We start from the raw sequence: 144,179 nt of genomic DNA on the forward strand, positions 1-144,179 counted from the left end.
TTCCTGAACTAAGACACTTCCTATATACTATTACAAAAACTATCTACACATAATAGTGGCTTGGGGCATTGCCCTTGAATTGTTTTCCTTCCAAAGTCCTTATAAAGAAAGCTGACCATATCATTATATTTTTAGAAAGAAAGCAACCATATAAGCAAAAGCTCACAGCTCATTTGGAAAGCTTATAGAAAACTTTGATAAGATGAAAATTAAAGAGAGTCGTTAACATCATCAGACATCTCTCTCAAAGATTAAAGGTGTGCTGGTATGGAACAAGGTAAAATCTTAATAAGCCACAACCTGAAATTATGATTAACCATAATTCTAATGGAGCCCATTTTTCCTTTCTATACCTAAACTATATTGAATTCAGAGTATAAAATGAGAACACCATAAAGTATAGAATTATAAGAAAAATATATTTCCCCTAGCAAGGGAAAATATTAATTCATTCTCTACATCTGTGGGTGGGTGTGCTGCTTTCAATGGTTTCTGCTCTCTGTTCTTATCAATACAAGTTCTCTATCACATATTTCAAATAACTTGAAGTAATGAATTATTTTATATGATTTAAAATTTGTATTAGAATATATGTCAGAAGGTTCTGTTTTTTTGTTTTCAAGCAACCAAAACATCCTTTAAATAGTTTCTAGAGGAAATGAATGTATCAATTGCTATTATGGAGCCCACAGAATCTTATGAAATGCCTGAGTATCAGGCTGTAATGACTCATAGTCAGGAGCATCAAGAAAATGAAACTACAAGACTCTTCCAGTGGAAATGTACTGGCCCCAGCCAGTTCCAAACACAGACCCTGCAGCTTGCTGTGCACATGCTCCCACCAGGCACAACAGCTAGAATTACTTCCAAGCTGACCCTGAAAGAGGAACATTGTTGCAGCCACCCATAACATAACAAATTCTATGTGTTGCTTGCTTCTCCACACGACCAGTTTCTAGATTAAAGCTTCATATATTGATTTTGATTTGTGGAGCCTAGGGCAAATCTATGCACTCTGGCAGGAAAGGCAAATTTCTGTATTTTCCTTTGGGAGAATTTTCAAATATACTAAAAGTATTCAGTCATTACATATGGCTTAAAAGAATGACAAATGTCTGCTATACAAAGACAATGCAGTTTGTATATTTAATTACTCCATTCAAGCTGAGATTTAATGTGAAACAGGAGAGCAAAGTAGAATAATCAATCATTCTCATGTAGCTTAAAGAGAAAAGAGAAAGAGGAGTTGCAATTAGAGTTCGCCACAGGTGCAGCAGGTTGGAAGCATATTCTTGGAAAGGAAAGGAAAGGAAAGGAAAGGAGATAGATATATCAGTATCTAAATAGATATAGATGTCTATTTATATAAAAATAGATAGACATCCCTATATATCTATAGGGATGTATATATATAGATATATACTTTTTTTCTAAGTAACATAGTAATTCATTAATATTCAGCTATCTCACTTGCCTTAATTCCTAGAGTATAAATATTTTAATTAAGTATGGAAAAGGTATATAAAAATGTTATTCTTTCTAAAGATTCCTCTAAGAGTGTAGTTATAAAAGTAGGAGTAATTAATTGCCCCAACTCACAGAACTCTATTATATATGTCATTGTTAAATGTATGTCAGGTTTTGTATTTTTATTCATTTGGATTCGAAGTTGTACTGAACTGTACTGTCAAGGAAGGGGAGGCAGGCAAAGGGACAGAGTGGGTAAATCAGATAAAGTATGCTAAGTACAAAAGGCACACAAAGCTTCATCCTCTTCTATCTCTGTTACTCTGTGAGACATCACCCAGCATCTGACTGAGGTAAGCTTGATTTATAAGAATGGGTATGGATACGTTTCTATTTCTTTTCAAGAGTGATTTTGCTAGTTTGAACAAGACCTCAGATAAGATTTCAGTTGCATTTTTTTTCTGTGACACTTGCTCTTCCTACTTTCTTTGCATGCATTAAAGTGTGTGTTTAATATGTACTATAATGAATTCACCTGCCTAAGTTTTATTTCAAGGCTTATTTTAATTTTTTTAATAAATTCGTTTTTCACCAAAAGGGTTATGGTTACATCATTGGTAAAGTAGTTAGGAAAGCATATTCCAATCAAAGTAAAAAAAGATACAATTCAAGGAGTCAAGGAGTCCACTAAAATGTCAATATGACATGTTACATGTTAAAAAAACATGTAAAAAAAATCCCAAGAGAACAGTTTTTGCAAGTTATCTATTTATGTTTAATTTTTGTTCTTCAAGACAATGTTATTACCATGAAGATATTTTCTCTTTAGTAATCTAAATCAAATTATCATATTCCCTATGCTAAGGGTTAGCTCATACTACCTCCTTGCATCCCTTCCAACACAAAAGTATGTGCCAGTGACTGCATGCATATGTACATTTAACCATGGTTTTTGGAAAATTATTTTCCTTAATCATATGATGCAGTGCTACATAAAATACATGCATAATGGCCTGTTTAAGCTTAGTATGATTTCAACACGACTTTGTATTTCATTATAGGTGTTCTAGATGTATGCTTCTAAAAAGGCTTTTCCGTTACGATGTACTTGATGAATGATATTTACCTGAGTGGCAGATCCACACAGGCTTATTCTAGATGTTGTGGAAGTTATACTTCTTTACTTGCCATAGTTCTTTACTGCTGTCTTATTTGGAATTTAAAACCATCTTGGGAATTTTGTTGTGATCATTTGTTTTGGTTTTTTTGACTCTCCAAGACAAAAGAAACAAAATATCTTGAAGCTTTGCTCATGCAATAAATTTTCCATGATTTGTTCTTCCTTCTCTCTTCTTTTCTAGGTAATATAAGCTTTGATGATCATCTACTTTCTCTAATTCCACCACATAATTTATCTGTCCACTTCTAGTGCTTTGTCCATAGGCCAGTTTTGTAGTATACCATTTCATTCACATTACTTCTTTATTTGTCTATCTCCCTTTGGTATTTTCATCTCCCAGAGAGGCATGTACAATAATTCATCTTTATTCTTCTTGTTATAATATCAATATGTAATTAATAGAAAGCATTCAGTAATTGTTAGCTGAATTGAAATAAAATACAAAAGTGAAAACTATTATATTAACTATTTTAATAATATGTAAACAAACTTAAGGGGAAGAAAATGTTATAATGGTTAATTTTGGCTCAGTCTTTTAGAAAGTATGTATGTATGTATGTATCCATATGTACATGAATGTATATACCTTCTAATTTATAAAACCAATGGCAGAGATAATTCAGAACCAGAAAAATTCAAATAAAATATCTAAACCCAGGTACTGGTTTTAAAAAACAACTTACAGTACAGTAAGAAGCTCTTCCTTGTTCCTTTATAATATTCTTTATAAACATATAGTTTATATTTTGACTCTGAACATAATTACCTATAGGAAAAACAGAATATTGCCTAAGATTGGATGTAGAACCCTCTTTCTCATTAGTATTGCGGCAAGTCTTTAATAGTGGTTGAATGTAAAAAGGAAAAAAAATCGGAAATATCAGTAAAACTTTATATCTTTTACTTAATCTTATGGAAAGGAAGTAAAAAGGATTAAACAGGAAACATTTCTACAAAATTTTAATTAATATTTTCAGATAATGAGAGGTTATTGTATCTACACAGAAGAAATAGAAGGCTATGAAATAAATAGCATACATATTTCTGGTAGTGGTATTCCTTTCTCTAATTTTAAAGTTTTCCTGATTACAGTACCACAATTAATAGCATTATATCTATGAATTCAGTCTACACTGGAAGTGTAGAATGTCATAATTAAACTAACTCAGGCAGATCTGACATTGACTTCTTTGCTTTTAATTTTAAAAAAATTAAAAGGAAATCAGTTTGCAAATAAAAAAGATAGGTTTAAACTACTTAAGTTCTATGAAATAAAAATGTCACATAAATCTTGTTTTCTACATGAAACATCCAATTTAGATGTTTTTAAAAACTGAAATTTCAAATTCAGCATGGCCTCCATTGTGACTGTCTGAAATGTCATTGCAGTCTAATAACTAATACAATTTTGTCCTTAATTTATTCACAGTTATGGGGTTTTAGTTTGGTGCAAATGTAGACACTGAAATATAGCCCTCACTGTCACCCCTGGACCTTTTTCTCACAAGCTTTTCTTTTCTTTACTTGTCTATAGATGTTTTGTGTATTTATCCCTTCACTTATTTTACCAGGGTCAGGAGGACATTCATTCTGTGTTTCATAGGCTTATGGTGCTGGGTATAAAATAGAGTGAATTTCATTTCTAAACATGGAGTTGGGGAAAATGTAAAGATGGAGAACACTTAAATATTAATACATATTGTCTTCTCAAGTTTAATGCTGAGAAAGTAGTGGTTACGTGTAAGGGAAAGAGAGGAGGTTACAAATGGAGTGAGCTTTGAGAGATGACAAGATGGGATAGGAGTCAGGAATGTGATGAGGAGGAATGGATTAGAAAGAAATAAGGTGTAGAAAGAACACCCCTTCTATGCTTTAGTAAGAAAGCAAAAAAGTAAGGGTACATTCACCTGTATATCTGTAGGTGGAAGTTGTTTAAATTCTCATCTCATTGCTTACCTCTTTCTATGAACGTTATGCAAAAACATCTGCTGAAACTTAAATCTGATGGATAGTATGTGAAAAATGTTTTTGTAAGAATGGAAACATTTGAAATATCTACTGTGTAAGTGGGGAAAAATAAACATAATAGGATTGCCAGGATCCAATTTATGTTGAAGACCATGGCTGTGTTGAAGCACCAATCTGTGAGTGTTGGTAGATTTCTCTCTGGATAGTGTTTACGTTCAGAGAAGATAAAAAGATTTATCTGGGGTTGGAATTTTCCCTGGTCGTGCTGAAAAGACAATCAATATAATCAATAAGAAAACTGATACAGAAAAGCCTAACATGGAAGGATGGAAATGGTTTAGGATTAACGACAAAAGAGTAACTAATACTTTGAATAGCTTTATGATGTCAAAAAGCAATGGTGTTGTGAGTAACTATATGAGGAAGCTAGAGACAGAAACTTGTCATGGGGTTGGGCTACCTGAATGTATCATTTCAAAGGTAGGTTGTTTCAGATGATTTAAAAATGCCCAGGTATGTCCTCAGCAATGATTGGTTGAAGTTGTTTTGAGAGTCTTAGCCACAAGCCCCAGATTACATTTTGTACACCTATCACTCATCTAGTCAATGCTTCTAATCCAGTTTGCCTAAATATCTTCTTTCCTTCTAATAAAACTAGATGTTCAGCATTAGAACCAGCACCAACTGTTAAGAAATTTTAGAGACATTAGTCCTGTGTGACTTATCAGTCAACTATTGTTTACTATCACTACATTTCCTACAAAGAAACACATTTCCAGATTCAGATATCACAAGCCTCAGTATCTAAATGAACACAAACAGATGGTTACACACCAAGCATGACTAACCAGTTTAGATGTAAGAGTTATGTGCCACATAAAGAACCATGCTTCCTTTACACTGAAGATCTTCTGACTTGTGTGTGTTAACAAAACAGACAAGCACTCACTAGTAGCACATGAGTCAGGGTAAATCACTGATTAAATAGTGAGTATCTCTTCTGTGATAAACTTTTCCGTTAACCCTTAAAAAAAGAAAGATGTATAAGATCTATGGTAAAGAGGAGAAAAGGCATTCTATATAAGGAAAACAGCCTCTATCCTACTGTCCAATTCCACAAATCTTTAACTTTATATGCAGATTTATGCTCACAGCAAATCCTCTAGGCTTCTGTGTCCCTGATATGGTGACAAAGACATATGTCCTCTAACGTCTGCTGTGCTCTTTCCCTTCTGTACTTACCACTGCTGTCTTTTTGCCTTGCATTGTATTCTAAGATTTTAAACTCTTAGCCTTCATCTATAGAAAAAAAAAAGAGCTACTGTTCCACTAATTTCTGTTTATCATTCTTTGAGGATGACTTAATTTCCTTGTTTCCACTGTAATAACTCAAGTCAGGGTATCAGTTCATCATCAACAATGTCTATATTTTGTTGAAATCTGTCTAAAAGCTACTGTAATATAAACTGTGTACTATTCTCACAAGGTGGAAACAAAGTGTTCCCTTAAACAAATGCTGACTTATTGCTTATGGGCCAAAGAGAAATCTTTTTCTCTAAGGACATAGGGTGGTCAAATATGACTAGTGTAGGAGAAATCCCTGAGACTAGAAGTTCTGAAAAATTGTACAGTGTTTCAAAGTCCATCTGGGTGTGGAAAGAGAAACTGAACTGTATATTTAAATATATTTTCTTTTTTTTTTTTTTTTCTTTTTGCGGTATGCGGGCCTCTCACTGTTGCGGCCTCTCCCGTTGCGGAGCACAGGCTCCGGACGCGCAGGCCCAGCGGCCATGGCTCACGGGCCCAGCCGCTCCGCGGCACATGGGATCCTCCCAGACCGGGGCACGAACCCGCATCCCCTGCATCGGCAGGCGGACTCTCAACCACTGCGCCACCAGGGAGGCCCCTAAATATATTTTCATTTAAGACTTACTGTATTTTAAATGAAAGCATTATCATGTTTGGAGAGGGGTCGTAGTTATGAATTGGGATCCTGTTTGTGGTAGGACAAACTTCAACTCCTTGCTGCAGAGTTGAGTGAAAAAGAAACCTTTTTTTCCCCCCTATTTCTGAGCTAACTTAGGCAGTTGCAATGTTGTTTTCATGTATCTTCAGCTTCAGTTGAACTGGAAGAAATCCTAAACATGGAATTCACTTTGCAGACTTCCTTGGTTCAAGGAAGAGAAATTCCTTTCGGAATATTTGAAGGCATACATGCCTTAATTCTACAGTGCAAATACACACCAAGTAGCTTTAGATGTGTGCAGCCTCAGGAGACCACCCGTCACTCTTGTCCTCTCACATTTCTCAGGAACTGAACTCCTAATCCTCCTAAAACAGGAAAATGATCACACTGGAAGGCACAATACATTGCAGATTGGCTGTAGGCTGTGATGTAAGTATGAACAATATTACCCAAATTTTACAGATGAGGAAACTCAACTCAGAGAGTATGTTTCAGTAACTAATATAGTAGAATTGTGGTAAAATTCAGACATCCATCTTTCTTGAAACTGTAGTTTTTATGATTTCCTTTACATCATTGGTTTTCAATTGGGGCCTTTTTTGCCCCCAGAGGACAGTGTCTGGAGACATTCTTTGTCACAACTGGAAATGCTTCTGGCATCTAATGAGTAGATGCTAGAAATGCTGCTAAAAATCCTGAAGTGAACAGGATAGCACACTGCCCCCCAACCAAACGAATAACTGTCTCATCCTAAAAGTCCATAATGCCAAGTTGAAAAACCGTGCCTTAAATATTGTTGATATATTTTGGCATACGGAAAGAACCTATACTTACTGGGGCACTATAGGAAAAGAATGTCTTTCATCCTGGCATTTACACATAAGCTTTGCTAAAAAAGCAAACCTACTGGTTGAGTTTCCTAGAGCAAATAAGCTGTCTTCATAGTGCATCCCAGAATATGTAGCCATATCTCGAGGACACCAATGTTACCCTTAACAGGTCACTAATCAAGTGGGAGAAACCAAAACTATAGGTTGTAGCTAGGTTATTTTTTCCAACAAACTAATTAAGTTTTATGCATTGTATTCACATTCTATGAGAAAAAAAAAGTTATTTATTGGAGCATAGGCCTTTTCTGGTGTCTGCAGTATTAAATGGTCCTCAGTAGAGACCTGTATAAGCAAAGAAAGGAATACAAGTGTAAACAAGTACAAATGAAAAGTAGATTGCACATTTGGACAACACTGCTCTTGTAGAGCTGTAAATCAATATGCCCAAATAGAGGAAACTGAAAATTCTGAGCTATATTTGTTGCTCACCAATCAAATGGTCTCAAACACAGAACTGTTGTTCTAGACAAAATCAGTCATCTCTTAGTGGTTGCTGAAATAAAGTCTTCATAATCAAGAACTTTCTTTCTTCTTTAACACACCCCATGACTGACATATATAGTGTTATTTTATGAAGGTACTCTCTGTGGTGCATTACATAAAGAAAAAAAAAATCAATGTATCTATCACCAGTGTGTTTAAGTAGCATAAAATGACTATAGCTCACCTTTTCTTCTGACACTACACTTTTGTTGTTTAAAAAGAAAATTTGCCAGTCTCTTGGGTAAGGGTTAATAGCTAACATTTTTATTAACACTTTCTTTATTTCTAATTATGTGAAGCATCTTTCTTATGTGTATTGTCAGTTGATATGTTTCCTCCATGAATTGTCTATTTACATTTTTTCCAATTTGCTACTTTTTTTCTTTTTTTTCATTATTAAGAAATTTGAATACTGTTTTCTTAATGATACACATTGGGAATGTGTAATTTCTCATAATACCATGGGCTGGCACGATGAGAGCTACAGAGCTCTTTATACTCCTGAAGGGTACGAATATTTTGAAAAACAATTTCTCAATGTTTTGTGAAGTTGATGATGTGTATATAATACTATCCAGCAACTTCACTTGTATGTGTCTCTCTACTGTTACCACTATACTTATACAAGTAATCATATTGTAGAAAGATGTTCAAAGTAGCATTTTTTAAGGTAAACTATGTATTGATAATTTTCTATATTCCAAACACTTAGATGGCTCTATATTCTACCCTTTAATCTTACAGAATCTACTGAGAGGTAGACTATTTTTAAAGACATTTTTTAAGAGTCGTATTAGGTTAACAACAAAATTATGTGGAAAATATAGAGATTTCTCTCATCCCCCATCCCCAAACACGCAGAGTCTGCTCCACTATTGATAACCCCCAACAGAGTGGTATATTTGTTATAATCTATGCACTTACATGGACACATTATCACCCAGAGGGTCATAGTTCACATTAGGGTTCAATCTTGCTGTTGTTTGTTCTATTCATTTTGACAAATGTATAATGCATTTATCATCCATTATAATATAACAGATAATAGTTTTCCTGTGCTGAAAATCCTCTGTGCTCTACCAGTTCAACCCTCCTCCCACCAACCCCTGACAATCACTGATCATTTTACTGTCTCCATAGTTTCACTTTTTCCAAAACGTCATCATAGAGTTGGAATAGTACAGTATGTAATCTCTTCAGTTTGGTTTCTTTTATTTGTAATATGCATTTAAGGTGTCTTCATGTCTTTTTTATGGCTTGATAACTCATTTTTTAGAGCTGAATAATATTCTGTTGTCTGGATGTACCACAGATTATTTATCCATTCATGTACTAAAGGACACCTTGGTTGCTCCCAAGTTTTAATGATTATGAATAAAGCTGTAATAAATATCCTGTGCAGGTATTTGTGTGTACAAAAGTTTTTGCCTCATTTGGTTAAATAACAGTGCATTTGCTGGATCATCTGATAAGAGCATGTTTAGTTTTGTAGGAAACTGCCAAACTATCTTCCATGGTGACTGTACTACTTTGCATTCCCACTACCAATGAATGAGAGATCCTGTTACTGTACATCCCCACAAGCAGTTGGTGGTATCACTGTTCCAGATTATGGCTATTCTAATAGGTGTTAGTGATATCTCATTGGTGTTTTACCTTCAATTCCTTAATGACATACGATGTTGAGCATCTTTTCCTATGTTTATTTGCTATCTTTATTTCCTCTTTGGTGCTGTGTCTGTTCAGGTAGTATGCCCACTTTTTAATTGTTTTTTTTTTAATTGTTGAGTTTTAAGAATACTTTGTATATTATGGATAACAATCATTTATCAGATATATCTTTTGCAAATGTTTTATCCCAGTCTGTGACTTGTCTTCTAATTCTCTTGTTGTTTTTCACAGAAGTTTTTAATTTTAATGAAGTTCAACTTATCAATTATTTCTTTCATGGATCATGCCTTTAACATATCTAAAATTTCATCACCATACCTAAGGTCATCTAGATTTTTTTTTTTTTCGGTATGCGGGCCTCTTACTGTTGTGGCCTCTCCCATTGCAGAGCGCAGGCTCAGCAGCTATGGCTCATGGGCCCAGCTGCTCCGCGGCATGTGGAATCTTCCCGGACCGGGGCACGAACCTGTGTCCCCTGCATCAGCAGGCGGACTCTCAACCACTGTGCCACCAGGGAAGGCCTAGATTTTCTTGTAAGTTAACATCCAGGAGATTTATAATTTTGCTTTCTACCTTTAGGTCTGTAATCCATATTGAGTTAATTTTTGTGATGGCTGTACAGTCTTCATCTAGATTCATTTTCTTACATGTAAATGTCCAGGTGGTGTGACAACATTTATTGAAAAGACTTTTCTTTGCTCCATTGTATTGCCTTTGCTCCTCTGTCAAAGATTAGTTGCTTATATTTATGTGAGTCTATTTAACCTTTCTATTCTGTTTTATTGATCTATTTGTCTGTTCTTTCACCAATACCAAACTGTATTGATTACTGTAGCCTTATAGTAAGTTTTAAAATTAGGTAGTGTCGGGTCTCCAATTTGTTCTTCTTCAATATTAAGTTTGCTCTTCTAGGTATTTTGCTTCACCAACTTTAAAATCATTTTGTCAATATCCACAAAACCTGCTGGGATTTTGATTGGAATTGCATTGAATCTATAGATAAATTTGGGAAGAACTGACATCCTGATAATATTGAGTTTTTCTATACTCATGAACATGGAATATTTCTTCATTTGTTTGGTTCTTCTTTAATTTTTTGTAAGAGTTTTCCTCATGTAGATCTTGTATATATTTTTTATACTTACACTTAAGTATTTAATTTTTTGGATGCTAATATAAATGCTTTTGCACTTTTAATTTCAAATTCCACTCATTCATTGCTTGTATATAGGAAAGCAATTAACTTTTGTATATTAACATTGTATCCTGAAAACTTTCTATAATCATTTAATAATTTCAGGAGTTTTTTGGTTGATTTTTTTCATATATTCTACATAGATAATCATGTAAAATGCAAACAAATACAGTTTTGTTTTTTTCCTTCCCAACCTGGTATACTTTTCATTTCTTTTTCTTGTCTTACTGCATTACCTAGGACTTCCAGTATGGTTTTGAAATGCAGTGATGAGAGAGGACAACCTTGCCTTTTTCCTGATATTTCTGGGAAAGTTTCTAGTTCCCCCTTAAGTATCATGTTAGTTGTGGGGTTTTTTGTAGATGTTCTTTATCAAGTAATGAAGTTTTCCTCTAGTCTTAGTATTCTGAGAGGTTTTCTTTTTTTAGTCATGAATAAATGTTGGATATTTTTCAAATGCCTTTTCTGCACTATTGATATGATCAGGTTTTAACCTGTTGATGAGATACATACATTAATTGGTTTTTGAATATTGAACCAGCATTGCAAACCTAAGATACATCCTGCTTGGTCATGGTGTTAATTTTTTTAAACATTGTTAGATTCAATTTGCTAGTATTTTGTGGAAAGGAAGCAAAGCAATCCATTGAGTAGGAGACATGTAGAAAACGAGAACTGGTGTAAAGCTTGAAATTGTTGGAAATTGGCATAAATATTTAAGGTTGCACATTGATATGTTCAACTTTATACTGATTTCTCATCTTTTCCGTTCATTTCACATATTGAACAGTACAGATAGAGCACTCACAATTGCTGACACTAAGGTCAAAATTATGAATATATTGTAAAATTGTTCCGTTTAGAGGATGAAGTATTAACAATATGGACATTGGGCTTCACTGATGTTCTGCACTAGTTATGGAATAAAATGAGGGAATTTTTATGATAGGACAGTGTGGGAAAATAAACAAGATTAGAAGTCCAGAAAATTTGCCATGGAAACTGTCAAACATTGAATTATTCTCCTACAATTATGTCCCTGCAAGACATGTGGACCATTAGACATTCTGTGATAGAAAAGACAATGAAGGTCAGCTTCTCCTTGTATTTTATAGAACAGATAGTTACACCATTATGAATTAAGATGAAAGATTACAGTCATAACTAAGTTACAAACTCATAACCATCACAGTCCTGATCAGAATGATGATGATCATGATGATGATTAATATAAGATTATTAATCTTATAGCTATCTCTGGGCCTGTGCTAAGCATTGTGTCTAGCAATTTATTATAGTTGGTTATACCATAATACTAATGGAGCTACATTTGTGGTTATGTTAGCTCTTTAAAGCATACATTTCTTGGTTTTAGAGTCAGGGACTGAAATCTTCACCTGTCAGCTTTCTTGCTGTTGAACACAAGGTGCGTCTACATAAAATGTGTGCATGATTCAGTACAGTCAGCCAGCACTACAATAAAGTACAGGAAAATAGATAATTTTTTTGTCAAAAAGTTTAATGAAATTATGTCTAGGAAATGACAGCTCAGTATTTTTAGGATTCTCATAGTCTTATGACTACATTTGGCACATTCAAATTTTTAATAATGAAATTCTGTGCATTAATAGAATACTTAAACATTATCAGAATAAATTTCAAGTATGAGGTTCCTTGATCCTATACTTAAGCTCAAAATTTCTGTCAATGATATGAATAAAATAATAAAATTCATATTCATAATATATATGGATAAATCTTGCAGGGCAAATCATGTGTTCCATTACAAACATAATGTTAACAAATTTTTCATTGGTCTGAAAATCAGGTAAAATAAACTAGAGCAATTTGTATGAAATCCAAGGTAAACAATTCCATTTCATCTAAAACTTCTACATAATTATGAATAGAAGCTACCCATAATACAGAAAAAGATGAAATTAAAAAAACCTGCATACATGGATAGTAAGAAATGCTCAATCTTAGCGCAAGCCCCTAAAAAATTAGGATGTCTGCAGAGAATTGTATCTTGAAACTAAGCCATACAATGAAGAAAAATTGTGACTATATAGATCAGGAGAAGACCTTGATAAGTAGTGACAGATGTTTGTATGGCTCTCATTTGGGAAAGATATTTTGTAAATTCTAAAACAAGTGAGTGGGAATTATAAAGAAATTATTTTACTTCAGCATAAGAACTTACTATGCATAAAAGTATGTAAACTTTTGTTTATTCCAGATATTCTGGGGTTCCCTCTGATGTGATCTTCCCATCCCTGAATGAACATATATCCATTTTGCAAGTACTGGTTGCTATGCACTATGTTGTCTCTGAATAATTTATCAGTGGACATGAAACTTACATGTTAGTGGGACAGCTACTCATGGATAGTTGCAGTGGAGAGTCCTCTGCAGTGGGTAGGGAGAATTCTATGATTGACAATGAAAGCTTATGGAATGTTTCTCTGTTTTTCTGGGGTTTTCTTGTTTTCTTTGTTTTTGTTTTTTTTGTTTTTGCTTTGTTTTCCTTCTGAAGTTATAAAGGAAAAGAAATGCTCTGAACATAGTGGATGAAAGTAGAATGACAGCTCAAATAGCACCATGATTTTTGATGCTTTGCTTTGTGTATCTGTTTGTACTGCTTTTTCAGAGAAGAAAGGTGAATGAGAAGATTCAACTCCTCAGGCTACATCTAACTCCAAGTTTCTAGGAGTCAGATTATACAAACACCACAGGAAATAATATTTTTAAAAAATAACATTTTGAACCAAATATTATTAAAACTTCCTTCCTGGATGAGGCACGTTATACTTTTGTTTGCTACATGGAATGGAATTGTGTCTATTCACGTACAAAGTAATTAAACATAATTGAATTTATATGCTAGGAAATATGTTTTATTGTTCTATATAGAATGATTTTTGTCTGTGGTGAAACAGTTGACAGCTCCCAGATAGAGCTATGGTTTTCCTGATAAAATGTTTTTGTAAAAAATGTGTTTTGAAAAGCTAAAATGCATTCTAAAACATTTTCTTTAAGTAAGCCAGACTTTGTCACTTGGGGTGGTTTTTATTTCTTTATTTTGGCATGTCTACACAACATGGAAGGAAAAGTAGTGAAAATCTTTGCCAAATGACACACTGCCATCCATCCATAGGGAGCAGCTCTTGGATTATCATCCCCACAGCAATCCTAAAACAAGTCATTTGGAATGGAGGAGAGCACAAGTGAGACTTTTGCTTTCTATAACTCTTTGTACCTCCCGTAATCTCTAAGCATCCTTCAAGGGGATGATTTTGGAGGAGATGGAGATATTTGCCTGTGATCTGTGGGGCTTCCTGTGATTACTGCACTTTTTAAAACAGGGAAAGCTTGAATGCTTTGCTCTTTAATGTGTGGTCCCAGGACCAAAAGCATCAGCATTACCAAGAATCTTGTTAGAAATGAAGAAACTAAGACCCACACCAGTCAAAATGGATTAAAAGCTGCATTTTTTTCTGCATTGTAACAAATTTAATCAGTTATACATATACATATGTTCCCATATCTCCTCTCTTTTGCGTCTCCCTCCCAGCCTCCCTATCCCACCCCTCCAGGCGGTCACAAAGCACCGAGCTGATCTCCCTGTGCTATGCGGCTGCTTCCCACTAGCTATCTATTTTACGTTTGGTAGTGTATATATGTCCATGCCGCTCTTTCGCTTTGTCACAGCTTACCCTTCCCCCTCCCCATATCCTCAAGTCCATTCTCTAGTAGGTCTGTGTCTTTATTCCTGTCTTACCCCTATGTTCTTCATGACATTTTTTCTCTTAAATTCCATATATATGTGTCAGCATACAGTATTTGTCTTTCTCTTTCTGACTCACTTCACTCTGTATGACAGAATCTAGGTCCATCCACCTCATTAAAAATAGCTCAATTTCGTTTCTTTTTATGGCTGAGTAATATTCCATTGTATATATGTGCCACATCTTCTTTATCCATTCATCCGATGATGGACACTTAGGTTGTTTCCATCTCCGGGCTATTGTAAATAGGGCTGCTATGAACATTTTGGTACATGTCTCTTTTTGAATTATGGTTTTCTCAGGGTATATGCCCAGTAGTGGGATTGCTGGGTCATATGGTAGTTCTATTTGTAGTTTTTTAAGGAACCTCCATACCGTTCTCCATAGTGGCTGTACCAGTTAACATTCCCACCAGCAGTGCAAGAGTGTTCCCTTTTTTCCACACCCTCTCCAGGATTTATTGTTTCTAGATTTTTTGATGATGGCCATTCTGACTGGTGTGAGATGATATCTCATTGTAGTTTTGATTTGCATTTCTCTAATGAATAAAGATGTTGAGCATCCTTTCATGTGTTTGTTGGCAGTCTGTATATCTTCTGTGGAGAAATGTCTATTTAACTCGTCTGCCCATTTTTGGATTGGGTTGTTTGTTTTTTTGTTATGGAGCTGCATGAGCTGCTTATAAATTTTGGAGATTAATCCTTTGTCAGTTGCTTCATTTACAAATATTTTCTCCCATTCTGAGGGTTGTCTTTTGGTCTTGTTTATGGTTTCCTTTGCTGTGCAAAAGCTTTTAAGTTTCATTAGGTCCCATGTCTTTATTTTTGTCTTTATTTCCATTTCTCTAGGAGGTGAGTCAAAAAGGATCTTGCTGTGATTTATGTCATAGAGTGTTCTGCCTATGTTTTCCTCTAGGAGTTTGATAGTGTCTGGCCTTACATTTAGGTCTTTACTCCATTTTGAGCTTATTTTTGTGTATGGTGTTAGGGAGTGATCTAATCTCATACTTTTGCATGTCCCTGTCCAGTTTTCCCAGACCACTTATTGAAGAGACTGTCCTTTCTCCACTGTATATTCCTGCCTCCTTTATCAAAGATAAGGTGACCATATGTGCGTGGGTTTATCTCTGGGCTTTCTATCCTGTTCCATTGATCTATCTTTCTGTTTTTGTGCCAGTACCACACTGTCTTGATTACTGTAGCTTTGTAGTATAGTCTGAAGTCAGGGAGCCTGATTCCTCCAGCTCCATTTTTCCTTGTCAAGATGGCTTTGGCTATTCGGGGTCTTTTGTGTTTCCATACAAATTGTGAAAATTTTTGTTCTAGTTCTGTGAAAAATGCCAGTGGTAGTTTGATAGGGATTGCATTGAATCTGTAGATTGCTTTGGGTAGTAGAGTCGTTTTCACAATGTTGATACTTCCTATGCAAGAACATGGTTCATCTCTCCATCTATTTGTAACATCTTTAATTTCTTTCTTTCTTTATTTATTTTTGGCTGTGTTGGGTCTTCATTTCTGTGCGAGGGCTTTCTCTAGTTGTGGCAAGCGGGGGCCACTCTTCATCGCGGTGCCCGGGCCTCTCACTATCGCGGCCTCTCTTGTTGCGGAGCACAGGCTCCAGACGTGCAGGCTCAGTAATTTTGGCTCATGGGCCCAGTTGCTCCGCGGCATGTGGGATCTTCCCAGACTGGGGCACAAACCCGTGTCCCCTGCATCGGCAGGCAGACTCTCAACCACTGCGCCACCAGGGAAGACCCAACATCTTTAATTTCTTTCATCAGTGTCTTATACTTTTCTGCATACAGGTCTTTTGTCTCCTTAGGTAGGTTTATTCCTAGATATTTTATTCTTTTGGTTGCAATGGTAAATGGGAGTGTTTCCTTGATTTTACTTTCAGATTTTTCATCATTATAGGAATGTATATAGGAATATAGTATATAGTATATAGGAATGCCAGAGATTTCTGTGCATTAATTTTGTATCCTGCTACTTTACCGAATTCATTGATTAGCTCTAGTAGTTTTCTGGTAGCATCTTTAGGATTCTCTATGTATAGTATCATGTCATCTGCAAACAGTGACAGCTTTACTTCTTCTTTTCCAATTTGGATTCCTTTTATTTCCTTTTCTTCTCTGATTGCTGTGGCTAAAACTTCCAAAACTATGTTGAATTTCAAGAGTGGTGAGAGTGGGCAGCCTTGTCTTGTTCCTGATCTTACTGGAAATGGTTTCAGTTTTTCACCATTGAGGACGATGTTTGCTGTGGGTTTGTCATATATGGCCTTTATTATGTTGAGGAAAGTTCCCTCTATGCCTACTTTCTGCAGGGTTTTTATCATAAATGGGTGTTGAATTTTGTCGAAAGCTTTCTCTGTATCTATTGAGATGATCATATGGTTTTTCTCCTTCAATTTGTTAATATGGTGTATCACGTTGATTGATTTGCATATATTGAAGAATCCGTGCATTTCTGGGATAAAACCCACTTGATCATGATGTATGCTCTTTTAATGTGCTGTAGGATTCTGTTTGCTAGTATTTTGTTGAGGATTTTTGCATCTATGTTCATCAGTGATATTGGCCTGTAGTTTTCTTTCTTTGTGACATCCTTGTCTGGTTTTGGTATCAAGGTGATGGTGGCCTTGTAGAATGAGTTTGGGAGTGCACCTCCCTCTGCTATATTTTGGAAGAGTTTGAGAAGGATAGGTGTTAGCTCTTCTCTAAATGCTTGACAGAATTCGCCTGTGAAGCCATCTGGTCCTGGGCTTTTGTTTGTTGGAAGGTATTTAATCACAGTTTCAATTTCAGTGCTTGTGATTGGTCTATTCATATTTTCTATTTCTTCCTGATTCAGTCTTGGCAGGTTGTGCATTTCTAAGAATTTGTCCATTTCTTCCAGGTTGTCCATTTTATTGGCATAGAGTTGCTTGTAGTAATCTCTCATGATCTTTTGTATTTCTGCAGTGTCAGTTGTTACTTCTCCTTTTTCGTTTCTAATTCTATTGATTTGAGTCTTCTCCCTTTTTTTCTTGATGCGTCTGGCTAATGGTTTATCAATTTTGTTTATCTTCTCAAAGAACCAGCTTTTAGTTTTATTGATCTTTGCTATCGTTTCCTTCATTTCTTTTTCATTTATTTCTGATATGATCTTTATGATTTCATTACTTCTGCTCACTTTGGGATGTTTTTGTTCTTCTTTCTTTAATTGCTTTAGGTGCAAGGTTAGGATGTTTATTCGAGATGTTTCCTGTTTCTTAAGGTAGGATTTTATTGCTACAAACTTCCCTATTAGAACTGCTTTTGCTGCATCCCATAGGTTTTGCGTCGTCGTGTCTCCATTGTCATTTGTTTCTAGGTATTTTTTAATTTCCTTTTTGATTTCTTCAGTGATCACTTCGTTATTAAGTATTATATTGTTTAGCCTCCATGTGTTTGTATTTTTTACAGATCTTTTCCTGTAATTGATGTCTAGTCTCATAGCATTGTGGTCGGAAAAGATACTTGATACAATTTCAATTTTCTTAAATTTACCAAGGCTTGATTTGTGACCCAAGATATGATCTATCCTGGAGAATGTTCCATGAGCATTTTAGAAAAATGTGTATTCTGTTGTTTTTGGATGGAATGTCCTATAAATATCAATTAAGTCCATCTTGTTTAATGTATCAATTAAAGCTTGTGTTTCCTTATTTATTTTAATTTTGGATGATCTGTCCATTGGTGAAAGTGGGGTATTAAAGTCCCCTACTATGATTGTGTTACTGTCGATTTCTCCTTTTATGGCTGTTAGTATTTGCCTTATGTATTGAGGTGCTCCTATGTTATGTTGGGTGCATAAATATTTACAATTGTTATATCTTCTTCTTGGATCGATCCCTTGATCATTATGTAGTGTCCTTCTTTGTCTCTTCTAGTAGTCTTTATTTTAAAGTCTATTTTGTCTGATATGAGAATTGCTACTCCAGCTTTCTTTTGGTTTCCATTTGCATGGAATATCTTTTTCCATCCCCTTACTTTCAGTCTGTATGTGTCTCTAGGTCTGAAGTGGGTCTCTTGTAGACAGCATATATATGGGTCTTGTTTTTGTATCCATTCAGCCAATCTGTGTCTTTTGGTGGGAGCATTTAGTCCATTTACATTTAAGGTAATTATCGATATGTATGTTCCTATTCCCATTTTCTTAGTTGTTTTGGGTTCGTTATTGTAGGTCTTTTCCTTCTGTTGTGTTTCTTGCCTAGAGAAGTTCCTTTAGCATTTGCTGTAAAGCTGGTTTGGTGGTGCTGAACTCTCTCAGCTTTTGCTTGTCTGTAAAGGTTTTAATTTCTCCATCAAGTCTGAATGAGATCCTTGCTGGGTAGAGTAATCTTGGTGGCAGGTTTTTCTCCTTCATCACTTTAATTATGTCCTGACACTCCCTCTGGCTTGTAGAGTTTCTGCTGAGAGATTAGCTGTTATCCTGATGGGGATTTTCTTGTGTGTTATTAGATGTTATTCCCTTGCTGCTTTTAATATGATTTCTTTGTGTTTAATTTTTGACAGCTTGATTAATATGTGTCTTGGTATATTTCTCCTTGGATTGATTCTGTATAGGACTCTCTGGGCCTCCTGGACTTGATTAATTATTTCCTTTCCCATATTAGGGAAGTTTTCAACTATAATCTCTTCAAATATTTTCTCAGTCCCTTTCTTTTTCTCTTCTTCTTCTGGAACCCCTATAATTCGAATGTTGCTGTGTTTAATGTTGTCCCAGAGGTCTCTGAGACTGTCCTCTGTTCTTTTCGTTCTTTTTTCTTTATTTTGCTCTGCAGCAGTTATTTCCACTATTTTATCTTTCAGGTCACTTATCCGTTCTTCTGCCTCAGTTATTCTGCTATTGATCCCATCTAGAGTATTTTTCATTTCATTTATTGTGTTTTTAATTGATGCTTGATTCATCTTTAGTTCTTGTAGGTCCTTGTTAACTGTTTCTTGCATTTTGTCTCTTCTATTTCCAAGATTTTGGATCTTGGAAATAGAATCTTGGATCATCTTTACTATCATTATTCTGAATTCTTTTTCAGGTAGACTGCCTATTACCTCTTCATTTGTTAGGTCTGGTAGGTTTTTATCTTGCTCCTTCTCCTGCTGTGTGTTTTTCTGTCTTCTCATTTTGCTTATGTTACTGTGTTTGGGGTCTCCTTTTTGCAGGCTCCAGGTTCGTAGTTCCCGTTGTTTTTGGTGTCTGTCCCCAGTGGCTAAGGTTGGTTTAGTGGGTTCTGTAGGCTTCCTGGTGGGGTGGACTAGTGCCTGTGTTCTGGTGGATGAGGCTGGATCTTGTCTTTCTGGTGGGCAGGTCCACGTCTGGTGGTGTGTTTTGGGGTGTCTGCGGACTTTTTATGATTTTAGGCAGTGCCTCTGCTAATGGGTGGCATTGTGTTCCTGTCTTGCTAGTTGTTTGGCATAGTGTGTCCAGCACTGTAGCTTGCTGGTCGTTGAATGATGCTGGGTGTTGGTGTTGAGATGGAAATCTCTAGAAGATTTTCGCTGTTTGATATTATGTGGAGGTGGGAGGTCTCTTGTGGATCAGTGTCCTGAAGTTGGCTCTCCCACCTCAGAGGCACAGCACTGACTCCTGGCTCCTCAATTTGGGTTGATTTGTTGTCTATTCATGTATTCCACAGATGCAGGGTACATCAAGTTGATTGTGGAGCTTTAATCTGCTGCTTCTGAGGCTGCTGGGAGAGATTTCACTTTCTCTTCTTTGTTCTCACTGCTCCTGGATCTCAGCTTTGGATTTGGCCCCGCCTCTGCGTGTAGGTCACTGGAGGGCATCTGTTCTTCGCTCAGACAGGATAGGGTTAAAGGAGCAGCCGCTTCGGCGACTCTGGCTCACTCAGGCCATGGGGGAGGGAGCGGCACGGTGTGTGGGGTGAGCCTGCAGCAGCAGAGGCCGGTGTGACATTGCACCAGCCCGAGGCACGCCATGCCTTCTCCCAGGGAAGCCATCCCTGGATCCTGGGACCCTGGCAGTGACGGGCTGTACAGGCTCTCGGAAGGGCAGCGTGGACAGTGACCTGCGCTTGCACACAGGCCTCTTGGCGGCGGCGGCAGCAGCCCCAGCATCCCACGCCTGTCTCTGTGGTCCACGCTTTCAGCTGGGGCTCACGCCTATCTCTGGAGCTCCTTTAAGCAGTGTTCTTAATCCCCTCTCCTTGCACACCAGGAAACCAAGAGGGAAGAAAAAGTCTCTTGCCTCTTTGGCAGCTCCAGAATTTTCCCGGACTCCCTCCCGGCTAGCTGTGGTGCATTAGCCCCCTTCAGGCTGAGTTCTCCCCTCCACCCCCAGTCCTCTCCCTGCACTCTGACCGAAGCCCGAGCCTCAGCTTCCAGCACCGCCTGCCCCAGCGGGCGAGCAGACAAGCCTCTCGGGCTGGTGAGTGCCGGTCGTCACTGATCCTCTGTGAGGGAATCTCTCTGCTTTGCCCTACACAGGTACGTGGGGAATTTCTTTCCTTTTGGGACGTCTGAGGTCTTCTGCCAGCGTTCAGTACATGTTCTGTAGGAGTTGTTCCACGTGTAGCTGTATTTCTGGTGTATCTGTGGGGAGGAAGGTGATCTCCGCGTCTTACTCTTCCGCCATCTTCCCCGCTACTCTGAAGCTGCATTTTTAATGAGATCCCACATTATAGTTTTAAAAGTAGTGTTCTAATCTGTGCCTTTTGTTAAGGGAAAATGAGGATCATATAATTTAAAGGAAAGTCTGAGAAACTTGTGTGTGTATGTGAATTTTGTTAACTTGCATTTATTAAGTGTTCAATGGCTAGGTAATGTTCTAAATGCATTACAAACATGATCTTCTTTAATCCTCCCAATAGGCTTTGGGTTGAAAACTATTATGTTCATTTCACCGATGAAGTAACTAACACTTAAAAAGATCAGGTATATTGCCCAAGACCACTGAGCTAATGAGAATCAGAATCTGTCCTCAAACTTCCTTGCTAGTTCCAATTCTCAAAATATAGAGTCTTGGGCTTCCCTGGTGGTTCATTGGTTGAGGGTCTGCCTGCCGATGCAGGGGACACGGGTTCGTGCCCCGGTCTGGGAAGATCCCACATGCTGTGGAGTGGCTGGGCCCTTGAGCCATGGCCGCTGAGCCTGCGTGTCCGGAGCCTCCAGAACGGGAGAGGCCACAACAGTGAGAGGCCCGCTTACCGCAAAAAAAATAAAAAATAAAAAATAAATAAATAAATAAATAAATATATATATATATATATATATATATATATAGAGAGAGAGAGAGAGAGAGAGAGAGAGAGAGACATGGAGAGAGCGGGGGTCTTAAACTGATAATTTGCCTCTTTGTTCCTCACTTTCCTATATGCCTTTCGATGTAGAACCTATACAGTCAGGGGAAAACAGGGTCATATTAGAATGTAGCAGATTGGTAAATACTGTTTATCTCAGTAGGTTAATCTTCACACTAGTAGAATATTGATATGAATTAAATTCTGATAAAAGTAAATTATTGGAAATATTACCAATGATGTCAAGCCCTAGTTAGTGTTAATATTTATGATGACACTCTAAAAAATTACGTTATTAAATTTTTTGTGTCTGAATTTTTTTCACACAATAAATACTAGCTACAATTCAACACAGACATTTTGTAGGCAATTAATTAAACTATTATATAGTTAATGAACTTTGAATGACATATCATTAAGAGTTGAACAGGGGCTATTTGGAAAATAACTTTCCCCCTTTCTAAAAATTTAAACTCTTGCTAAATGTGCTAAATATGAGTAAATAATGCTTAATTATAACAAAATATAGGATCATGGATTTCTGTTGTTTGCTCTCCCTGAGTTTTTCCTTTTTGGTGAGCATAGTGTATGTTTTACTATTAAGGTTCATCACACAAAAAATAAAATAGAAAAAAATATATTTGTCTTCCAAATGAAATGTAAAGAGGCCATGTGATTCAAACACAAACATATTAAACAACCAAATCCATTTACCAAATTTGCAAAATTCTATATTCTTGCTGACCTTAGTGTAGTGCTTGCCTCATATACTAAGAATTTAGGGCAATGACACTACTAAATGCTTCATAGCAAACACCCCAATATATTATTTATACATGTTGATTTTTCCCCTCAGTAGTATTTCTCTAGGTAAATAAAAAGATGAAAGGGTAGCAAATCTAATCAATTAGGTATAGAATTCAAAACCAGTATCTCTTGTGCCTTCAGTGCATTCAAGCATGTTATTTGTTTTCAATATTGAAACTAAAATGTGCAGAATATGCTCTAATTAAAGGCTCCTGAAGACAAGGTCCCTTAGTCATTGTACAGACTTTGTTTCCTAATTTGATTGCTCTTAAGCTTTCCTTCAAAATGTTTCATTCCTCTCAGGATTATACATGCACACACATGCACACACACACACACACAATTGTGATCTCATCCTTCCTCATCTTAATTTTTCTCAGTTATTTGCAGGTCTTGAAATGTAAAAAAGAAACATGATATTATCCATTAGTTACTGAGCATCTACATTTTTACAGACACTGTATGAGTGGTTTTACTATGCATACGTTCTATTGAATATGTGAAACAAATGCATAATTCTATTTCTATTACTCCCTTTTATCAAACTCAAAAATTGAGACCCAAAGAGGTTTTAAATAACTAACTCAAAGTCACACAGCTAAAAAAATCAGAGCACATTGGTATTTCAACATTTTCCTTTTAAAAATGTTTCAATGTCTATATTAAAATTTCTACAATGAGTTTAACAAGAATTTCAAGTCTTCTGCTACTTTTAGAATGATTTTAGTATGAATATGATGCAGTGAGCATCATAAAATTTGTCATAAAGCACTATAATGGGAATCTAATCCATTTCTTAAATGCACTAGGTATCTCTGGATGCTTAAGGAGATCAGTAAACTGCACAGTGTTTTCTGAAGAGGGAATATGTACATAAACAAGTGGAATTGACATAATAGAAAATAAGAAAAATGGTAACATTTTTGGTATTTTTATAATTAAATTATTGCAGAATTGTTCATGAAATTAACTTTTATATAATTTGATCTTTAAACAAAACCTACTAAGATAAGTTGATAAATTGGAGAAAAAATAAAAATGAGTCACAAAATAGTATAATTTAATCTAAAAAACTTGTGCTGACATTTATTGCCCTACATCTCAGGAAATATTCAGTCTTTCAGAGGCACCATCATATAATCCTGGAATGCTTTACTTGCATAGACTTAGGTTTAATTTCCATAATTTTATAGCCATGGTAATTAAGAGATAGAGAAGTAAATTATTTCCCAATAAAATTAAGCTAATTAGAGTTATGTCTTTACAAAAACCTAACCCCACTCTGTCTGCAACATTCTTCTATTCTTGTTTGGTGGGAAATGATTTTTATTGGTTTTATAATTTGGTAATGATTTGTGTGGCAGTTTGACTCATGCAGGATTCCTCACAGCCACAGATTATAGGCAACACCATGAACTCTAAAGATATATTAAAGCCTTACTGAATAAGCAGTTATTTTACTGTCTTCTTTATGATTAATAGAATGAATTTGGAAAAACCCAAATTCAGTGTTGGCGGTGCAGTATGTGACCACTGAATAGAATTAACCTCACAGCATGCAAACAAATTCAATCCATACACTGCACTTTGAAAAAAGTCCTCTAGATTGTAGTACTATAAAGATTTAAAACAAAATTAAAATTGTAATTTGATAGTTTTTATTAAATATTAATAAGTACGTAAAAAATAAAATTTCTAGGGCTTGTCAGGGAAAAATATTTCTCAGTGGCCAGCTTAACTTTAGAATATTACTAGTCCTGTATAGGACTTTTGTAAATTATTTCCTGACTCTATACTTCTCCCTCCTCCTCAGCAAGTACATATACTTTGAAATTTTGGTCTATTATTTATTTGTTGTTTTTTATTATTTTATCTCACATACTTTTACTTCAATCGTTTGTTGTTTATTTTATGACCTGTTGAATTTTAGCCAAGTGGAATTAACCAATGTATATTCCTGTGTAAAATAGTTTAACTCAACCCTTAAGTGATAAGAGATACATACATCAAAACATACATAAAAATACATACCTATATACATCAAAAGGGCAAGTTATGTTAGGTGAAAAAGAAGGCCTTACTGGGAAAAATAGCATGCATATTATTGGGAGAGAATTCTTCATGTGTGTCTTAGGTTTTTGCATGTCTTGTGAAGAGAGAACTGACTGCCCTTTCTTTTGGAATATAATTTCAAAGACGTTTGTTTAGTGTACAATCTTAGAAGACAGAGATAGAATCTCTCTGGAGCAAAGGGAAGGTTTGGAAGATAGAGATGGTGTCACTTTCCAAAGAAAAGTGCAGCCCTGTTTACCGTTCAATTTAATCAAGGTAATATTTACATCTGGTAAAAAGTGTAGGGCTTCCCTGGTGGCGCAGTGGTTAGGAGTCCGCCTGCTGATGCAGGGGACGAGGGTTCGTGCCCCGGTCCGGGAGAATCCCACATGCCGTGGAGTGGCTGGGCCCGTGAGCCATGGCCGCTGGGCCTGCGCGTCCAGAGCCTGTGCTCCAGGGTGGGAGAGTCCACAGCAGTGAGAGGCCTGCGTACCACAAAGAAAAAAAAAAAAAGTGTAGGTACATTTGCTGCCCACTGTAGAACATTCAGGTTTTGTAAGCTCAGGGTTTCTCTTCATAACACAATTACTATGCGTAATGTGTCATCTGGATCTATTTGCATTCCTCTATGAGAATCGTGGTTTATAAATTGGTTAAAATGCCATTACTCTGGTTCCTATTACTGTTTTGAGTAATAAATTTGTTTGTGTCTGCTCCAAGGACACATATCTTCTACCAACTTTCATGCAATCTAAGGAAATTTTATTTAAGAAAAAAATTACTTAAGCTCAAAGGACAGTGAGACTTAACAAAAGTTAACTTGGTCTACCTCATTCCTCTCCCCTGCTCTGTGGTGGTCTTAAAAAACATCAGACTTACAATTTATGGGAATGATGAAGACCAGCAATCTTGCAGGTATTGGAAGAGATAGGTCAAATTTGGAGCACGTTATAAATCCCTGCTCCCAGGCATTGTTACCATTTGTTCTATCTATGGCCCTATAGGAAAGCGCTATTCTAATGGTATTGTCAATTTCTGACTCGACTTGGAACACCCTTCATAGAAAAGCCCCTTTTCCCAGGGTATTTTTCAAAAAGAATCAGCTACAACTGATTAACACCAAAGCTGCCAAAGACTGTGATACTAGTTGAAGCAAACAAAAGCCTAGACAAAGTTTAAAAGTAAGGTTTGGGAACTAGATGTCCATAGGGTACTTTGAAACGTTCTGACATATTCCTGGGGATTTAGAATGATGTGTGCATATGCAGCACTGTGTTCATGCCCAGGCAAGATATGAGACATCTCCAGTTACTTACCTCTGGCTGACTTCAGGCCCTATGCAACCAAGAAGCAATGGTTAATGCAGACTTGTAAACTGCCTGAGCATTGAAAGTATATCCCAACACACACACACACACACATGGCCACTTGGCTAAGGTAGAAGATAAATATTTGCTAACCTATAAACTAATCAAGCAGGTGCTTCAGTGGCTGCATGTGACAAGGAACACAAATTTTACAGAGTCCAGGGAAGTCACTCAACAAACAAACAGCAATAAAAACAACAACAAAGATCAAAAACAAACTCTGGAGACAGGAGAAGAATCTCATTTCCATAGTTTCCACATGACATTTTTATATTGTTCAGTTTCAAACAAAAATGTTAAGACATACAAAGGAATAGGAAAATATGGCTTATAAATTAGAAAAGAAAAATCGGTCAATAGAAATTGTCCTGGAGGGCACCCAGAAGTTGGAAAATTATATGTTGAGTACTTTAGATTCAAAAAACTAAATAATTTGAAAGTAAAATGATGAAATATATGCAAATATAACCTAGAGGGAGAGTGTCTATGCTAACCTCAAAAAAAGAATAGTCATTAAGATAATAATTACTACTAGAGACAATGAGGGACAGTGCATAATGATAAAAAATTAGACATAACAATTATAAGTATATATGCACCTAACAAGAGAACATCAAATTATGTGAAACTAAAGCTGATAATAGTAAACAGAAATAATTTAACAATAAGTTCATGATTTCAATATTTTATTCTCAATAATTGATAGAACTAGAATTAGTTACTAAAAATTAGAAATTAACAGTAATTTTTTATTAGAAAATAACAATATTTAGAAAACTTGTGTAGAGCAATCAACCAACTTGATCTAAGAGACATCTACAGAACACTAAAAGCCAAAACAGCAGAGTATACATTCTTTTGAAGTGCTCATGGAACATTCTCCAAGATAGTCCGTATGGTATGCCATAGACCAGTTTTAACAAATTTAAAAGAATAAAAGTCAAACAAAATATGAATTTTGTACAAAATAATGCTAAAATATAAATTAAAAATTGAAAGGAATTTGGTAAATCAACATATATTAAAGTTGACATAAAATCTTAGATAAATATATTATTTTCTTTTTGTCCTTCGGTCCCTACTAATCATTACAAAAGATGTATATGTATCCATATTTAAAAAGTGTTTTTGGTAACTGGTCTGTTAAATCTTATGTGTTTATATTAAAACTATCAACAATGAGGACTAAATAAAAGAAACTACAAAGAAGTTGTAGTACAAAGGTGCTAAAATTGGGGGCAAAACAAATAAAATTCAGTTTTTATTTTTGTTTTTTGTTTTCCAGTTGAAATCAAGGTGAAAACTCTATGCCATTTTGTTAGCTTCATGTTCTGGCTATAATTTGGGCAACAGAGATACATGAGACTTGCCTAGTGAAGAGCTGGCAGTCCATTAGTAAATCCTTCAGGGAATCTTAAAACCAGGGAGAGAGATCCTTACAAATTAACAATGAAATGAGATAAGAACCATTCCTATTGGAAGAAAATACTTTGAGAAGTGCACCACAAATACAAGATATGTTAACCTTGGACTCAAGTTTAAGTGGCTTGATACAAATTAGTTCAGTCTTTTTTTCTGGGTCTCACTGCAGATTTAACCTGGTGAGTTGATACAATGCAATTACTTAAAACATCGTTATTCTAAGTTCTGTGTGAAGTCATGCTATTCTGTCCCTATTTAAGAAAGATAATATATATATCATAATATGGTATTCCATAGAAACAATGAAATAAAAAGGAGGATATCTTTTCCAATAAAGTGGCATTGCTTGGCTGAATATGAAAATTGCCTCTTCTCAGAATATCTGTGTAATTTAATCACTCATTTGGCAAATACAACAACTTTTTATAAAGCACTGTATTTAAAAACACACATGAGAGTAAATCCCTTATAAGAGATACACACATTGGTTTAACTTCATACATAAGACATGAGGAAATTCTGAATAAGTAAACGCTCTCAGAGGTGCAATATTCATGACGTAAGGCAATGAAACAAATGGGAATGACTGTTTATTAGTTTCTGAAAATCTTCGCACATGTATAAGACTCTGTTTCTCTGTCTTGACTCATTTTTATTTCTTCATTGTTATGTTTTTAACCTTTTTAAAAAAATGTTTTTCCTCTCTGTCCTTACTCATAAACACACGGGTGTACACACACACACACCCCAATACTCACATACAAGGATTCCATTAATTTTTAATACAGAAAAGAAAAATCCAACCAACCTATGTCTTAAGTAAATTTCAACTTATTTTCTCACTTAACAGGAAAAACAGATATAATCATTTTAGGACTGAACTAATTTCTTCATAATGACATCAATGATTCAGTTGCCTTATAAATTTCTTCTCTGTCATTTTTAGTTTATGGGCTTCACCCTCATATTTTATCACCTCGAAGTCCCAAGAAATCTTTTTCACTTCCATTATATATCTGTATTTCCAGCAGGGAAAAAGAATAGGAAGATGGATAAAATAATATTAATCACCCAAATTTGTTCTTTTTCAAGGATATTTACTGGGAGCCTTATCCAATATCTACTAACATCTCTTTGGTCAGAATTATTGTGTCAGATACTTATTTTTAGTTATGAATAATGATGAGAAATGTAGTTAGTTTAAAGCTGAGCACATTGCCCCCAAACTAAATGTAAGTTCTGTTAGTTAGCAAGAAAAGGAGAGTGAATATTGAATTGGAATTTGTCAGTGTGTGTGTGCACATGCACACAGGTTTGAGTGGAATATACTCTATTAAACTCTTCCTGTTTTGTTTTTTCCTTCTTGCTCTCTGCCACTTATATAGTATAAGTAACAATTTTTAATACTCTCTATTCTTCACTGTGTATCCCTTTACCTAATACATTGCCTAGGAAATGGGGACACTTAAGAAATATATGTTAATGTGTGCTTATATATCTGTGTGTGTATGTGTATATACATGAATAAACACAGCAGATTAGGTTTGAAACTGGTAAGCATATGATGCCAGCAGCCTGGTGACCTCCAGAATTCATTGATGGTGACTGCCAACTAGAAACTGTTAAATAAGACTGCAGAAGTTCTATTGAGAACACAGAAGGAAAAAAGGAAAATCCTTGTATTTTATTTAGCAAATCTATATAACCTTATTTTGTACTCCTTATCAGAAAAGCAATATATGTGAAAGATGATTCTCACTGTCTGACTTTTTTTTGTTGTTGTTAAATTCAGTAAAAAAAAAAAAAAAGAATGTTAAGAATGAGCCATCTCATATGAAACCCATATTAAGAGGTAGCAGCTTCCCAGGATAATGAATGTAGTGCATCAGAGTACAAGAAAAATGAGTATAAATGAAGAATTCATTTCAGGGAATTAGATGTTGATATATGTTTTGTGCCTTATGGGCTTGTTTCACTGAATGAATTTGACAAATAAACTTTCTTATAAGCTGATTGGAAAAAATTGAGAAAGCTTTTAAAAAATCTGTTTATAAGTAATTCACATGATTATAAAGGCAAAGAGAAATAATAACTATGAAGTTTGTGTGTGTATCTTTGTGTGTGTGTGTGTATATGTGGTAACTCTGATAATAGAAGCAATTTATTTAATTCAACAAACCAATAAGCAGCTATTAGTATCTTGATTTTATAGATAAAAAAACCTGATGGGCTTCCCTGGTAGTGCAGTGGTTGAGAGTCCGCCTGCCAATGCAGGGGACACAGGTTCGTGCCCCAGTCTGGGAAGATCCCACATGCCATGGAGCGGCTGGGCCCGTGAGCCATTGCCGCTGAGCCTGCACGTCTGGAGCCTGTGCTCCGTGACAGGAGAGGCCACAACGGTGAGAGGCCCGCATACCGCAAAAAAAAAAAAAACAAAAAAACAAACAAAAAAAACCTGATGATCAGAGTTTAGTAATGTCCTCAAGTATAAGAGCTGGTTAATGGAACGTCTAGGATGTCCCTCTCTTCAGAGTCCTTTTGTGATATATGGCCCATTCAACCCACAATTTTCTTAAAAATAGATGTTCTGAGGAATTTGTTGTAGAATATAATTGCTTTTATATAATTCCCTGATTTGGCTACCCATTGGGCAGGCATATTCTTTAATAAGATTGTCTACTCATTAAAATGTGACTTTTAAAAAGTTTTCCAAATTACTCACATACAAGTTTTATCTTAGAATTTTAAGATTTGTTGTTTATCTGTATATCTCTATTTAACTCAGCCATGACCTCAGTGATTTAACAGCCTTCTTCTTTTGTGCTGTCACTTGGTCTTAGACCCTTCGTACTGAAGAGTCATATTATTTTCTGTCTCTTCTTATACAGCAGCTCTTTTCATCCTATCTATCTATCTATAATCTATCTATCTATATCTATATCATCTATATCTATATCTATGTAGGTTTACGTGTGTATGTGTGTTTCTCATTGATCTTTCCCTGCATATTATTTTATTTTAACTATCTGAAGGTGCACATTTAGAGTTACATGCAGCATGTCATAATTTTAATATTATTTTATTTAAGAAAATTGAGCACTCGATTTTAATAAGGTACTATACCAGACCTCTTAATATTTTCTCTTTTGTTTCTGTTTGACTCCATCATGCCAATATATTCTTTTAAGCTATAGCAGCATATTAGGAACAAATTATTGGCTCATTTATGTGGTCATATGTTTGGGCAAGACACTTTTTCATTAAAAAGTTATTTTGGGAGGGACAATGTCCTTGGCATTGTGAATTCTATGTATCAAATATTTTAATAAAAATGCCTTCCATGTAAAGAAAAACTCATATTTTCCAATTAACTTTTAGATATGAAATTGAATAAAACAAATATCTACTTAAAGTAATTTATTAATTTTATATGTGTAAATACATGTCATCTTTATAAAATGTATTAATTCTTATATATTGTTTACATATATGATAAAATTAAATTTTACATCTACTTTAAGTATCTTTTTATCTGCAATAAATATAAAAAATATGTTCAGATGCTGTGCTAGCATCTTTGATAACAATTTTTGATTTATTAACACACTATTCCAGAGGATATCGTTTTTACTTCAAGTCATTTAATATGGATTATTTTTCCTTGTGTGAATTTCATTTTTAGTTCATGTAGTACGATACCTGAAGAATCCATTCACACATCATTGGACTGCTGTTTTTATGTTTGTATTTTGTCTTTTTATGATTACCATATTTTAGTTACTTCTAGTGACTTCAAATGTTTATTTGCAATTACATCAAATGATTGCAATTGTGAAGTTGCATCTTTGAAATTAAATGGCACATCTGTGTTGTTTGTTTGTTTATCCCCATGATTTTATTTAACAATTTTTAAAACAAATTTCTTTAAGTATGCAAATTGATATTGATCGAAAATTTTTCTGGTTATTCTATATTCCCTGAACCATATTTAGGGCTCAAAATACAGCATTATATTTTATCCATTTTAAGACGTTTATTTTCATGTTTTAACAACTTTGAAATCAGGATGTCTCTTATAGTTAGTGATATATCATAGTTTAATTGCAATCATTTTTTCCCTTTTTAGTAATATATAAAATAATGTGCCTCTTCCAATGAATAGCATTTTAAATTTGATGAACTAGAGCAACTGAGTACTTTGTACCAACCGATATATTTAATGAATCCCTCTTTTCTGGGGAATAATTATGTACATCCAAGTTTGTACATTTGGGAACAGATGGAACATGGTTTCTAACCTTAAAGCTCTCATGGAGGAGGATAATTACACTGCAGTTAGTAATGTCTATAATAGAAGTATAAAGAAAGCTCTGCTGGAGTCCATGAAGGGCTGAACAGAGTGTCTCACTGTAGAGAGTCAGAAAAGGCTTTAAAGAGTAGATTACTTTGAGGTGAAATTTGTAAAATTAGACTTTTATTAGGTGGAAAATATGAAGAGGAAAATTTGAACAGAGGAGGAAACCTGTGAATAAATATGAAGACCAATGAAAGAATGACATGATCTAGATGCCCAATTATTCTGACTGGATTATAGGGTGTGGGACAAAATTGTGAAAATAATCTGAAAAATTATACAGGAGCACTTAAATAAAATTCTGTGACCTTAATAAAGAAAATGGACTTTTTCTTATAGGTAAAAGAGCACCATGGAATGGCTATTATTATCCACTATATGATTTAGAATGATCAGTATGAGGGCAATGTGCAGATCAAGACAAAAATACTGGAAGTAGGAAGATATAACAGGTTAATGAAGAGAGGACCTTAAAAGAGAAACAGGGGCTTCCCTGGTGGTGCAGTGGTTGGGAGTCCGCCTACTGATGCAGGGGACACGGGTTCGTGCCCCGGTCCGGGAAGATCCCACATGCCGCGGAGCGGCTAGGCCCGTGGGCCATGGCCGCTGAGCCTGCGCGTCCGGAGCCTGTGCTCCACAATGGGAGAGGCCACACAGTGAGAGGCCCGTGTACCGCAAAAAAAAAAAAAAAAAAAGAGAGAGAGAGAAACAGTATAGCACAAGATGAGTGATTGTATCTAGAGATTATCTAGAAGAAATTATCTGGCATATATAATAATGTTACTGAACCAAACGTGGATCCGTTGTTCTGTGGGCAGTAAAGCCAATGTACTGACACCAGGTGGTGATGAAGGAAAGTACAGCATTTATTGCAGGGCACCAAGCAAGAAGAAACAGGCAACTCATGCTCAAAAGACCTGAACTCCAAGTTTCAAGGAAGGGGTTTTAAAGGGAGTGTGAGGGAGGGGGCTGCAGGGTACTTGATCACCTAGTGCACAAATGTCGGATTGGTTGGCATGAGGTGAAGTTTCAAGCATCATTAACCTTCTGGTTTCAACCAGTCTAGGGTCTATGTTCTTGCAGTCCATAGTTTTCATCTGGTGGAGGTCTGCTTCCTGTAAAAACAACTTAGGAGTGTGTGTCAGGCCTTTATCTATATCTTTCAAGGAACTGTGTGTTTGGTGATTCTGCTATGTGACAGATTTATGGTCTAAATTTTACCAGTTTCCCAGCCCAACAGCTAATCTTTGTTTCTACACCTTTACATTTCCTAATCATTAACTCTTGAGTCGGCCTTTAGAGACTCAAGGGAGGCCTGGGAGACTAAAGCAAAAGCCTGTTACTTCAAAGGACAGGGACACAAGGGCTTGTATATAGTTTCAATAGTAGACTACATGAAAAAAGAAAACTTGACCCTGAGCATTTAGGATTTGGGGAACATTAGCTGAGATAATATGTAAAGGAGTAGCTTTAGTGAGCATGTATGTGTTGGCCTAGGTATGGAGATGTCCAGTAGATAGAAATAGTATAAAGTCAGATATCTTAACTTCTAGTAGGCCTCAGAAAAGTAATCATTATAACTATGGAGGATTGTATGTCATAAATAATACCACACAGCCCTTACTTAAAGCTTAAATGTTGCTTAAGTTAATTGTTCCTGGACTGTTTGGGGGAAGCACTAGATAGCACAGGGTTATTTTAAGAGTTTCTTGGATGGTGATGGTTGTAGGATTTGATAAAAGTAAGTAAAATTTTAGTTTCTTCATCACACTTCACCAAGAGGAGCTCTGCTGATATTAAATTTATTTGTCTATGTTCCTTGGTATGATTTCATTGGAAGAGAGACAGAGACAGACAGACAGACAAACAGGACAGAGATTTCCCATGTACCCACTGCCCTCACTACACATGCATAGCCTTTCTTATTACCAGTATCCTCCACCAGAGTTGTACATTTGTTACAATTGGTAACTAACAGATTAACCTCAATTTACACATTATTATCACCCAAAGTCCATAGTTTACATTGGGGTTGACTCTTGGTATTACAGATTATATGGATTTGGACTAATATATAATTACATGTATTCACCAAGTAATTATAGTATCATACATAGTGTTGCTACTGGTCTAAAAACCTTCTGTTCTTTGCCTTTTCATCCCATTCTCCCTTTCCCCCATCCCTTGGGAACTGCTGATCTTTTTACTGTCTACATAGTTTTGCCTTTTCCAGAATGTCATGTAGTTAGAAACATATATCATGTAGATATTTCAGAATGCCTTATTTCATTCTCCATGTCTTTTCATGGCTAGATAGCTCATTTCTTTTGAGCACAATATTATTCCATTGTCTGGGTATAATTCAATGTATTTATCCATTCATCTACTAAAGGACATCTTGACTGCTTCCAAGTTTTGGTGATTATGAATAAAGCTGCTACAAATATCCCTGTGCACGTTTATATGTGGATATAAGTTTTCACTTCATTTGGGTAAATATCAACGAGCACAATTTCTGGATCGTATGATAAGAGTATGTTTAGTTTTACAAGAAACTGCCAAACTGTCCTCCAAAGTAACTGTACCATTTCACATTCCCACCAGAAATAATGAGAGTTTTGGTTATTCCATACTCCCTACAGTATTTGGTGTTGTCAGTATTCTGAATTTTGCCAAAGGTGTGTAGTGTTAATAGGTGTGTAATGGTATCTCATTGTTTTAATTTACATTTCCATGATGACAAATAATATGAAGTACATTTTTCTAAGTTTATTTGCCATTTGTATAACTTTATTTTGAAGTGTCTGTTAAGGTCATTGGCCCACTTTTTAATTGCTTTTTTATTGTTGAGTTTTAAGAGTTATTTTTATATTTTGGATAACAGTAGTTTATCAGATACATCTTTTGAAAATATTTTCTCCCAGTTTGTGGTTTATCTTTCATTCTATGGTCCTTCACAGAGAAGAAAATTTAATTTTAATAAAGTCCAATTTAATTATTTCTTCCACTGATTGTGTGTTTGGTGTTGTATCTCAAAAATCATCATCAAACCCAAGGTCACCTACACTTTCTCTTATGTTATCCTCTCGGAGTTTTATAGTTTAACGTTTTACATTCATGTTTGTAATCCATTCTTAGTTGATTTTTGTGAAGGGTGTAAGGTCTTTGTCTAGGTTCAATTCTTTTTGCACGTTGACGTCCAGTTGAAAAGACTATCTTTGCTCCATTGTATTGCTTTTGCTCCATTGTCAAAGATAAGTTGACTATATTTATATGTTCTATTTCTGCTCTCTCTATTATGTTACATTGATCTAGCCATCTATGATTTTGTAAATACTAAGCTGCCTTGATTATTGTAGCTTTATAATAAGTCAATATCTGGAAGTATCAGTCCTCCAACTTTGTTTTTCCCCATCCATTTTCTATTCTGGGTCTTTTAGCTGTGCATATAAATTTTAGAATAAAATTGTCAATATTCACAAAGTAACTTGCTGGAGTTTTGATTGGGATTGCAATGAATCTATACATCAAGCTAGGAAGAACTGCCATCTTGACAATATTGAGACTTCTTATTCACAAGCATTAAAGATCTCTCCATTTGCTTAGTTCTTTGATTTCTTTCATCAGAGTTCTGTAGTTTTTCTCATATAGTTCTTAAACATATTTTGTTAGATTTATATTGCTAATGTAAATGGTATTGTGTTTTAAATTTTAAATTACACTTGTTTATTGCTGATATATAGGAAAGTGATTGACTTTTATATATTAATGTTGTATCCTATAACTGTCCTATAATTGCTCATTAGTTCCTGAGGTTTATTTTTTCTGTTCTTCAGATTTTCAACTTTTCAATCATGTCATCTGGAAACAAAAACAGTTTTATTTCTTCCTTCTCAGTACCATTTATTTTATTTTCTTGTCTTACTGCATTACCTAGGACTTCCAGTACAGGGTTGAAAAGCAGTGGTGAGAGTGGACATTCTTGTCTTGTTTTTAATCTCTATGAGAAAGCTTCAAGTTTCTCATCATTAGTATGCTATTAGCCGAACGTTTCTTTAATAGATATTCTTTTTTTTAATGATATATTTTATTTAACCCAATATATCCAAAATATCATTTCAACATGTAAGCAATATTAAAAGTTGACAGTGTGATATTTCACATGTTTTTTTTTTCATACAAAATCTTCAAAGTCTGGTGTGTATTTTGCAGTAAGAGCTCATCCCAAATAGGACCAAGTGCTCAATAGTCACATGTCTCAAGTGGCTACCTCACAGATCTAGAGTGTGTAGAGAGCATAGAACTGAGTTGGTAGAAGACTGAAACCAAGGGAGGGTCTACACTGCAAACAATAGGCTACAGTCCAAGATAGAAGTCTTCTTGGCATGCACTTCTCGGTGCTTTCGGGATTCATGCTGCTGTAACACCCAGTAACTAAACTTGCTATTTCAGGGCACTCTTCCTTACCTCCCTCAGGAGTGTCTGCGGAAGCCCAGCGAGTGCTGCTCCAAGCTCCTCTTCCAGCATGGAAGGCAGCACCTGGCCCAACATGGTGGACAGCTCCTGTTTCAGTACCGTGGGCACTCTCAGCCCACCAGAGATTCTATTTCTAGGAAGGCAGAGGCCAGGAAGTCCATGAGCCTCCTTCACTCATGTCTCTTTTCTTTTCATTTGTTTCAGTTCTGGGGATCATTCGTCTCTGATTGGCTGATTTGCTGTCCTTAAAGCCAAGGTAGAGTTCCTCAACTGTAAAATTGATTATTAGCTTCTCCAATGTTGTTACTCTCAGGTTCTTCACCTCCTGAAATCCTATGCATTCTTTTTTTTTTTAGGCCCGCCCAATATTATTGTCTTTTATTTATTATTATTATTATTATTATTTTTACACCTTTATTGGAGTATAATTGCTTTACAATGATGTGTTAGTTTCTGCTTTATAACAAAGTGAATCACTTATACATATACATATGTTCCCATATCTCTTCCCTCTTGCGTCTCCCTCCCTCCCACCCTCCCTATCCCACCCCTCTAGGTGGTATATTCTTTATGAAATTGAGGAAGTTCCCTTCTACTCCTAGTTTACTTAGAGCTTTTATCATATATTAGTGTTGGAAATTTGTCAAATATTGAATACTTTTTCTGCATCTCTTGATATAATCATGCAAGGTTTTTTTTTTTTTTTGCCTTTTGATGTGATGGATTATATTAACTGCCTTTTGGAATGTGAACTAACTTTGCATACCTGGAATAAATCCCACTTGGTCATGGTGTATAATTCATTTTATACATTGTTGGATTCAATTTGAGAACATTTTGTTGACAATTTTTGCACCTATGTTCCTGAGAGGTATTAGTTTGTAGCTTTCTTTACTTGTAATATCTTTGTCTCATCTTGGTATTAAGGTAGTGCTGGCCTTCAGCTTCTGTCTTTTGAAAGAGATTATAGAGAAGTGGTGTAATTTATTTCTTTAATAATTGGTGGAATTCACTTTTTATCTGAGCCTAGTGCTTTCTGTTTTGGAAGGTTATTAATTATTGATTCATTTTTATATTTGATAAAGTCTTATTCAGATTGTTTATTTCTTCTTGTATAAGTTTTGGCAGGTGTGTCTTTCAAGAAATTGTTTAATTTCATCTATATTATCAAATTTTAGGGCATAGAGTTTTTTATAGTATTCCTTAATTATCCTTTTTCTGCCCTTGGGATCTGTTGTGATGTCCCCTATTTCATTTTTGATATCAGTAATACATGCCCTCTCATTTGTCTTACTTATTCTGGTTAGAAGCTTATTGATTTTATTGTTTAGAACAATTTTAAATAGAATGGTAAAGAAAATCTCACCAGGAAGTTGGTGTTTAAAAACAAACAACAAACAAAAAGTTTTTAGGAAGAAAAGTGTGAATCATGTGTATATTTGGGGAAAATGTGTTTCAGGCAGAGAAAACAGCAAGAGGAAATCCTTGAGTTTTAAGCTTGTCTGATGTGCTCCAGGAATAGGAATGGTGCCAAAATAAATAGAATTAAATGAGCAAGACTGGGGAGACAGTATAAAAAGAGATCAGAGATGTTATGAGAAATTGCTTAGATTTTATATGTTATTTTATAAAAACTAAATATTGGGATATTTATTTCAAGTAACATGGAATTTTATTTAGCCTTTACATTAAAAAAATCACTTTAGCTTTTGAAGAAGATGGGGTAGACAATACTAGAAGCATTTATCAGATAGAAAACATTTTGTGATTATCCAAGTGAGAGATAATGGTGGCTTGGACCAAAGTCTTAGCAATGGAGGCTCTGAAAAAATGCTGTGTCATAACCACTAGGATTTGATCATTTGTTTGTTTGTTTGTTTTTTATTAGTTTCTGCTTTATAACAAAGTGAATCAGTCATACATATACATCTGTTCCCACATCCCTTCCCTCTTGTGTCTCCCTCCCTCCCACCCTCCCTATCCCACCCCTCCAGGCAGTCACAAAACACTGGGCTGATCTCCCTGTGCTATGCGGCTGCTTCCCACTATCTATCTACCTTACATTTGGTATTGTATATATGTCCATGCCTCTCTTTCACTTTGTCACAGCTTACCCTTCCCCCTCCCCATATCCTCAAGTCCATTCTCAAGAAGGTCTGTGTCTTTATTCCTGTTTTACCCCTAGGTTCTTCATGACATTTTTTTTTTAATTCCATATATATGTGTTAGCATACGGTATCTGTCTTTCTCTTTCTGACTTACTTCACTCTGTATGACAGACTCTAGGTCTATCCACCTCATTACAAATAGCTCAGTTTCGTTTCTTTGTATGGCTGAGTAATATTCCATTGTATATATGTGCCACATCTTCTTTATCCATTCATTTGATGATGGACACTTAGGTTGTTTCCATCTCTGGGCTATTGTGAATAGAGCTGCACTGAACATTTTGGTACATGTCTCTTTTTGAATTATGGTTTTCTCAGGGTATATGCCTAGTAGTGGGATTGCTGGGTCATATGGTAGTTCTATTTGTAGTTTTTTAAGGAACCTCCATACCGTTCTCCATAGTGGCTGTACCAATTCACATTCCCACCAGCAGTGCAAGAGTGTTCCCTTTTCTCCACACCCTCTCCAGCATTTATTGTTTCTAGATTTCTTGATGATGGCCATTCTGACTGGTGTGAGATGATATCTCATTGTAGTTTTGATTTGCATTTCTCTAATGATTAATGATGTTGAGCATTCTTTCATGTGTTTGTTGGCAGTCTGTATATCTTCTTTGGAGAAATGCCTATTTAACTCGTCTGCCCATTTTTGGATTGGGTTGTTTGTTTTTTTGCTGTTGAGCTGCATGAGCTGCTTATAAATTTTGGAGATTAATCCTTTGTCAGTTGCTTCATTTGCAAATATTTTCTCCCATTCTGAGGGTTGTCTTTTGGTCTTCTTTATGGTTTCCTTTGCTGTGCAAAAGCTTTGAAGTTTCATTAGGTCCCATGTGTTTATTTTTGTCTTTATTTCCATTTCTCTAGGAGGTGGGTCAAAAAGGATCTTGCTGTGATTTATGTCATAGAGTGTTCTGCCTATGTTTTCCTCTAAGAGTTTGATAGTTTCTGGCCTTACATTTAGATCTTTAATCCATTTTGAGCTTATTTTTGTGTATGGTGTTAGGGAGTGATCTAATCTCATAGTTTTACATGTCCCTGTCCAGTTTTCCCAGCACCACTTATTGAAGAGGCTGTCCTTTCTCCACTGTACATTCCTGCCTCCTTTATCAAAGATAAGTTGACCATATGTGCGTAGAATTATCTCTGGGCTTTCTATCCTGTTCCATTGATCTATCTTTCTGTTTTTGTGCCAGTACCACACTGTCTTGATTACTGTAGCTTTGTAGTATAGTCTGAAGTCAGGGAGCCTGATTCCTCCAGCTCCATTTTTCGTTCTCAAGATTGCTTTGGCTATTCGGGGTCTTTTGTTTTTCCAAACAAATTTTGACATTTTTTGTCTAATTCTGTGAAAAATGCCAGTGGTAGTTTGATAGGGATTGCACTGAATCTGTAGATTGCTTTGGGTAGTAGAGTCATTTTCACAATATTGATTCTTCCAATCCAGGAGCATGGTATATCTCTCCATCTATTTGTATCATCTTTAATTTCTTTCATAAGTGTCTTATTTTCTGCATACAGGTCTTTTGTCTCCTTAGGTAGGTTTATTCCTAGATATTTTATTCTTTTTGTTGCAATGGTAAACGGGAGTGTTTTCTTGATTTCACTTTCAGATTTTTCATCATTAGTGTACAGGAATGCCAGAGATTTCTGTGCATTAATTTTGTATCCTGCTACTTTACCAAATTCATTGATTAGCTCTAGTAGTTTTCTGGTAGCATCTTTAGGATTCTCTATGTATAGTATCATGTCATCTGCAAACAGTGACAGCTTTACTTCTTCTTTTCCGATTTGGATTCCTTTTATTTCCTTTTCTTCTCTGATGGCTGTGGCTAAAACTTCCAAAACTATGTTGAATAAGAGTGGTGAGAGTGGGCAGCCTTGTCTTGTTCCTGATCTTAGTGGAAATGGTTTCACTTTTTCACCATTGAGGACAATGTTGGCTGTGGGTTTGTCATATATGGCCTTTATTATGTTGAGGAAAGTTCCCTCTATGCCTACTTTCTGCAGGGTTTTTATCATAAATGGGTGTTGAATTTTGTCGAAAGCTTTCTCTGCATCTATTCAGATGATCATATGGTTTTTCTTCTTCAATTTGTTAATATGGTGTATCACGTTGATTGATTTGCGTATATTGAAGAATCCTTGCATTTCTGGAATAAACCCCACTTGATCATGGTGTATGATACTTTTAATGTGCTGTTGGATTCTGTTTGCTAGTTTTTGTTGACGATTTTTGTATCTATGTTCATCAGTGATATTGGCCTGTAGTTTTCTTTCTTTGTGACATCCTTGCCTGGTTTTGGTATCAAGGTGATGGTGGCCTCGTAGAATGAGTTTGGGAGTGCTCCTCCCTCTGCTATATTTTGGAAGAGTTTGAGAAAGATAGGTGTTAGCTCTTCTCTAAATGTTTCAAAGAATTCGCCTGTGAAGCCATCTGGTCCTGGGCTTTTGTTTGTTGGAAGATTTTTAATCACAGTTTCAATTTCAGTGCTTGTGATTGGTCTATTCATATTTTCTCTTTCTTCCTGATTCAGTCTTGGCAGGTTGTGCATTTCTAAGAATTTGTCCATTTCTTCCAGGTTGTCCATTTTATTGGCATAGAGTTTCTTGTAGTAATCTCTCATGATCTTTTGTATTTCTGCAGTGTCAGTTGTTACTTCTCCTTTTTCATTTCTAATTCTGTTGATTTGAGTCTTCTCCCTTTTTTTCTTGATGAGTCTGGCTAATGGTTTATCAATTTTGTTTATCTTCTCAAAGAACCAGCTTTTAGTTTTATTGATCTTTGCTATCATTTCCTTCATTTCTTTTTCATTTATTTCTGATCTGATCTTTATGATTTGTTTCCTTCTGCTAACATTGTGGGTTTTTTGTTCTTCTTTCTCTAATTGCTTTAGGTGCAGAGTCAGGTTGTTTACTCGAGGTGTTTCCTGTTTCTTAAGGTGGGATTGTGTTGCTATAAAATTCCCCCTTAGAACTGCTTTTGCTGCGTCCCATAGGTTTTGGGTCGTCGTGTCTCCATTGTCATTTGTTTCTAGGTATTTTTTTATTTCCTTTTTGATTTCTTCAGTGATCACTTCGTTATTGAGTAGGGTGTTGTTTAGCCTCCATGTGTTTGTATTTTTTACAGATCTTTTCCTGTAATTGATGTCTAGTCTCATAGCATTGTGGTCGGAAAAGATACTTGATACAATTTCAATTTTCTTAAATTTACCAAGGCTTGATTTGTGACCCAAGATATGATCTATCCTGGAGAATGTTCCATGAGCACTTGAGAAAAATGTGTATTCTGTTGTTTTTGGATGGAATGTACTATAAATATCAATTAAGTACATCTTGTTTAATGTATCATTTAAAGCTTGTGTTTCCTTATTTATTTTCATTTTGGATAATCTGTCCATTGGTGAAAGTGGGGTGTTAAAGTTCCCTACTATGACTGTCTTACTGTCGATTTCCCGTTTTATGCCTGTTAGTATTTGCCTTATGTATTGAGGTGCTCCTATGTTATGTTGGGTGCATAAATATTTACAATTGTTTTATCTTCTTCTTGGATCGATCCCTTTATCATTATGTAGTGCCCTTCTTTGTCTCTTCTAATAGTCTTTATTTTAAAGTCTATTTTGTCTGATATAAGAATGCTACTCCAGCTTTCTTTTGATTTCCATTTGCATGGAATATCTTTTTACATCCCCTTACTTTCAATCTGTATGTGTCCCTAGGTCTGAAGTGGGACTCTTGTAGACAGCATATATATGGGTCTTGTTTTTGTATCCATTCAGCCAATCTGTGTCTTTTGGTGGGAGCAGTTAGTCCATTTACATTTAAGGTAATTATTGATATGTATGTTCCTATTCCCATTTTCTTAATTGTTTTGGGTTCGTTATTGTAGGTCTTTTCCTTCTGTTGTGTTTCTTGCCTAGAGAAGTTCCTTTAGCATTTGTTGTAAAGCTGGTTTGGTGGTGCTGAACTCTCTCAGCTTTTGCTTGTCTGTAAAGGTTTTAATTTTCAACTATAATCTCTTCAAATATTTTCTCAGTCCCTTTCTTTTTCTGTTCTTCTTCTGGAACCCCTATAATTCGAATGTTGGTGCGTTTAATGTTGTCCCAGAGGTCTCTGAGACTGTCCTCTGTTCTTTTCATTCTTTTTTCTTTATTTTGCTCTGCAGCAGTTATTTCCACTATTTTATTTTTCAGGTCACTTATCTGTTCTTCTGCCTCAGTTATTCTGCTATTGATCCCATCTAGAGTATTTTTCATTTCATTTATTGTGTTTTTAATTGATGCTTGATTCATCTTTAGTTCTTCTAGGTCTTTGTTAACTGTTTCTTGCATTTTGTCTCTTCTATTTCCAAGATTTTGGATCTTCGAAATAGAATCTTGGATCATCTTTACTATCATTATTCTGAATTCTTTTTCAGGTAGACTGCCTACTACCTCTTCATTTGTTAGGTCTGGTAGGTTTTTATCTTGCTCCTTCTCCTGCTGTGTGTTTTTCTGTCTTCTCATTTTGCTTATGTTACTGTGTTTGGGGTCTCCTTTTTGCAGGCTGCAGGTTCGTAGTTCCCGTTGTTTTTGGTGTCTGTCCCCCGTGGCTAAGGTTGTTTCAGTAGGTTTTGTAGGCTTCCTGGTGGGGGGGACTAGTGCCTGTGTTCTGGTGGTTGAGGCTGGATCTTGTCTTTCTGGCGGGCAGGTCCACGTCTGGTGGTGTGTTTTGGGGTGCCTGTGGGCTTATTTTGTTTTTAGGCAGCCTCTCTGCTAATGGGTGGGGTTGTGTTCCTGTCTTGCTAGTTGCTTGGCATAGGGTGACCAGCACTGTAGCTTGCTGGTCGTTGACTGAAGCTGGGTGCTGGTGTTGAGATGGAGATCTCTGGGAGATTTTCGCTGCTTGATATTATGTGGAGCTGGGAGGTCTCTTGTGGACCCGTGTCCTGAAGTTGGCTCTCCCACTTCAGAGGCACAGCACTGACTCCTGGCTGCAGCACCAAGAACCTTTCATCTATCCGGCTCAGAATAAAAGGGAGAAAAAGTAGAAAGAAAGAATTAGTAGAAGAAAGAAAGAGAGAGAGAAACAAAGGATGAAGGAAAGAAAGGAAGGAAGGTAGGAAGAAAGAAAGGAGGGAGAGAGGAAGGACGCAAAGAAAGAAAGAAAGGAGGGGGAGGGAGGAAGGAAAGAAAAAGAAAGAGTGAAAGGAAGAAGGGAGGAAGGGAGGGAGGAAAGAAAGAAAGAAAGGAAGAAAGAAAAAAGAAAGAAAGAAGGAAAGAAAGACAGGAGGGAGGGATGGAGTAAGGAAAGAAATAGAGATAGAAAGAAAGGAGGTGCAGAGGGAGGGAGGGAGGAAGGGAAGGTAGGAAAAAAATAAAAAGAGAGCAGATAAGGTAAAATAGAATAAAGTATAAAATATAGTAGCGTTATTAAAATTAAAAAGTAATTATTGAAAAAAAAATGGACAGATAGAACCCTGGGACCTATGGTGGAAGCAAAGCTATACAGAAAAAATCTCACACAGAAACATACACATACACATTCACAAAAAGAGAGCAGGGGGAAAAAATCGAAAATCTTGCTCTCAAAGTCCACCTCCTCAATTTGGGATAATTCGTTGTAAAAAGAGGAAAAGGGGAAAAAATCTTAAATCTTGTCCTCAAAGTCCACCTTCTCAATTTGGGATGATTCACTGTCCATTCATGCACTCCACAGACGCAAGACACATCAAGCGGACCGTGGAGCTTTAATCCGCTGCCTCTGAGGCTGCACAGAGAGATTTCCCTGTGTCTTCTCTGCTCTCACAGCTCCCGGGTCTCAGCCTTGGACCTGGCCCCGCCTCTGCGCAAAGGTCGCCGGAGGGCGTCCGTTCTTCGCTCAGACTGGACGGGTTTAAAGGAGCCGCTGATTCGGGGGCTCTGGCTCACTCAGGCCGAGGGGAGGGAGGGGCACGCAGTGCGGGGTGGGCCTGCGGGGGCAGAGGCCGGTGTGACGTTGCAGCAGCCCGAGGCGCTCCGTGCGCTTTCCCGGGGAAGCCGTCCCTGGTTCCCGGGACCCCGGCAGTGGCGGGCTGCACAGGCTCCCCGGAAGGGGGGGTGTACAGTGACCTGCGCTCGCACACAGGCCTTGTGGCGGTGGCAGCAGCAGCCCCAGCGTCCCACGCCCGTCTCTGGTGTCTGCGCCTTTAGCCGCGCCTCGCGCCCGTCTCTGGAGCTTCTTTAAGCAGTGCTCTTAATGCTCTCTCCTCGCGCACCAGGAAACAAAAGGGAAGAAAAAGTCTCTTGCCTCTTAGGCAGCTCCAGACTTTTTCCCCGAACTCCCTCCGGGCTAGCCGTGGTGCACTAACCCCTTCAGGCTCTCTTCCTGCCGCCAGCCCCAGTCCTCTCCCTGCACTCCGACTGAAACCCGATACCGGAGCCTCAGCTCCCAGCCCCGCCCGCCCCGGCGGCCGAGCAGACAAGCCTCTCGGGCTGGTGTGTGCCTGAGGGCACTGATCCTCTGTGCCGGAATCTCTCCGCTTTGCCCTCCACACCCCTGTTGCTGTGCTCTCCTCCGCTATTCCGAAGCTTCCCTCTCCGCCACCCGCAGTCTCCGCCCGCAAAGGGGCTTCTAGTGTGTGGAAACCTTTCATCCTTCACAGTTCCCTCCCACTGGTGCAGGTCCTGTCCCTATCCTTTTGTCTCTGTTTATTCTTTTTTCTTTTGCCCTACCCAGGTATGTGGGGAGTTTCTTGCCTTTTGGGGGGTCTGAGGTCTTCTGTCAGCGTTCAGTAGGTGTTCTGTAGGAGTTGTTCCACGTGTAGATGAATTTCTGATGTATCTGTGGGTAGGAAGGTGATCTCCGCGTCTTACTCTTCCGCCATCTTCCTCCGTCCCCCTATCTGTCAACTTCTTTATCATTTAGGATCAAATTTGGCTACCTATGGTTCACGTAGTGGCTCCACAACGTCTCTCTGTTCTCTCATCATTATGATGTCATTTTATGGCCCATAATAGCTGCCTTCACTCCAGCTTTTGTGTCTACATTCCAGTCAGAAGAAAGGAGGAACAAGAGAAAGGCCTGCCTCCCTCCATTTTAAGGCAACTCCTCCTGATCATTTGTTTTTTAAAAGCCCCAAGTAAATTACAATTGCCAAGTTTATACATACATACATACATATGTGTATGTGTGTGTGTGTGTGTGTGTGTACAAAGAGAGAGAGAGAGAGCGCTTCTGTATACAAGAAAAGTGATGGGAGTAGTACAAAAATAATAACTAACACTTCCTGAGTGCTTAGTAGCTTAGTATATGTCAGGCCCTGTTCTGTGTGTTTGAGATATATTTACTCAGTTAATCATGATAATAACCCTTTAAGGTAAGTAAGTACTATATATATAGGACTATTATAAAGAAAATAATCTTTCTGTATATGGTGCTGTCCAAAGTCCCAAAGCTAATAAATGTAATAGAAACTAAAACCTAAACAATTTAATCTAGAACCTACACACCTCACCATTGTTGTATATTGCTTGCCTCCTGAATATAAATGTGAAGGGAGAAGAATGAGCAAGTACGTGTGCTGAATTTCCAGCTTTTTTATGGAAAGGCATAGGAGGTTTTCAACATTTAATGAATCAAGTACACAATTTAATTCACATTATACAATTGTACAATTATAGAAGTAATCATCAGAAGCACTAAAACCAGAAATGTTTAATAGAAATTCCCTCTTGGGAATGATTCTCTAAAACAGGGAAGATAAGGGCAGAAGCCATTACCTTAAAACCAAACTTCCGTGATCACCCCAGTCAGTGCCCACTTTACATGTTTACTTGGCTCACCCACTTTATGGGAAACATTTTCATTGTTAGACGTAAGATGATTTTTTTAAGGGCTAAAAGTTATATTCTGCTTTATTATCAGTAGAAGGATTTTATGAAAGTCAATGAATTTGTAACCTCATAAACGTTAGGATTTTATGGAAGATAGTGCTAATCTCTAATGTAACTCCAGCTCCTTAGCTATTTGAGAGACTTTTGAATAAATAGACTTGGTCTAGTGTTTGTTCAGCTTTTTGAATTTTGATATTAGCTGTAGTATTACTGAGTTACAGATATTTGTCCACATAATTTGTGTGAGAACAACATAGGAGGTACTCAGTAGAGGGCCAAGAGAAGATCAAGAGTGCCAATCAGTAGCCACTCATAGTCCCCTGCCAGGAAGTTTTTCATTTGTATTCAGAGGTTTGGAAAAGATGGTTATCCATGCCCAGAAGAATTCAGTTTGAACTCTTGGGTGACATGTAAAAGAGAAAAGTTCCATTTCCAGAGAGTAGTGGAAACATAACTAATCTTATGTCCACAATTCTTCCTTCCAAATTTATGAGAAAATATGTATAGAAAATCTTAATTTTTATTTTAATATTATAATGTAGATGAAAGTCTGAAATTTAAAAAGAAAAAACAACTCATGAAAAGAAATAATGTACTGCTGGACCCGTGAGCCATGGCCGCTGAGCCTGCACATCCAGAGCCTGTGCTCGCAACGGGAGAGGCCACAATAGTGAGAGGCCAGCGTACTGCAAAAAAAAAAAAAAAAGAAAAAAAAAAGAAAAAGAAATAATGTATTCATTTCTTTAATTTATAACCTTTGTTTTTTTCAAACAAATGACCCAGGGCTTCAAAATTACTTATGTCTTTTGTAATTTAGGCTTATTTTCTTCTTCTTTCTGAAACATTTCCTTATATACTTATTTTCTATGCCCCGTGCCTACAACCTATCCTTTTAGAACCTGATTAAAGGAAGACAGATGGTCAAATAACTTTTGAAGCTCAATAATTTATTAATATAGCTCCAGTCAAAGTCATTGACCTGAATACTCTCTTCCTTTTTAACTGAGATGTTAAAAGCTATTTCAGAGATTATTTTTTCCATTTAATTATGCTTATATTTAATTAAATCTGCATAATTCAGCTGATTTCCATCATTATAAAGTATTGTTGTAGGCGTGCAGAGAATAAATAGATTTGATTCTATCAGGAAGAAAGAGCAAAAGCTGAGAGTTGCTGATTCTTTAAAATATAATTTCTACTTAGTAAAGAAATTAACTCCAAAAAATACTTATGTCCTTGCTTTTTCTCAGGATCACACTCAAGTAATGAGCAATTGGGTAATCTCCAGAGCCTACCCTAGGTTTAATGATAATTTCCCCCTTATCTTTCCCATTACTTTCTTTACTCTTTTTTTTTCTTGGTCTACAGTCCTCTGCATGCCCAAAATTCTAAAGTTTTCCCCTGATTTCCCAGAGATTCTTTTGTGACACATGTGATTCTCCACCCTGAATTCAAACTAATCTATAATTTCTTAGCTAGTGTTTTGTGCTCTTGATCTCATCATCCTTTCCCTACCTCAACTGTCAACAATTCAATATGATAACTCATATGAGACTCATCTGTGCCCATGTAGTATTTCCTCATAGGAGTAATTCTCTAACTAGATATTTAGGGCTGCTGGGGAAACATATTTTCAGAGTGTAGTGAGTTCTGTACAAGAATCTATGAAAACCTTTTATTTGTATTTCAAAGATCATTTATTATAAGCATATTTTACATACTTATTATTGGTATAAGTATTGAATCATTAAGTATCTAAAGGAATTAATCAGTGGATGATTATCATCACTTTTGCAGCATGCATAGATCCAAAGACCCTCCGTGAAACTGTAGTTAGTTTAATAGTTCAAATAGAGAAAAACAGTGGAAAAATTAAGCCATTATATCATGTCTAGGAAAAAATGCATATAGGGGAGAAAAAAATTTCCTTAACTCCCTTAGGATCCCTGGCTGAGCCTGAAAATTAGACTGACAAAGACAAATCAACAGGAGAAACACATAAAAATTTATTTAATTAATAGAAGTTTTATGTGACATGGGGACCTTCATAAGGAAATGAAGACTTAGAAGAAATGACTAAGTCTGATGATTTTATACTATGTTTGATGAAAAGTGGAGAGCTGTGGGAAAACATGATAGGACAAAGGGTATGAGCCAAGGGTAGTAAACTGGGGAAAACTTAGCAAGGCCTCTTCATTCAGATTCCTCTTAGTGTCTTTCCATCTTTGAAGATAAAAACGTTACTCTCCTCTGGATATGGAGAAGTCACCTCTCACATGAAGGCCCTATGATCTGCTTCAGGGGAGAAAGGGGAGTTTAGAGAGCCCTTCACCTGCTGTTTCTAGTATTCCTTAAAATCTTCAATATGCCAAAGCACCATATTTCAGGAGCAATGCATCCTGAACCCCAACAGGTATATCAAAATTTAAAGAAATCAATTCTATCACCATCAATACTCAATTTACATGGCTAGCAAAAGTAATATGTCAGTCATATCTCTTTAATACTAACTTGCTAAAATTCATTGGCATCGAGAATCCTGGTCAGTGTAAAATGAGTAAATGCTATGTCCCTGATTCTATCAGTATAGATTATATATCCGTTTTTGGTAAAGCCAGAGAGCTAAATTTAAATTTCCAGTGAGTGAGACAGTTTTTAGAGATACCTTGTTAAAATTAGCCTTTGAAAGTTGTTCCCAGGAAGAGTTTTGGCTAAATGTAAATTGGAATTATCCTGAGTTAGCAAGTATATTTTCAAGTTATTAGAATGTTTTGCACAGTATACTTAAGTATACTTGTTACATTTTACTAATGTCAAAATGAAGAATCAGAATAAATCTAGACCTGAACCTGATGCTACTGTTTGTATTTTTAAACTTCACATTAGAAGTTGGTCAAGTGGTTTTAGGAAAAACAAGGTCTGTCACATTAAACTATGTATGCAATTGAATTTTATTATTTTTTAAGAATCATATGTATCTAGTTTATAATTTTATTGTTAAAATTTAATAATGTTTGTATCTATTGTTATATTTATTTGTTTTTAAATAGCATCAAAAGAAATATAAAATACATTGACACAGAGTCAAGTAAAATTATTGCATTACATTTCACTTGGATATCACTGAAGTTTAAAGAAAAATGCCTCATAGCTTCTGCAGATAAAGGGACTGTTAGTCTCTAAGTTAAATGTTTCAATTAGAAGAACTGATTTGTTTTAACCTTTTGCTAATATTAGCATTTAAATGAAAAACAGTACATTTATGGGGCAAATTTTTATTCTATGGCTAGTCAGCTAAGACATGCCTTTTGCACAGCTAAAAAACACACACAAAATATTTTTACCCATAACTTTCAAGTCATATCTTGACAGTCAATTATCTATTTTCTTACAAATTATGCCATCCTCCAAACTGAAGTTAGTTCTCCATCGTCTCAAAAATGTTACATTTTGATTACTTTAAAGGTGAACACTTTATAAAGACAAGTCCTTCAAAATATCTCATTTACTTTGATGCTTGCAAATTGTTTTGCTTTCTTTGCTGTCTCACATCAGTAACCAATTTTCTTCACAACACAAAGTACTAGGAGGAATGGGAGCTCGACCATGTTTAATGTTGCTAATAGAAAATTTTATTTTTTTTCATAGGATCCTAGGTTTTAATCACATATACTTTTAAAAAGCAATTATTTTAATATGGAATAGTACAAACACATATAGATTTTATAATCACTGGCATTCACAGTGTCTCATCTTCCTGGACATTTGCTTTTACTTACATGGGAATGCATGTGTGTAACTGTACATAATATATTTTTTTTAATTTTTAAAAATCTTTATTGGAGTATAATTGCTTTACAATGGTGTGTTAGTTTCTGCTTTATAACAAAATGAATCAGCTATACATATACAAATGTCCCCATATCTCCTCCCTCTGGCATCTCCCTTCCACCCTGCCTATGCCACACCTCTAGGTGGACACAAGGCACCAAGCTGATCACCCTGTGCTATGCGACTGCTTCCCACTAGCTATCTATTTTACATTTGGTAGTGTATATATATAAATGTTACTCTCTCACTTTGTCCCAGCTTACCCTTGCCCCTCCCGTTGTCCTGAAATCCATTCTCTACATCTGCGTCTTTATTCCTGTCCTGACCCTAGGTTCATAAGAACCATTTCTTTTTTCTTTTTTATAGATTCCATATATATGTGTTAGCATACAGTATTTGATTTTCCCTTTCTGACTTACTTCACTCTGTATGATAGACAATAGGTCCATCCACCTCACTACAAATAACTCAATTTCATTTCTTTTCATGGCTGAGTAGTATTCCATTGTGTATATGTGCTATGTCTTCTTTATCCATTCATCTGTCAATGGACACTTAGGTTGCTTCCATATCCTGGCTATTGTTAATAGAGCTGCAATAAACATTGTGCTAAATGACTCTTTGTGAATTATGGTTTTCTCAGGGTATGTGCCCAGTAGTGGAATTGCTGAGTCATATGGTAGTTCTATTTTTAGTTTTTTAAGGAACCCCCATACTGTTCTCTGTAGTGGCTATATCAATTTACATTCCCACCAAGAGTGCAAGAGAGTTCCCTTTTCTCCACACCCTCTCTAGCATTTATTGTTTGTAAATTTTTGATGATGGCCATTCTGACCAGTGTGAGGTGATACGTCATTGTAGTTTTGATTTGCATTTCTCTAATGATTAGTGATGTTGAGCATCCTTTCACGTGTTTGTTGGCAATCTGTATATCTTCTTTGGAGAATTGTCTATTTAGGTCTTCTGCCCATTTCTGGATTGTGTTGTTTGTTTTTTTGATGTTGAGCTGCATGAGCTGCTTGTATATTTTGGAGATTAATCCTTTGTCAGTTGCTTTGTTTCCAAATATTTTCTTCCGTTCTGAAGGTTGTCTTTTCTTCTAGTCTGTGGTTTCCTTTGCTGTGCAAAAGCTTTTAAGTTTCATTGGGTCCCATTTGTTTACTTTTGTTTTTATTTCCATTTCTTTGCAAGGGGGTTCAAAAAGGATCTTGCTGTGATTTATGTCGTAGAGTGTTCTGCCTATGTTTTACTCTAAGAGATTTATACGGTCTGGCCTTGCATTTAGGTCTTTAATCCATTTTGAGTTTATTTTTGTGTATGGTGTTAGGGAGTGTTCTAATTTCATTGTTTTACATGTAGCTGTCCAGTTTTCCGAGCACCACTTATTGAATAGGCTGTCTTTTATCTATTGTATAGTCTTGCCTCTTTTTTCAAAAATAAGGAGACCATATGTGTGTGTTTATCTCTGGGCTTCCTATCCTGTTCCATTGATGTATATTTCTGTTTTTGTGCCAGTACTATACTGTCTTGATTACTGTAGCTTTGTAGTGTAGTCTGAAGTCAGGGAGCCTGATTCCTCCAGCTCCATTTTTCTTTCTCAAGATTTTTTTTGTTATTCGGGGTCTTTTGTGTTTCCATGCAAATTGTGAATTTTTTTTGTTCTAGTTCTGTGAAAAATGCCATTGGCAGTTTGGTAGAGATTGCATTGAATCTGTAGATTGCTTTGGGTCATATAGCCATTTCCACAATGTTGATTCTTCCAATCCAAGAACATGGTATATCTCTCCATCTGTTTATATCATCTTTAATTTCTTTCGTTAGTGTCTTATAGTTTTCTGCCTACAGGTCTTTTTTCTCCATAGGTAGGTTTATTCCTAGGCATTTTATTCTTTTTGTTGCAATGGTAAATGGGAGTGTTTCCTTAATTTCTCATTCAGATTTTTCATCATTAGTTTATAGGAATGCAAGAGATTTCTGTGAATTAATTTTGTATTCTGCTACTTTACCAAACTCATTGATTAGCTGTAGTAGTTTTTTGGTAGCATCTTTAGGATTCTCTATGTATGGTATCATGTCATCTGCAAACAGTGACAGTTTTACTTCTTCTTTTCTGATTTGGATTCCTTTTATTTCTTTTTCTTCTCCAATTGCTGTGACTAAAACTTTCAAAACTATGTTGAATAAGTGGTGAGAGTGGGAAACCTTGTCTTCTTCCTGATCTTAGTGGAAATAGTTTGAATTTTTCATCATTGAGAATGATGTTGGCTCTGGGTTTGTCATATATGGCCTTTATTATGTTAGGTAAGATCCCTCTATGCCAATTTTCTGGAGGGTTTTTATCATAAATGGTTGTTGAATTTTGTCGAAAGCTTTTTCTGCATCTATTCAGATGATCATATGGTTTTTCTCTTTCAATTTTTTAATATGATTCATCACATTGATTTGCATATATTGAAGAATCCTTGCATTCCTGGGATAAAACCCACTTGATCATGATGTATGATCTTTTAATGTGCTGTAGGATTCTGTTTGCTAGTATTTGGTTGAGGATTTTGGCATCTATGTTCATCAGTGATATTGGCCTGTAATTTTCTTTTTTTGTAGTATATTTCTCTGATATCAGGGTGATGGTGGCCTCGTAGACCTCTGAGCTGAATGCTGTTTTCCTCCTTAATAGGAACAATGATTAATTTATCTTACCCTGATTGCTTGTGAGATTGTATTAGTTTTCCATAACTATCCACTCCCCTTTCTCTTTAATACCTTAAGAGGACTACATTTCCCCCTTCCTCACATTTCCTTAACTTTGTGTTTGGCCATGTAACTTGCTTCAGCTGAGGACATGTGGGAAGACATGAAAATACATGACTTCCAAGTTTCTATGAGCTTTCTTGCCCTCCTGCAATCTACCATAAAAAGGGGTTGTGACTGCTTCACATAGTTACTGCTCTTTGCCTTGTTCCTCAAAAGACAAATCTATACAGTGGACCTAAACCCAAATCTAGTCAAGCTCAGCTGAGCCAAGTAGTATCCCAGACAACCTACTGACCCATGAGTGAAAAATACATGTCTGTTTTAAGGTAATAATTTTTTGATCTGTTGTTTATGTACAATTCTTGCAGCAAAATCTAAGATACTTCTTGCAGAGCTGTGATCTTCAAATAGGTTCCCATATACAAATATGATTTATAAATGTTATAGTATAAAAATATCTTACAGCCGTTATACTGCAAATAAATCAAAGACTAAAAATACACACTGCATAATTGTACTTTTGTGAAGTTGTAGAATAGGCAAAACATGTCCATGGTGATAGTAATTGCCTCAGGGGTGAGGCTGAAGGACCTTGGCAATAATTTAATAGTATGAGCATTAAGGAACTATTTGGAGTAGTGGAAAGTTTCTAAAATTTGTTATCCGTGTTGAATACATAGATATATACAACTGACAAAGCTCAAATAGCTTAAAAATTATGCACCATATTGTATGTTAATTATAACTCAATAACACAAAACCCATTCAATATTGCTAACTCATCCCTGAACTTGACTTTTACATCCAAGTACACACGCAGCATTTTCACTTGAACATTGATAGACAACTCCCACTCAGTATTCTCACAATCAAACTCCTAATCTACCCACCTCTTAAGAAAATTTCTCTCGCAACAGTATGCCTTATCCAAGAAAAGAAATCAGCTCCATTTCCCTAGTTCTTCAGGCCAAAATTTTTTTTAAAACATTGATTCCTATCTCTCAAATAGTGCATCCAACTCATTGTCCACTCCTCACTACTTCCTCTGCAAATATCCTGGTCCAAGCCGTAGTCATTTGTAAGGCTGCCAACTTTTTTTTTTTTTTTTTTTTTTTTTTCTTTTTGCGGTATGCGGGCCTCTCACTGTTGTGGCCTCCCCCGTTGCGGAGCACAGGCTCCGGATGCGCAGGCCCACCGGCCATGGCTCACGGGCCCAGCCGCTCCGCGGCATATGGGATCCTCCCAGACCGGGGCACGAACCCGTATCCCCTGCATCGGCAGGCGGACTCTCAACCACTTGCGCCACCAGGGAGGCCCAGGCTGCCAACTTTTATCCTTGACATTCTGCTGCTCAGGTAGCTATAGTGTGCATAGTTGATTCTCAGTTGATATTTGCTAAAGTGATGAGTGAATGAAAATGATTTTTGCATCCTAGCTTTTTCTATTTAATTTCATCCAGAAGAATCGTGATCTCCCAGGAGTTATTATGGCACAAACACCAGCTCTGCAAGCACTTACTGCTTGTTCAATCTAATTAGCATTACTTACAAAGGAAATGTAGAACAGCCCAATGCAAGTGTAAAGAAGGCATTAATCAACCTGAGTTCAAAGCTTAAAAGCAAGATAGTAAGAGAAACTACTGCCCTGCTCCTTTAATTATTCTGGCAGCCACAAACAAAACAGAATGAGGAGAGAGGATGAAGGCACTAAAAAGAACACTGCCATGATTTTATCCCAAGGAAGTCATCCTTTCTCCCATTTTCTTCCAGGTTTCTGGCACCTCCATCCTAAACAGTTCTAAATCTTTACAAAGTGAATTCAATCGCTCTAGAATTCATGCCTGAATTCTAAAATTTACAAGCCTGCCTTATATCGGTTAAGTAAAAACAAAATCTTCACAGAGAGAAGGGAGCATCAATGAGCCAAAAACAATATGATAATGACAACCCAAGTATGTGAACACATGTTAAGACCAATTTTTCCTCTTTAACTTTGTACATTCTGGTTCTTCCAGTCATTAATTCATTTAATAATAGCAGTAAAGTATAATTTTCAAAAAGAATAAATTTATGATTCACACACAAATACAAATGAACACTTGTAAAATATTTCAGTCAACTCAATAATTAATGAGTGAGCCAATAGACATTACAACCTGTTCAAATGAGAGTTTAATTACAGAGATTTTTATTCTCTACAGGACAAAATTCATTTCTATCACCATGAACAAGAATCATCTGCATTACTGTAAGCATTACTGTTTTCTACAGGTTAACTTCTATCTACAGAGTTGTTCAATTGTTGGTTGAAGACATAGCTAGCTACACACCCCTATGGAATCCAGTATCTCCAGTTAGTCTGTTAAACAGTGCAAGCATGCCACTCAAAAGACACTTGAATTCTATTTTGCCCATTTCCAAGTCATTGGCAGTTTTTCCTGGCAAGAAGAAAAGGAATTACCTTACTGAACTATTATGTAATAACTTTTCAAAACAAGTTCTACTGAAAAGTTTCCTAAACAGTGAAATAATTTAAACATCTTTATTATATCAAAAAAAACAGTATGTACATGTTTTCTTCTCAGTTTTTCTTCGACTCATGGCTTAAAAGTTTACTCTCTAGAGGACTTTTTAAAAAAACATTTGCACTCCATTGCTGCAGTGAAACTATCATTTGTCATGCATGTATGACTGCAAAAACAGTGAAAAAGCAACAAGCAAAATGTTACAGAAATGCTTTATTTAAATTTATTGTTTTCCATTTTTCGTTTTCATGTGTCTGTAGTCTGAGTGCTCCTGCTGGCAAGAGAAAAGCTCTTTACTCTGTGGCAAAAGTGAAATCATTGAACAATGCCACATACATTGTACAATACTGTTCTCACAGTTTCACTAAGACACATAAACATAAATACCTCCATTCTATAAGAAATTGCTCTTTCAATTTTATACACAGAATTGCCAGTAAGCATTTGGATTTTAAAGTTCGTCATGCTCTCAAATTAAAAAAAAAAAAAAAAAACTAGAATTTTACATATACTTTAAAGTCTTCTCATCCCACTGGCTTAGAGAATGTCTTCATTTTAAATACATACATACATATATACATACATACATAGTATAAAAATGTAAATCATTTCAAAAGTCTGAAATTGATTGGTCACCACCACCACTGCCAACAACACCCAAATAACATGAAATTTATCTTAATAAGTTTGCCAGTTTTATATTATTTCTAGGCAATTTTTTACTGAATATCAAATCTTGGAAAAGGTTTGAAAAATCATTACCGTTTGCTAAACACACTCTTATTATCCTGTTTCAGCCTTCTAAATTCAACTACCTTCTTTCTGTTTTGTATTCTCTCAGGGACAAATTCACATCTTCTATTGCCCCATGGGGAATTTTCCTTTGGGTAACATATCTCCATGATTTTTTCCACATTTGGATAAAATGAAAAAATATTATGTTTCACATAAACCTACATCCAAATCATCTATACTAGCATAAAAAGCCATTTTTTGATGCTAACATCAGTTCTTTTTTATTTTTTACAAATGTAACATCTTACTCATTTTATTTTGTTTTTAGTTTTTCAATTGTGTACTTGTTATTTAGTTGTCTTATGACAAAATTATTATTAAATTTAATCCTGACAGATGTCTTTATATAATTCAATAAATATTACATGCATCATTTATTATTTCTTGATATGCAAATAATCCATGATGATATTACATATTTAAATATGCTACGGTATATTTAAAATGTTATGGGAGAGACCTTCAAGATGGTGGAGGAGTAAGACATGGAGATCACCTTCCTCCCCACCAATACATCAGAAATACAACTACATGTGGAACAACTCCTACAGAACACCTTGCCTTTTGAGCAAGAAACTCCCCACATACCTGGGCAGGGCAAAGAAAAAAGAAAAAACAGAAACAAAGAACAGGGGTGGGACCTGCACCAGCGGGAGGGAGCTATGAAGAAGGAAAGTTTCCACACGCCAGGAAGCCCCTTCACTGGCAGAGATGGAGGTTGCGTGGGCAGGAAGCTTCAGAGCCATGGAAGAGAGCGCAGCAACAAGGGTGCAGAGGGCAAAGCGGAGAGATTCCCGCACAGAGGATCGGTGCCGACCAGCACTCACCAGCCTGAGAGGCTTGTCTGCTCACCCTCCGGGACAGGCGGGGGCTGGGAGCTGTGGCTCAGGCTTCGGAGGTCGTATCCCAGGGAGCGGACTGGGATTGGCTGCCTGAGCAAAGCCTGAAGGGGATAGTGTGCTACAGTTAGCCTGAAGGGAGTCCAGATAAAAGCCTGGAAGTGCCTGAGAGGCAAGAGACCATTGTTTTGGGATGCGCAAGGAGAGGGGTTTCAGGGCACCATCTAAACCAGCTCCAGAGATGGGCGCGAGCCGTGGCCATAAGCGTGGACACCAGAGATGGGCATGAAAAGCTAAGACTGCTGCTGCAGTCACCAAGAAAGCTGTGTGCAAGCACATGTCAGGCGGGCATGAAACGCTAAGGCTGCTGCTGTAGTCACCAAGAAACCTGTGTGCAAGCACATGTCACAGGTATAAAAAGTGATAAAGTAAATGGAATGCTTCTTTAGAGGATATGAAGACATAGCACAAGGTATTCTATGAAACATCTGGAAAACACTATAGACCAAAATTTAGTGTAATGTAGACCATCTTGGAAGCCATTTATGTCAATTTAGCCTCTAAATTATTATGCCTAACACAGGGTCTTGGTCAACATAAGTGCATTTTTGCCTTTATGAAGTGTTTTTCTTGAAGTGGCTCCAGTGGCATAAATCCCAAGGATTTCTATACAATAAAGCACAGGACACAGTCCAAACTCAACTTATTTTCACCTTAATTTACATATGTGATAATTTATTTGATGGATATCTTATTTAGGCATCTACAGGAATATTTCATTTTTTCTGTTGTTACAGATTTATTTCTATTTGAAGAAGGAATAATTGCTTTTTATAATTCGATTGATGGTTTATTTGAGATGCCTTTTATTTGAGAACCACTAAGTTAGCTGCCAGAGATGCAGAGGTAGAAAATTCATGTAGCTTGGAGTTCAGCATAAAAGTAAAATGAATGAACAATTATAACAGAGTTTGTGAAAAGTGTTATGATGTAGTTATGGCCAAAGGCCTGTGGGGTTGCAGTGAAAGGGTTCAAACTGAGATTAAAAGATCAATGTTTGAAGGATGAATAGGAGTTAGATATAACTAAAGCTAAAGAGAATGAAGAGAGAAGGACATTCTTAACACGGGAAACAGACTGCATGGATGAATAAAAGGTGTGCTGAGAATTTAAAGTAGTTCAACATGACTGAATTGAAAAATGGATATGATGCAATGGCAGAATATAAAGGATCCCACAGTACTTGAACTTTCCTTTTTTCACTTTGCCTGTGTTCCTTCCCCATAAATTCCCTATGTCTCAGAAGCTCCAGTGTCTCCCAGGATCTTCTTATTCACCCAGAAAATAAAGAGTTAGTTGAAATCACAAACTAGCAAAGACGGAAGGAATCATAAAGGTGATATAATAAACTTTTCATTTTTCAGATAAATATGTTTAAGTACATAAAACTGAATTTTCAATTTGTAAATAGGAATTCAAATATGACTATAAACTAAGACTTCCTGCTTTAATTTCAAATATTTTACTAAAGAACTTGTTGATAGTCCCCTATTTTTCAATCAGGTTTTCAACTAGCTGAACATCTTGTTTTATTCAAGCTTAAAAGCCAGCTACTGGATGAAACTTATTTTTAGAGTAAAATGTTAAACCCCCAGCTTTGCTCCACCCAGTTTCAATTATTTTGTCAGAGGTCCTTGTTAATTCTAAACACATTCACTAGGCAGAGTTGATGGACACTACTGAGGCCTAATTATTCTTGAATAACATAGCACACATATCTAAATCATTCCCTTATGATTAGGATGACTTATAGCCTGGCTTTCCCAGGAGACGCTCACTTTACTACTGTTATCCTAAATGTAATTACTCATAGCTCTTATTTTGTTCTCTAATAGCACCCAAGTTTGGACAATAAATGATATGGTCACCTTTCTAGTCAGTCAGATGAGTTCCTTTTACAATTAGCATAATTGTCCTGCAAAATTTCACCCAATACCATTTTAAGTTATAATTATAATTCAGCTATTCCATAATCAAGATAAATGAACAAGAGATCCAGCACATATGATATAAGCACTCTTATCAAATTGTCAAGGAAAAGGGAAGTCCTTAAACTTATAGATACCAGGAATATATACTCTTAGCACATTTATTCTAGAACAAGGTCAGGGGAGTTAGGACCATGAGTTGTGTCTGGGATACTTCTAATGGGACATTCTGAAAGTGGATGTGGTCTTTGAGCTTTCCAAGGGACTTTTAAAGAACTGACTGATTTTTTATGCCTTTAATTGTGAGAAATGTATATCTTCTTTTATACCTCGGCTAAAATATCTCTTCCTGCCATTTCCTACACAGTGTGAGAAGGAACTTAGCAGAGAATGAAGATCCCTAGATAGCAACCTACTGCCAGTCTAACAGCCCCCACATAACAGTTATTTTTGCTTTGCCCGTGGAGCTGCTCTGTGTTTAATGCCTCCCTGATTGAGGAACCAAATTTAACCTCCTCAGAGCCATGAGAAAATTCCTGTGAGCCTGTGTCACTTCTGAGTGCCCTTATCCAGGTACAAAAGCTATTGAGCTGTTTTAAAGCACTATTTCTTCTTTCCAGAAATGTGATTACCCCTGCTGTAGAAAAGGGAAATAAAACCCTCTCTGACAGAGAACAGCCAGCTATACTTTCATGTGTATCTTTAACAAAGTGGGGATGAAGAAAAATATAAGAATCAAATGGAAACTCACATCCTTCATATCATAGAAAGGGTCTAGGCACCCTTCCAAGAACTTTTCAGCTTAGGTTAAAACTGTCTGGAGTGAGGCACCATTAAACTCAGCAATACTCCAGACATATTTGTTTAACAATACATACTTCCACAGTAAATGATTCTGGAAGTGGAGTTGTGGTAAAGATATTCATGTATTGAGATACTTTAAAGTAAGTAATTTTTTAAAATGATAAATTACATACACTTGAAAGGATTAGTACAGTGACTTAATTGATAATGCATATTTGCCTAAAGTTGTCCTAGTGGGTTTTCTATACATAAAAGAGAAAATTCAGTTATACTTAGCTACAACTCTTTTATTCCTGAAATCCAGCTGCTCAAGTTCTTAAAAATTGTTTTCCATTGAAGTATACGGAACATGACTATCTATATACATATTTTAACAAACTTTTCCCCAAAAGGTATGTGAAGATAAATCACAGTCCAACGTGTGAGAATCATTTTGCTGAAAACTGTTAATTCTGATGAACATAAATCGTTTTATTCAACTAATGTCTGTCTAGTCTATATTTAAATGTGTTCAACAATAAGAAATCAATGCTACTTGATTATTATTGTAGAACTTTAAAGAAACTTCTTTAAAGGAAATAAAAGTATAACGTGTTCCCACCAGTGTCAGACTTCATAGGCTAGTGAGATCATTTGTCAATGATATTCTACTGTTCATAGTTTTGTTTTAAACACCAGCTCTCACTACTACTCCCAAGCACATATTGGCTCTACTAACTTGGCCTAGTGACCCGAGCAGTCAGGCTTGTCTGTGATGCTTACATAGTCATGTAATAATTACATAGGTATTGGCACTCCAAGACACCTGCCAGCAAATCAGGGGAGATTAACATCTAAGTGGGTTGTCACCAAGAGAGCTGAGTTAACCCCATGATGATCAAACTGCCAGAGAAAGACTAGTAAACATCAACCAGTGTGCTTCAGTGCACAGGGACTTACAGAGAGGAGTCAGCAGTACACAGCTTCCTGGCCTCTGGTCCTCTCATGGAAAAGCAAGCATCTGCCAGGCCATACCTGGAAGCCTCATGACTTTGTGTAAACTGAGGAGATACCCTGCCCTTGACACTCTCTCTTTCTATAAGATGTTTTCCCTTTTATAGGTTATCTGAAGAGAATGGAAGCATTTTGATCACACAACGCTTTTACTAGAAAATGCACAGAATCTCCAAATCGTATAATTGTTTCTCTCCCACTCTCTTTCTCTCCCTGTGTTTATCTGTCTGTCTCTCCTCTCGTTTTCTCTCTCTCTACACACACACACACATTGCATTCCACTTCATTATAGAGCATAGTATGTCTGACAATGCAAAAAGAACCAGCAACTTTGAGAGGGTTCTGTATCTTTTCATTTCAGAAACAATCCAACAATTAAAAATAAACATAATAGTTAAAATAATAAAACAATATGTGATTTACAATCAATATTGTGATTTACAATCATTGTAATCTTTATTTTACAGTCCACATAATATTACTTTTGTAAATACAGCTTTTGGACAACAAATATCAACCAGATTTCCACCTTTATGATCATCCTAATAAGACAAAGAGAACACTCTTGAACTTGTAACAGTGTCGAAGAAATGCCTAGGGAAAAAAAAATAGGTAAACTCCATAAGAAACTACTAAAAGGAGAAAAGAAAAAAAATCAATCAAGATATTTCAGCTGATGAAAATTCCTTTCCTCCCAAAGCTACCCACAAAGCAGAATAAAATGAAAACACAACTTTTCAACTAAATTCAATATACTCAAACGAGCATTTGGACCTATAAAAACATTGTAAAACAAAAATCCAAAAACTCTGAAAAGAAATAGAGAAGAAATACACTGAGAGCTGATCAAACTAAGAATGTCTGGAGTGGAGGGTGGGTGAAATGAGAGTAGAAGGTCAAAAAGTACAAACTGCCACTTTTAAGACACATAAGTCCTGTAGTGTAATATACAGCATGGTGACTATAGTAATGCTGTATTCCATATTTGAAAGTTGCTAAGAGAGTAGATCTCAAAAATTCTCATCACAAGAAAAAAAATGTAACTAAGGGTGCTGATGGATGTTAACTAGACCTTATTGTGGTGATCATTTCATGATATATACATATATTGAGCTATTAGAATCATTATGTTTTTACCTGAAACTAATACAATGGTTTATGTCACTTATATTTAAATTAAAAAAATAGGAAAAAAAAAACCTCAGAAGTAACAAATAAACTGTAAGATTCCTAAAATAGAAATTAAAAAATAAATTATAGCAGATAATTTTATATTGCTCTACAGAAATATTCTTTAAAATTTATATGATATAAATTCATAGAAGGATAAAATTGACAAAACTGGCCACAGTAGAGATAAGCACATACACACATAAATACATACATACACAGCCCCAGATGGTTTTACTAACCAATACAACCAACCTTTAGATACATAGTAGTGTCAATAAATTGTTTTAGAAAAAAGAAACTGAAAGAAACTGCCACGATTTTGTTAAGTAAGTATAAAATTCATGCTTAAAGATGATAAAGACTGCACAAAAAAATAATATTATGCATAAATATTGATGGAAAAAATCTGAATAAAATATTAGCAAACAGGATCTAATTTAACATTTAAAAAATGATATAACATGACCAAGCGGGTTTGTATGAGAAATGTAAAGGGAATTCAATAGTGAGTCATTTTAATATAATGTACTAACAGGTGTAAGGAGAAAAATGATACCTTTATAGAGGCTGAAAATCCTTTTAGACTTAGCTCATCACATATTACTAATTAAAATCTTGGGAAAATAGGAATGGGTGGATACTTCCTTAATATGATAAAATATATATGTATATGTGTATATATCTAAGTTTTAAACTCAGCATTCTATTTAACAAAAAAGTAATGAAGGCATTCTGGCTGTGATCAGGAAAAAGGCAAGGATGCTCAACATCTCCAGCAACATTTAATATTGTATTGTAGATATTAATTACTCAATAAAATTTGATAAGAGTAAACAAATTGAGAAATAATAATTTTAAAAATATAATTTATTTGAAGCTGGCAAAATAACATTCCTGGAAAAACGTATAAGACTAATAAAACTTATTCAAACAATAAGATAATTCAGCCAATTAGTATAATATAAAATTAACATACAAAATATTCATGTAATAACCATTTAAAAGATATAGTGAAAGAGAAGACCCTACTCAATATAGCACACAAAAAATAAAATTCTTAGGAATAAACTTAAAACTTTTTGAAACTTGCAAAAAACTAAAATACTCCTAAAAACACAGAAGTAGACTTGAAGAAATATAAATATAACCCTGTTCTTAGGATGTTTGAGTTCTCTCTAAGTTGCTTTATAAATTTAATAAGATCACAGTAAATTTTCATTAAGATTTTTTTCTGGAACTAAGAGTTGATTCTAAATCTCATAGGGAAAAGTAAGCACACAAGAATAGATACTGAAAAGGAAGAGTTATGGAGGTTGACGAACCCTGCCAAAGCTTAAATATCTATTACAAAGCCTCTATAATTAAAACAGAAAAAGAATATAGAAATAGAGTACACAACAAAGACAGTATTATGGGTTAATTCTGTCCCCCAAAATTCCTATGTCAAAGCCCTAAACCTGGTACTTCAGAATGTGATTGTATTTGGAGATTGGGCTTTCAAAGAAGTGATTAAGTTAAAATGAGGCCCTTAGGGTGTGCCCTAATCCAATCTGATTGGTGTCCTTATAAGAAGAGGGATATTAAGACATATAAAGAGGCAAGGAGAAAAGACCTGTGAACACAGTGAGAAGGTGGCCTTTTGTAAGCTAAGCTGAGAGTCTTCAGAAGAAAGCAAACCTGCTGACACCTTGATCTTGGACTGCCAGCCTCCACAACTGTGAGAAAATTAATTTACCTTATTCAGATCACCCAGTCTGTTATATTTTGTTATGACCCTAGCAAATATACACAGATAGTATCTCAAATTCTTGGGAAAGATGGACTTTGAAATAAATGGTGCTTGAACCACTGGCAGGTTTATGAGTGTAAAAATAAATTAGATACACTTCTCACTGTGCACAAGAATAATTTCCATTTAGGTATACAGATCTAAATTTAAGAAAAAAATTTGAGTATTAAAAGACAATATGTGTTAATTCTTATACAAGCTCAGTCATCAAAAAAGTATCTCTAAATATGACAAAAAAATCATATACAATGAAAGAAAAGAGTGATAAATTTGATTATGAAATATAAAATATTTTTGCATGACAAAAAGAAAAACAACATAAGAAACTCAAAAGACAACAAATGGGATAAAATATTTGCACTGTATATAATAAATAGAGGACCAATATTGCACTAAAAGGACGTTTTAAAATTGAGGGTAATAAAGAACTATATTCCTACAGAAAATTTTGTAGAAAACATCAATAGAAAATTAACAGAAGAGAAATAAAGAATGACCTTTAAAAATATGAAAAGGTATTCAACTTCTTATATACTAGAGTAAATGAGGATTAAAACTGTGTTGACATACTATTTCTTACCCATCAGATTAGTAAAAATTGAAAAACCTATATCTATTGGTGAGGCTGTGAGTAAAAAGGCACTCTTTTTCATTGCTGGCCATAGTGCAAAATGGCACAAATTTTAGAAAGGAATTTAGCAATAAAATGACATGATATATACAACCTAACCCCAAGTAGGTCAGAATTTTGTTGAACTTTGTGTGTGTGTGTCTAATAAAGAGACAAACTGATCAAGAAATAAATCTGATTGAAGGTCATATAAAGTGTCTTTGAATAAGTTTTGTAACTTTTTTATAATTTTAAAATAAAAATAAAATAATTTATAAAGAATGTAGGGGAGAGCATTTTTATGACATTGAGTTGGGTAAATTTGGGTTAGGAAAATATTTCTTAAGCAAGTAACAAAAAGCACACCCCCCAAAAAAAATTTTTGCAATCTAGGAGAAGATAAGTAGAATGCATATAATTAGCTGAGGATTAATATTCATAATAAATAAACAAATAATATTCAAGGTTATAATTTCTAATAGAAAAATAGGCTAATCATGAAAACTTAATTCAGAGAATAAGAATACTAAACATTTGTTAAAATGTAAAAACATTCTAAAAATCTATACTAACCAAATTAATTTTAAAAACAGCCTTAGAATATTTAACATAGATTTTAAATAATATTATACCAATAGTCTTTGATGTTACACCAAGAACTCTCAAACTTTGCTGAAAGTGTTACAGTACTTTGGAACACAGTTTGGGAATATCGAAAAAAATGGAAAATCTATGTACCCTACATTCAGTAATTTTGTTCCTATGTGCATCCAAGAGAAAATTCCCTTCATGTTAAAAAGAAAGATCTATGCAACAATATTACTTTATTGTGATATTAAAAACAAAAAAAGGAACAACTTCAGCTTTATCAATTTATAGGATAAATAGTGGTGTATTCATGTAATTGAAAACTAAAGAACGATGAAAGAGAATGGATTATATCTATATGTATATATCTTTCTATTAGTATACATGAACCTCAAAAATATAATTTGAGGGGAAAAGTATATTTAGAATTATATGTAGAGTAGTATATAAGTTACATAAAATTTAAGAACTCAAGAACAATACAATATATGTTTAATATATTCAGACACATGTAGAAAAAGCATAACAAAGGGAAGTATTATATAGACAACTCATGAGAGTGTTTTTATCTCTGATTCCATTCAGAACATGGAATGTGGAAGAGGTAGAGAGTTTCTCTTGAAAGGATTTTCAATATTTATTCTGAAATCAACTTGTTAAATATGGATCATTGGATTATGGTTGCTTCCTATATTATTTATACATTTTTCTAAGCATTTTAAATACTTCTAATACAAAAGTATATTTATACATAAAATGTAACTAGTTGATGTATTTGCTTTTATCCTGTTAAACAGTGAGCCTGTCTCTGACTTGTAATTTTCCTGTTCTCCTTCCTCCCTTCCTTGTCCATACTTGTCTCCTCTTCCTTTTCTAAAATACTTAGGATCTACATCATAATACCACATACAATAAGAGCAAAATGTTAAGAATTAGATGGGAAGGCTCTAAATCCTGGTGTCACTTCTTACTAGCTGAATAAGCTTACTGAGATACTAAAATTTGCATAATTTTCCTAATCTTTTGTGAGCTACAGCTAGTAACCAGCTACAACTAGCTATATCAAACTAACTAGCTGCTATGTACTACCTCAAAATATGTGCCTTAGATGAATCTCAAAAGTATAATTTGAGGGAAAAAAAAAAGCATATTTCAAAATACATACAAGTCTCTTTCTTTCTATCATACCAACATGGAGATTTGGAGATATTTGACTAAATTTAGAGTCTATTTAGTAGACAGAATCTCCTTTTTCCACTTTACCCCTTTCATACATCCCTTCCTTCCCTTCTTCCCACCCTCCCTCCCTCTCTCCCTTCCTTCCCTCCTTCCTCCCTTCCTTCCTTCCTTCCTTCCTTTACATTTTCTCTCTTTTTAGCTAAATGTCATTTCTTTTGCTCAGAGTCAGGCAAAATATCTCTGCTGAAATGGCATCAGTGGTGGCCTAGTGGATTGTCAACATTTTTTAACCACTATGCAAGTATACTATCCACCCTCACCAAAATGTCAGTGAAGAACATGTGGGGAGCTGCTCCCAACCCTGCCCAATAATGAGGAGGCTTCCTTCAGGTGTCAACAGATGTTGACTGGTAAACATGAACTTCTACCTCCACCTGAAAGTACCAAGGCAACCCCCCTTCCTTGATGGAGCAGTGTCAGAAAAAGCCACCAAAATTAGAAAGTTTAAATAAGATTTTGATTCTCATAATATAATATGAAAACGTCTAGGTTTCTAACAAAAATCACTCATCATATCAAGACACAGGAAAATCTCAAACTGAATTTTAAAAAATCAATTGCTGCTAACACTGAGATGACAGAGATATTAGACTTAAGACTTTCAAACAGCCATTATGAAAATGTTTCAATAACCATATACAAGAAATAATTAAAAATAGAAAGGTAGGGACTTCCCTGGTGGCCCAGTGGTTAAGACTCCACGCTTCCACTTCAGTGGGTGTGGGTCAATCCCTGGTCAGGGAACTAAGATCCCACAGGCTGCATGGGCAGCCAATAAAAATAAATAAATAATAGAAAGGAAAAGCAAAAAATAGAAATTCTCAACAAAGTAATAGATTATATAAATAATCAACTGGAAATTATTAAACTTAAAAATATAATAACCAATATAAAAAGCTCAGTGGATGTGCTCAACAACAGACTGGATATGGCAGAGTAAGGGATCAGTGAGCTGGAAGACAGAACAAAATAAATTGCTCATACGAACAAGAGAGATAAAATAGGTTAAACAACAGCAAAACAAAACAAAAAAAATTTTTTTTGAACATCATGAGAACCTCATGAACCTGTGGGACTATAACATAGATCTAATAGCTGAAAGCTTCACAAATGTGCTAAGAGCCAGATACCTACAGATTCAAGAAGTGGAGCAAAACCCAAATTGGATAAATGCAAAGGAATCTGTGGCAAGACATATCATAATTACACTTTTGAAAAGTAATGAAAGAAAAAATCTTGAAAGCAGCTAGAGAAAAAAAACACCTTACCTATGAAGGGAAAATAATTCAAATGATAAATACTGCTTATCAGAGACAAAGGAGGCCAGAAGGAAGTGGCACAATGTTTTTAAATACTGGAAGAAAAGAATTATCAACCGTGGAATCTGTATCTGGCAAAGCTATGCTTTAAGAATGAAGGAGAAATCGAGACATTCTCAGCTGACGGAAAACCAAGAAAATCTGTTGTGAGACCTACCCTAAAACAATGGTTAAAAGATGTTATCTAAACAGAAAAATAATAAAAGAAAAATCATTAGAGCATCAAGAGAAAAAAAAAACATGATAATCAAAAATGTGAGAAAATAAAATAGGCTTTCCTTTGCCTGTTGGATTTCCTAAGTTATGTACCATGGTTGAAACAAAGATTATAACATTGTCTAATGTGATTCTAAATCTATATACAAGAAATATTTAAGACTGGACACACATTGGCCAAATAACAAACAACAAAAAACCTCAGCTAAGTCTCACACCTTATGCAAAATTAATTCAAAATGGATCAGAGACTTAAATGTCAAATAGAAAACTACAACTTTTTAGAAAAGAAATGTAGGTAAAAATTTTTAGATTCTAGGATTAATCAAAGAGCTTTTAGACTTGGTGCCAAATGCACAACCCACACAAGTATAAATTAACAAATTGGACTGTATAAAAATTAAGAACTTCTGTACTGCAAAAGGTTATGTGAAGAGGAAGAAAGAACAAATTACAGACCAAAAGAAAATATTTGTAAACCACATGTCCAAAAAGCGTTTAGTATCCAGAATAAATAATGTACTCTAATCTTAATAGAAACCAACCAAATCCAATAGAAAATGGGCAAAAGACATGAAGAGACATATAACTGAAGAAGGTATACAGATGGCAAATAAGCACATGAAATGATTTTTAACATCATTAACCATTAAGGAAATGCAAATTAAAACCACAAAGAATAAACAAGATGAAAAGACAACCCTCAGAATGGGAGAAAATATTTGCAAATTAAGCAACTGACAAAAGATTAATCCCCAAAATTTCCAAGCAGCTAATGCAGCTCAATATCAAAAAATAAACAACCTAATCCAAAAATGGGCAGAAGACCTAAATAAACATTTCTCCAAAGAAGATATACAGACTGCCAACAAACACATGAAAGAATGCTCAGCACCACTAATTATTAGAGAAATGCAAATCAAAACTACAATGGGGTATCATCTCACACTGGTCAGAATGGCTATCATCAAAAAATCTACAAACAATAAATGCTGGAGAGGGGGTGGAGAAAAGGGAACCCTCTTTCACTGTTGGTGGGTATGTAAACTGACACAGCCACTATGGAGAGCAGTATGGAGGTTCCTTAAAAAACTAAAAATAGGGCTTCCCTGGTGGCGCAGTGGTTGCTAGTCCGCCTGCCGATGCGGGGGACATGGGTTCGTGCCCCGGTCCGGGAGGATCCCACATGCCGCGGAGCGGCTGGGCCCGTGAGCCACGGCCACTGAGCCTGCGCGTCCGGAGCCTGTGCTCCGCAATGGGAGAGGCCACAACAGTGAGAGGCCCACGTAATGCAAAAAAAAAAACTAAAAATAGAATTACCTTACAACACAGCAATCCCACTTCTGGGCATATACCCTGAGAAAACCTTAATTAAAAATAGTCATGTACCACAATGTTCATTGCAGCTCTATTTACAATAGCCAGGACATGGAAGCAACCTAAGTGTCCATCAACAGATGAATGGATAAAGAAGATATGGCATATATATACAGTGGAATATTACTCAGCCATAAACAGAAATGAAATTGAGTTATTTGTAGTGAGGTGGATGTACTTAGAGTCAGTCATACAGAGTGAAGTAAGTCAGAAAGAGAAAAACAAATACCATATGCTAACACATATATATGGAATCTAAAACAAAACAAAACAAAAATGGTTCTGAAGAACCTAGGGACAGGACAGGAATAAAGACACAGATGTAGAGCATGGACTTGAGAACACGGGGAGGGGAAAGGGTAAGCTGGGATGAAGTGAGAGTGTAGCATGGACTTATATATACTACCAAATGTAAAAATAAATACCTAGTGGGAAGCAGCTGCATAGCACAGGGAGATCAGTTTAGTGCTTTGTGACTACCTAAAGGGGTAGGATAGGTAGGGTGGGAGGGAGACACAAGAGGGAGGAGATATGGGTATATATGTATATGTATAGCTGATTCACTCTGTTATAAAGTAGAAACTAACACACCATTGTAAAGCAATTATACTCCAGTAAAGATGTTAAACACACACATACACACACATACACAAAGAGATATAACTACATATTTATAAGAATGGTTAAAAATGATTGACAGTACCAAACGCTGATGAAGATGTAGACTAGATCACACATATATTGCTGGTAGGAATGAGAAATGGTACAATGACCCTGGGAAACAGTTGGACAATCTCCTAAACAATCTAAACATGCACCTATCACATGACCCAGCAATTTGCACTCTGGGTTATTTATCCCAGAGAAATGATGGGTTTAGGTCACACAAAAAAACTGTACACAAAGAGTTTTAGAAGTTTTATCCATAACAGCTCCAAACTGGAAAAACTAAATGTGTTTTTCAGTGGGTGAATAGTTAAATAATAAACACCCGTATCGTGACATACTACTCAGCAATAAAAATGAATGAACTACTGATACACATGAAGCAACCTGGATAAATCTCTAGAGAATTATGAGTGAACAGAGCCAATCCCCAAAGGTTACATGATATATGATTGCATGTACGTAACTTTCTTGAAATGACAAATTTATAGAAATGAGAACAGATTAGCAGTTGACAGTTTATAAGGAGTAGATGGGGTGTAAGCAACCTGGGATGGCTATACAAGGGCAATATGAAGGATTCTTGTGGTGATGGAAACATTTTGTATCTGCCTGTAGCAGTGTCAATATTTCCGTTGTGATATTTTACTATAGAGTTGAAGATGCTACCATTAAGAGAAATTAGGTAAAGGATACATAGGATCTTTCTGTATTATTTCTTGTAACTGTATGTAAATTTATAATAATTTCAAAATAAAAAAGTTTTATCAAAAAAAGAATTTTTAAAATTTTCACATTGGAATGCCTGGGAACATTGGCATAGAGGGCCAATCTAAAGCAGTTAGATAGAACAATGGTAGGAATAAATAAAAGACATAAATATATAACCAATTAGATTAATCCTGAAGAACTTGCCCTAAGATTAAGGAAAATGGTATCACATTCAGAAATTTACATGTGGTTTTGTTTACATTTTCACTTTAATATCAGACTATATTATTTTACAAAAGTCTACATCATTATAAAATAACAAAAGTAAAGGCTGCCATTACTTGAGCACTGTGTAGATTTTCAGCACTGTATTGCTCTGCGGGTAGCTTTACAATCATTGATGCACTAGATCCTCTCAAATCTCGTAGAGACTAGAACCATAATTATTTTGAAATGCTTGAGACAAACAGAGGTGAAGTTAATTATGTAAGACCAAATAGTTAATAAATACTGGATTGAACTAAAGTATTTGTGACCTGAGAACCCAAAGTTTTTAAACCCTATACATCCACCAGACAGATTACCAGAGATTTTAATTCTTGGTCCCTCTCTTTCCCTCTCCTTCCTCACCCCTGATTCTTAGTCACACCCCCACCCTCCTTTCTCCCTCCCTGCCCACCTCCCCACCCCACCCCCCACCCCCGTCCCTAGCATTTAATTACAGCCACTTTATGTCTGGCACTGAACTAGATGGTAGAAATAAAAGATTATATGTACTGATAATTCAGGTCAGTAAGATATAGTCTTCATCTTTAAAATAATGCTCTGTTTCTCTTTAAAGAAAAGACAGTATTTTGAAAGAGCAAGTTGACAGTTTACTTCTGCCCCCTCATAAACTGTTCTGATCCTTCTTGTCTCAGAAAAATAAGAAAGTTTAATTTTATATATATATAAAATGCTAGTATTTTGCTGCCTTTTGCCCCATGACAACTATTAAGAACTTGTTCTGGCTGGCAGGGCTTTTCCCTCTCCAAAGTGCCAGGAGGATGATGAGCTGGAAATCAGGAGTTCAGGATTTATTCTTATGAAACCATCATTCTTCTAAATTCAGGACAAAAGGAAAACATCTACTCACTTCCTTCATAGTCCAAAATATATTCCATAATATTGGGGATACATCCATTTCTGTCAAGATCAAAATGTATAGATATGAAAATTTGAATAATGAACTTTAAAATGGTTTTAGAAAAAAATTTATCTCTCCCAAATTTCTGTCATATAGGAGGCTATATTATCTTGCTAACTTAATATGTTAGTTACTGATTTTTGAGCACAAAAATGTAATACCGGATGCTTTTAATAATGAACATGTCATGTTTTTTTCTATCTTAAAAAAATTATCTATTTATCAATAACAATAATTTGCAATCCTGGATTTTTTACTCTATTTTCTTTAAAATTATATAATTATATATCCCTTTAATTTATGAGCTACCTCAAATTTACCACTTGAAAATTTGTTAAAATGAAAGCAAACATCCCTTTTTCAAAATGCGTGTGTGGTTTTTTTTTTTTACTTCTTATTTACTATTTCTATTTAGAAAAAAGGTTTTTATTTTTATTTGCATATTTATGCACAGTGAAGCCACAGAAGGAGAGAATGAAGGTTTTCTTCTCAGAAGGGGACATCTGTAGATACCCTAAGCTCATGGGTAGCTTCAGGGTAAGATTTAATTAGATGAGAAAGGGAAAGAAATCAACTGTAAGAAAATCATCCATGAAAATCACTTTATTGCCACATAGCTGGTATCCTGTTCAGAATTCCATAACTTGGCAGACATTGGGAGCATACTGCCTGATAACTGAGTATCACTGTATTTCTTGAATAGGATTCCAATGAGACACATATCCATGGGGATCTTTTATAGTGAAATAGAAAACTCAATTTTTCTCCAATAAACTGTGATGTAACACTGTTTTTCAGAATAAATGAAAAGGAAGATAGCAGAGGAAAGAACCATCGTGTGCCCACATGCACATTCTGCCCATTGGTTCTGAATTATTCAGCTACTATGTGAAAACCTGGGCATAAGTCCTGACCTATCGTGCCAGTTACACCAGAGCCATCTGATGGTTTGTTGACATTCAGATTTTTAGTCCCCCAAACAGAGTTCCCACTGAAGCAGAATCTGCTTCATTCTTACTCATTCTACAGGGAGAGAATTGCTTCTCTAAACATCTACAGCCTCCTGGGTAGTTAGCATCTTGAATCACACCTGGAAATGACTACATAGCTGGTCCATAAGGCATCAACAGCAGGTGTCCTGCACTGTGTGCAGAGGAAGCTCTTTCCAGTACCTAAATCTAGGACTAAGAAGTGTGTTTCTTTCATTTATTATGATGTTATTCCATGGTTCCAGGAACAGTGTTTTAGTCAGCAGATGGAGAGCTAGATCACGCCTGCCTTCTTATTTATTATCAATAGTTTGCTGTATCCTTAGAGGAATGAACAACTATTGCACTGCTTAGAACAAAAAGAAAATTATATCATAAAATTAGTGTTAAAATCAAGCATCTATTTTTCTCGCTCCCCTTTAGGGGGTGTCCAATAAATGATTTATAGGCACTTATATAATGCACTTTATGACTGTTTATAGAATTGGCTATTCAAAGCACAATTCTTCTGGTCATATATTGTACATCATAGAGTTTAATTACAAGTGTATCTGCTTCACTATGTAGTAAATGTTACATGCATGTTACCCCACAGTACATACATATTTCATGTTATAATTATGCATTTCACAATCTAAAGTATGCATTTAATTATACAAAAAAGTTTTACAATTTACAAACTTGGTAGATGATAAACACCATTTTTTTAGGAAGGAATGAGGGGAATGTGAAAACAGGGGTTCTGTTAAAGAATGCATACTTGAAAATTTAACCTTTCTAATATCAATTGCTTTTATCTTTAGAATCATATATTTTAATCCAATATATCATATATGTCTTATAGAATGTTTTAACTGAGCGCCAAGATGATGATATTGAGAATCATATTTCTTGTTTTTACAAACCCAAAAGCATTTTCTGTGAAAAGGCAAATATTTTAAGTTTGTGAAATTTGACATAAATACTCTTAGATGTGTCTTTTGTTAGCCATTCTCTTTTGGACCTTCATAGACTTTCAGTTAATACTGCTGCCATCACTCTTTTAAAACCTGATCTCTGGAATGAAGCTGAAACTTCCTATTTACAAAGAATTTGCTCTGAAATTGACCCTACCTCTCCCAGGGTTAGGCTCGTTTAAGTGTCACCTCTATGTGAGCACATCTTGCTGAACAAGCCACTGTTAACATTTTCCTAGAAAAGTACCTGCTTCTTTTTCCATACCTAAGTTGTGTAGATTGGCCTCTAGTCTATTTGTTGCATCACTGTAGATGACTTTTTCTTTCTGTTGCTGCTTTTAATGTTTCCTAAGTTTTAGTTTTCATCAGTTTTGCCTAAAAGAAAACTACTTTAATACAAAGACACAAATAGATTAAATGCACAATTATGGATAAAGATATCCTATGACAATGCAACTAAAAAACGTTGGAATGACTATATCTCAGAGGGCAAAATATTACCAGACATATAGAGGATCAATTCATAATTATGAAAAAGCCAATTCATGAAGGACATAACAATTCTAAACCTTTATGCATTGAATAATGTACCTTAAAAACACATGAAGCAAAAACTACTAGTACTGCAAGCAGAAAGACAAATCCATAATTATTATCAGAGATTTCAGAAACCTGAATTCAATAATTAATTAAAAATATGGGAGAGGGCTTCCCTGGTGGCGCAGTGGTTGAGAGTCCGCCTGCCGATGCAGGGGACACGGGTTCGTGCCCCGATCCCGGAAGATCCCACATGCCGCGGAGCGGCTGGGCCCGCGAGCCATGGCCGCGGAGCCTCTGTGTCCGGAGCCTGTGCTCCGCAACGGGAGAGGCCACAGCAGTGAGAGGCCCGCGTACAGCAAAAAAAAAAAAAAAAAAAAAAAAAAAAAAAAAAATGGGAGAAAATCAGTAAAGACATCGAAGACTTGAAGAATACTACCAACCAATCAGACCTAATTGACATTTATAAAACAGTTCACCCAACAATGAAAAATACATATTGTTTACAAGTGCTACTGTATTTACCAAGAATGATTTACTTTTGGCCATATAACAAGTCTCAATACATTTTAAGTACTCTAAATTACATAAAGTATTAATATATTCTTTGACCACAATTGATTTAAAATACATACCAACAGAAAAAAGATATATAGATAATTGCCAAATATTTGCAGACTATATAACACATTTGTAAATAATGCAGGGGACAATGAAGAAATACAATTGAAATTTGAAATAATTTTAAACCAAATAGCAATGAAAAGATGGCACATAAAAATTTGTAGAATGCTGCTAAAGCAGGAAAGTGGGAAATTTACATCACTAACTGCCTAAATTAGAAATTATAAAAGATATCAAATCACAGACCTCAGCTTCCACCTTCAAAATTTAGAAAACAATTAGTGCAAAAACCAGAAGATAGGAAATGGATATCAATGAAAGAGTAAAGAGTCAAAAAATACAGAAAAATTGATGAAACCAAAGGTAGTTTGCTGAGAAGAGAAATAAATATAACAATCATCCAGCCAGACTAATCACAAAATGAAGTCATAAACTACAGGAAATAGGAGTGAGAAAGATAACATTGCTAAAGATTCTACAGATATTTAAAATACATTAAGGAAATAACATGAAAAACTTTAAAGCAATTCAATTGACAACTTGGATAAAATGAAAAAAATTCTTTAAAAAGAAAAATTATCAAAGTTTGCTTAGAAAGAAATATATAACCTAAATGACTCTAATCCATATATAACCTAAATGACTCTAATCCATTAAAGAAATTTTAAAAAAATTTAAAACCTTTCTCACAAAGAAAACTTCAGTCCCACATGGCATTACTGGGAAATTCTATATAACATTTAAGAGAGAGATAATACCAATTCTACATGATTCTTCCAGAAAATTGCATAAGAAACACTTTCAAATTCATTCTATGAAGCTAGAATTAGTATGAAACCATACCAGACAAAAAAGGTATTACAAGAAAAGAAATCTACAGAACAATGTCTCTCATGAATATAGATGCAAAAAAACTTGTCAAAATTATAGCAAATTATATTCAATGATATTTAAAAAGGACAGTATAACTTGGCAAAATAGTGTTTATCTGAAGAGTGCAGTGTAGGTTTAACATTTGAGAATGAAGTCATGTTATTCATCATAGAAATAAACTAAAAGATAAAAGCTATGCTATCATCTCAATAGATGCTAAAAGAACCACTGACAAAATTCAACATCCATTCTTGGTACAAACTTTCTCAGCGCACTAAGACTATAACCAAACTTTCTCAATCTCATGAAGGTCATGTACAAAAAAACCTTATGGCTTATACCATATTTAATAATGAAAGACTGAATGCTATAATGTTAAGATCAGGAAGAAAACAAAGATATGCACTCTCACTATGTCTACTCAACGTTTGACTGAGAGTTCTGGCCAGTACAAGTAAATAAGCAAAGTATAATTGATTTTTTTTTTAAAGACTTAAAATAATATATGAATGTACCTGTACTTGCCAATGAAAGGACTGTTCATGGAAAAAAAAAGTGATAAAATTTTAAAAAGAGCTACTATAACTGCATTGACACCAGGTCAATATGCAAAAATCAACTTTAATTCTATATTCTAGCACAAATTTAATTCTATATTACAGTAATAATCAGAAATTGAAATAAAAAGAATCATAAGATTTACAATAGCAAGATCTAAGTCTGTCTGAAGATGTGCATATCCTGAACATTAAAAACTGTAAAACATTGCTGAAAAGAATTAAAGAAGACCTAAATAAATGTAGACATATAGTATGTATTTAATATATATAATAAAATGTATTTATATACATTTAATTATATTCATACATTTACATATTATATGCATATATTTTATTTATATTTATTAAATGTATGTATATAAATTTATATAAATTACTGTTATGTCTAATATAGTATTTATATACCAGAAAACCAATTATTGTTAAAGTGCTAATTCTACTCCCAAATTAATATATATATTTAATGTAATATCAGTCAAAATCCCAGCAGCCTTTTGTAGAAACTGATGATTCTTAACTTCATATAGATCTATGAATAATCAAATCATTTTGAAAAAGAACAAAGCTAGATAACTTATCCTATCTGACATTAAGACTTATTATGAAGCTATGTTATTGAGAGAGTGTGGTACTAACATCACAGCAGACAAATAGATCAAAGGCATAAAATAGATAATCAAGAAATAAACCTACATGTAAAAGCAAAATAATTTTGGAGAAAGATCTAAAAGCAAATCAATTGAGAAATGTTAGTCTTTTCAATAAATTGCTCTTAAACTAAAATTAAATTAAATTTAATTTAATTTAAATTGCTCTTAAACTTTAATTTATAACTTATACCTAAAAAAATTAGTGTATAATGACTTATATCCAAAATATGCAAATGAACTTTGACACATGTGTCACACCTGCAAAAATTAATACAAAATGGTTCGTCACCCAAATGTAAAATGTAAAACTTCAAAAATTCTAAAAGTAAACATAGAAGAAAAAATGGTGACCTTGGGTTAAACAAATGTTTCTTATTTATGATGCCAAAACTATGATCCATAAAGAAAGAAATAGGACTTTATCAAAATTAAGAACTGGTTTCTGTAGAACACTATTAGAGCAATGAAAAATAAATAAATAAACTGGGAGAAATTCCTTGAAACCATATACCTGATAAAGAACTTGCAACCATAATACATGGAACATCTCAAAACTCAATAACAAGTAAACAATAAAATTAGGCAAAAATTTCGAATAGACCTTTGGCCAAAGAAAATATTGTTGTTCAGTTAGCATAGAAATGATATACAACATTATCAGTCATTAGGGCAATGCAAAATGCAATGAGATGTCTCTATATATTATCTATTGGAATGGATAAAGTTAAGATGACTGATCATGCCAAATACTAGTGAGGATGCAGAGGAACCATAACTCATGTCCTGGTGGTGAGAATGTTAATTGCAAAATGTCTTTGCAAAACAGTTTGGCCGTTTCTAAAAAGCAAAATATGTATTTTATTCTTGTATCATCCATCCTATCTACTCTTAGGTATTAACCCAAGAGAAATTAAAACAATTGTCCGTACAAATACTTGTGTACCAATGTTCATAATAGCTTTATTGTAATAGCTTAAAGTTGGCAACAAACCAAACATTCATTTGGCGCCAAATGGGTAAGCATATTTTGTCATATCAACACAATGGAACACTATTCAGCATTAAAAATGAAGTGACTATTGATACACATAAAAACATGAATGAATCTCAAAATAATTATGCTGAGTTAAAGAAGCCAGACAGAAAGACTAATACTGTATGATTTAATTTATATAAAATTCCAGAAAATAATCTATAGTAACAGAAAGTGGATCAGTGGTTTCCTGAGGAAAGGGATTGGGCAAGGAAAAAGGGTCAAAAAGGGAACTGGTTGTATAGCTATATCTAGGCAGTGATGTATATGGTCGCTATCTTGATTGTGATCATGATTTCACACATATATGTGTACAACACAACTTGAACACTTTAAAGATGTGAAGTTTATTATATGTCAATTATACCATTATAAATTTGTTTAAAAGTTAAAAAGTAATAAAATATGCAAAAAGGCAGTAGCTAGAGAAGTGCATTTGTATATCAATGAGAATGAGCCAATAGAGAATCAGATATTGATTATGAGGCACGGGGTTTAATTTAAGGAGAAAAATATTAAAGAAGGCGAAATAAAATTGAATTCAGAGAAAAGAAGGATTATAATCAAAATAAAAATATATTTTATTATAAATAAAAGAATGACAGAGATACATAGTATAAGTGGACTAAACATTTAGGGGTGGCAAATGAGAACATTCCACTTTGTAGTGAAATCAAAAACTTGTGAAAAAAGAAAATTTTGAGAGAAGAGGAAAGCTATACATTGTTTCCTTAGAGAGCTGGAAGGAAAATTACTGTACAATAATTGCAGTGTTAATAGAGATGTATACATCATGATGTGGAAGGAGAATGCTGGAGGAAGTGCAAAAGATTTCAGGATAGAAGAGATATATATTCTATAATGTGAAAAGGGTTCTGAAGCTGCCAGCATATAATAAAGACCATATTTCTTTAAATATTATTTAAGGTACAGTATTAGTATGACCAAGATTAGGCTGTTGTTTTCTTTCCTTTATATTATTGGGTAGAAGTAGATGAACAGAAATGAATATGCTGATTCATGAAATGGAGCTCATTAAGCTTTATTTTCATTTTTTTTTTTTTTTTTTTTTTGCGGTACATAGGCCTCTCACTGTTGTGGCCTCTCCCGTTGCGAAGCACAGGCTCCGGATGCGCAGGCTCACGGGCCTAGCTGCTCCGTGGCATGTGCAATCTTCCCGGACTGGGGCACGAACCCATGTACCCTGAATCGTCAGGCGGACTCTCAACCACTGTGCCACCAGGGAAGCCCTCATTATTTTTAATAAGTAAGACATACTTATTATTATGCCAGTACCAAGTCAGCTGTCAAACGTAGACTGAAATAAGATGGACAGGTATGTATGACATTTCTATGAATGGTTAGGGCTACACATTTCAAGTGTGCATAGTGTAACAGGAGTCAGTATTCATAACAGATGCCATATGTAGCATGGCAATACAATCATAACATTAATTATTATCCTAAGGCTATGACTGCTACAAGAAAAAAAACACTATAATCCACAAATCAGAGTTTCTTTTTAGAAAATAATGGGAAAAAATAAGAAAATTGAACCAGAAATAACCCAAGCTTGTCAGACTGCTAATTATCTACCAGTATCCATTCTCTTCTTTCTTAGTCATAGAGTTTGGGTAGGCATGTGATCACCCAGCTAAATACTAATTTCTTTTTTCTTCTTCTTGGTAGGTGTGGTCACGTAAATCAAGTTTGCCCAATCTGATGTGTATGATAGAATGGTTGCCTATTCTAGGAATGGTTCATAAAAGGATTAGTTATTTCCTACTTTAGTCCTTTCTCCCATCCATTTGCAAAAAGATGACAGAAACAGAATAGCACAGTTGACACAGAGAATGGCAAGAATGTCCGAGCAGCCAAAACAGCCCTAATATGCCTACCTTTCTACAATTACTTACTTCAACCTTGTTTCAGCTATTATCTTTTGTGGTCTTCTTGTTTGAGCAATTTATCAAAATCTTCCCAGAGAACTACCAAATATGCGATAACCATAATGGCTACTGTTTATCAAGAGCTTACAATAAGCCAGTATTTTCTTATACTATTTATATCCTAAACAACCCTATAGGCTATAGAGAGAACAATGAGACTGGGAGAAAATAAGCAGCATGCACAAGTTCAGACATTTAACAGGTTGTAGATGTGGAATGGAATTTGAACCTCGATCTTGGGGGGGGGGTAAAGTTCTTCTTCCTTCCATTATGTTACAGAATCTTTTCAAAAGCGAAGAAAAAACTTCATAGAAGCAGCAAACACCCAATCTGAAAGATGTAAAAATGAATCTGATGTCATGGCTTACCCATTTTTGCATTTCTAGAATTTCTAAGACATTTAAGAAATGCTTTAAGCTGCTTTAAGTTATTCATTAGAAAGAAATTCTACCTTCTCTGTCTGTGTTAGCAAGAAAAGTAGCTGAGTGACCTTGTAGGACTTTTCCATGATAACATCAAAAACCAATTCAAAGATATGGGTGGCATACAATCAAAACAATATGCCTCTTTTCAAAACAGAAGTAGCAGAATCAGGATGGAAGTGTCTTTCTTGCAGGGCTTGTTGCTGTTGTTGTTTATTTAATAAAGTTTACTGATAATATATAATCATTAACAACTACTGAATCAATAGTATAACACAATTATAAAGTGCCTCAGAAGCATGTGCCCTTAAGGGAGTGTGAGATGGCAGAGTGGATAGTAAAATCTGTGACAGTCTTTATTTAACACAGCCAGCTAAGGCAGCCACATAGGATTTAGTAGTTAAGAGGCCATATAGCAACAGCAGCATATCCAGCCAGTTCTCAGAGAAGGAGCGTGGCCCCCTCAGTGTTGAAATCAGTGTGGCTCACCCAGAGCTATTTAGGAGCATTGGGTATAGCAGGACCTCTAAGGGTCCACAGCCACAGGAGAAGTGGCACACAGATGAGAAAACTCCGTTTGTCAGGTTATTGCTTGTGACCAAATGGTAGCTTACCAACTGCTGCCAGGGCTCGGGAGAGTGACCCAGCAGCTGCTTCTGTATGGGAGAGCATACTTCATGAAAGGACAGATTCAGTGTTGCAAAGTAGGCCAATTCCCAGGATGCCTGTGAAACTCTGATAAGCCCAGCTTCTTTCCTTATAGCCTAAGGACACAAAGTGGAACAAACTTAGGTAGCTTTCTTTTTAAATTTTATTTCATTTTATTTTTGTTTTGTTTTGTTTTTGCCAAGAGTATGTGGGATGAAAAAACCACTGACTGAACCAAATAATGACTTAAGATGAAATTTCAGAATAAGTTATAGAAACCAGGCTTAATTATTGTGTTAAAATACTGCTTCTAGAAAAAAAAAATGTTAAAATGTTCCACTATTGCATTTGCTTCATAGTAATATAATTTACTTCTCAGCTAGTTGTCAATTCTTATAAGCTACATCTTCCATTTAGCTTTTCCTACATAAACTTGACGCTATCTCATGCCAGAAATTATAATCATCAAAACCACTGAAGGAAAGAATAGCAATTGTTAAAAAGTAATGAGAGGCATGTGTGGTCATCGGGTGGTAATAGGAATCAGAGTATTGCAGCAGAATCCCCCATGACTCCCCTTTCCCACATACACAATACACTCATACCTATCTTCTCCTAGCATATTGCCTCAGTCAACTAAACCGGGAATCACAACTCATTGCTAGACCATATTAAGGATGGCACCTGCCCTTTGAGCAAGAAAACTAGAGGCCTCAGGAATTTGGTTCTTTGTCCACACATGCACTACCCCATTTGTGATATCCTCTCAATTATTTTTTAATATGTATATCTTTAAATATGTGCATTTATATAAACTCACAAGAGAGAAAAAGAGCCTGCAAAATACAAATGCTGCTGAAGCTTGCCCATATTTTCAAAAGATTTTATGGACAGCAACAAAGTTCAGCAACTGTCTTTTGAGCAACCTCGTAGGTGGTTAGCAAGGCAGACATGATCTCCTTTACTAGGACTTAGAGTCTTGCAAAAAGACACACCTTAATCAAATATTCAGCAGGACATAAGCTATTTGCGTTCAGAGATGGTTTTGTGTTCTATATATATAACAACCTAGAGCAGAACTGGGCATATATTAAGGACTCAGTAAATACTGACTCCTAAGTAAAGTTCTATGAAGAGCTTTAGTTCAACATAACCTAATCTATATGGTCAGGAAAGAATTCCCTGCAGAAAGAATATTGAAATTCTAATCTAAAAGTTATGAAGATGTTAGCTGGGTGAAGAAAGATATGAGACCATCCAAGCAGAGGAACATATGGGAATGTTTCTAAGATGTTAGCACGATGTTGTGTTCATATAAATGGAAGAATTCTAACAGGGGATTGGAAAGTAAAGAATGGTATAAGAAGACAGGTAGAAAATGTATAAGACAAAAAGTCTTAAAGGGCGCCATATAGACTGGGTATTTTTTGCTAAGAACAATAGAAAGTCATTGGAAAAATCGATACATTTTGTCTATTTATTATGTTTTCATTCATTAATTCATTTATTATTTAATTACTTTAATTTCTCAAAGCTGTTTCAATATTAGGAGATATTATATTGACTCAGATCAAATCTTCCATACCTAGTTCTGCAATCTTAGAGGAATCACTTAACTTTTTCTTGTCTTAGTTTTATCATTCATAAAATATTTTAAAAATGTAAATAGGTAATCACCAACCTTCCCTTGTCTAAAAGCTTATCCTTTGTAACAGTTGCAAGTATTTTTTAACAGACCCTTAATTTAATGTTTGGCCAGCAATGGGTACCTTCCCTTAGTGAGCAGGATAATCAGAAGAAGAAGAAATGCCTACTTCCTGACATTGTGCCTATTTACATATACTGTTGCTTTAGTTTCAGTTCTCGTAAAAGCAAAATCTATGTATCAATACAGACAGAGGGAGGAGGTGGACAGAGCTGATTTGGATGAGGGGATCAGGAGGATAGGATAGGACGAAGAAGGAAGAAAAAACAAAAGGACCATTGTTGAGCTCCTTACTGCAGTGGACAACTGAGGCCCCATCCTACTTAGAACCCTCTGAGGATTTGTGTAAAATGCACCTTAAAATTGCACCTCCAGCTTACAGGGATATAGACCAAATTTCTACACCCTCTTGCTCTCATTAATTGAAGGCTAGTTCTGAGAATATTAACTCTTTGTACTTCTAAGCTGTACCAACACGTGGGCTTAAGGAGACTTCTGTCACTCAGGAGACATCTCTGGAGTAGAAATGCAAAAAAAAAAGCCCCAATTAGTTCCTGAGGGGAACCAAAGGTCTACCAAGTTGGCAGTGTGAGGACACAAGGAATCAGTAAAGGTATAGAGAGTGATTCTAGGGAATCTGAGTATAATTCCATGGGAAAGAGTAGTCGTTAAAGGGGTCTATGGTGATAAGTGATTGCCCTATCTGTATTTTATACTGAAAAGTTTGGATGCAATGTGGAAGTCAGTTTAAAACTGGGAGACTCCCACTCGAATACCTCTTTAATTCTTATTTTAAAATGTCCACACTCAATATTCTGTATATTCTACTCAATTAATGTAGGGAGGCTATAAAAGTGATACAAATAATAGATTCATAAGATGATAGAATGAATGAAATGGTGGGGAAAGAACTATGAAATATTTTGGAAATTAAATCGACTTTATTTGAGGACTGAGTATGGTGAAGGGAGGATTATCTAGACTGATTCCCAAGTCTGTGGCATGAGTGACTGAGAGTAAATTAATAACATCAACTAATACTGGGAATACACATAAGAAAATATTTGTTGTCATGTTTTGTGTTTTTTATAGTTATGTCTTGAAAATAGGAAGCTGAATTTACTTTTGAATGATGACTCTAAGGTTTTAGCTTGAACTAGCACTAGTGATTTGGAAGTCATTCAAATACCATTATATTTCCTGCTCAATCAGGACTTGTTAGAAAAATGTTTGATTCCAACTCTGAGACATTAAATATACAGTATAAACCTGGAACACATTGTCACTTCAGAGAGCAAAAAACTAACAAAGTCCACATGGATCATGTTACAAGAACTTAGGAGCCAACTAGAAAAGGTACCAAAGGCCAAAAATGGAACTTTTTTTTAATCATTAATTTTAAAAATTGCAACTGATTAAGCATATCAGATATTTAAGTTTCTGAGGCCATAATGGGACAAAAAAGCTAATTTGCTATAATTGGAGGATGTGAGGGAGCAGCCTACTGTTTTGAAAACTAGTAATTAATGAGAAAAAAATAACATTTATTCCTGCTATTCCTATGCAAATTTTATCACTGTATAATTAAATAGTAAACAAAAGATGTTTTTATTATACAAGTACACAGGTAAGCAAATGTAAAAGGAACAATAAGATTAAAGAACATTGTTTTATAACTCCAATAAATCAATGGAGCAAGACATTGATTATTGACAGTTATTAATAGAATAAAGAGTCAAGCAGGACTTTCAAAGATGGAGTAGGAGGACTAGAGTTCGTCTCTCCCCACAAACACAGCAAGAATACATGTACAAATGGAACACTTCTCACAGAACATCTGCTGAACACTAGCAGAGGACCTTGGACACCTAAAAGGACAAGAAAGATCCCCATGTAACCGTGTAGGATGAAAGAAATAAGAAGGGAAAAGAAAGAGGAGAGGAAGCAGGACGGGACCTGCGCCCCTGTCAGGGAACTGAAGGTGAGGAGAGGTTCCCACATCTGGGGAAGCCCCCTCACCAATGGGGAGATCTGGGACAGAAGGGGAGCTTTGGGGGCTTGGAGGAGAGCTCAGCAACCAGTCTGTGGCAGGCAAGACAGAGTGAGACCTACACAGATGGCCCATGCCACAGCCCTGCACAGCCCAGCCTGAGATGAGTGTCCACTGGTGCACACAGGGGTTGGGTGCCGGAACGTGGGGTTTGAAGAGCAGCCCCAGGGAGGGGACTGCTGTTGGCTATGAGGGGACAGCCTGAAAGGATGGGAGTGAGGAGCTCCACAACTGGGAATGCTCGTGAAGGAAGTCCGAACTGCCACAGAAGCGAAGCACCATTGTTGAGTGACCCGCAATGGGTGGGGACACCATTGAAGCCTCTCTCCTCATGCGCTGGCTCCTGCCTCCACTGGCACTAGGGAGAGCTCCTGCCAGAGCCGGCTCTGGTGCCCCAGCCCTTGCCTCCTCCATTTCCTCCCCCTGCCTGGGCAACCCGCTTGCCCAGATCTCCACCTGATAGATGCACTTTCCAATTGCTACCCCAACACCCTCCTTCCTGGGTGGCCTGCTCACCCCGATGGCTGCCTCAGCTCCTTCCTGTCTGACGGGTTCGTGGGCTCTGGCAACCTCTAAAGCAGACTCCAGAGGGAGGAGCACACACAGAAGTGGGGCTGAAACCACAGCTGAGCCCTAGGGGTCATGTGACTAAGGAAGAAGAGCTGAAATCTCTCCTCCTGGCTGTGTGAACCACAGAGTTACAACTCCAATCATGGCTTCCTAAATCCAGTGCCTGCAAAACATCCCAAAGGACAAGTGCTCCTGCAACTGGGAAGGGTCTAGCTTTAGCAGCTATGGGATTTGTGAGCATGTACATGCAGGGGTTAGGCCAGGCCAGAGTCTGAGCTGCCTCCATATCTCCCAAATGGGGCCAGATGTACAACTACTGCAGCACCTGACCTCAGTGGATCTATTCCAGTGGCCTGAGGAAAACAATGCCTGATAGTTACCAGGGTCAGTGGCTGGTATACCCACAGTTAAAGTGGGACTGAGAGCAGTGCCAACAACAGTGTACTTTGGGAGCCCGCACAGTGGGTGAAAGGGGACAAAACAGTGCATATTCACAGATGAACAGCTCCAGAGCAGGAATACTCAGTGGCTTCTCTCCCAGTGGGAGTACTCCAATCCCACCTACCTTGCACCACAAATCAGAAACGCAGCTCAGAAACGAATCTGGGACCTCTACTCCAACAACCAGGGAGCAGATGATGTCCCTGATAGGGCAGTGACAACCACACAGCAAAGGGGAGGAACCACTCAATATCCAGGGCAGGGTCTGATCACCACAACACCAATCAAATCTCTTATTAAGGGGATAACGGCACAAACCTCTGGACTAACCTCACCAACCAGGGGACAGACATCAGAAGCAAGAGGAACCATGATCCTGCAACCTGTGGAGAGGAGACCACAAACACAGTAAGTTAGACAAAATGAGATGACAAAGAAATATGTTGCAGACAAAGGAGCAAGATGAAAACCTAGCCACGACATTCAGAGAAGAACGAGAAATAAAAGAAATCCAAATTAGAAAAGAAGAAGTAAAACTGTCACTGTTTGCAGATGACATGATACTATACATAGAAAATCCTAAAGATGCTACCAGAAAACTACGCAAGCTCATCAATGAATTTGGTAAAGTTGTTAATATACAAAAATCTCTTGCATTGTTATGCACTAACAACAAAAAATCAGAAGGCAAAATCAAGGAAAAATCCCATTTACCTTTGCATCAAGAAGAATAAAATACCTAGGAATAAACCTGCCTAAGGAGACAAAAGACCTGTATCCAAAAATTATAAGATACTGATGAAAGAAATAAAATATTACACAAATAGAGGGAGAGATATACCATGTTCTTAGGTTGGAAGAATCAATATTGTGAAAATGAATATACTACACAAAGCAGTCTACAGATTCAATGCAATACCTATCAAATTACCAATGGCATTTTTTCACAGAATTAGAACAAAATTTTTTACAATTTGTATGGAAACACAAAAGACCCGAATAGCCAAAGCCATCTTGAGAAAGAAAAATGGAGCTGGAGGACCTAGGATCTGTGTCTTTAGACTATACTACAAAATGACAGTCATCAAAACAGTATGGTACTGGCACAAAAACAGAAATATAAATCAATGGAACAGGATAGAAAGTCCAGAGGTAAAGCCACACACCTACGGTACCCTAATCTATGACAAAGGAGGAAAGAATATCCAATGGAGGAAAGACAGTCATTCAATAAGTGGTGCTGGGGAAACTGGACAGCTACATGTAAACAAATGAAATTAGAACACTTCCTAACACCATACACAGAAATAGACTCAAAATGGATTAAAGACCTAAATGTAAGGCCAGATACTATAAAACTCTTAGAGGAAAACATAGGCAGAACACCCTTTGACATAAATCACAGCACAATCTTTTTTGAACCACCTCCTAGAGTAATGAAAATAAGAACAAGAATAAACAAAAGGGACCTAATTAAACTCAAAAGCTTTTTCACACCAAAGGAAACCATAAACAAAATGAAAAGACAGCCCTCAGAATGGGAGAAAATATTTTCCAATGAAGCAACTGACAAGAGATTAATCTCCAAAATATACAAACAGCTCACGGAGCTCAATATCTAAAAAGAACAAGCAACCCAATCAAAAAATGGGTGGAAGGTCTAAATAGACATTTTTTCCAAAGAAGACTTACAGATGGCTAAAAAGCACATGAAAAGATGCTCAACATCACTAATTATTAGAGAAATAAAAATCAAAACTACAATGAGGTATCACCTCAAACCTGTCAGAATGGCTGTCATCAAAAAATCTACAAGCAATAAATGCTGGAGAGGGTGTGGAGAAAAGGGAACCCTCCTACACTGTTGGTGGGAATGTAAATTGGTACAGCCACGATGGAGAACGGTATGGAAGTTCCTTAAAAAGCTAAAAATAGCACTACCATATGATCCAACAATCCCAGTCCTGAGCATATATCCAGAGAAAACCATAATTCAAGAAGATACATGCACTCCAATGCTCATTGCAGCACTACTTACAGTAGCCAGGACATGCAAGCAACCTAAATGTCCATCAACAGAGGAATGGATAAAGAAGATGTGGTACATATATGCAATGGAATATTACTCAGCCATAAAAAAGAATGAAATAATGCCATTTGCAGCAACATGGATGGACCTAGAGATTGTCATACTGAGTTCCATAAGTCAGACAGAAAAAGACAAATATCATATGGTATTGCTTACAAGTGGAATCTAAAAAAAGTGTACAAATGAACTTATCTACAGAACAGAAATAGAGTTACAGATGTAGAAAAGAAACTTATGGTTACCAGGCAGTAAAGTGGGGAGGGAGGGATAAATTGGTAGATTGGGATTAACATATATACACTACTATATATATATATATATATATATATATATATATATATATATATATATATATATATATAATAACTAATAAGAACTTACTGTATACCAAAGGGAACTCTACTCAATACTCAGTAATGGCCATATACTGGGAAAAGAATCTAAAAAAGAGTGCATATATGTATATGTATAACTGATTCACTTTTCTGTACACCTGAAACTAAAACAACATTGTAAATCAATTATACTCCAATAAAAAATTTTAAAAAACTAAAATAATTTCAGTTTACTAAATAATTTTTTTTAAAAAGAGTCAAGCAGACGTGTTTAATGGTAGAAGAACATAATATGAACTATACTTTCTTAAAAGAATTGAAACCAAAATCTATCAAGCCTCTATATATAATGCCAATTTACTGGAAATAGAGCCAAAAAGTACACTTAAACTACAACATAAGGAAAATATCAGCAAAATCCTAACAAATTCTATAGAAAAAGTGATCTAGTTTCCTCAACAATTTAATTTCTAGGAAAAAAGAAAACATCGAAGATGAACCTATGTATTAAAAGAAAGTTAAAAAAATATTATCCAAACATAATGTGTGGAATGTCTTTGGATTCTGAGGCAACATAATTGTAAAAGTAGACATTTATGAGACAGCTGAGCTATCTGTAATTTTCAAATAAACGCTTAAAGTCAGAACTTGCTTCCTAAATCCTCAAGTTTCTGTAAATAATATAAGCCTCCACCTATATTTTTAACATTAGTCTGAGTTGTTTCAGTAAAACCTAAGATTAACTAGTGGTATGTGTCAGACAACTGTTTTATAGCCAAATGCCAACAGAACCGAGAGATAGAATGGTATATTTACAATAGCAGGGCATCCACGGATCACTCATGAACTGGAACAGGTTACTGTGGAAATGGCCTTTAATATGGTTAGTCAATAACCACTATACACTCATAATGCAAAAGGGTGATATGTAGTGTACAGCAAAAATCATGATATTTAGCTGCTTGACATTTTGAAGATATAATCAGATTACTAATGTGACATTTCAAAACCAGAAATGGTTATCATAAAAAGTAAATTATCAGATGGGGAGATGGGTAACTCAAAAAGTGTTGATGCCTATTAGAATGTAGAGAAAATGGCTGTATATACCATATGAATTTGCTGCAAATGACGTGTGTGATAAAGAATAATGTGGCCTCTAAAACAGGAAAAGAAAATCTACTAGTAGCCGTATTTTCAGACTCCATTATTTTCTTTTTTTATCCTGAAGACAAATTTCTATTTCAATTGCTTTTTATAACTGTGGATAACTACATATAAGAATGTTATATATCTGAATGGCAGTAAGCACCCAGTGAGATTACTGGGTAAGGTTTATTATCTTGTTAGTATCACTTACATTTACCAATAATAGTTCGAAAGTTTCCCCACGGTATAAAAATTAGGTCAGATGGCTCATCAACAGTGTATCATATGGATTAAGATATCTGGAACTTTCTATAATACCTGATAGGAATCATGGGTTTCCAATTTATTCTGTCAAAGAAGAATTATAGATATTAATCTTCAGCTGGAAGATATCCACAAAAGAACTATAATCTCTCAATTTACAAGGATGTATTTCTCTTCCCCTTGTATTTATAGGTGCTATGACATCATAATGCTGGGAACTATCGTATTTATATGTTTTCTGCAAAGGGATCACTTACTGTAAGACTATTATACTGACTGAAGAACAGTCACTAAAATTGAGGCAATCAGGAGATCCCCTCCTATATTACTAAATTTTTACGTGGTGAGAAAATTTCTTTGGGCTATTTAATATTAGTGTGGATTAATTAGTACAATGGAGCAGGAAATCAGGAACATTATTTTCCTAAAGATGTGATCTGTGCATGTTTACCTGAGAAATTATCTGACCTCCTACCTGTTCTGACACTTTTACTCAGGACAGTATCTTGCAGAATTGCCTGAACATATTGATACTCATGATATCAAATGTGGGTCTGCTCTATTCTCCCTGCTTGTAAATATCTATAATTTGAAAAATGTTTGTTTTTCATGCATGCAATAAACTATATGGAACACATTACAATTCTGAGTGATGCTGTGCAACAGGAAACAGCAGTTTTGAACTGCAAAAATGAATTAAAAAATCCACTTGTGTAGGAAATCAGATTTTAATGAAATTATCATTAATATTTATGTTAAATGCCATCTAAATCTAAAGAGACATGTTAACATCAGTGTCTGAATACATTAGGATTGCTTGAATCTACATTTCCAAGGAAATATTTTGTTTTTATTCAAAAGGACTCTGATTTCTGCTCAAATGTTTATTGTTTTATTTGAAAATGCTTTCTCATTTTTGTTCCAGATGTTCACAGAGCAAACACAGAACATGGTAGATAAATGAGAGTTTACAGCTGTAAGCATAAATTGACTGTTTCATTCACTAACAAGTTACTCTGATAAGGTCTTCTGATGATTGAATAGCAAAATATTCTTTCCACATGGCTCTTATGGCTCACAGTATTATGTACTGGCTATGCAACATTTCACTTAAAATTTCTTCTTCTTATCCAATAACCACAGGCTGTATCTTTTTGCTCGTAAGAGGTCATTTTGATATTCACTATCTACTGTATTATGAAATTATGTTTCAGGAAAATATTATTGAAGCTTAAATGACAGTGTTTGGAGAGTTAGAACAAAATTATTAAAGTATGTAATCTTTCAGAAATGAAGGGATATGATAAAATGCTTATGATGAATTGTGATCAACATATCAAATGTAGTACAATATGCACAATATTTGGGTATAATTATACTCATCTATCATATATAATTGACCACATGCTTTTATACTAATAATCTCTTTCCCTACAATGATAATTCATTTGCATATTCTCAGTGTAATCAAAGAAATGTTTACTTTTTTTTTTTCCCTAGTTCCCTAGACTTACAATGTACTTTTCATCAGAGATGTCAGTAATCCTTTGGGTTCGTAGGAGTGCCATTAGGGAAACTTTCCCAGAATGCTTAGAAGTGTTTGCTTTATCAAACACTTTTATTTTTATGGAGTATAAATAAAAAGGAAAGTGGCCTATTTATAAATTGACAGAAGAGAACCCACAAAATTGTTTTCTGACAATTTCAGAGCCTATGCTTTGACTTTCAGAGCCTATGCATTTACTTTAATAGTAAAGTTATTGTTCAAATAATCTTAAAACTCCTTTTAGTAACTATCTTCAAAATAAGGCTACCAGCCTCTTAGAGAAGCAGTTACATCTTCTTTATTCACCATTCTTTCACCCAGTCTCTCCTAATAGATCATTTAAGAATTTTAAGGAACCTAAACTTTGTAGTGATTTTTTTTAAAGCAATCATAAAATGTTGTTCTTTCAATGATCTACTATCGTAGGGAAACGTGTAGCAGGGTAGGTGCAGGGAATCCACTTTCAACAATCCCCCAGGTGGCTGATACTCTAAATGTGTCCTCAGCACCATGAAGTATGGAACACAAGTCTTATGCCAAGAATAGTTTATATGCTCTACAGACTTCTCAAAAATAGCTTTGGGCTAGTAGTAAGGACATGTGTGTTCCCATTATCTTTCCAATCTAAAAATATAAGAAATATACCTAGTTCACTCTATTTCACAGGGAGATTAAAAATAAATATATAAACTCATTTCACAGTCAGACCTTAGTAACTGTTGTATAATAGTTTATTTTTTTTTTGAAGTACTCCTGTTTTCTATCACACAGCTTCCTCCCCACCTCACCATAAGGCAACATGGTGTTGTCATTCTGTACAGGCCTTTATCTCAAAATGAGCAAAACATAACATGCCACTGACATTTTTGTCTGATTTTAAAATTACCTTTAATTGTTGAACACACTCTGAGAGGTCTGACATCTTGGAAACTAGATCAGGAAATTATTTTAGAATAGATTGACTTCCATGTAATATGTCTTCAAAATGACAGTGATAACTCTCACATTTACCTTGTGTTCTCTTCTCCAGAAAGAGGGTCATTTACATTTTAGTTAAAGTGATAGGAACTGAAGTTGTGGAAAGAATACAATGATTTGTCCTATTTCATAAGGCAAGGAGAATGGCTTACTATGCAAATTCTTTTTCCTTTCCTCCTTTTTCTCTTTCTTCCTTCTCTTCTCTTCCTTCTTCTCCCCCTACTCTTTTTTTTTTCCTTTTTTTCTTTCTAAGGTTTTAGATGAGTGAATTTTCACTTTTAGATATCCACTCCTGGAAATGATATGAAAGTAATTAAGAATAAGCTGTAACCTTAATTGATAAATCTTTTCTTTGAGCTGAATATAGGTGTGTCTGTGGAAAAACATATCTAAGATAGACTGGGGAAGTAAAAAAGAGTTTTTACTTACATTAAACATGAATTTATGTAGAGGAAGGACATTTATCTTCCCCTTTTTAAAGGAGACTTAATCTTATTATTCTTTTTTGAATACCCTAAAGACACAGTTATTATCTTAATATATAAAGATATTAGATATATACATTGATATATACATATATCTATGTTTGTGGATCTATCATCTCTTTATCATCTTTTTAAACATCTGTATGTTTGTGGATCTATCTCTCTATCAACTCTTTATCAAGAGTGACCTTTATACATTTATATTGATGCCATGTATTCATATCAAACACAATATTTATAGATTTAATGAAACTCTATTTGAAGTAGCATTTTAAAAAGTGCTTTTATGAAGTGTGGAGCTTCAAATTACCTATATAAATCCAATGATAAATAATTGATGGATCAACCCCATTTTTTTAAATTCTAAATGCATAAGTGTGCTATTTAGTTTTCTAAAGAGAAAACTGGTTTGATCCATAATAGGTTTATAATGTCTAATAGGATTATAAGCAAATCTTTTAGATGCATTTTGGTTTTTTCAAATTTGGTCTTTTATCTGAAAATCTCTTCTAGTTAAGAGTTGTGAAATGATTCTTCTTTTGCTTAACTTTTACAAACAAAACTAACAGAAGTTTTTATTCTATATGTCTGAAAAATATGGTAGATAGGATTGTATATCTGATCACAGTTTTAGATAATCCACACAGCACATTTTCTCATCCTCCTACCTATGTTTATTTGACTCACCAGAAGAATTGCAGCGTTTACAATTAAGGCCTATCAACCATACATAGACAAGTCTTTAGGAGTAAAGATATTGGTAATACTAAGGAGAAAGGGAAAGGCTCAATAAAAAAGAAGGAAAAGAAGACAAAGGGGAAGAGGAGAAGTGTACGAGGTGGAGGAGGGGAGAAAAGGAGAAAGAATCGAAGGAAGGAAGGAAGAGAATGAAGGAAAGGCAACATCTACTGTTAGAGGGAAAGTTCATTTCAGTCTTTGGTAGAAAGACTGCAAGAAAAATTCTTCCCTCTTCTATTAGATTTATTTGATGATGTCATCATTACTCTGAAACAGAATTTACCAATGTAGTGAGTATACAAATTTATAAAACAATGACATCCCCTCCTCCAAAAAAATGTATCATTTTTATTTAAAAAAATCACTCAGTAGGCCAAAAGGAATAATTTGAGTGTTTCTTCAATTGTCATTAGATCAAAATGCTGTGAATCATTTTAAGTTCCTTATTTACATTTAATACTTTCCTACTCAAATGCCTATCATCTTAAATAAAATTGTAAATGAATTTGATTCTGTGTGCCTCAAAACACTAAAACAGGAACAAATTTCTTACTACCTTTAATTCTAATAAATATATTCAGTACATGATCAAACTATCAAAATGCTTTTTTTTTGGACATGTGGATCAAAACCCAGTTTCCTCAGGGAAATCCTCTGACTTCAAATAGAATCACAAACAGAGGCTCCTAACAGTATGAGCCTCATTAACCAGATATATTGCAATACTTTAGAAGAGGGGTTAAAGAGCTAGAATGAAATGGCAATGGCTTGCAGTGCCTAATCCTTAGAAGTAGATATACTTCTCATATATAACAGGCTTTTTGTTATGCAGATATCATATAAACCACTACAGTTGGCACATCAGGGACATTTTTTGTTGTTGTTGCTTTTTGGGTCCACATTATTAATGAAATGAAGATGAAAAACCAATATTTTATAAATCATTAATTTTAGCCACATGATCAGAAGAGTTAACAATCATAGTTGTTTTTAGAAATTTGATGCATAAGAATATGGTAGAATAGTTTGTCATTGAAGAAGATCCAAGGTTTCTTTTTATCTGAAGCAGGAAAAGGGTGAAGTTCAGTAATTACCCTTAGAATTATGAATCATTCATAAAAGTTGGAATTTTAATGACTGCAGATACAACATTCATCATTCTGGTTGAAAATATTTTATTATTCAATTATTAAACATGTTATACAGTGTTGCATTCAAAATGACTAATTTTCCTGTGTAAACTAGTATGCAAGGATATTAGTCCATATATGTTTATTTATGCTAGATTATGCAGTCTTGCACTTTATTTTCTAAAATATAAAAATTAATAGAAAATGTTTCACATAATGAAATTCCTGCTGATTATCCAACATATTCAGAGTTTTTTTCAATATATCCACTTATAAGGATTACGATTCAATAATAACAAATTTTTTTAACTTAAAGGAAGAATTGCCTGTCATTTCAGATTCATATGCTGTACAATGTTGATTACTACATGGAATGAGATATAATACCAAATTCTGGCTGAGTCAAAAAAGAAGACCAACTTTTAAAAATTGAAGTATAGTTGATTTACAATGTTGTGATAGTTTCTGGTGTATAGAAAAGTGATTCAGTTATATATATATATATATATATATATATATATACATACATACATATATATATACATATTCTTTCTCATATTCTTTTCCATTATGTTTTTTTTTACAGGGTATTGAATATAGTTCCCTGTGCTATACAGTAGGACCTTGTTGTTTATCTATTTTATATATAGTAGAGATGTACTTTTAAGTCATGAAATATTTCATAGAGTTGACTCAGTGGAGACTCAGCCTTGAATTTATATTTTGAAATGTGAGATTTTATTATCTATTTACCCATGTGGTAGACAGGACAGTGCCCCCTCAAAGATGTCCAGAAACCTGTGAATATATTACTTTAAGTGGCAAAAGAGACTTTACAGGTGTGATTAATTTGTGAATCGAGATGGGAAGACTACCTTGAATAATACAGATGGGCCCAATGTAATCACAAGAATCCTCATAAAAGAGAGGCAGGAAGGTTAGAATCAAAGAAGGAGGTGTGACGACAGAAGCAGAAATCAGAGTGATGCAGTTTCTGGAAGGGGCCATGAGCCCAGAAATGCAGACAGTCTCTAGGAGCTAGAAAAACCAAGGAATGGAGTCCTCCCTAGAGCATCTAGAAGCAACACAGCCCAGCCAGTATCTTGACTTATAGCAAGTAGGATACATTTCTGATCAATGTAGGTATAGGATAATATATTTGTATTGTTGAAGCCACTAAGTTTGTGGTAATTAGTTATAGAAGCAATAGACAATGAATATACACATATACCATAGATAACTTTCTCTCTTCCTATTTTCAAATTAAAGATAATTCTTAATAATTAAAAACATCCATAGTTCTATGTCATCCAGAAAAGAAAGAAAATACAAGTGCATCAGCAGTACAGTAACTGTGCACATGGCATTGTGTTACACTTCCACATTCTAAGATTTTATGCATAAGAAAGTATACTTACTGGTTGAGCTTTCTTCTATAGCTCCACTATGCTTTTGCTTCCTTAACTATTGCAGTTTTATAATATTATTTATGTCTTTTCAGTTACTTATAAGAATTCATAAAAATAACATTGATTCAGGCAAATAACTAGTAATAAGGACAATTGTTTCAAATTTTATATCACTACCTGTCGTGAGTGCTCTCCATTGTGAAGGGACAAGATTCAGTGTAGAAGTGATTAAACACAGGTTTCATTTCTTCCTCCATCCATCAGCAACTCTTCAAAAGTTGACAAAACCTTTTCCTTTATATTTTGAGTTTTAATTTTCATGTAATTTTAGATTGACATGCACTTGTAAGAAGTAATACAAAGTAACCAGATATAACTATCCCCCAATTGTAACATCTTGCCAGGGAATTGACATTGATGTAGTCCAATCTTAGTCTTACTAAGATTTCACTTGTTTTACATTTACTTATGTGTGTGTATACGTATGTCTGCCTATGCGTGTGTATTTACTTCTGCATAATTTTATCACATTTGTGGACTTGTGCGATCACCACCACAGACAAGATGCAGAAAAATTCTATTATAAGGATCTTTCTTGCTACACTTTTATAGCCACTGCCACCTTCCTCCTCTCCACCCTATAGAGGCCTGACAACTATCTCTTCTCCATGTCTATAATTTTGTCATTTCAAGAACGTTATATAAATAGAATCATACAGAATATAACATTTTGAGATTATGCTTTTCACTCAGCCTCACACTGAACTTGGGTCCTGCCACTCTGCTGACTTCATTTATTATTTCTAGGAATGATTTTGTAGATATTTGGGGTTTTTTTCCATACACAATCATGCCATCTGTAAGTAGAATTTATTTTTTACTATCTATATGCATTTTACTTATTTGTTTGTTTGTTTTTTGCTTTGTTTATTTGGCTAGAACTTCCAGTACTCTGTCAGATAAGAAAGATGAGAATGGACATTTAGATTTCAGTTTTAGATGGAAAGCATTTAGTCTTTCACCGTTAACGTATGATGTTAGTTGTAGGATTTTTGTAAATTATTTTTATCAAATTAATGAAGCTTTCCTCTATTCCTAGTTTATTGAGATTTTCTATATTGAATGTGTGTTGAATTTTGTCAAATGTTTTTATGCATCAATTCATAGGAAAATGACTTCTTTTTAGCTTGTTATCTTAGGTTACATGAATTGATTTTTCATATGCCAAACCATTCTTGCATATGTAGAATAAATCCCACTTAGTCATGTTGTATAATTCATTTTATTCTTTCCTGGATTTGATTAGCTATATTTCATTGATGATTATTTTGGTCTTAGTTCATGAGATAGTAGTTTTTCTTTTTTTGTTACTGTCTTTGCCTGGTTTTGGTATCAAATGATTGTCATAAAATGGGTTGAGAAGTATTCCCTCTCATATTTTTTGGAAGAGATTACATAAGATTGGTTTAAATTTTTCTTTAAATACTGGGCAGAATTATTCAGTGAAATCATGTGAGCTTGGATATTTATTTTTCAGGAGTTGTAATTACAAATCAAATGTCTTTATTGATTATAGAACTATTCAGGTTGTCTGTTTCATCTTGGATGAGTTTTGATAGTTTGTGGGTTTTGAGTACTTGGTTCTTTTCTTTTAAGTTGTCATATTTATGAACATAAAGTTGTTTTATATTACCTTATAATTTTTATTGGCTTCAAAATCTATGGCACTAGCCTCTGTTTTCACTCCTACTGTTGGTGGTTTGTCTCTTATCTCTGTCATTCTTGCTTTTTTATTGAAATTTCAAGAACATTACATAAATGGAATGATATACAATGAAATTGATTTCTTCTCATATATTTTTTTTCTATTTGATTTAAGTTTATTTTCCCCTCTAGTTTCTTGAGGTAGTAACTAAGATTATTGAAATGAGACATTTTCTCTTTTTAAGAGCAAAAGGTTAGAATTGTATATTTTCTTCTCTGTGCTACTCTAGCTGGATCTCATATATTTTGGTATGTTGTATTTTCATTCCATTCAGTTCCATATATTTCATAATTCATTGTAAATTATATGAGACCTCTCCTTTGACCTATAGATTATTTAAAAGTGTATTTGTTTAATTTCCAAGCATTTGCATATTTTGCAGCCTTTCTGTTATTGAAACAGAAATGCTAATTCATATGTTAAGCTATTCAATTATCATAGAATATACTCTGAATGATTTCAATTCTTTTAAATTTCTTGAGGTTTATTTTATGGCCCAGGATATTCTCAGTCTTGTAGACTGTTCCATGAGGGCTTGACAAACATATGTATTCTGCTGTTGCTTGATGTGGCGATGTGTATATGTCAACTTGTTGGCTGATTGTTTTGTTCAGCCATTTCCTTTCCTGCCTTAGTCCCACCAGTCATTTAGTGCTGATTTCTTTCTCCATAAAAATGGAAACAAGTACTTCCCTGTGTTGCAGAATTTTTGTGAGAATCATATGGAATAATATAGGTAGCAGTTATTTGTTATTATTAAAGTACCAAACATATAGATGCCATTATCATATCTGCAATGAGTGTATCTCTTCCATAAACTGAAGACCTGTCCCTTTAGATGTTTGAAGTAGAATTTTATGAAAGATTTTGGCACAGTGATCAGTTGAGATAAGTATTATAGAAAATAAATAAGTAAACAGCTTCAGGTCATCCGTAAAAAATGGTATTTTTGCCCCATCTACTCTTCATCTTTAATAAGTTCCACATAAACCAAAAAAACAAACAAAAAAACTGCACTGTGTTTTGAATGAGCTATAAAGATATTCAACAAATATTTAATAATATATGTTATATTATTTATACCACATTAAAATTTTAACAACTCTTCAGAAATGCCTACTAAGGCAAATCATTTCTATCTGTGTTTTAGACGTCATATTTAGATTTGGCTTACCTCCCCCCGCCAAAATCTCACATCACATTGTTTACTCTTTCTATTAATATTCTATTTAGAAATAGACTTAAAATATTTAGACTAGCATGTGACATTCCTAAATCAAACCACAATTACAAAGACAGTGCTTCTCAAACTATCTGTAAGGAAAGACCAATATTTCATTTTCTGTTTAATTACCAACATGACTAGTAATTGCCCATTACCAGTAACTCACACCTCATCTAACTGACCACCCAAGTTTTACAACACCTACACTGCTCTGCAACTTGTTTAACAATATGTTAAATATTCCTATAACTTTTTCTATACCTTCGAGTGAGGAACAGCAATAAACAGCAAATGTTTATTTTGCTTCTTTGTTTGTTTGTCTTTGAATAGTCCTAGTACCCATATATTCTCTTATCTAACCTAACAAACTTTTGTCAAGACCTGTGACAAAGCAACAGCTCAAGACATGTGTTGTAACTAAGGATGTACACATGTTAAACATAAGAACCTTTCCAAACAGCATGGATTTTTTTAACAGAAATTTTAATGTGAATATGTGCATTATCACCAGCATCCCCAAAAGGGTTTTCAATTATTCTCTTGGGATCTAAGCTTTATCAAATGTGGTAGGGAGAGTGTCAGTTCAGGAAGATCCTGAACTTACCTCTTTCCATAGACATACTGAGTCTACAGCTACATATGGAACAATTTCCTCTTTAAAAACCTAAAGGCTGACAGTGATGGCTACAGGTTGGGAAATGAGTAGGAAAAATAAGCCAGTTTTAGAAAGCTAGATCTGCTAGTAATGTGGAGAATAGACATCCAAAACACAAGGCTGAAGAGCTGGAAGCACATCACACTTATTGAACATAACCAGTGTTTTGTTGATTTGTGCAGGAATAAATGTTGAGCCAAGCTTTGAAATCTCATTTATGGATCAAAAGACTTTAAATCCTTGTGGCTTTTTTCATCTCCTCTTTGGTTGATATTTTCAGAAAGGAAAAAGCATAAGTGGTGTATTAGATGATATCATAAATAAGATTAGATTCTATGGATTTTGCTATCAAAAAAGTGAGCTTCTAGGAAAATATGGATTGTGTAGTGAGAAGATTAGAAACATATATTTGAAGAGAAATGTGAGACATACCCAGATGAAAAAATCTTTAATGGATACTACAGATGCATGCCATAGAAGAAGTGCAATAGTTTTAGTTTTGAAAAACAAAGAAGGGAGGCCAGGAATATTAATTGTGAGTTAAAAAGAGAAGTGCAAACTTTAAAATGAGGTGAGTAGAATTTTATAGATGTCACCAAGATCTAGGGTAATGGAGTTTGTGACTAGAAAACAAAAGTAAAGAATACCTTGTTCAAAGAGACAAATCTATTTTCAAGTCACATGATTGAATATGACATGTTTAATATGGATGCATTGTGGAGAGCATATGGATTAGTATAAAATTAAGATTTAGCAGAATTATTTTGAGAGAGTACTACAGCACCTGTTCTGAGATAATATTCCAGATTCGATTTCAAGGAACATTCTAGAAAAATACAGTAAGAGAAGTCAAGAGAGCACCTTTATGCTTGAAAGGAAATTTGAAAAACCTAGGAGCCTAAATGGGTAAACACAAGAAGATACGACTGGTAGTTGTATTTGATTTGTGGCTCAAATAGTGATTTGATTAACTTGATATTTTGCCAAAATCCAAGATTAAATAGTGGCTCTATTCTATTGATAGTATATCTAATGAGTTAATCATATCCTACTTTGTAAATATACTAAAAGCCAGTTATATTAATAAGAAATATATTATAAATGACGCCCAAAAATAGTTTTTTTACTTTTGTACTGCAGTTTGCAAAGTGGTGAGTAAGAATAAGATGTCATGCAAATATTTGGACACAAGGAAAATAATTCCAGGGGCTTAATAAAAACAAACAAAAAGGATTATGTACAAATAGTTTGAAATTTATAAGAAATAAAATATATTCCCAAGACTATAAAAAATGTAAATTACTAGACAGAATATAATTTGAAAGTCTGTATATATCTCTATTAGTCTATTAGACTACATAAAGGAAGGTCCTAATTTATTTAAGAAAAGTTTTAAAAAGTAGTCTGTAGGAATATGCAATGTGTACATATGTGCTAATGGGTAAACTTTGGGTATTTCCTTCCTTATTGGAAAAGCCATTTATGTTACCAATTTTTATATACTCTCTGTCTCTCTCTTTAGGATATAATTCAAATCATTTATCATAAGCAGTCTTCCTCAAAGTTTATGACTGTAAACTAATTTGAAAACTCTCCCAAGTTTTATTTTTCTCTCCTGATATTTTAAGATGAAATCTAATAAAGACTTAAATTAAAAAAACTAAAAGAAAATTTAATAGCATTGACTACTCAAGAAGATTGAAAAAACTCATAGGCAGGAGAAAATTAAAATGAAATAAAAGGGAAATGACAAAAAATACAAATATGTCACAGAATCTCAAATGAAGAGTCAATTGAGGGAAATATGACTAAAATAAGATAAAGAAATTAGAAAAAACTTTAAAAAACTTAAAAAGGAAAATATGTAGCTTGAAAAATGAAAAACAAATGCATATAGAAAGGAAAGAACATAAAACATAACATTTGATAATACTTTTTTGAATTTATACAGAAATTCCACTCAACTTTCCCTTTATTTCCCTGCAGCACAATCCTATTAACTTTTCTCCTACTGGAAGAAACCATTACCATCAATAGAGTTATCTCTTTGATCTATGTTTGATACATTTTTCTGTACAGGATATATATGTAAAATTTATAAAATATTATCAGTTTTAAAATTTACAAAAATAATAACAAATTAAATGCATTGTACTTCAATGTCCTTTTCTTACTCAACATTGAAATTTTAAAATGTATTTTCTTTGATAAATAAAAGCGCTATTTAAATATAGTAAAATAATTTTAACTCATTCATAAATATTTTGTCATATCAATAGACTACTTAGTTTTATATTCTAAGATCGTTTCTGACATTAACACACATATATATGTTTCCTGTGTGCATATGAAAATGTCTTCCTAGAAGTAGAATTGCTGAGTAAGTATATTTTAAATGTTTTCCAAATTTGGTAAAAGTGTTTTCCAAAATATATTTTTTAAAATTTCTACTACTAGTAGAAGTATATGCAAGGTCCATCTTCCTCCAATCTCCCTAGAAAATTTCTATGAGAAGTTTAATTTTTGCCTCTCTTGTTGGATTGCATTAATAACTTACAGTTTTAATCTGCATTTCTTTGATTATTAATCAACTGAAACATATTTTCATATATGCATTGGCCCCAAATAGGCCTTATTCAATGAAATATTTGCTCTTTTACTCTTGATTCCTTGACATTATTTACATATTCTAGATCTTTCCTTTTGTTTATTTTATGGTTACAAATATCTTCTACTCTACTATTTGCCTTTTCATTATGTTGATACAGGTTTGGAAAATTTTTGTTCTTAAATGTATCTGACTTGGACTCTTTCACTCAAAGCATTCAGGTTTTAAAGTCTTACCCTAGAAACCCTGTAGATTTACAGCTTTAGTCTCCGTTTTTTTTTGTATTAGGTTTGAATTTCATTTTGGTCCACATAGGTATTCATTTTGCTTTTAAATGTTATTGTATTTATTTTTATATCTTTTAAATACACTCTATCATTGTTACATATTGAGGTGTACTTTGTAATACCTTGTATGTTTACCTGTAACAGAATTCTGATGAGGACATGACTGAAGTTTTGAAGCAATAAAATCATTCATTCAAAATGTTGAATGTATACTCTGTTTTCTAAGAGAGAAAATACATATTATTTTTGTTCTAGGTAAACTTGTTCCCCAATTTTTTTTCAGAAACAAACCATATTTCAAACATTTGTTCTCGAGAAATCCTGAATACAGTGAAGCAATTCAATTCTTAGATTAAATTATTTGCAAATTGCCTTATTTGGCCATTGTATTAGTCAAGGTTCTCCAAAGAAACAGAACCAATAGTAAATACACACACACACACACACACACACACAAACACACACACACATACACACACAGAGTTGATCCTCAGTATCCTCAGAGAATAGGTTCCAGGACCTACCCATGGCTACAAAAACCCTGGGATAATCAAGTCTCATAGTCAGCCCTCCATATCTGTAGATTCAACCAATCACCATGGATCACTTACTAAATTTGCAAACCTACAGATATGGAGGGCTGACTGTATAGTTATTGAAAAAATCCACATGTAAGTAGGCCTGTACAGTTCAAACTGGTAATGTTCAAGAATTAACTATGTAGAATAATATAATACATAATATATATACTTTTTTATATAAAAAAAGACATTTGTTGTAAGGAATTGGCTCATGTGATTATGGAGGCTGAGCTGTCTCAATATATGCTGTTTGCAAGCTGGAGACCCAGGAAAGCTGATGGTATAATTCCAACCTAAGTCCAAAGGCCTGAGAACAAAGGTAGCACCTGGTGTAAGGGCAGGAGAAGACCAGTCTTCCAGGTCAAGCAGGAAGGCAGGAAACAAAAGGGCTGAATTCTCCCTTCCTTCACTTCTTTGTTCTGTTCAAGCCCTTAACAGATTGGATGATACGCAGCACATTGGGAAAAGCAATCTACTTTATTGAGTCCACTGATTCAAATGCTAATCTCATCTGGAAACACCTTCACCCACATACCCAGAAATAATGTTTAATCTATGTATCACTTGGCCCAGTCAAGTTGATCCATAAAGTTAACCGTCATGCTTACATAAAAAAAGAAAGAAAAAAGTCAGTATCAATTTCATATGATTCGACCTAGTAAATGTGGATGCTTCAGTGTGGTTAAACATCCTATTTTGGAAATAAACTATACCACTATTTTGATTTAGAGAATACTTTGACTAAAATGTATTGCTTTATTTTTATTTTTCCACCATCATAATATCTGTGAATGCATGTATATGAATGTCTGGAGTTTGTGCATTTGGATCAGGAAGGATGTGAAGACTTTATTTTGTTATTTACTAGAGGAAAGTCAGTGATATAACAAATATAGTGTTATTTGAAATGGAGTCATCCCAAATCCCAGGCATGTTATTTTATTTTTGAATAGTTAGCCATATGTCAGGCTATTTTATTTGTTATTTTATTTTTGAATAGTTAGCCATATGTCAGGCTCATTGGAGGCAGAACACACTATTGGAGATAGGGGAAGGAATTCTCTACTGAAGGAAATAAATTCATTATGTCATTCATTCTGAGAGGGTTTAATTGTTGGGCAAGAAATATGATAGAGCTTAGAGGATGAAGTGTATGTAAGGAGCCATTTAGTCTTGGAAATTTCTGATGATGCAGATGAGTCAGAACTGACCTAAAGAAGTTATTCATGTGGTCTTAGCTATTACCAAACTTTCACAAAAAATGTCATTGTTACTTACATTTGGGCTTAGCTTACTGTAGGAAATTGGCTAAATTATGAAGAGGCTTTTCCATATTTTACAACAGCACATGTAAGAGAAAAATTTGTAAATGTCTTTGGGAATTAGAAGGGTGGCTATTTCTAGTGACTAGTCAAATGGACCTAACTAACTTGATTACAAAATGATGAGTTCTGAAACAAACGTGACAAAATGTTAACATTTGCTAATTCAAAGTGGTAGTTAGGGTATTTGTTGTCTTGCTCTCTGTATTTTTTCGTATATATGAAAAACTTCATTACTAAAAAGAAGTGTAAGCTTGTTTTACGGTACATATCACTTTGTACTAAAATTATTTACATGGTTTCACATCTGTGACTTCAAATATTTAGCAGAAATGCGGACTTTTTCATCTTTGTATTCACATCTTTAATAAAATATGAAATCATGAATAATGACTGCATAAATAAGTAAATGATCAAATTAATGAACAAGATAAATAAATGCAGAGCAGAACGTGTATGACACATTTGTTGAACTCTCAGTAGATACATTCATACAAATGAAGTGTTGGTTTAGAGATATAGGAAAAATATAAATAAGTAGAAATAAGTCTAAATAATGAATATCCTGACTGAGACATGTAGACTTCATCATGAGAAAATAACTGAGGGCCAGATTTTTTTTTTTTAGATCTAGGATATGGATGAATTATGTGCAAAATAATGACATATGTGTGGCAGTGATATTTAAGATGAAGGTGAATTGTACAGGAAAGTACGTTTTTGTTACAAGGGATGCAATGAAAAACAGTTGGAACAATCAACATATGGGGAGCTGAAACTCTAGACTAGTTATATAGGTAGGAAGAAATGAAAGAAATGTATATATAAATACTTCACAAATATTAAACAAAATGACACCACGAAGTTGGTACTATAATTGCCTTTATTTTAAAGAGGAAGAAACTGAAGCACAGAGAATTTAAATAATTTACTCAGGGTTTTGTAGCCAGGCCTTCTGGCCCTAGAGTCAAGGTCTTTCTTCAGGGATTGAATAGCATATTTTACTTGGTTAAAGAGCAAACTGGTAAAGTAAAATATCACCTTATTGAAAATCACTAAATTGCTATACAAAGAGATAAGTTGGAAACTATCAAATATAATTTAAAGAATAGAGGATAGATCCATAAAGCCCAACATGTGACTAAGAGACATTCAAAAATCAGTGAATAAATAAGATGATAGAAGGATACTGTTTGAAGAAATAATGATTGAAAGTTTCCTAGAACTAATAAAAAGCATGAGTCATAGGTTAAAATCTCAATAAATGGCAAGTAGGATTGAAATAAAATTTTAAAATATCTCTACACCTAGATATATCATAGTGTTTTAGAAAACTATGGGTAAAAGAAAAACATCTAAATGAAGAAAAAATTCAGATCTGTGGAAAAAATAATAGTGAAATTGACATTGGATTTATCATCAGCAGCACCAACAATGTCGAAGAAAGAAGAGGGATATCTTAACTATTATGCTTTTAGAAAGTAGCTTTGAGTTTACAATTTTCTACTTGGCCCAACTATCATTACTGAGAGAAAATGGAAAATATCTGTCACAATGGTAAACAGAAAAGATGTGGAATTTCTCTTGCCATTCCACAAACTTGGTGCTGTTAAAATATATATATATGGAATATGAAAAGAAAGCTCAACAGTCAGGAGATGTTGAAGATATGCTACACATGGAATAACCAGCAGCTACCACACCCCTTATGTCCTAGAGTGGAACGTCTGCATCAGAAGGAATTGAGCTTGCTGTACTTGGGCAAGGCAAGTGGGTGTATAACTGGGCTTCCTGTGCAAAGCCAGGAACAGAACAAGAACAACTATGGCCAGAACAGTTGTAGTTAAGGTAGTGCATGAGTTTTACTCCTTTTCTTTTAATCACTCACTTATTTTAAAAGTTATCATTTAAGCATCACAACATAATTGACATTGTCATAATTACTGGGAAAAAATTCCTAAGACAAATCCACTGCCACTTAAAGAAGTTAAGTTTAATGGGAAGAATGACATGTAAAGGAGTAATTTTAAGACATTGTTCAATAAATATTTATCCCTGCCAGAAAAGTGGAAACATGGAGCATGATTTCTATTTAGAGCCCTAGCAACCTCAGTTGGGAGTGTACACCTGGGGGTGGGCACAGTGTGGAGCTGGCTAACTCAGAAGTCTGTCCAAGGGTGAAACGGGACTAGGAAAAAACTCTATCTGTGAGCCTGTAGAAAGAGGGAAAATCCAAATAAAAGAAAGTAAATTGGCATATGGAGATATTTGGAGACATGATTTAAAGCATAGCCTAGGAAGAATAACCTGAAGAGATATCTTGAGTCTAAAAGCATATTTATGTTTTTGTTTTGTTTTGGTTTGAATTCTTTGTGTGAAACTCCGAAGTGATTTTTTTTAAATGTCTATTAAATAATCAGTGAAAATAAAACCTACACTGAGTAGGATGTCTGCCATGATGTTCATGACAGGCATCAAAGAGGAAATAGGATACAAACTGGTTTGAGTTTACCAGTAAGACAGATAGAAGAAAGAACGTGCTAACACTTGGAGGCATGATATTGCAGCATGTTTGTGGCAGTGCAAAATGGTGATAAAGCTGAAGCTTAGCCTATGGGAATATAAGTGAATTGGGAGAAGTAAATAGCAAATTTGGGGTCTGAGGTAACCGTGGAACATCTAAGGGAGGTATAATTCATAGACGGTTGAAATGTAAGTCTGAAACTCAGGAAGTAGACTTTCCCATTGGGAAGGCATTAGTATATAAGGAGCTCACAAGTGAATTAAATAAGGTCACTCAGGGAGAAAAAAAAATATTTATATACAGAGAAAGAGAGAGAGAAAAGAAAATAGTATTTGGTTCCAATTGAGCACTAGATATGTGTCAGTGATATCTCACAACAATACTATGATGTAAGTATTAATGTAATAATTTAATACATGAGGAAACTGAGGATCAAAGAAGTTATGCTTTTCCTAAGACCACATATACTGTTTGAAAAATGAGATTGAAATCAACACTTCATGGCTTGAATACTATTACTGGTCTCCAACTACATGATGATAATTATAGGACTTTTGGAATGCAAAATATGAAAGTAAAGTCAGAGGAAGAGAGGCCTAAGAAACAACCATTAGAAATGTTTCTCTACAGCCCCATTAGCACATTGACATTCCAATTCCCCTTTTCCCATATTTATTATCCTCTTTCTACCAAAACTAGCTTAGACTTCATTAACCACAATTTCAATAATCTTCTTCCAAATACCCTGAAATTCTTTGCTTTTTTCTCATTTTTATTACAACCATCTGTTAAAACTGCCACCTTGCATGAATGTACCTATCCTTCTTCAACATAACTGCACCAAAGTTGAAATTTTGAAATCTCTCTATAAAGTCATGCCCAGCATCGTAACTTCGGTTCTCTCAACACTCACTGCTGAAAAATCCTACTAGTTTTTTTCTGTGTGTGTGTGTGTGGTACGTGGGCCTCTCACTGTTGTGGCCTCTCCTGTTGCGGAGCACAGGCTCCGGACGCACAGGCTCAGAGGCCATGGCTCATGGGCCCAGCCGCTCCGTGGCATGTGGGATCTTCCTGGACCGGGGCACAAACCCGTGTCCCCTGCATCGGCAGGTGGACTCTCAACCACTGCGCCACCAGGGAAGCCCTACTAGTTTTCTTCAGTCACATTTTTCACCTTTTCTTCTGGATAATTATGATTACCATTTGTACACACACACACACACACACACACTTACTTTTAGAAAACAAGACTGTCTACTACCTCAAGGAAAGCAGAAACCATCAGAGGGTATCTCCGCCAGTGTCACATTACCATGTGCATAAAGAAATGACACATGACCATCTTCTTCTCCTTTACATGGTTATATCAGGAATGATACCTTTCTCTAGGCCCACTCCTTACATTTTCAGAACACAGGGAAAGACAAGTCAAAATCAAACTAGAAAGTTGTTAAATAAAGTATGCTCTCTCCTTCTTCCTTTGAAAATATAACTTTATGTTTACAACCAGAAAATAAGATTTGAATTTAGATTTCTTGCACTCCTCACAATCCCTTCTAAGAAATTAGCAACACAAAGAGTTTCCCTAACACCTTAAGCTGCTCTTAAATATGGCCCGCCTTCTTTCTCTTCTCACACCCCTTCCCTTACCAAATTTCATCAGTTTCTTTTCTGAAGATCATGTATGTGCAAAAACATCTTTACATCTAAGATGTTTTTATATCCTTTGGCTATACCTTGTGTCTCGGGCTGTACATGCTGGGGCACACTGGAAGTGCTGTTTCTTACAGGGAGGAAGAATGTGAAGAAGAAACCCAAGCAGCCTTGGATGTAGGTTTTCATCCAAGTTTGCAGGCTATTGCAGTGTCTTGGGTATTAGAAGAGCTGAGCATGTGCTCCAGATGGATATGTCTCTTTGGTCCCAAGGACTCCTCACTCTGCTCTGTCAAGCATGGTCAAAGGAGGGCCGTAAGGAGGCTTTCTAAACATAAATTCCAAAAAAAGTGGGTAGGGAGTCTCCTACTTGGCTCCAATTTAAGGTTGCCAGAAAAATGCAGCATGTCTAGTTAAATTTGAATTTCAGCTAAGTGACAAAATTTTAGTAAAAGTATGACCCAGATATTATATTGCACATACTTATAGTAAAATTTTAATTGTTTATCCAAAATTCAATTTAATTGGAAATCATATACTTTTATTTGTTAAATCTGGAACCCTAGTCTAAGGGCCAAAATGTATTCATCCATCTAATGCTCATATTTTATCTTAGGCCATATATTACAATATATATTGTTCTCTAGGAAACCTTACTTTATTGATTATTGTTCTCTCTCCCTTATCTTCACCCTTATACTCTACAACAGCTTTCGTATCATTTAAAAATTCCCCTAAGAACCCACAATTTCTATTATTTAAAATATTTTTTAAAACACAATTTGAAAGTTTTCAAATTCCACTCTCTTTTAAACATTATCATCTTAACTCATTTTCTCCATTACTGCCAAGTTTTCAAGAGGAATTTATGCTGTTTACATTGCTCTTACCAACTCATTCCATTCTGTTACCATCTTTCATCATTCCACAGCATTTTCCATGTTTTGTCAAAGCCTAACTCCAATGGATGTATTTCAACATTCTGATTTCTCAGTCCACCATATCTTTCCTCTTTAATTATATTTTCTGTGGTTTCCATGACACCACACATCTCAGGTATTATTCTTACTTTACTGGCCTCTGCTCAGTCTTTATCAGCTCATCATTATTTACCTGGTGTTTAAATGTTTGAGTTCTTGAAGATGTCTCAAATTTCTTCTCTTACCACTTTTCACAGTTTGTCTAGAGAAAAATGTTTGTATGTATAATGATTTCCAAAAAGAATATATCCAACCCAAGTTGTCCTTCAAGCTTGAGACAAGTGTATTACATTGGTTTCTTGACATCTGTAATTGGATATATCAAAAACAACTATTTTAAAACATCAGAACTCCAATCTTCCAGCCCTGATCTTTTATTCATTTTTTGATCTTTCAGAAAATTGAATAAACCACCCCACTAACACACTCACAACAAAAGTGGGAATCACTGATACCTGGCAGAGAGTTGATTAATGGGCTCAAAATTAGGTGCATGAAGATTTGAAAAGCAAAATTTTGAAATGATGTGCTTTCACCTAGTTCTCCCGACAATTTTAACCATTACCAATTCTAGTTTCTTTAATTTTTATGTGACTGATAATCCTGTCCCCTTCTCACTTTTTTTCCAACCCTAAAACTATTCAATAGGTACCATTTTTTAAAATCTACTAAATGCATAGAGTCTTAATCTAGGATCATTGGTTATAAGAAACTGGTATTAGTTACTTATAAATATTAGTTTGTTTATAAGTAACAAATGTTCTCAAGACTACCATAATTATTAAGGAGAATTTGAGAGAATTTTACTGAGATCTAAAGTGTTAATATGATTCTGAAATATTTCCCAGGAGACAAAAACCATGAACAGCAAAGCTACCAGGAGTCAAGGCTCATGTATTTCCTTGATATTTGTCACTCCACATGGTCCCTTTTTTTGGTGGGTGGGGGCACACAGTAAAAAATGGCTGCTTGGCATTATGTTGCCTTTATGTTCATTTGCTCAGCAGGATCTGAATGCAGTCACTATATTGTCTTTTTGTAGAAAAGAGAATCTCAATATTCTGACTTGAGACAAGTGAACACCTATAGTTATATCAGCAATGGCCAGAAGGTGGAATCAAGGCTTCCTTGAGAAGAGTTTTTAGAGCAGATTAAAAGGGCATAACCTTGTTCTCTATGAAGGAGATTTGGGAGTAGGAAGGAAATGATAAGTAAAGGAAATTATTACTATCTCTCATAGACTAGGTGGGAACATATTTTAAGTACTGTGATTTGGATTCCTTATCAGAATCTAAAGGCACATCAGAAGGAAAGCCATTGACACTATTCCTCAACAAATTTATTTTAGATAATTTCTACCATGTATAACATATAATGATTCTTACTATAGAGAAGAAAGACAATTATACAAACTAAAGATAGTTCTGTAGAATCTATTTTATTTTCAATCTATAATTCCACTATCTGCTAATGAACCTTCATGGAGAGTGATTAGTAAACAAAATGTGTCTGATATAATATGGACTGTATCATATTTGATAATGGCCAAATTATGCTATATATTTCTATAAAGTGTTAATCCAAAACAGACTAATTTAATTTTTGAATCTTTACTTACACTTTAGACTAACTAACTACAGAAGTCCATATAAACGTACAAACTCTGGAGACAAAACCTAAAATTGTTCCAAATTTAAAATAAGATAATTATAAATTTGAAAGATATCACTGTGTTATTCAGGAAAAAAAATCATTGCTTGTGAAATAATTCATTTTCCCCATAAAGCAGTACACCGCACAAACTAAAATTTCTTAATAAAATACTACCCAGGTAAAACTATATGTATGCACGTTATTTCTGTGAATGGTATGTGTGCCTCTGTGCATGTGTGTGTTTGTTCATCTTGGACAAAGACAATTCTGGAGAATTAAATAGCTATGGTGTTCTCTCTTTTATCTATAAGCAATGCATCATTTGCACATAAATGACCCAAATGATTCTTACTAATAAGGCCAGAATTACTTATGTTTTAGAAAGGTAATCAGTATAATATGTATTCAGTTGTGTTTATTATGAATAATCAGTAGTTCATCATCTTTAACCATATTAATTTTGCATCTTTTTTCAGGTACTTTAAATAATTATGTGAATTCTGAGAATAAAACACATTCACTTAAACTAAATGATATTTGAATATATATTTTACTTCAGTATGTGAAAAGGAAATCTGTGAAATGACCAAGTAGAAGTTACTGATCATAAACAGTATAAGGAAACTAAAACCAGACTTACAATTTGAAATGAAAAGCTCTTCTCTTTAATAATAATTATAATAAATAATAATTACGACCATAATGAAGATAATGATACCTGATTTTATAGAACATTAATATGTATCTTATATGTATTCATTCGTTTAACCTTTGTAACTATCTTATCACTTCCATTTTATAGAAATAGAAACTGAGAAACAAAAGCATTAAGTGATGTGTCAAAGAAAATAATTGGTGAAATGAAGATTCTAATCTAGGCAATCTGTACCCAAGTTTTTATTATTTTCAGAAAAACAGAAAAGGATCTTTCACATATTTAAGCTGGGAAATATAAGCTCTTTTATTTATCAATTCATCACTGAGAATTCATTATTTTGTGTCACTCCTTTGAAACAGCGAGTGAATCACAGAAATATCAATGAATATACCCCGTGATTCTGAAGCCCATTACACACAAGTCACTGAGTTTGCAAATCCTGCAACTTCCATCCCTTCATTTTGTAATTGTCCTGGAGGTCCAGTCAGTCTCCTTGGGTACCGTTATTGCTCTCCTGCTGTTGCTTTTCTCTGTTGTTCAGGATCCAAAGCTGCTGTTGCTGCTGCTCTATTACCTTTGCAACATCTTTATCTGTTCTTATAATTGCTGATTGTATTGTAGAAGTTCTCAGACTCCCTCTCATTCTTCTCACCCTCAGTTCCCCAGCTGTTAGTTCTGTGTTCATGAGAGAGGAGTTTCTATCCAGAAATGTAATACTCAATTCGTGTGTCTCACCTCAAAGCAATATCACTCCATTAGTTTTCGATCAATCTTGTAGACACGTATTGTTCTTTCTACCACAACCTTTTATAAAATTGTAAAAATTCTCTTCATAGATATTCTGGCAACATTGGTTGAAACCGCCAGTGCTGTATAGAAAAGCACTTCTGCATGTTAGAATTAACCAATTTTTCAGGCCATTCAACTTTCTGAACCTTCTAGTGGCCACCCATAATACTTCCTTAAAGATCTGTGCCTACCTCTATCCTTTACTTTTTTGGAGTTTAACTCTTAGATCTTCTCACTACTGCAGACTTTATTTCTCATTCTTCCTAGAAGACCAGCGTGTTCTTTTGTAAATCACATGGCAGAAGAAAGAAATTAACATGTATTGAGTTCTTGTACTAGCTAAGCACTGTGTGCTTATTATTAAGTGCCCATTACTTCGCAGGTGCTTTACATACATCTATGTCATTTCATTCTCACAATAATACTGTAAGAAAGGTATTATCACACCAGTTTACAGAGAGGCCTTGAAAATTAAATAACATACTCATTCTTAACTGCACTTAGATAGGAGCACAAACCATTTTTGCCTGACTCCAAAGAATGCATGCCTTCTTTTTTTTCCTACTCACTATAAATATATAGAGACTTGCACACTTACATAGACCTATAGTTTTCATATCATGCAGAAAATTCCCAGTAGAAATGACGAGGGCAATATATTCAGGCACAGGTGTTAGCACTATCCACAGTTCAGTAGCAGATGGGAATGCATTCCAGATGCTCACCAAAAGAATAGTTTGACTCAGCTTTCTTGATCTGTGCTAAGAGTGAATTGCAAAATCAGTTCTTATGTCCAATAAAAAGAAAAACATTGAGGCACAATCGTTGTTGATACATTGTAATATAAAGTGACATGAATTATTTCTTGGCATAAATAGCAAGGCCATAATTCATAATATGAAACCAAAGAGGTGAAAACCCTCCAAGGAATATACTACTACCTCCTGTAAATATTTTCTTTTTTATTTAATAACTTATATAGTGTTCTTATGGAAAATAATTGCAAAATGTTTATTAATTACTAAATAATTTGTTCCTTAGAGAATTACCTTAAAAACTTAACTGTTAAATTGCAAGCTATGATGTGAGTAAAATTTAAATAAGTGCAGATTTTTTTTTATCCATTAAACATTAGGGCCATGAGGATTCTCAGAAGGGAAAGTTTCATTTAGGTGTAAAGAATTATGCAGAGTACTGCAGTTGCTGCGAAATAGCCAATACATAAAATATGAACAATTGACACAAGATGGTAAACTAACTTTTTGTTGTTTTTATTAAAAAGCAAGATGGTATTTCTAACATAAATGTAAGTATATTGAGGCTGTAGTAATGCATTCCAAAGAGAATAACGCTATTGCAGCTGAATTAAATCTTAGCTAGATTGAAACAAATCATTTTTCTTGCCTCAGATACAAGTTAGTGGGCCACTTTTATTAACAGATCTATGATTTCATAGTATTTCATTTCAATGAAATGATGTGAAATCACCAGATCTGAATACGCAAAGACAAATAGAATTTTATGGAACTATTTTACTAAGGATGTTTCTTTGCTTTTGTTTCAAAAGAAAACCTATGAATAATATGAGCTTTATGTAATTTGAAAATTTAATAATTATATCCCATTTATGTTTAAATTTATACTTCTATTTATATTTTATATTATATTACTTCTAATGAAAATTAGCCTTTTTCCCTTGAAAAAACCTTTTTTAATTTAAAATTTATCTTATAGAGTATGAAATGAACAAATACATGCATGTGAGACAATTGGACATACACATGACATTTACATTTCTATAATAATAGTCATGATTCCTAAGAAGCAAATATCCTGTATACTTAGATGAAACACTTCAAAGCTCTTAGTTGGGAAATTTCAAATTCAAATACTATGTAAATAAGTTAAAAGCAACACAATGGCAATTAGATTTCACAATATTGACACACAATTGTTATCTCTTCTATAAGAATAAAGAAATAATTATTGATGAAATTTGGCCATCCTCCATAACAAAAATAGTCAAATATAGTCTCATGAGTATTACACACATATTCATGCATTTCTTGTTACCAACTCTGTATTCTCACTTTATTCCAAATTCAAAATCTATGAGAGTATTAGAGAAGAAAGTAAGTTTGCATTTTCAGTGGAGGAATAAAATGAGAAATCTTCCTCCACAATTGTGGTTTCCACAGTTTAACAAAAGACAGCAATGCTCTTTTTTGTAAATAAATTCAATTATAGCATGCTAATGTATAAGAAGAAACAATAAAAGTTATGTCCTGCCTGATTCCTCCTTTGCACACCATCATCTCTTAGAAACCTGAAGTTCTACAAAGTGAGTTGAAAACCACTGTTCCAAAAAGTGTTTGATTTTTTGCTTGTTGTAGTAGAAATTAACTGAGTTATTTTCTGCTTATTCTGAAAACTAAAGTGCTCTAAAAATGCATACCGTGTTGTCATAATTATTCAGGGAGGTTTATATTTGGTTTTTCTAAAAACGTTATTTCAATTTCCTAAAAAGTTTCCATCTTTCTCATCTCTATCTTCCTTTAAATTTTTTTTTCTTTTATTTTCTTTGCAATAACTTAACTCATATAGAAATAAATTAAAAAGAAATACCTTTGTACCATGACATTAGTCTGAAATCTAGTGATATTTCAAGGCAGGTTTTTTTTTTTTTTCATTTGAATCATGTTACTCTGAAAAACTCATGGGAATTTGAGAGAGTCTAACATGGGATTGCTTCACCCACAGTCTTCCCTATATGCACTGATGTCAGATGTATCCTTCCATTACTCAGGTCGAAAACGGGGCGTAATTCTTGACCACTCACTTTCTCTCTCACATCATACCTATTGCATAAGGAAGTTACTTTATCTGTACTATATCAAGAAACCAACCACTTCTAATCATCTCTGTTAGTACCTCCTTTTACCAACCTACCGTCATCTTTAGTATCAATTGATACATTGTTTCTCTATGATCTATTCTCAGAAAAACAACCATGGTCAAAGATTTATGACTGCTCATAGATCCCATCTTCCTGAGAATAAAAGGCAAAGTCCTTACAATGCCTGTATTAATCAGGGGTCTCCAGAGAAACAGAACCAACAGATTATATATATATATATATATATATATATATATATATACACACACACACACACACACACACACACACACACACACACATATATCTATCTATCTATATATATATGTGCATAGTTTACATCTATATCTTAAGGAATTGGCTTTTGTGATTATGGAGGCTGAGAAGTTCCATAATCTGCCATCTAAAGCTGGAGACCCAGGAAAGGTGGTGGCATAGTTCCAGTCCACATTTGAAGCCTGAGAACCAGAGAGTCAATGATGTAAGTTCTCAGTCTGAAGGCAGAAAACTGATCATCATTCAATAAGCCTAGCAGAGGGCTTCCCTGGTGGTGCAGTAGTTGAGAGTCCGCCTGCCGATGCAGGGGACATGGGTTCGTGCCCCGGTCCGGGAAGATCCCACATGCCACATGCCACGGAGTAGCTGGGCCCATGAGCCATGGCCGCTGAGCCTGCGCGTCCAGAGCCTGTGCTTCTCAACGGAGAGGCTACAACAGTAAGCGGCCCGCGTACCACAAAAAAAAAAAAAAAAAAAAAAAAAAATAAAGCCTAGCAGAGAGAATGTATTTTCTCTTCCTGTGCTTTTATTTCTATTCAGACCCTCAATAAATTAGATGGTGCCCACCCACATTGGGGAGGGCAATCTGCTTTACTCACTTTACTGATTCAAATGCTAATCTCATCTGGAAATACTTCCACAGATATACTCAGAAATAACGTGAACAAAATATCTGGGCACCACATGACCTAGTCAAATTGATGCATAAAGTTAACCATCACGATGCCTTACCAGGTTCTTTGCAGACTGGCCTCCATTACCTGAATATCTCATCTCTTGACGTCCTGCTGCTCCAGCTGCACTAGTTTGTTATGCTTTAAACACGGAGATATCCTCTGACTTTAGGATTTTGCATTGGCTATTTCCTTTTATAGAACATTTCTTTCTCAGGTATCCGCATTGCTAACTCCTTTGCCTATATCAAGTCTGCTCAAAGATACATTACTACTGAGACTGCTTTGACCACCCCATTTAAAATTACAACTTTCTCCTCTGCCTTGGACCACCTTGCACTCCCAATTCCCCTTTCCCTTCTCTACCATTTTTTTTAACATAACTGTATCAACAGCTAACATACACTATAGTTTACTTATTTTTACTTATTTTGTCTCCTTTCAATAAGAAGTACATTTAAAGAAGATTTGTCTAATATGTTTGCTGATGGTTCTAATAACCAAAAACAGAAAAAGGAAACTGGTACATTGTAAGTTTTTAATGAATATTTATTGACAATAGATGAGGGGATGAATAAATCCATTTGTAGGTGAAAAGTTTCATTCTCAACTGTCCCTTGAAACTTCTTTCATGTCTTTCTACATTTTAATCAATCACTTTTGAACCAAAGGCAATGTAATATACTGCAGCAGTTAATTGTTAATTAGTGTTATAGACTGCCATTTACTTCAGCATCATAACAAGACTGAGAGCATGGCCCAATGTACATTTGCATCCTATACAGCTTCTTCAGGACAATGGAATCTACACATGGTCTACTGCTAGCTGAGTAATAAGGCTAAGCACTGGGAATTATGAACAGAGTATAAAGAGTGATTTTTTCCCCATTATGTAGCAAAAGCTGTTTTAATAATCTTGGCTATAGATAGCAAAAGAAAATAACAGTCACTAAAAAAATATATTTATTCATTTATTAATCTTTAAAAGAAATATTGAAAATATTTCTAAGTTAATTATTAGTACTGTTGAGGTAATTGCATAGTGATAAAATCACGTAAGAAAGATTAAATGACAAATTAAAGGACAAATTGCTGTGCTTCAAGAATAAGATAAAATAAATTTAAAAAAATATATTTACATCTGTGTGACTATAAGTCCTTCTCTTTATCTCAAATCTCTTAATATTGTACATAGCTTTTTAAACCATATAAGTATTTACACTGCTCTTCTCTATTTTTTAAACTGCTTTAACATATAAAGGTAAACTAAAGTTAAAAGGCGAGGAAAAAATTCAGGATTTGAAAAATGAGAAATAGGTTTTGTTTTTTGTGTTTTAGCATTTTTCACATGGCAACATTATTGCCCAGCTGTGAGGTTGTTTGTCATCAAGTTTGAAAAGGTTACTGCATGACCACTCAAACGAAGTATGAAACACTTAAACCTCTGCTTGCATTTAGAACCAGAAAACTATTCATTATATTTCATATTCTCCCTCTCCACTTGTCTTCAAATACAATAATATTGATAGATCCAACATCAATTATATTCTATGAATATTTCTGGAAAGCAAGAGTAGCAATATCAGGCAATTGTTGCTTAAGGGTGACTTCATCTCACTTCCTATTACTTTAGCTAGTTTTGTGACTTGGGTATTATTTTTATAGCAGATTTCAGTGTAAAATATTGCACGGGTACTGCAAGCAAAAAGCTCAACATAGCTGTTTCATTTTGAGTTTTGCTGTGCAATGCACGAGGCAACTCATGGGTCATAATTTCCTATTTCTTGTTAGCTACAGGAATCACTTAACATGAGCGCCTACAGACTCTGATATTTGCCTTACACACTGGTATGATTTCCTTTTTGTTTAATTTTCCTTCAGATTTGATTGATTGTAAATATTCTGATTCCTCACCCTCACACAACAACCCACCATTATTTTTAGTTGATTTAACTGTGTCAGTCTCTGACTTCAAATTACCAGCAGTCCTCTTTCAGTACTATTAATAATCCTTAGCCATTCACTGCATGCTTTTCTTTTTACCTGGCCTTTGGGATGGTTTTGAGCTATATTTAATTGATATTTCTCTTTTTTCATGTGCTTTGGTAATAGTCCCAAAGTTTCCTATCACATTAGAATATATATTATTAGGAAGTATTTGCCAAATTTTAATATTATCAATATTGAAACTCTTAATTGAAACTCTTAAAATTATTAAATAATTAAGAAAACTTTGCTAACTTAATTATTTTTACATAAATAAATTTCCTCTGGAAACATATATAATCAAGTTGTCAAAATTAATAACCAAAAGGATAATCCTATAATTAACCTTAATTCTATAATTAAACTTAATCCTTATATTTCAATGACAGTAAAGTAGGAAATACATTGTTATCTTCACTGTAGGGAAACTTATTCTTTTTTAAATCAAATATTTTAAGATAATTTTTATTACAATTTCAACAATTCAATCCCTAAATTAATGAGAATATAGAATTCTAAGGTTGAAAGATAATTTCTAAAGATGTTACTATAGAAAACATTAATTTAGGGGGGGGAAATCATGGTTTCAGTGAGTTAAAAAGATTTGTTCAATGTCATGAATCTAGTTAAGGGCCACAGATGAAACACAAAATAGTTTATCAAGATTTCAGTTTGGGTATATTTCTTAAATCATTACCTTAGTCTCCCCTAAAATATTTCAAAATACTGTGTCTTGTTATTAAAATCAACATCAGTGGTTTCAGTCAACCAGTAGATTTATTTATTTATTTATTTTAAAAATCTTATTTAAATCTTTTAAAATACTTTCAGTAATATGCAGTATTCTTAAGTAAATAGCCTAATGTATTTTCACAAACTGGACACACAGATCAAAACAACAGGATCTAATTAGTATCTCAGAAGTCCCCTCATGCTTCCTCCAGTCACAATTCCTTCCCACCAACCCCACCAAGAGTAATCCTTATCCTGACTTCTAACTTTATACATTAGTTTTTCCTGTTCTTGTACTTCACATAGATGAAAGTATATGGTTGCGTACTCCTTTATGTTGGCCCCTTTCTGTTTGTAAGATCCATTTGTATGTCCTAATTGCTATATAGTAGTTCATAGTATAAATATATCAAAATTTACTTGCTTATTTGGTTTGTTACACTAATTTTGGGTAAATTATATTTTGGAGATATTAGGAATAGTACTACACTAAACAATAATGTACAGGATTCTTCATAAATATGTATAGGCATTTCTGTTGAGTATCTTTATGGGCTGAATTATTCCCCCCTTCTTCAAAATTCATGTGTTGAAGTTCTAACTTATATTACCTCAGAATGTAACTACTTAGAGATAGGGTCTTTAGAGAGGTGATTAGTTTAAAATTAGGCTATATGGGTGAGTCCTAATCCAATATAACTTGTGTCTTTATAAGAAGAGGCAATTTGGACATAAACACAGACAGAAGGAAAACAAAGTGAAGACATGGAGAAGACAAACATCTAAAAGCCAAGCTAAGAATCCAGACAGATCCTTCCTAATGGATCTCAGAAGAAATCAGCTCTACCAAAATGTCAATCTTGGATTTCTAGCCTCTATACCGAGAGAAAAAAATAAAATTTTCTGTCATTTAAGCCTAGTCTGTGATAGTTTGTTCAGGGAGCCCTAAAAAAGGAATGGCTCAGCAAAGTGTGTGTATATGTATAACTTTTGCACCAAAGATTTCTAAATTACAGATTTATACTTCTTCTAGCCATGTATAAGCATTCCAGGGGATCCCAAAACTTCTCTAACACTTTGAATTTTCTTTCATTAGTCTATTCTGGTTGGTATGAAATAGTATCTCATGGTTGCGTTTTGCATTCTCATGATTACTAATGTTGAGCACACTGTCACATGTTTATCAGGCACTTATATGTCATCTTTAATAGGAAGCCTCTCTTCATTATTGTGTACTTATCTATGTACCTTAAATTTAAGGAACATTGACTCTAGCTTCTTTGCATGTCTGAACTGTAATCTTTTTTTTTAATTTTAAATTTATTTTTGGCTACATTGGGTCTTCTTTGCTGCATGCGGGCTTTCTCTATTTGTGGCGAGTGGGGGTTACTCTTCATTGTGGTGCACAGGCTTCTCATTGCTGTGGCTTCTCTTCAGTAGTTGTGGCACATAGACTCAGTAGATGTGGCTCTCAGGCTCTAGAATGCAGGCTCAGTAGTTGTGGCACACAGGCTTAGCCACTCCGCAGCATGTGGGATCTTCCCAGACCAGGGATCAAACCCATGTCTCCTGCATTGGCAGGTGGATTCTCAACCACTACGCCACCAGTGAAGTCCCTGTAACCTCTTTATATCCATCCTGTTGTCAGCTTTACAGCCTACTCTTTGTCAAAGTCTCCCATGTAGGAAAGTCAAGAAAGTCTTAGTTAATTATTTTTGATTATGTTGTATCTTTAATATCAGCTCTTCACTGTAACATTTTCTCCGTAAACCAGAGTTACTATTAAAATATTTTTTTGTATTTTTCACTGACTCTACCATTCTTTATGCTGTACATATGTATTTCACTGTCATTAAACTATTCATAAGTCCTTGCATAAAATGTTTCTCCCTAGTGTAGCAGTCCATTAAGACTTTCTTTGAATGATGGTCACTGATCTTCTCTTTCCAGTTACCAAAGATTTGCAGGATATTTTTTTAAATCCTGCTGTATTCAAACTTTTAAAGAATCTAATAATTATGATCTGAGCTAAGTAAAATAAATAGCTTCAAGGTTAGAGATAGCTGTGGTGTGAAACAAATGTTTTTCTTCAAGAGCTATTGGTTTAAATCTTTGTAAATAAGCAAATAATCATAGATTTTGATGTGAATATAATGAGTTAAAAATAATGTGAAAAAGCAAAGATTCATGACTCATCAACTATTCAATAATTTATAATTAGTAGTAGTTCTAATTTACTGAGACCAATTTTTTTTTTATCTCATTGCAAACATTTAAGAAGGGTACTCTTAAGGGCATCCTTTCAAAATCAGACAGCGCACTCTAGACACGAAACACCTGGATAAAGCAAGAGGGGTCTAATTTCAAAGCAGTACATGTATTTTTAAAATTACATTTATGTACTCATAACATATAATTTATCATTATTATCCCAGTATTCAAAAACATACCAGATGGTATCAAAGCACTGCTTGCCCTTTTCTGAACTCTGAAATGCATACTAGGAGACTATCTAAATAGTTTATAAAATTTTACTTCCTTTTTCCATTTTGCTGTTTCCTCTAAGGAGTGTTTTGATTAACTTTATGATAAAAACTTGCTGCCTTTTATAAAATACCTAACTTTTTTTTAAATGTTATTATAATTGGAGGAATGTTTAGAAAGCCAGGAAAGGTGTATATTTCTTTTTAATGCACAGATGCTACTTCAATAACAGAAATTTAAATTTGCTTATGGATATTTTAAAACACAAATAATATTTCATGTATACGTAGCTTCAATTTTCTTGCCATCCTATCATGACCTCTTAACTATTTCATTGTGTTGGTGACCATGTAACAAAGTTATTTTGATGAGCAAATTTAATGAAAACAAAAAGTATGTCATGAGATTTGCAAATGTCCTTTGCAATATTTCTATCAATATCTAATATTTTATGTAGATGTATAGGAAAAGGAGTTTTATCTGAGACCCCTTCACCCACACAATCTATCCCCTAATTCCTAGCTCTTTCTCATGGATGAGGAAAACCAAAAACTTATTGTCCAAATTCCAGGATCCTGAATAGAAATGCTGGGCTTTAAGGAGTCAAAATAGTGTATGGTGGTCTCTCTTATGCTTCTTCCTTCTCTGCTGAAACAGCAGGTAACTTGTCATATGAAGTTCTGTAAAGTCCCTATAAGAACACCTTGAAGTAAATTGATGTTTTCTTTTGCAATTAAACATAATTCTTTAAGAATAGCTCTTGTTTTTCTATTAGGCTTTTGATAGGAACTGGTTGTTAACCGTGAAGTAACAAGTAACTAGGATACTTTATTTTCTCTTTATTAACCAGATCATTTCCACAAAGTCATATATTTCAGTGAAAATAGCATTGCCCTGTTTTAAAGTGGAAGTGGTATATTTTATATCGGACCTGAGTAGCTATGAAAACTCATGTAAATTGCATGGGCAAGTTTCTCATATTTCCACAGCATCTATTTTTGACTCGTTGCCATTCCTCCTTTATATCCTCATGAGAAGTTTGCTATGATGAGTTAGCAAAGGAGAAAAAAACAAAAACAAAAACAAAACGCTGATATGTCAGTTTCCTATTGCTTAGTGGCATAAAACCACACCAATTTATTAGCTTACAGTTCCAGAGGTCAGAAATCCTAAGTGGTTTTCACTGGGCTAGAAATAAAGGTGTCATCAGGGCTGCATTCTTTCTGGAGGATCTAGGCAAGAATATGTTTCTTTGCCTTTTTCAGAAGCTAGAGGTCTCCTGCATTACTTGGTATGATCCCTTGCTCCATCTTCAAAGCCAGAAGAGCAGCAAGGCACCTTAAAATCTTTTTCTGACTCTAATCCTCTTGCCTTAATCTTTCTCTTAAAAGGACCCTTGTGATTATATTGGATCTACCTGGACAATCCAAGATACTTTCCTTACCTCAAGGCTAGCTGATTAGCAAACATAATTCTACCTGCAACTTTAATTCTCTCTTGCCATGTAACATAACATATTCCAAGAATCCACATATTGGCTAGTGGACATATTTAACCGTACTATATTATTGGGTATTTGAGCTATTTTTATCTAGTATAAAAATAATGCTGCAGTGGACATTTGTATGTGCAGTTATTGTTTTTTTTTTTCCTATACTGTTTATTAGGCTAGATTTGTAGTGATGGAATTACTAGTTCAAACAACTTAAATTTTAAAATATTATTATGTTTTGGTAATAATATTTTTACTTATAAAATAATTTTTGTTTATTATAGAATATTTGGAAACTATAAAATGAACACCAAGAAAATAAAAATGATCTAATACTCAAAACAGAAAGGAAGTTAATATTGAACTCAAATACTTCTATTCTGCAGTGAGGGAACTAGTCTGGTAGCTTATATCAGGTTGATTGTATTGGATCTGTTAAAACACGGAAAAGGAAACAGGATCTCAGGCCCATCCCAATCTTCTGGTGCCAGTAAGAAGACTGCTACATAATGTAATCACTTTCAGGTGTGGTCCTTAAAGATACTGGGAGAGAGTGTCTTCCCAGTAAGCAGAATTTCAAGTGATACATTAGGTTGTCACTTTGTATGGATATAGATATGACCATATCTATAGCCATAAATATATGTAGAGAGACACTGGCTAATAATTTAACCATATGATCAAAGATGTGAAAATTGGAGAATTGTTAACAGGTTGGTCAGAGGAAGCGATATGTGGATGAATCTTTAAAAAATGGCAGTGAGAATGCTTGTGACTAAAGCAAATTTATAAATTATTGTATTTTATACAGAAGATGACATTATTAATTATATAATCAGTCAGCCATATTTTTTCCAGACACATCAGTACTTTCTCAATGGACTAATTTACAAAGTGGCCATGGTAGCAGAGTTGGAATTTATGAGGTTAACAGCATAAATTATATCTCACCAAGTCTGATTAGTATAATGCATGACTAAATGCCCAACCTATGTACAGTGAAGGCTAATATTGAACTCTGAAATAATTCTATTCTATAGTGAAGGAACTAGTCTGGTAACTAGTCTGGTAACCCCCAACCTACTGGTCCAACATCTGCATTATAATAAACTCCCTGTGTAATATGTACTTTTAAGTTGGAGAAGCAGTGATCCAGAGGATGGATAATCTCTACTTGTAAGAAAATGAAATAATTGATACTTTTGAGTAAAATGGCATTTTACCATATAAATGATACACATTATCTGCCCTTAGGAACATATTGAGGACGTAAAACAAAAACAAACAAAAACACTTTTAAAAGTACATAGAATGTCTAAGGTACCAATTTGAGGGATTTATATGATGATGATGAAGATGATGACAAGGATGATGATGATGTTAATAATGAGATGTTTTCAAAATTTAATACAAATGCAAATCATCTGGAGAGTTTGTTAGAATTTAGAAGGCTGGGATAGGAACTGAAGTTAATAATTTTTAAGAAGCTTCCAAGTAATATTGCTGTTGCTAATCCAAAGACCATACTTTGAATAGCAAGGATAATGATATAATAAAGATGCTACTGCTGAAGATGATTTCAGTTATGAAAACATGGAAATCTAACTTTCCATAGTGGATAAAAATTTTTGTGCTCTATTAAGATATTTCTTATGATTCAAACAACTGTTTTCTCCTGATTCATAAAGTAACTCATAATAAAGTATTTAAAATTGTTATCAAAGATTTTTAATAACCATTTATGGAAATGTCACTATAATCAGCATACATTAAACTCATGTCAGAAAATCAACATCCTAACTGGGTTTATTCACGGAAACAATGATGAGCTTATCCTCACATTAATTAAACACAATGGCCTATATAATTCAATATTGACAAGGATTAACCAAGCAAAAATAGGAAAAGGGCAAACCTATAGATTTGTCCTCAAATAAATGCTGTTACAACATTGAACATTTTTAGCATTGATATTTCACCCCAATGATGTGGACTTTTTATCCTAATTTTCCTGTCTCGTGCTTCTGGAACTGAGGGGCAATAAGTTGTCATATTATTTTGTTTGTTTTACTGTAAATAACTCCTTACTCGGGGTGTCTTCTGTGAAAACAGTCCACTAGTAAGGACCAGAGTATCAGAGCCTGTTTAGAAAATTTTATCTCTGAGCAATGCTTCTTAACTTTTTAAAAGCCTAACTAAAAATATAATGGCCATGACAGTATGGGCCCTGAATGACAGCAGAGTTTCAGTGAACCCATGAATATACCATCTCAGTGGGTTTATTCCAAAATAGAGTAAGTAATTCTCAGGAACTATTGCGCTACAAAGACAAATATCATAGAGATATTTCTTCAATCGAGTCAATTAATTAACCAATTAAAAATTAAACAATTTAATGCTAAATCAAAATCCATATATATCTCTATATGTCAAAAATCAGTTGGTTCATAGTATTTATCTAAGAACCAGAAGAAAACAAAGACTTAAAGAATACTTTCTGATCATTCTTTTTAAAGAGAAGATATACAGAAATAAATAGTAATATCAGTTACTTTTAAACTCACAATGATTGTAAGAATTTGGAGAAATAAGAAACAACTTTGGCCAAAACCATTAGAGAAAAAGATAAAATTCAATTGAGCTATTAAAAAGAATAGAATTTTCTGGGTAAACAATGAGGGGTGTGTATTTTGTGTGTGTGTGTGTGTGTATTTCAAACAACTTCTGGTCAAATGTTCAGAAATTGTAGTATTTCTCTTCATTTTATTTGCATTAAAAACCTAGTATATTTTGTGTTTGGGGATAAATGCTGGGCATAAAATGATTAATAAGTTCTGATCCCAACTATCAGGAATGGATGACTAATTCAGGCACAGTGATTTATAATGGATTATGGGAAGAAAAATGTTATAATGGAGGCATGAATAAGATACAGTTAAGTTGAGAGTCAACATGTCTATTAAATGTGAAGGAATTCAGTGTGGGTACATATTAATGTATAAAATTTTGGCTAAAAAGAAATGTTAATACATAAATATTAGGGATAAAGTAGGCAAGATTTGTTGAGAACAGATTCTAGAGGGTTTTTTAGAGTTCTGCTTTTCCTTTTCTCATGCTTCCTTTTTGTTTTATCTCTTTTTTGCATAACAAAGGCTATGCAGTTTTTTTAAGGAGGTGGGTTTGGCTTTTTTTATTGTGGTAAAAAACACATAACATAAAATTTACCATCTTAACCAGTTTTAAGTGTACAGTTTGGTAATGCTTACTATATTCACATTGTTGTGAAACAGATCTCCAGGTCTTTTTTGCCTTGTATAACTGAAACTTAATATTTATTGACCAGAAACTCCCCTTTCACTTACTGGCAACCACAGTTCTACTCTTTGTTTCTATGAGTTTGACTATTTTAGGTATTTCATGTACATGGAATCATGCAGTGTTTGTTCTTCTGTGACTGACTTATTTGTCTTTCATGTAATGTCCTCCAAGTTCATCCATATTGTCACATATGACAGGATGTCCTTTTTCTCAAGGCTGAGTAATATTTCATTATATGTATATACCACATTTTCATTTACTTATTTATTTTTAACAGCTTTATTAGAGTATAATTCCTTTACAGTGCTGTGTTAGTTTCTGCTGTATAACAAAGTGAATCAGCTATATGGATACATATATCCCCATATACCCTCCCTCTAGCATCTTCCTCCCACCCTCCCTAACCCATCCCTCTAGGTGGTCACAAAGCACCAAGCTGATCTCCCTGTGCTATGCGGCTGCCTCCCACTAGCTATCTATTTTACATTTGTTAGTGTATATATGTCCATGCCACTCTCTCAGTTCATCCTGGTTTACCTTTCCCACTCCCTGTGTCCTCAAGTTCATTCTCCATGTCTGTGTCTTTATTCCTGTCCTGCCGCTAGGTTCATCAGAACCATTTTTTTTTTTTAGGTTCCATAAGTATGTGTTAGTATACGGTATTTGTTTTTCTCTTTCTGACTTACTTCACTTTGTATGATAGACTCTAGGTCCAGCCACCTCACTACAAATAACTCAATTTTGTTTCTTTTTATGACTGAGTAATATTCCATTGTATATATGTGCCACATCTTCTTTATCCATTCATCTGTCAATGGACACTTAGGTTGCTTCCATGTCCTGGCTATTGTAAATAATGCTGCAATGAACATTGTGGTATATGACTTTTTTGAATTATGGTTTTCTCAGGGTATATGCCCAGTAGTGGGATTGCTGGGTCATATGGTAGTTCTATTTTTAGTTTTTTAAGGAACCTCCATACTGTTCTCCATAGTGGCTGTATCAATTTACATTCCCTCCAACAGTGCAAGAGGGTTCCCTTTTCTCCATACCCTCTCCAACATTTATTGTTTGTAGATTTTTTGATGATGACCATTTAAGCTCACTAATTCTTTCTTTGGCCTTTTAGGGTCTACTGATAAGTCTATCAAAGGCAGTCTTCATTGGTGTAACAATGTCTTTGATTTCTAGGACTTCCTTTTCACACTTAGATTTTCCATTTCTCTGCTTACATTATTCATTTATTCTTATCTAGTATCTATTTTTCCATTATACCTCTTTAATATATTTATCACAATTAGTTTTTAATTTTTTATCTGCTAATTCCAAAATCCATATCATTGTCTGAGTCTGGCTCTGATGATTGTGTTGTCTCTTCAGACTATGTTTTTCCTGCCTTTTGGCATTACTTTTTTGTTGTTGAATGTCCTATATGTTACATCTGGTAATAGATACTGAAGTAAATAGGATTTCAGTGCAAGGATTCATTTTAATATGGCTAGGTATTGGTCTGCGTTTAGTGTTATCTATAGCTCTAGGTGCCTGTAGTGTCCTATTCTTGTCTCCCTTCTTGACTTTAGGCTTCCTTAAGAACTCTTCCTTACAGAGAGTCTGTGTCTTGAAACTATTATAACATGATACTCTTGTTGGTATGGAAGTAAGATGTAAGTGAGGAGGAAGGTTTTATAATCCTCCAATTAAAATCTCCATCTTTTAATGGGCCTTTGACCCATAGAAATGTTTTTCAAGAGCTATAGCTGTTTTCCCCCAGTCCCTTACTCTCTCCCCTGGTGGCTATATTTTCCCATCAAACACTGATCTCTGCTGGCTGCATTTTTTTCCTTATGTGAGACAGAAAGTTTAGAGGGGGCTGAAGTGGGAAGAATTTTCTTCCCTTAGGATAATGATCTGGAAAATCCTTCTGCCCTGGAGAATGGCCCTTTGTTATGGAGAATGCTGTGGGAATATTTCACAATGATTACTCTTCCTTTCCCCTGACGAGCCAAGAGGGAATACTTATCACATCTCCATGCAATCTTGGTGGAGTTCCTAGAAGGAAAGTCCACAGAAGTGAGGGGACCCTGCTCAGACTGCAGCTCCCAGGAATTTCTTAACTCTATGACTAGTCCACACTCAGCCTCTAGCAGTTCATCAAAATTAACATTTAAATTCTCCTACACTTTGTGTCTCCAGAAGTTTCTGTTCCAGTAAGTATATCTTGGCTGTGTCTCTCCAGATGTGCCTATCTCTCCAGATTTCTAGTCAACAGTTTTCCCTGCAACCTCAGTTCTCTGAAGCATCCAAGATTGATGACTTCCAAGCACTTTTCAGGCTAAAGCCCAAACCAGAAATCCCTATTTTTTCTTTAAAATTTAAGTATAAAAAGATTGGTAATAAAAAAAATAATAATAATGTATTTAATTTTTTTTCCTATAATTATCTTTGAGTAGATTTAGAGTATACAGTTTTATGCAAACAAACAGAAATCTTGGTAAAATGTTCTAGAAAACACAACATGAACAAATAGTCATGAGATTTCCAAATAAGTCACTCAAATGCACAGAACTAATCCAGAGTTGTTTTTGGAAACTTCTTAAAACTAATCAGCTATACAATCCATATAACCTACTTCAGCCTTTAATTAAATAGTGTTTAATACTATCTGCTTCATGTCTGTACTAATTTATAACATCCTTGAAGATGAGATCTGTCAGTACATTTTGTGTATCACTTAGGACATCCAAAATATTACTGAACACATCATATGCTCCATAAAATGTTGTCAAAATAGATTTGGAGATAATAAACACAAGTATTGTTTGTTGAGTGTTGGAGAAAGCACATGTATCCTCTCTATATTGCCTTTGAACCCTTATTTTAAACATGTAGTTGATTCTAATGCAATTATTTGGATGCTGTTCATTAAAACATCACAGTTTTAGCTATATCTAAGAGTCTCAGAGGAGTCTATATATAATACATTTCAGTGAAGCTTTTCTTTATAACCATATGCTTGTTGTATATTGACATCATCAAGCATACTTGAATATTGATTTACTGTATGTTTTCTGTGTAAGAAAGAGAGTTTGTCATTCATTAATCTCTTCATTTGATTATGTATATCTTTGAAGGTAATAATTTTATATGCTGAGTTAATGATTGCAATTTATTTGTATTTATATGCAGAGCTAATTGGTTTGTACAACACAAGGCTATAGAATATAAACAAAAAAGGTTTGCTGACTTGTTAAGTATAGTAAAAGACAGTATCTATTATCAGGTACCTGTGACACTTTCAGCTTTGATATTTTCTCTTTTGAAAAAGAAGAGAATACATTTAATTTCTTCTTCAAAAATATTTGTTTATTCTGATTACCAAAAGTAATTAATTATGAATATTTGAAACCATTCTTTGAGCTTGGAAAGTGAAAGTATTATCAGTTGCACATTACAGTATAGAGATCTATGTCCATACAAATGGACATTTTTATAAATGAATCATAATAAAACATTTGGTATGATTAATGTACAGTTTTTAAAGAAATGAAGAAAGAGCTAAAAAGAAGGCCATCTGCTAGTTCAATAAATATTTGTTGAGCATTTATTATATACAAGATATTACATTAGATGCTATGGAAATTTATAGTGATAAACCAGTCATGGACCATACAGCAGGGAAAGAAGAGGGAAGGAAAATACTCTTGACTGACTACCTAATAAAATAAGAAGTATTCTGTCAAACACTTTACATAAATGATTTATTTTCTGTTTTTGTTTACATGGTAACAAAATGGTTCAAGTAACTAAACATTCTTATAGTTGGTAGTTGATAAATATTTGCTGACTAAGTGGATTTTAAGGAAGAAAACACTTTTATCAAATACTGGCAATAGAGTTCTAGCTCTGTCTACAGGAGGGAAAATTTGCTTCCAGAAGATGTGTGAATTCTAGGAAAATGTAAGAGGGGATCTGACACTTAAACAAGCCCTAAGTGATAGGTAGGATTTACATGTCTTGATGGAGAGAAAGCCATTCTATTAATAAGTGGACATGTGATTACTTTATGGTGATTAGATTTGCCTGAAAGGTAAGGCCCTTGGAATATTGGGTAATATTGATAAACAAGTAAGTTTTTGTCAGGATATTGAAACACTTGATTCAGCCTGAGGGTTTCAATTCTAGGTTGTAGGAAAATGAAACCCCAGGAGACTTGGAGCTAAGATGAGCCATGAACACAAATGTGTTTTTCAGGATATTTAATCTGACAGTATGTAAGAAATGAACTAAGTCAGAAAGTGACTGATGAGATGAGTTGAAAAACTATTAAAATATCCCAGGTAATAGGTAATAATGATCTAAACTCTGATACCAGCATAGGAATGGAGAGGTGGGCCAAGGTAAGATAAATTATCCAACAATATATCTCATACTCCAGTCTCATTTCCATCTATCCTGCTAAAATGCATGTCAGCTCTTTTTCACACATCCTTGTGTGAAAGCAAATTTGAAGTCAATAACACCCCAACTTTCTATCACTGTTTCTTTTTTCATTTCATTATGTGGAAATTATCTTCATTTCTCCATTTTCCTACATGTTAACAGTTGTAAAACATAAATTGAATAACATTTTACAGCAACCTAAGTATATGCCACAAGCCAAACAGCACAGTTTGCAGTGATAGTGATAAAATGCAGTCTAATTTTACATCTCCTAATACTGTGGATAGGGGAGCCTAAATTTATCCAAAAGTTTCATGGGAACACCTGTCATTCCTAAATTCATTTTGAATTATATATTTAATGAGATTTATCAGTACAGCAAATTTACTTTTCTTTCCTAATATTCTTATTTAAAATATCTGTGGTTAGCATCATAAAACTTCCTTGAAAGATAATATCTTGACTCAAACATGCTAAGGAGTTATCATGAACATATAACACAGACAAAGCAAATGTCAAACTCAATTTGGCAAATAGATAAAGCGCATTACCCAGATACAAGAAGAATATTGTCAGACTGCACCGCTTATTAAAAATTGTCATGAGAAGATGTGTTGACTCTAACTTGATTAATGCCAATGATATATTTGTCCCATCACAGTTTCTGGATTCTTTAAGATTTCCAATACAGGCTCTAAAGGTGACAAAAAAAGAGGAAGGAACTTGAAAAGTGATCTCCCTATGAGTATTTTTGAAGTGATTCAATAACATTTAGAAATATACTTAAATGTGGATGTCAAGCCTCTTCAAGATGTCTCATCTACCCTCATTCAGCTTTTTTTATCCTATACCCTAACTTCTGGTGATGGGTGTAGTGGAGAGGTGTTGGAGAGGAAAAGAGGAATCATAAAGTTCAAACATTTTGCATTTTATGTTTCCAATTTTTAAAAATATTTTGCAACAGTTTTTAGAAATGTCTCATCTCAAGAGGGTGGTTGAAATGCTTCAGTTGCATTCAGGGATAAAACAGTATAATTTTTCAAAAATATCAGTATATCTTGAATTTTTGAACCACTGGGATAATAGTTGAATAATTCCATGAGCAAGAACTGAATTAGGAAGCTTCTGACTCTTTTACTTCTTTATAAAACAACAATATTTTGCAGGCTTCTCATTCTATTTACATAGCCAAGAAAGGAAGTGGTGTTTTCTATATGCACGTGTATATTAAAACAAGATATACTGTACAGGAATATTATTGAAGAGATCTCTACTTCAACCTAAATGGCCTCTGAGCATCTTAATAACTATGACAATAAGTATATAAAAGTACTGTGAAGTAAAGCATTATGCAGAAATATATAAATGTTTTGGTGAATTATATTTTTTCAAAGACAAAGAGGCTCTGTGAGACATATGTCCTGTTAAAACAAAATTTAAAATATCATATTTAAATTACATTAAATATTAAGTGAAATCATCTATCCAAAAAAGGCCAGATTTTTGGAGTATTTCTTTGTATCTACATGACTGAATTCTTTAGAAAGCTTATAATGACTATATTTACTGCGCTTCCTAGAAAATGTTTACCAAGGTTTTTGTTTATTTAGTTGAATAGAAACCTCTGTATATATTCAACAATAATTCAAGGATATTTTACATTTCATTTTTTTATTTCCAAAATTTTTCTACCCAGTTAAGCCCCAAAATTAACTCCTGAACTCCTATTAATTTTATTTATAGGTGGAGGTAATAAAGTCAAATGGCTACAAAAGCCAGGTGATAAATAAGATGAAGGAGGTAAAGGTATTGTAGAGAAATTAGAGCATAGATACAAAAAGGATAAATCCTAAACTCATGTCCAAGTGACTGTTGCCATATTATAATTCAGGACTAGTATTACCGGATATACTGTTTGTTTGTTGTTTTCCCCAACAGAATCCAGAAATCCAAATCTTTACAAGTGAAATATCAAGAGTTTAATTGTTTTTTTAGTCCAAAGAAAACTTGTTGTGTCACTGTTGTCTTCTCTTGCTTAGGCAGCCAGTTCCCCTAGAATATATAGTGAGTCACTAAAATTGATGGGTATAAAATTCGTGATTATTTAAGTAATAAGTGTTACTAGATATCCAAAATGACAGCTACTCCTATTAAAGTGTGGTACCAAGATCATTTAAAAATACTTTAAAAAATCATTATCAATGAGGTTATTAAAGTATTAAATCAGATTTTTCTTATCTGAAGGGTATTAAGGAATTTGGATTTTAAAAAAGGGGGACTTCCCTGGTGACACAGTGGTTAAGAATACGCCTGCCAATGCAGAGGACACAGGTTTGAGCTCTGGTCTGGGAGGATCCCACATGCCACGGAGCAACTAAACCTGTGTGCCACAACTACTGAGCCTGAGCTCTAGAGCTCACAAGTCACAACTACTGAGCCCACGTGCCACAACTACTTAAACCTGCATGCCTAGAGTCTGTGCTCGTCAACAAGGCAAACCACCACAGTGAGAAGCCCACGCACTGCAACGAAGAGTAACCCCTGCTCACTGCAACTAGAGGAAGCCCACGCACAGCAATGAAGACCCAATGCAACCAAAAATAATAAAATAAAATAGAATAAATTAAAAAAAAAGAAGCAGAGGAAGAAGGTTGTGAGCACACGGCAAAGCTATAAAGATTCAGTCCTGCCATGGTGGTAATGATGATGTGAGACATTAGGTAATTGTGGAAAAGGGGAAAGGGAGCAAGGCTTTGCCAGGGCTCTTAGGTGGGGGACAACTGCTGGTGTTTTTATTTTGCTTCACTTTTCCTTATTTCAGTTTTACAAATATCCATCAGCTAAGCATTGTATAGCCATCATGTGTCTGACTAGATGTTAAGGACTAAAACTCTAAAAGTGAACTAGCAAGGATATAACTTAGTGTTTTTTAGAGAAGCTAGGCACTAAACAAGTAATTAACACCATGGTAGGTATTGAGAAAAGAGACCTGTTGGGTTCTATCACCCTCCCCACTATGTACTGTGGATTATTATTTGCTTTGTAGTGTGTGGTTCAATATTATTCTTGGAAACCTATTATTACTATTTTTATGTATATGCAAACTTTTCTAATTAAAATTAAATGAAGTATAGGCATTTCCACTCATAATTCTGAAAATAATACTCCTCAAAAAGACCCAGCAATCATTTAAATTCAGTTCAATGAGAACTGGAGAGAAGTCTTTACAAATTCTGGAAAACTTAATATAGTTGATAGAGTCTAATACTGCTCAAAAAGACCCAGCAGTCATTTAAATTCAGTTCAGTGAGAACTGGAGAGAAGTCTTTACAAATTCTGAAAAACTTAATATAGTTGATAGAGTCATATATGAATCATAAAGTATTCGCTTGGAAGCTAATGAGACTTTTTTCAAGTTATTTGGAGGGGGCGTAAGATAATTCCCTGCCTGGTTCTGTTGTGAGTGTAGTCCTCAGCCTTTAAAACATGTTGTTATCAGATTGCTTCTCCTTTACTTTCATTTATAAGTGCTTGAACAAAATAGTCCACCACCAGAGTCTTTGGGGAATATTTGATTTATTTGAGTTAATCTATGCCCCCAAGAAGAGGATCAGCTAGGGAGGAGGTGGGGTAGGTAGTTAGTTCTGTTTGATTCTCTTTTCTAATACCTTACAGACCTTGCCATGGTCTAAAAGGAGCCACTGCTTCTTAAAAGAGTTATTTGCTGTTGTTCTAAAACGTTTACTTCCACCAGGAACTTGATGGATGCTTAGAATTTCTGCACATTATATTACCTTTGCTCATCCAGTCTAAATCCCTACAACCCAGGCTTGATGATGTTGAGTTGGAGCTTTCTGCTCTCCTTATAAAACGTGAGCAGCTCAGTATGATTTTCCAAAACACTCTGCTGTGCTCTGCTCTTTACTGCTCTGCCTAATTGGAGACTGTATCGCAGTTTGAGTTGCTTTAAATGATCACTACTAAGGATGCCCAAGAAGAAGAATTTGCACATCCTTAGGTCTCTCAGTTTGGAGGTATACATTGTTCTTTAGGGAAGCAAACAAACAAATACTGAAGAGATTCCCAACATGAAGCAAGGAGTGTGTTTGCAGTTACAGTTACTAGTTATCTTGGTCACTATTAGTTACTAGTAATAAGTAACTAATAATTAATGGCATTAATCAAGGAGTGTGTTTGCAGTTACAATTACTAGTTATCTTAGTTAAATTCTCTAATTCATCTGAATCTTACTTTTCTTCTATGTAAAATTAAAACAATAAAATATGTTGGATTGTTGAAGTTGATGCCATTTTAAAATGTGTGAAAATATTATTACAAAAATACTGAATACATATCAGGGAATATTGAAATATTGTTATGAATTTTTATCACCTCATTTACTATCTGATAATGAGGGCTTTGGTATTGAGCAATTGAAGAGTCCAGCTGAATACATACCCCAATAAAAAAGGTAGTAGGCATTCCAAAAGCAACCACAAGGATACTGGGATTAAATGTAATTTACTTTCCTACATCACAGATTCAGTCCTGTGTTTAAGGGATCTGACACAAGCTAGTTTAGTGTGAAATTTTTGGTGGCTTTTCTTCTTAACTTTTACTCATAGGGCATTGAGAAGTATAATTCCGATGGCATTTATAAGAAGCCCTATAGACACTGAGTATCATTTAAAATGATAGCATTGCTATTCTGCCTGAATTTTAAAATGTCAATCCACATTCTTTTCCTCAGTATACATTCAAGACCACTTGCTGCCCTTTAAAAAATAGACTGGAGCTAGAAATATTGGCAGATCTGGGTAACATATCCAACAGCAGAGCACCTCTTAGGTAATATACATTCACTTGATTGGCTCCTGTTCTCTGGTGACATTGCAGAGACCTTCAGGCTTTCAGATCTGCACTGCAGAGAAGCAGTCAGGGCTCCCCTAACATAAGAAACCTCTGTTGTCTTGCTGTACCTTGCTTCTTCTTCAGTGCAGACTGAGACCTCACTAGGAAGTGTCTTTACAACTTCAAAGTGCATGATTCCATTCTTACACATAGCTAACCATTTCTGAATTAATTATTGATATTTTGTCAGAGGGATATTTTTCCTCAGTGGTTTATATGGAGCAGTTTTATCCTAAATAGCATAGCCATGCTCTGCTATAGACCCCAACAGGGGGAATGTTAGAAGTATTTCGTTTTCTACTGTGGTGTCAAATCTAGCTTTGTCAATTCAACATTTAAGAAAGTGGTACAGCTTCAATTTTCAGAGTACAAACAAACACTAAAAAAAAATAAATAAATAAAGGGAATCACTATATAATATATGGGAATTGTTTGACTGTTTTTTGTTGCTGTTGTTTTGTGGGCTTTTTATGAAGTATTCTTTCACTGTTTTATCTGCACCCAGTCCAGGACTCAGTGCTGTGGTAGCTCCAAGAAAAAGAGAGAGACAGGAAAAAAAAAAAAAAACAGAAATAAATAAAGCAAGCACGCAGATTTTGGCTTAGAAAAAGTTTATCATTTAGTAAAGAATCCACATTGTAAACATATAAAACAACTTGAGAAAAATCTATTAACAGATTCTGATTTTTTTTTCTGATGTTGATTCTTTTATTTTCCTTTTGCATCACTCAAAACTAGGCTTTTTGAATTATCATTCTTGAGGGTGGAGTAAAAGTAAAACAAGGAACAAAAAAGTGACATCTCGGAAATAATTGTAGAAATAGCAGAGATAAGCTAAATGGCAACAAGTGCTTCTGGTATAAATTTAATACCTTGTTAATGTACTTTTCAAAGGCTGAGCTACTGTTTTGGTGCAATTATGGTCATTCACTATCTGGGGTGTGTGTGTGTGTGTGTGTGTGTGTGTGTGTGTGCATGTGTATGTATATTAACCTTCAACAATAAGAAATATCTTCACAGCACTGAGTAATAGATTTCTGCATACAAGTCTCTTGTCTCCTTAGGTAGGTTTATTCCTAAGTATTTTATTCTTTTTGTTGCAATGGTAAATGGGAATGTTTCCTTCATTTCTCTTTCAGATCTTTCATCATTACTGTATAGGAATGCAAGAGGTTTCTGTGCATTAATTTTGTATCCTGCTACTTTACCAAATTCATTGATTAGCTCTAGTAGTTTTCTGGTAACAGCTTTAGGATTCTTTTTGTATAGTGTCATGTCATCTGCAAATAGTGACAGTTTTACTTCTCCTTTTCCAATTTGGATGCTTTTTATTTCTTTTTCTTCTCTGATTGCTGTGGCTAAAACTTCCAAAACTATGTTGAATAATAGTGGTGAGAGTGGGCAACCTTGTATTGCTCCTGATCTTAGTGGAAATGGTTTCAGTATTTCACCATTGAGAATGGTGTTGGCTGTGGTTTTGTCATATATGGCCTTTATTATGTTGAGGTAAGTTCCCTCTATGCCTACTTTCTAGAGAGTTTTAGTTTGAAAATTCACATGGACTTTTTTCTCCCCTCTTCCTAGAATACCCTTATTTAACATTGTTCACGTGATCGAGTCAACTTCCCACTGTGTGTGTAGGCCATATTTCAAAGAAAGACTACAGTTTTCTGAGGAAGCTCTAGGCAAAGTTTAAAAGTACATGAATTCTTTTGGGGAGACTCTTCTGTCACCCATTCCTTCCAGGCACCTATGCTCTGTGTCATTCCCATAGAATTATAGTCTTAGCTCGTTATCTCCTTGTGTTTTCAGATATCACTCTAAGATTCTTCATAGTTTAATAAGTAATTCTTGGAGATCGACAATTTACTGTGAGAGACCCCAATGAATTCCCAAAGGTGAAATCTGAAGCTCAGTTATAGTAGTTAGAAAAATATTTTAGGAACAGAAAGCCCTCTCATATAAAAAATCTCCAAACTGTATCACATATATCCTAAGCCTTCCATTTGCTAGCTCATCCTGACAGCTAGCTTGTCATTTCTTATAAACAACGAGGTATTCCATCAAGGAAATGAATATTCTTGAGATGGTTCCTTCATATAACAATAGATATTTACTGCTGACATTGATATAAATGATAAAGGAATGTTGGTGTTTAAGAAGTATTATTTATTATTTGATGCAAATTGCATTTAATGTCAGACTAATATCACACACAGAAAATGCATTTCAGTTGAGATTTAATATTATTATTTATAACACCTAGCATTTGTTCTTGCCTAGTTGCTTATTTTTATAATATGGCTTCTTCCTGACCTAAGCAAACATGAAACTTATGTGCAGAAACTAAATATCCTGATTGGATTCATGTAATGATTTTTGTCCAACAAACTCCAAAGGACCTTATCCATATTAAAGATGCCCTGACTACCAATATAAGCCACTCTCAGTAGAAAGTCAGCTGGCTGCTCCCCTTTAAAGTAGGGTAGAGCTCTGTCTGTGACCTTGAATTCCCAACTGAGAAGATAATTATTTCAATTAATTTGCTCCTTCCCTTTTTATTCTTTCATGGTAACTGCATGCACGAGGTGGTAGAGACTGCTTTATTTATTTGACAAAAGCTGTTTCTCTTTCATGACTTAAATATGTACTTAGTATGTTCCATCAAATAACATTTCCTCAGGCTATGATGCATATTGTAATATATTTTTGAAAAGCTTATTTAAAAATCACATCATGGGTTAAGATGGCGGAAGAGTAAGACGCGGAGATCACCTTCCTCCCCACGGATACACCAGAAATACAGCTACACGTGGAACAACTCCTACAGAACACCTACTGAACGCTGGCAGAAGACCCCAGACCCCCCAAAAGGCAAGAAACTCCCCACATACCTGGGTAGGGCAAAGCGGAGAGATCCGCACACAGAGGATCGGTGCCGAGCGGCACTCACCAGCCCGAGAGGCTTGTCTGCTCGCCCGCCGGGGCGCGCAGCGCTGGAAGCTGAGGCTCGGGCTTCGGTCAGAGCGCAGAGAGAGGACTGGGGCTGGCGGCGAGAACTCAGCGAGAAGGGGGCTAATGTGCCACAGCTAGCCGGCAGGGAGTCCGGGAAAACTCTGGAGCTGCCGAAGAGGCAAGAGACTTTTTCTTCCCTCTTGGTTTCCTGGTGCGCGAGGAGAGGGGATTAAGAGCGCTGCTTAAAGGGGCTCCACAGAGGGGCGCGAGTCGCGACTGAAAGCGCGGAGCCCAGTGACGGGCGTGGGACGCTGGGGCTGCTGCTGCTGCCACCAAGAAGCCTGTGTGCGAGCGCAGGTCACTGTCCACACCGCCCTTCCGGGAGCCTGTGCAGCCCGCCACTGCCGGGGTCCCGGGATCCAGGGGCGGCTTCCCTGGGAGAACGCATGGCGCGCCTTGGGCTGGTGCAACGTCACGCCGACCTTTGCCGCTGCAGGCTCGCCCCGCACTCCGTGCCCCTCCCTCCCGCCCGGCCTGAGTGAGCCAGAGTCCCCGAAGAGGCTGCTCCTTTAACCCTGTCCTGCCTGAGCGAAGAACAGACGCCCTCCGGCGACCTACACGCAGAGGCGGGGCCAAATCCAAAGCTGAGACCCAGGAGCTGTGAGAACAAAGAAGAGAAAGGGAAACCTCTCCCAGCAGCCTCAGAAGCAGCGGATTAAAGCTCCACAATCAACTTGATGTACCCTGCATCTGTGGAATACATGAATAGACAACACATCATCCCAAATTGAGGAGCCCGGAGTCAGTGCTGGGCCTCTGAGGTGGGAGAGCCAACTTCAGGACACTGGTCCACAAGAGGCCTCCCAGCTCCACATAATATCAAACGGCGAAAATCTTCCAGAGATCTCCATCTCAACACCAGCACCCAGCTTCACTCAACGACCAGCAGGCTACAGTGCTGGACACCCTAAGCCAAACAACTAGCAAGACAGGAACACAACGCCACCCATTAGCAGAGAGGTGGCCTAAAATCATAAAAAGTCCACAGACACCCCAAAACACACCACCAGACGTGGACCTGCCCACCAGAAAGACAAGATCCAGCCTCATCCACCAGAACACAGGCACTAGTCCCCTCCACCAGGAAGCCTACACAACCCACTAAACCAACCTTAGCCACTGGGGACAGACACCAAAAACAACAGGAACTACGAACCTGCAGCCTGCAAAAAGGAGACCCCAAACACAGTAACATAAGCAAAATGAGAAGACAGAAAAACACACAGCAGGAGAAGGAGCAAGATAAAAACCCACCAGACCTAACAAATGAAGAGGTAATAGGCACTCTACCTGAAAAAGAATTCAGAATAATGATGGTAAAGATGATCCAAGATTCTATTTCCCAGATCCAAAATCTTGGAAATAGAATAAACAAAATGCAAGAAACAGTTAACAAGGACCTAGAAGAACTAAAGATGAATCAAGCATCGATTAAAAACACAATACATGAAATAAAAAATACTCTAGATGGGATCAATAGCAGAATAACTGAGGCAGAAGAACGGATAAGTGAGGTGGAAGATACAATAGTGGAAATAACTGCTGCAGAGCAAAATAAAGAAAAAAGAATGAAAAGAACAGAGGACAGTCTCAGAGACCACTGGGACAACATTAAATGCACCAACATTCGAATTATAGGGGTTCCAGAAGAAGAAGAGAAAAAGAAAGGGACTGAGAAAATATTTGAAGAGATTATACTTGAAAACTTCCCTAATATGGGAAAGGAAATAGTTCATCAAGTCCAGGAGGCACAGAGAGTCCCATACAGAATAAATCCAAGGAGAAATACGCCAAGACACATATTAATCAAACTGTCAAAAATTAAACACAAAGAAATCATATTAAAAGCAGCAAGGCAAAAACAACAAATAACACACAAGGGAATCCCCATCAGGATAACAGCTGATCTCTCAGCAGAAACTCTACAAGCCAGAAGGGAGTGGCAGGACATAATTAAAGTGATGAAGGAGAAAAACCTGCAACCAAGATTACTCTACCCAGCAAGGATCTCATTCAGATTTGATGGAGAAATTAAAACGTTTACAGACAAGCAAAAGCTGAGAGAGTTCAGCACCACCAAACCAGCTTTACAACAAATGCTAAAGGAACTTCTCTAGGCAAGAAACACAACAGAAGTAAAAGACCTACAATAATGAACCCAAAACAATTAAGAAAATGGGAATAGGAACATACATATCGATAATTACCTTAAATGTAAATGGACTAAATGCTCCCACCAAAAGACACAGATTGGCTGAATGGATACAAAAACAAGACCCATCTATATGCTGTCTACAAGAGACCCACTTCAGACCTAGAGACACATACAGACTGGAAGTAAGGGGATGGAAAAAGATATTCCATGCAAATGGAAACCAAAAGAAAGCTGGAGTAGCAATTCTCATATCAGACAAAATAGACTTTAAAATAAGGAATACTAGAAGAGACAAAGAAGGACACTACATAATGATCAAGGGATCGATCCAAGAAGAAGATATAACAATTGTAAATATTTATGCACCAAACATAGGAGCACCTCAATACATAAGGCAAATATTAACAGCCATAAAAGGAGAAATCGACAGTAACACACTCATAGTAGGGGACTTTAACACCCCACTTTCACCAATGGACAGATCATCCAAAATGAAAATAAATAAGGAAACACAAGCTTTAAATGATACATTAAACAAGATGGACTTTATTGATATTTATAGGACATTCCATCCAAAAACAACAGAATACACATTTTTCTCAAGTGCTCATGGAACATTCTCCAGGATAGATCATATCTTGGGTCACAAATCAAGCCTTGGTAAATTTAAGAAAATTGAAATTGTATCAAGTATCTTTTCCGACCACAATGCTATGAGACTAGATATCAATTACAGGAAAAGAGCTGTAAAAAATACAAACACATGGAGGCTAAACAACACACTACTTAATAACGAAGTGATCACTGAAGAAATCAAAGAGGAAATTAAAAAATACCTAGAAACAAATGACAATGGAGACACGACGACCCAAAACCTATGGGATGCAGCAAAAGCAGTTTTAAGAGGGAAGTTTATAGCAATACAATCCCACCTTAAGAAACAGGAAACATCTCGAATAAACAACCTAACCTTGCACCTAAAGCAATTAGAGAAAGAAGAACAAAAACATCCCAAAGTTAGCAGAAGGAAAGAAATCATAAAAATCAGATCAGAAATAAATGAAAAAGAAATGAAGGAAATGATAGCAAAGATCAATAAAACTAAAAGCTGGTTCTTTGAGAAGATAAACAAAATTGATAAACCATTAGCCAGACTCATCAAGAAAAAAAGGGAGAAGATTCAAATCAATAGAATTAGAAATGAAAAAGGAGAAGTAACAACTGACACTACAGAAATACAAAAGATCATGAGAGATTACTATAAGCAACTCTATGCCAATAAAATGGACAACCTGGAAGAAATGGACAAATTCTTAGAAATGCACAACCTGCCAAGACTGAATCAGGAAGAAATAGAAAATATGAACAGACCAATCACAAGCACTGAAATTGAAACTGTGATAAAAAATCTTCCAACAAACAAAAGCCCAGGACCAGATGGCTTCACAGGCGAATTCTATCAAGCATTTAGAGAAGAGCTAACACCTATCCTTCTGAAACTCTTCCAAAATATAGCAGAGGGAGGAACACTCCCAAACTCATTCTACGAGGCCACCATCACCTTGATACCAAAACCAGGCAAGGATGTCACAAAGAAAGAAAACTACAGGCCAATATCACTGATGAACATAGATGCAAAAATCCTCAACAAAATACTAGCAAACAGAATCCAACAGCACATTAAAAGGATCATACACCATGATCAAGTGGGGTTTATCCCAGGAATGCAAGGATTCTTCAATATACGCAAATCAATCAACGTGATACATCATATTAACAAACTGAAGGAGAAAAACCATATGATCATCTCAATAGATGCAGAGAAAGCTTTCGACAAAATTCAACACCCATTTATGATAAAAACCCTGCAGAAAGTAGGCATAGAGGGAACTTTCCTCAACATAATAAAGGCCATATATGACAAACCCACAGCCAGCATCGTCCTCAATGGTGAAAAACTGAAACCATTTCCACTAAGATCAGGAACTAGACAAGGTTGCCCACTTTCACCACTCTTATTCAACCTAGTTTTGGAAGTTTTAGCCACAGCAATCAGAGAAGAAAAGGAAATAAAAGGAATCCAAATTGGAAAAGAAGAAGTAAAGCTGTCACTGTTTGCAGATGACATGATACTATACATAGAGAATCCTAAAGATGCTACCAGAAAACTACTAGAGTTAATCAATGAATTTGGTAAAGGTGCAGGATACAAAATTAATGCACAGAAATCTCTGGCATTCCTATATACTGATGATGAAAAATCTGAAAGTGAAATCAAGGAAACACTCCCATTTACCATTGCAACAAAAAGAATAAAATACCTAGGAATAAACCTACCTAAGGAGACAAAAGACGTGTATGCAGAAAATTATAAGACACTGATGAAAGAAATTAAAGATGATACAAATAGATGGAGAGATGTACCATGTTCTTGGATTGGAAGAAACAACATTGTGAAAATGACTCTACTACCCAAAGCAATCTACAGATTCAATGCAATCCCTATCAAACTACCACTGGCATTTTTCACAGAACTAGAACAAAAAATTTCACAATTTGTATGGAAACACAAAAGACCCCGAATAGCCAAAGCAATCTTGAGAATGAAAAATGGAGCTGGAGGAATCAGGCTCCCTGACTTCAGACTATACTACAAAGCTACAGTAATCAAGACAGTATGGTACTGGCACAAAAACAGAAAGATAGATCAATGGAACAGGATAGAAAGCCCAGAGTTAAACCCACGGACATATGGTCACCTTATCTTTGATAAAGGAGGCAGGAATGTACAGTGGAGAAAGGACAGTCTCTTCAATAAGTGGTGCTGGGAAAACTGGATAGGGACATGTAAAAATATGAGATTAGATCACTCCCTAACACCATACACAAAAATAAGCTCAAAATGGATTAAAGACCTAAATGTAAGGCCAGACACTATCAAACTCTTAGAGGAAAACATAGGCAGAACACTCTATGACATAAATCACAGCAAGATCCTTTTGGACCCACCTCCTAGAGAAATGGAAATAAAGACAAAAATAAACACATGGGACCTAATGAAACTTCAAAGCTTTTGCACAGCAAAGGAAACCATAAACAAGACCAAAAGACAACCCTCAGAATGGGAGAAAATATTTGTAAATGAAGCAACTGACAAAGGATTAATCTCCAAAATTTATAAGC

The sequence above is a fragment of the Mesoplodon mirus genome (assembly GCF_964341445.2).
Source record: "Mesoplodon mirus genome assembly, chromosome: 6".
Lineage (NCBI taxonomy): Eukaryota > Metazoa > Chordata > Mammalia > Artiodactyla > Ziphiidae > Mesoplodon > Mesoplodon mirus.